The sequence below is a fragment of the Scomber scombrus genome, chromosome 10 (genome assembly GCF_963691925.1).
Source record: "Scomber scombrus chromosome 10, fScoSco1.1, whole genome shotgun sequence".
NCBI lineage: Eukaryota > Metazoa > Chordata > Actinopteri > Scombriformes > Scombridae > Scomber > Scomber scombrus.
The window spans coordinates 25629969-25774147 of NC_084979.1; the positions used below are offsets into that span (position 1 = coordinate 25629969).

The 144179-nt window shown below is 39.9% G+C and overlaps 5 protein-coding genes across 7 annotated transcripts; 3 read left to right on the top strand and 2 right to left on the bottom strand.

Annotated features, from left to right (window-relative positions):
• Positions 1-12546: 12546 nt before the first annotated feature.
• Positions 12547-49168, top strand: itga5 (integrin, alpha 5 (fibronectin receptor, alpha polypeptide)). Of its 2 annotated transcripts, XM_062428060.1 has the most exons (30): positions 12547-12935; positions 21606-21736; positions 27088-27188; positions 27726-27849; positions 27980-28041; positions 28135-28180; positions 28292-28417; positions 28504-28548; positions 28793-28836; positions 29073-29129; positions 29753-29805; positions 31842-32050; positions 32519-32710; positions 32794-32839; positions 33128-33241; positions 34561-34616; positions 35018-35175; positions 35424-35561; positions 38094-38161; positions 39643-39793; positions 39903-39995; positions 40838-40917; positions 41049-41129; positions 41231-41336; positions 41716-41874; positions 42498-42605; positions 44816-44929; positions 45587-45688; positions 46018-46140; positions 46274-49168. In XM_062428060.1, exons 1-30 carry the CDS (start codon positions 12727-12729, stop codon positions 46355-46357), a joined length of 3180 nt encoding a protein of 1059 aa, XP_062284044.1. In that variant the 5' UTR covers positions 12547-12726; the 3' UTR covers positions 46358-49168. The 2 variants fall into 2 exon arrangements, with proteins under 2 accessions (XP_062284044.1, XP_062284045.1); XM_062428061.1 differs by lacking the exons at positions 27088-27188; positions 27726-27849.
• Positions 49169-49229: 61 nt separating this feature from the next.
• On the bottom strand, positions 49230-71125 carry rapgef3 (Rap guanine nucleotide exchange factor (GEF) 3). Of its 2 annotated transcripts, XM_062428063.1 has the most exons (28): positions 71036-71125; positions 68569-68654; positions 63831-63875; positions 59694-59800; positions 59479-59600; positions 58529-58706; positions 58166-58250; positions 57695-57755; positions 57209-57285; positions 56958-57104; positions 56717-56823; positions 55603-55691; positions 55409-55487; positions 54349-54499; positions 54096-54178; positions 53950-53980; positions 53717-53792; positions 53395-53532; positions 53087-53184; positions 52716-52841; positions 52201-52382; positions 51226-51316; positions 51055-51105; positions 50826-50913; positions 50652-50716; positions 50512-50566; positions 50272-50343; positions 49230-50001 (listed from the first exon to the last, which is right to left on the bottom strand). In XM_062428063.1, the coding sequence occupies exons 2-28, from the start codon at positions 68629-68631 to the stop codon at positions 49883-49885; spliced, it is 2586 nt and encodes an 861-aa protein (XP_062284047.1). In that variant the 5' UTR covers positions 68632-68654; positions 71036-71125; the 3' UTR covers positions 49230-49882. The 2 variants fall into 2 exon arrangements, with proteins under 2 accessions (XP_062284047.1, XP_062284046.1); XM_062428062.1 differs by lacking the exons at positions 68569-68654; positions 71036-71125 and adding an exon at positions 66852-67203.
• A 911-nt stretch (positions 71126-72036) lies between these two features.
• Positions 72037-74965, top strand: slc48a1a (solute carrier family 48 member 1a). The gene is made up of 3 exons (XM_062427236.1): positions 72037-72647; positions 73282-73449; positions 73562-74965. Exons 1-3 carry the CDS (start codon positions 72518-72520, stop codon positions 73696-73698), a joined length of 435 nt encoding a protein of 144 aa, XP_062283220.1. The 5' UTR covers positions 72037-72517; the 3' UTR covers positions 73699-74965.
• A 1574-nt stretch (positions 74966-76539) lies between these two features.
• LOC133987704 (solute carrier family 26 member 9-like) lies at positions 76540-85234 on the top strand. Its single transcript, XM_062427149.1, has 19 exons — positions 76540-76664; positions 76882-77021; positions 77184-77294; positions 77449-77624; positions 77727-77891; positions 77991-78143; positions 78280-78362; positions 78465-78612; positions 78695-78808; positions 78941-79018; positions 79136-79231; positions 79330-79436; positions 79550-79619; positions 79710-79802; positions 79909-80049; positions 81685-81936; positions 82791-82845; positions 83197-83333; positions 85136-85234. Exons 1-19 carry the CDS (start codon positions 76540-76542, stop codon positions 85232-85234), a joined length of 2343 nt encoding a protein of 780 aa, XP_062283133.1.
• A 7764-nt stretch (positions 85235-92998) lies between these two features.
• Positions 92999-95991, bottom strand: LOC133987705 (transmembrane and death domain protein 1-like). Its single transcript, XM_062427150.1, has 5 exons — positions 95889-95991; positions 95327-95518; positions 94908-95027; positions 93868-94020; positions 92999-93288 (listed from the first exon to the last, which is right to left on the bottom strand). The coding sequence occupies exons 1-5, from the start codon at positions 95989-95991 to the stop codon at positions 92999-93001; spliced, it is 858 nt and encodes a 285-aa protein (XP_062283134.1).
• Positions 95992-144179: the final 48188 nt, after the last annotated feature.

Below are 144179 nucleotides of genomic sequence, written 5' to 3' on the forward strand. Positions count from 1 at the left end.
TTTTTATAACTCACACTTAAAAGTTAATGCTAGGGAATTTTTCATCTTGTGTAATATATTCTTTGTACAGTTTTGAGTTGAGAGAGTTCACACCTAACCTTATATATTATAGGAACAATCATGAGTATTTAAGACCATTCTTCCTTACATAAGGTCTAAGTTTCTTTCCTACTTTTGTCTTACAGCATCTGTGTCTGCTGCATTGATTTTGACAAATATTTTCTAAATGTAAATGTTTCTTTCAAGTCTCCAAACGGTATGAAATCTACATATCTGGAGAACCCCAATTTGTCTATGTTTTATCCCATGAACTACAAACTACCTGTTCCTTACATCACCTTCAATACTTTTCCAAAGCACTGAATGCATTTTTAAATTGACACTTATTCATTCTAGTACAGTATGAATACCAGACAACAAAGAATTTAAACTTGAGACTTAAGTATTTATAAAAAAAACACTCATGAAGGATATTCCAGTATCCAAAATGATAGATGAAAGATTTGTCTGCTTTTTTTAATGGATGAAATCGCCGAATTAACACAATCTTTTTCGCAGGTGGTGTCCATGTTTCATTGTTTGTCTCTTCTTGGCTTGATTTCCCAATAAAACATATGCAATGTGCAGCTGATTCTCATTTTTAGATGTCAGAGACAGCCAAGACCTTTTAAAGCTGTCCCATCTTACATTTTCAGTGCCATGCAACAATATTTTAACATTGACATAATTACAGCAGCTGAAAATGATTGAATACCCAAATCTAATTCATACTGTAATGACTTGATGAAGGCATTTAAAATCAGGAATTTATGTTATGCTTTGAAAATGGTCAGCAGTAATGTCAAGTATATGCAATTTGTTCTTAATGGGCTTAAAAGAAATGCAGGACCAATGATATGGTCCTTGAAATCACTATTTGTTTCTTGGATTCACACCAGCGGCTTTGATTCTCACACAGTCCATGTAATCATTTCCGAATCCAGGCGATAATTTTCCCTCACCACTGACTTCTGACAGGCTCATCTAACATTTTCTCTGATCCTCCCTTCATATCATTACTATTTTTTCCCTCCCAGGCAGAGGTCATTATCGTTCACATCACATGGAGAATTATAAGGAAAAAAAGGAGAAAAAAAAAGGTATTTTCTTCCAAGACTAACCCAACTCCTCAGTGGCTGTGTTTTGGCCAGATCATGACGAATTGAGGAGGGTCTGTCCAAAAAAGCTGGACGCACCCATGACAGCGGCTCTTCGGGGAGTCCACCCCTCCTTGTTTCCAATGGAAACAAATGCACACACGTTTTCTGGGAGACTCAGATGTTCCGTGTTGTTCCTGTCCACTGGTGCAGGGGTGGAACAGCGGGGGGCAACTGTGGATTTATACTACATATACACTGCATGTGCATATATATGTGTGCGTGAGACAAACTGACAGAGACAGACTGAAGGATAGGAGCTGTGTTGTAAAAGGGACATTTCTGCCTTAACAGCTCCCGTACCTAGGCAGAACGCACGCAGAGGCCTTTTCGCCAAATCACTAATAGAAACCAGACGCTTGAGGAGTGAGGCTTTCAATACACAGCTCCAGAGGGAACCACTGGAGGAGTGACGGAGGAGAGGAGGAGGAGTAGGTGGGAAGGGTAAGTCAAGGAGGCAAAGAAAGAAAGAAAGAAAGAAAGAAACTGAACCAGATAACAAACTTTAAACCATGATTTGCCCCCGGAGGCTGGCTTAGATGGGAGTTTTAACTCCCTTTCTTACATCAGAGATTTCTTCATCCTCTTGCAAGATGAGCACTACTGACTGATAAGAAGGAAGCCAGCACAGCACTTAACTGAGATAATTCTTTAAAACTGAGCCCACCGAATATGTGAGAAAATACTCCTCTGCTTGACATCTTTTTGATTCGGCCTAACAGATAAAGCACCTAACTACAACCACATGCACACACATACACACAGATAACCACCGAGCTTCAACTTTGAACTTAGTGACAGCATATTGAAATGTAGCCAACAGTATGATGAAAGACAAACACTGACTGAGAAAATGTGTAGTTGAGTATGGTGTAATTGTGCTTTTTCATGAAATGATCTGATATGGGAATAGAGGGGGAAGAAATTTAAGCACTTGAGTAATTTGGGACATTGGGAGGTCAGATCAGATGACTCATCATCACAATTTTTTGAATCAGATGTTTTCCTTAGACCATCAGACCTTTTACCCTCCTTACAGCAGCCTCTCCTCTCCTCTCCTCTCCTCTCCTCTCCTCTCCTCTCCTCTCCTTTTCATTCTACCATATAAAACAGGCTTCCACTTCATATTTTGTGCTATCTTCCCTCTCTCTCTTTGCCTCCTGGAGAAGCTCCATGGTGGTCATGTGTGAGCCATCCGCTGTGCAAGAACAGAGGCCCCACTTCAGTCTTTTTCTGCCTGCTTGTACTGTTAGTCAGGTCATAAGCAGGGACAGTGAGTACTAGTGAGTGAGTGGGGAACGTGCTGATAAACCGAGAAGTACACTGCCTTATTTAGAATCACAGTTGGATGACGGTTTGAGTCACAAGGCATCGGCAGCATAATTTCTCCCAAGGGAATTCATTAGGCAGAATGAATCAGCATTTTAGGACAAACATTAGGTATTGGTGTTTATGCTCTGCATGCTCTACATGAGATCTTAATGACCATGAATGGTCAATTCTTCCCATGAGTGAGACTTTTAGTCCCCAGGTGGTGGAGATGAATCAGCATCCAGAGCAGTGCTGTCACTTCCTGAATGAGTCTTAAAAACTGAAAACCTAATGGTGATTTATTATTTCACTTTTGTTTTAAAAAGTCTGCAATGTAGTGGTGATGACAAGAGAAAAGATTTAAGTTGCTCATAAATACTTTACTGTGTCAATGGCATCCATTCAAGATGATGTGTCATGTTCATTTCTAAGTATATTTATATTTTGGGGGCTCTACTGGTATATCTTTGGATGATCTACAGCTGAAACAGCTCACTTATCGTTTACTGTCTCTTGATGCAGCTCCTCAGATCAGTCTCTGTCTAAAAAAGACAGTTTTAGCTCCTGTCTCATTAGCTCTCAGGTCTGGAGGCTACATAAATAAACAATAATGGTATGAATTCACTTCATTTTCTTGTTCTTTATTTAAAATATAAACTTCCCAAATACATCAGTACATGTTCAAGCCCGAATCTGAACTTAAATATACAAGTGAAGAATGTGAACAACCGGTGGAACAATACTAGAATTAAATGCTACTTAATGGACGGCTGTTTATGGGCTTGCATTGAAAATCTGACATCATCACAAGAGGAGCGGTAACTTTGCACATGAAGTGTACAAAGGAGGCTGAAGCCCTGGCTTTTGGCTTTTGGCTTTCGGCAGCATTTTTTACTTTGACTGTGTTTAACAAAGGCATCATATGTATATCATGCATGTATAAAAAAATAACAGAAAATCACAAAATGGGAAAGAACCGGGTTTTTAATTTTAATTTAATACTTTTTTGGCACATCATGGTCTTATTGTTTGGTTGTATCTGATCTTAATGAGTAATGGGTGAAATAAACCTTCCGTCTCCTGTAGTAGTTGTACTGGCGGGATGATGTTTTCCTGTTGTTGTCGACCTGGGTGTTCCATGATTGAAATTTGTTTTGAGGGAAATAAGAGGAGGCATTGTTGTTAAAAATGCATATTTTGATATTATAAAGACACCACTGTAGCTCCAGTGTGTAGGTGGTCCTTTACGAAGCCTTAAACCATGTTATATTACATGACCAATTATACCCGTTATACTATTTGCGGTCAGGAAAATGCCATTTGTAAATGCTATAACCATAATGCATGTAATACAATTACAGCATTATTGCATTCGTGGCAGATTAAACTAAAGTGGGTGAGATCGTCATGTTTAGATGTTATGCAGCATTCTTTATGGACTCAGATAAAGCAGTCACACATACAGATGTCAATATTTTTGTCCCGAACAACATGTGATGTCAAATAAACTGTGAAATGAGTCTCTTATCCTTTGAAGAGCAAGCGATTCACCAGCAGCACCACAACAGAACATTCCTGAACACAAACGCAGGAAATCTTCGATTGTTTGACCGCAGTACTCAGCTGTGGCACATGGTACCTCCCTGATGATGCAGCATGTATTCTTTGATGAAATCAGGGCTAAACAGGACCTCTCTCTTTGCTTGGGATGCTACTTTGGATACCTTTACTGAGCAAAATATAAGGCAAGATGGAGAAGCTATTTTTAGTCCACAGCAGGCTGTTTGAATTATGGATTTCTTAAAGCCAGGAGAGCAGTCGTACAAGCTGTAGCAGATTCAGAATTAACGACTGTCCCAAAAGCAAACCGCCTACTAAAAAGATTTTCCATGGAGATGTGCCAGAGCTCAATTCAGCAACAATAAAAATACCTGCCTGTTCTCTCTGTTGGCTATCGTTAGAAGAATTTCAACAATGAATTTATGTTCATCTTTTCTCCTCTGTGCATATGGTGCCGCAACATTGTATAAAAGAACAGATGATGTTTTTTGGAACTGGAAAACTTTAAAAAAAGAGATGCTGACATGGTCAGCAAAAAAGGTTTTTGGTCATATTAATGAAACAGGCAAAAATTAACTGAGTAACTCTACAAATATAACTCAAGCTAAAATAAAAATAAAAATAAAGCCTCAACAACATTTACAGCATAACAGAAAACTGCCACCCACCCTCTATTCCCTTACTCATCCCTTACTGACCAGTGACTTGCGTTTTACCTTCTCAGCCAACAGGGATGTACCATCCTCTCAGGTTACCACAGACGGAGGGAGCAAAACTAATACTTTCTAAATGCTTTACAGTGCTCACTGACCCGCTGCTTTGTGCACTTAATGACGCACACCTGTTGCCACTATCGCTGATTTAGCTGATGATCTACGCTGCCATCACAAAACACTCAAAAAAGAAACACATTGCCCCAAGACTGAAGCCCTTCCACAAAAACTGACACTGTGAAAGACAAATTACTCAACTGAAGCTTGCATTATGTTATTGTGCAGCATAACTGATAAACACATACACACATGCATACACAAAAGCATTAGTCATGTTACACACATATGCGCACAAGAGCATTATTAATGTTGGGAACCAGAGCCCTGTGAATGGGAGAGGAGCAACCTTTTCACAATATATATCATACCGTTGAACAAATAAATTCTTGGAGTTAAACCAAAAAGTGGGCTCAGAGAACAGGTGGAGATTTATAGATACTTAGCGCATGAACTTGGGGGATGTTTCAGATTACAAGTGGAGGAAAAAACCTGCAGTTAAACCACAATAATGCTGCTGACCTCGCACTCTTTCATTAGTGAGGACACTTCACTTCCCTTCTGTGCTGTTTGCTTGTGTGTGCATGCTTTTGTTTGTTCTGGGATGTAACCCTATCCAAGCAGAGGACACGCTATACGTGCCAAGTCTGCTGACTCCCTCATTCATCTGAACCCCCACAAAAACTGATATTATCATGCCAATCATATCCTAGGACCCCTTGGTGTGTGCTAAGGGGGTGAAGCACTTTCACAAGGGAAGTGTATGAGCTCTTTCTAAACAGCTTTACCAGACCACCACTGTGTGACCTCGCTGTGACTTGTACATTAGCGAAGTGACAGAATACCCTCCTGCATGTTGGTTCACACCAGCTGATATGACTAATGCACTGATCATAAACCCCTGATGGCTTCTATATAAGGCTGTGCAAATGTGCATGACACCTTGGTGGTCTGGACAGCATTAACATTAACATTGACTTATAAGGAGGAGCAAGACAGATTAAGGGGAGTCGGGGGGGTAGGTGTAACATTTTAACGGCCATTGTGACTCACTACCCTAAACATTGTTTTTTAATGTTTACAGTAGGTGACGAAGCTAAAATAGGGAGCATTCTTTCGAGACTTCGACTGTGCATAGTCTGGACAGGACACACTACACAATAGATCAGGAAGTAGTCAGATGAAAGATAATAGAAGAAATATTGAAATTTCTAAGCTATGAGTCCCCAGAACATCATGTTCAAGTTTTTGGATTCTGTTTTTCTACATGAATCAAAAAGGGAAACATATATAAGCATTTGGCAGGCTGTGTTGAATCATTCGTCAATACAAAACTGCCTGAGAAAAATCAAAGTGATAAATATGAACTTCCACCATAGGAAGGAAGAGACAAATTCAATGTGTTAAACAGAAACCGTCTAATCTGTTATAATGTTCAGGTAGATGATACATGCCGATAATAAATAGAAAGACAGGAAACTTGCTCTATTGTCCAACTGTCTTATTGCAAACATGTGGAGGAGCTTTTGTTTCTGCCGTCATTGTTGTTACATAAGTCTCATCTAGAAATGTCTCCATCAGTGGAGGAAAAACAACTAATGAAGTGCTGAAAGTATGCACCATGGTGTTGTGTCTACTGGTGCCATCAACAAGTCATTATCATGAGATTTCTGAAGCAATAAGTAAATGAGTAAACTTTGTTTCTATAGTGAATTTCAAAATCAGTGCTTAAAAGTGCTTCACAGGTGCACCGAAAATACAATACCATAGAGCATAGACTATGAGCAAATTCAGGGAGTGGTAAATCATTGCGAATTAAATGAGATTGAAAAGAATTGAAGCAAACATTATAAATATGTCATGCGTGGGTTTTTTTGAAAGATTTTTTTTTAAATGAGGCACTAAACCTGCTGATCTAATACTGAGGGGGAATTTGTTCCACACAAGTGTAAATGCATGATCCCTGTTTGTTTCAAGCCTGGAACTTCAAGCAACATTTCTGATCTGAGGGGTCTTGGTCCATACTGGGGTTTAAAAGAAATTAATAAAATTGAATGGAATCATGAAACAATTAGAGAGCCAATGCAATTCGGCCACGACTGGAGAGGTATGTTCTCTATGTCTAGTGTTTGTATCAACTGTAGGCAAGCAACTATTTCACACGAGTAAATAAAGAATTGCATTGGTCTAGGCGAGAGGACATGATGGTGCGGAAGATGTTCAACTATAGTCTTTTCTTTAGAGTATGTTTTTGTTTAAGCGATTGTTGTCTAGTCACAATACAAAGGTCTTTTTAAGGTTATCGTGCTCTCTTCAATCTTATATCTACACATACACATGTGCGTGAGTCTGTCTTTGTAGAACGAGGCTCTAAAAACGAGAAAAAAGGACATGTTTATGTTTATGTCTGTGAGCTAAGAAGAAGCAGTAGCTATACTTATCTATTTTCACTTTTAGTGCGGCTTGTTTTTGTCATGGGAAGCCGGGTGCGACTGTTTCCATATGCATTGTGTCAGACATGTTTGGCCAAGAGTGTGGGTGTGGGAAAGCAACAGCAGCAAATTGGAGGGAATGTGTGAATGGTTATACGTGCGTGTGTGGGTATATTTGCATGTGAAACAATACCCCGAGGCACTCCAGTGATCACACTGATTCACTGCCCTCTCCTGCTGTACCCCCAGATATACACATTTTATAGCCGCATTCCTGCACTCCGAGGCCTTTCGGCGGCCCTGCAGCGTGGCCGCTCCAATAGGAAAACACAGGAGGGGGTCAGGGGGCACACCATTACTCTAAAAGACAAATAGGCCATCCAAATAAAACATGACACCCTAAACACGGGATCTGAATGCGAAACTGCACGGCAGGCTGTGCACACGTCGTGTTCATCGCTATCTCCCAGGTCAAACATTCCTGTTTGAGTTTTCACTAGGATGGGGGTTTGACCTGGTTGTGGAATCCTTGTGGTTTATTTCGTTGTTTCATTATGATAACCTTCAAATATTGAAGGCTGTGATCCAGTTTCACGTTTCAGTGTTTATTCTGGCATTTTAAAGGAATTTCTCACAAGCCATCCTTGTAGCGTGTTTTGCAGCCGAGCGCCTGCATCTAGTCTCGGTTTGCCACTCTGCCTCAGTGACCTCTCATTAAACGATGTCAAGCATTTTATACAGCCTCTTAAAAAGTTGTGTTTTTAAGCAAACAAGTTCAGTGAGGTATAGGACAGAGACTGAACACTGCATGAAGCCCATCGCTGGCAGTAAATGTTGACTGTTTCGGAACACTTGTGTATGTTATGGGCTGTAGGATGAGGCTGGAGGCGCTGGTAGCAGGGTCGTTTCCCCCCCCAGCAGCTCGCATGCTGCTGCTTTACTGCTCCGTTCCCTCAGACTGATTAGCAGATGTGCATAAAAAACACAACTGCTCATTTTCGAGCGTTTTGTGGCCGTTTTAACAAGGCCACTAAACAATGGACGTTGTTTGGATCATCTTGCTCCCCACACACGTTGTCTCAATTTGTTTGGATTGACAGTAAAAGCTCACAAGAGGAAACCATAATGCAGAAGGGCGGGTGATTTTCGCCTTGTAAGGAGCCTCCTGGATGATTTCTCTGTCTAAAACAATCATATGATTCACTCAGCCACTACGTTGCTAAGAGCTTGTATTGAAAACAATGGACCGTCCACTCAGCAACAAGGGCCAGCTCAGGACTTCCACCCCTTCATGACAAATCTGTCATCCAGTATGAAATGTCTCAGACTGGCTGGAGTAATCAGCAACACCTCACCACCCTTTCCTCCTTGTATATGGGGAATGTTACAGGACACAGAGGAGGATAAGAGTTGTTAGCATATGTAAGTGTATGTGTGTGTGTGTGTGTGTTTGTGTGTGTGTGTGTGTGAGTGTAACAGAGACGCAAAGAGTAGGAACTCGTTGAAACAGGAAGCCCAGGCAGCCTTTTACATTGGAGGAATTTCCTGCCTGTAAGATGTGTATCACAGCATTTCTACAGTTGAAGACAGACGAGGAGAGAGGAAGAAGGAGGAGGAAGGAAAAACCCTCTCTGTGTGTTTGAAAGACATTTCAATACAGGTTTCTGGCTGAAGATTTAGATCAAGAGCAGGTTTGAATCTAAGCCACAGTAGCCCATTCTTCCTAAAGATTTATACGATTAAGAGCTGACTTCCGTTCTTCAAAACAGTATAGCCCTCTGTTCGCCACACATTTTCATTCATTCATCATTACCCCCAATTTCCTCGCTCAACAAGTCTTTTTATCCACAAGTAAATGAATCACAAATCCAGTGCATCCGAAAGGAGTTGGTAAACTGCTTAAAGGAACAAACAGAAGTGAAATCCTCCCAATTGTTGTGACTAGTTACTTGTGTGTACAAACTACTGAGTTGCCTGTTGTCTTTATTTGCTGTCTGTTCCCGAGTGGTAAAATGGTGTTTATTCTGCGACTTAAAAGGCTAACAGTTGCCTAATGGCAGCCATCAGGGTGTCTCTTCACCCCGCCCCCCTATGCAGTCCATCAGTCTCAGCCCACAGTTTGTGCCAGAAAGAGAAATAGGATGATGGGGTGTAGGCTATGGCCTCCAGGGATTAACATCACTTTAAAGTGGTGGATAAATGTGGTGACTGTTGGTTGAAGGCTAGAGTCATACAATTTCCGCTTTAAGTAATAATTCAACATTTTGGACTCAACTAAAATGCCTCTGAGTGCCTTTATCTTCACACAGTTATATCAAGATATGGAGGTGTGAACTCTGCCTTTACACAGCTGCTCCTCCTTTCATTTACACATTACAAATCTTTAGATGACAATGTAACAGATTTGGTTAAACATGAAAAGAAACATCACTTGTCACCGGCCTGCCATCTATTTTTTAAAGGAACAGTTCATAACTTTTTGGAAAACTTGTCTGCATGGCTTTGTGTTTGTTTTTGGCTTTTTCATTTCCTCCTTGTAAACCACTTTTTTAATTAGCTCTTCTTGCAGAGTTAGATGAGAAGACTGATACAGATCGTAGCTGTTTGTTTGTTTGGTAGCGAAAAACTACAAGTCACATAAACGCCTATAAAACCACAACTTGTTCTTACACTTCAGGTTTTGTGCAGATGAAATTAAATTAAATGTGTTAATTAGTGGGCTTTAAAGGTGCTCAAATGCAGCTTTTGTTACCTTTTAATAGTTTATCTGTTTCCTAATGTCTCCAAGTCTCCTATAGGTCCAGCGTCATATTTACCAAACACATAAGAGAGTGGTATCAATCTCTCTCATTTAAGTCCCCTGCAAAAAAGCAAAGTGTACTTCTGTCAAATGCATTTCTTTAAATGATATTGGAGATGACAGACAGGTGACAACTATGTTTCCTTTGCTTTATGGAGAAAAAAAAGTGTTAAAATCTGTCATGCTATGTAAAGAATTACATATAAAAAACTGGGAAGTAGTTCCATGACAACATTGACCTCGCACCCTCATATCTTGATATAACTGTGTGAAGATAATGTCATTATAAGTGGCCCTATGCTAGTTCTAATAATAATTAGTCTCACTTTATCGGAAAACGTATGCTCGGTTACCAGAGAGGATGAACGTCATGTGAATGTGTGTGTCCATGACTGTGTGTGTCTGTGTGCATGTATGTAAAATATATATGTGCCTGGCCTTGCACAAGTGCCAATGTGTCAGGTCTATATTTAAAATAGTCGGCCAGCTGTGTAGAGTCCTATGAAATGTTCCATAAGTGTTTTGCTGCACTTCAGATCTGTTGCCATAGCGGCCAAGAGGTGATGTCAAAGCTGAGGCACTGGAATAAAACCACACCCCCTTTTTTCAACGGAAATCACAGTTGGAGCAAGATGGAAAATACTGTTCACTTAGCCAGACCCAATTACGAATCACCAAAGAGCAGAACAGGCTCTGGCTTCACACACAAAATATGCAAACCGTTGGAAAACAATTTTATATACACTGGCTTGTAGGTTAAGTTGCTACTGAATGACACACAGACAGACACACAGAGGGGGGTAAAACACTTCAAAGGAATATTTCTCTTGTCAAATCCCAATCCTTTAAAGGGTCAAATAAGATAATTGTGTGTGTAGATAACACAAGAGCTGTGCAGTACAAGGCAGACCCCACAGAAGAGAATGACTAACAGTTGATACCAGTATTATCTGTTCCCAAAGTATTTGCTTGTCCCCTCTGACTGACCTCATACATGATGTCATGGTATTCTGTGTACATGACTATGTAGGCCGCCTATGGCTTCAGACCTCCAGAATATCCAGAAACACAAATCAAATTGACATGAGGTGACTAACTTACTATTTTAAATTCACCAGTGTGTTTGTGGCAGATGCACAAACATCTTCTCATGCTTGGTCTGAAACACCAAATCATGGTTCCAGTGGGAAAGTTTGGACTGATTTTGATGACTTCAAACCACGCCTTGAAGTCCGGCTCTACTTCATCTTCATCATTTAGACCTAAAAACAGAGTGAGAGAATGAGACCACTGTAGGATTAGGGCTTTGAACCATCAAGTGGCCCCAACAGCTGTGAACAGCCCCCCCCCTCTACCCCCCAGGACTCTCAGGATTACCCCCACCAGTCTGTATGTTCCCTGTGTCGGGGTGCTTCAGTTTAGTTATAAATACGAGCAGCACTTGACAGAGAGTTCATGTTGCTACTGCCACACAGCCAAATTTGGCCCCTGTGTTCAATCCCTGAGGCTTCCAGTGAATCAGCTAAACCAACAGTCACTAATTCCAGCCTGCCTGGATAGGTTTATTAAAGGTCCCATTTCAGTGAGTAGTTGCTTCTCGCAGCCTAACCACTTTCCTCGCTCTCGTGTGACTCAGAACCAGGAATACGAAATCTTCCCACACACCCCTGTCAACATCAGAAAACATCATACGCCTAAATCAGAACTATGCTGTAATTAGATAGAAATTCATATGGATCACACATTCACTTGCAAGGCTGTGTGGTAAAGGTATAATTAGTGTGGAGCTGTGCAAATTAGTTATTGCGTGTACATTTTGGGAAGTTTGCTTGACTAGTGGAGCCTTGGATGTGTTTATTTATCAAAAAGATACACAATTAAAGAAACTGTTGCAAAATGTCAAAATCTGTGAACACAGGGCTGATTTATAATTATTGCTAAAGAAAGTTTGGGTTTAAGAGAGATGAAGTGATGCTTCAGAACGGTTGGCATTGCTGTCTTATCTGTGAAAACCTCAATAGATAAAGATTATCGAGATTATCATGTAATAGGGAGCAGACACATGTCACTAGCAGACCATATATTAGTTGGACATTTGAAGTTTCATTGACCTTTCCATCACTTATCAGGTTGTCTTGTCTGACAGCAACTTCAGCCTCAAAAGGTGAAGATAACTCTCAGATAAAGTCGAGAGGAGGGTTTTTGATCCATTGTTCTTTTGGTTAATTAGTGTCGTTGATAAGAAAGTCTCAGGCGCAAAATTGCAAAAGTGACCGCATTTTTACCACACTGGTAAACAAATAATCCGAGATAGGTTAGTGGATGAGAGGAGCCCTGTCCAAAGTGTTTCTTTTGGGGAATCACAGGCTCCTCCTCTTCCAAAACTTTAGTCAGTGCTGTGGGAACTCCCTGCTCTATGTATCATGATTAGGTGAGCAGAGAAGGCGTGGGCCTGGAGAGAGTCACAGAGAGGAGCGAGGACGCACAGAGGGGCTGACGGAGCATTAATGAGATACTGGCCGGTTAGAGTTACAGGGATGCAGATTTAGCCATATTCCAGCACTGTCTTTACGCTTACTCTGTGGACTTGAAATCACGAACATTGGGACGATTTCGCCATTGACAAGAAACTTTAGTGGACTTATTTATTCGTAAAAATGGGCTTGGAACGATTTCGCGCAAAGACGCCGGGGACAGTAGCCCTTCTCGCCCGCTCACTCCTTTGTATTCTCGGGCTATTACTCACTTTTTCCCAGCCTGTCTGCGAGGCATTCAACTTGGACGTGGAGAACCCAGCTGTTTACAGCGGACCTAATGGGAGCTACTTCGGATATGCAGTTGACTTTTATTTGGCTGATTCTGCCAGGTGAGTTTCATTGATAGATTAATAATCATTTTTTCCTAATTTCTCATCGTAAAAAAGGAAAGAGAAGGGTCTTTTCACCAATAGGAAACATTTGTTTATAATTGTATCTGGGCACTCTGGGCAAATCTCAGTTGTACACAAATATGTTGCGCGCAGCGTGTAAACTTTCCATTGCACTTTATCGGAGGTTTTTGCCAAAGTTCAGAACATTTACAAGTCCCCTGGTAAAGTTACACAGTAAGTTTCCAATAAGAGAAAGACACGCATTTCATTTGTGGGATGTTGTTTTGCCTCAGACGTTAAATCAAGTTTTTTCTGTATATGCTGTGCTCTCTGGACACATGCTTTACGCACAGCGCGTCACTTTAAGTCACAGTAATTGAATTTACTAGGAAATTGCATTTGTGCTCTAAATGACTCTTATATGTTTAACCCCGAGTGGTACCAACATAAGAGTGGTTATTTCATCATAAAATAAAATCATTGGAATCACTCTCAAATCCTAATCTTATTGTCCTACAAAATTGCATTTAATTCTGACCTTTTAATCTGCCCTGCCTTTTAATGCCAGGAAAAGCCTGTTAACTGCTTAGCCATCACATCATATTGGTCTGAAATGTTGCAGCTGATTGTGATGCTTCCTGGCTCAGTGGGGATGTGATATCTGTGACACTCAGCATGCTGCCACTGTCTCAGCATTCTTCCACAGGAGCCTTTGGCATCAGTCATAATGAGGGAGATAAACTCATGCAAGACATGCCTGTGGTTGAGTCTAGTTTGTGGAGAATATATTATATTCTCATGCCATCCTGATTGTCCTATAGGAACATAAGAGTCTTTGTATCAACAGGGATGAATGAAAAAAAACAAGGCATGGGTTAATTCAGTTGCTGACAGATCTACACTTGAGTTGCTACCCCTTCAGTACATTCTGGTGAATCTAGTACCCAACCCTGTAATCGTAATAATCATTAACAAAAGGTTGTGCAGCCGCAGTCAAGGTTTCACTCAGACATAATCAGACTTCCTGGCTGAGTCTGTGTCTGCTGAGCACCAGCAGTGTCTCGGCCGAATGTTCAACCAGCCAGCGTGCTGGGATTTAAGAAAGGGCTTTGTGCCGAGTGGGCCGCCAGCAGCAGCTCTAGTTTCCCTGTTTCTCCTCCCAACTTCCCTGGACGGCAGACAGTCAGACAAGGGGAGATTTCCCCCCTTCCCCCCCAGCCCTCTCTCTTTAAAAGCCTGCTGCTATTGGTCTTTATTTCTCTGTCTGCATGAGAAGCAGGGGCTTCAGCAGAGAGGTATGATTTAGGACGTGAAGCTTGTATGCACGGACAAGGTCTCTCTCCAACATCCCCCTCCTTACTTCCTCCGATGCTGATGTCATTCTGCAGGGCTTTTTAATTCATCCATCCTCTAGACCTTCCCCCACTGTCTAGCCTCTCTCCCCATCAACTCTCCTTGTCTCATTAAGTATGAGACAGAGTAGACGTCATCTTACTGATGACTTAATCTGAATCTTTCTCCAGTTGGGATACCATGTTTATAGTGGAGGAGATGAGATGATAGTTTGAATGTGCAGAGCAGGAATAATATTTAAGTGTAGCTTCCTACAACCTCACTGCCCTGTAATTTTCCTTTGGATAAGTGTTGACAGGTCAAATGTCAAGCAAAATAAAGTATGAGAGAGCAGATTTAAGACATGAATCAGATCCAGGTTCATCTGCAAACCACATGTATCTGCCAGTAGTCTCTTAGAAGTTTACACATTAAAATATATCAGTAAAGCTGTGAATTAAGTTTCTGTTATCTCTTGTGTTTTGCTATCACATCATCATTGCCAATGCTGTGGAGACACGGTGAGTGGGGGAGTAAGCTGGAATCTCGGGGTGAGGTCAGTTGAGGGTTGAACGGGGAGTTTCTTCTTGTCAGGACGAGATGAACAAAGCTGGAACTTATGAGTAAAATTATCGCTGCTTTTGAAAAACATTGCCAAATGGTGTTCACCACTCCAGGACTACAGTGGTGTGTTGGTAAAAAATGAAAATGATGGCAAATTTAGATGCAGAGACAAGGGAGGAAGATGCTGTCATGCCTACCAACGAACACAAAGGCTTACTTTCTTCCAGTTTGACGCTGATCCTTTGACAATGAGTTTATATATGCGGGTCTGTCATGCCCTTCGGCCTGGCGTAATAAAATTAAGTTTGGACACTGGCAGGCGGCCCACCATGGAAGAACGCCTGAGGATAGTGTCTGTGAACCGTGTTTGACGGCTTTTGCCAGATACACACAGGAAGGGCAAGAGGATATATGGTCCCCTGTTGTGTGTGTATGTTATTCCATGTTGAGTTAAGATGAACTCTTCAAAGTCTGCTGCAGTGTGTGTATTTCATACCCCATGCTCACTCGGCTCTACATCATGGGAAGGACCTCTTAGGGATGACTCTCTCCTCCAACACTTAATAATCAAACACAAACTGACTCCGCGTTGACTTTTTCTGGTGCCAGGCGGAGATGAGGGAGTGGATCATACTGAGATAGAAAGAGTCAAAGGTCAGGGGCTGTAAATAATAACAGACCCGACCTGGAGTGTGTGAAAGGAGCCTCTGATGCCTGTCCACAAGTGAAGGCAGTGACTGTTAAATAAAAAATATCTCAAGATAGACTTTTTTAATAGCACTGAGTGAGATTAGTGTCATACAAAAGCTATGTCAGTGCTCAATGATGGAAGACTCTCTGATGGAGACCGTAATATGTTCCAGTCCATACATATGCTTCATTGGCGTGTCGGTGATGTGCATTAGCTCACGGATGGTTTGGCCATGACGAGCACATGCAGAGGTCAGCCGGTCCATGTAGGTCACTCTCCTGGAGTTTACCCCCTCAAACAGGGTTAGAGTTGAACTAATATTGACATTGGATCGGGATTCTCTTGTGGCCACTAAAGCAGCAATGTTTTCTCTGCGTCTACGCCAATGTCCTCTCCATATATGATCAGTCTCAGTCCCTTTCTATGGACCTGTTGCTAAATCAAACTAATGTTTGATTTGCAGGAACACAGCTTGTATATTTGGGCTGCCAAGCTTTTCGTCATCCAGGTTCTCTTCATCGGATGCAGACAATAGGACTCTTTGTCTGACAACAGAAATTGTTTACTGTTTTTCATTGGGGGAATTATAACTATGATTCATTTCTTTCTTAATTTATTGGCCCTCTAAAACTTTGTACACACCTAAAACAATCAGGGTAGTAGGTTGGGAACGTCATTGTCTGTGGCTATAAAGGTCAATTGGGATATACTTAGCCTGGCTAATACAGCAGTCTGTCTCAAACAAAAAGTGTCTGTCTAGATTTTAGTGGTATGTTGGTAAGAGGGGATTATATAATGAGCCTGTGTGTTTCACTGAAAAATGATGTTGGTGTAGATGGTTATGATATCAAGGGTTCCGATGGACCATGCCTGATTTCAGACATAAAGCAGTTTTAAATTCATATAATACTTAATTCAATACAATTTTTGTTGCTTTAAACACTGCTGTGTAAGGTAGGGAATGCCCCCAGGACGTCATGTCTTCTTTAGAGTTGGCTGTTGTTCAGGGTCGTCCTGACTCATACTTGACTAGATTAAATCTCTGACTGCCTGCGGGCCTGGTTTGTTTTAACCCTTGGGTCACAAAATGATTCACATCTATGGTAACTTGATAAAGACAATCCTTTATATAGCAATGAGTAAATGACGCCATCTTACAACAATCTACTTGATACAAATTTGCATCAGTTCTCATATTTGATATGGAAATGAGATGTAATCTATGGCCTTTACTGTCTATGGATGTGTGTGTGTGTAAGCATGTATGGGTGCGTCTGTGTTGGGGGTGTACAGACAAAGTGTTTCAACAGCTGCTTCACCCCCCCATCCCCATGTTTAATACAACAGCCTCTCTATCCCGAGGTGAGAGGACTGGACCCCCTGACGTGGGCATTGTGGAGAGGTGTGAAACTCAGGCAGTTAAACTCTCTGCAGGAGGATTTTAGGGCAGTTAGGCTGTGGTAGTAAGAGGTGGGGTGTATTTGGGGGTGGGGTTAGGCAACAGTTTACAATCAGAAAATGCATAGGCTTGACCACAAGTCATTTTGATGTTTTTTTTAAGTGGCAGGGTGTCTCAAATTTCTTGCTTGCCACAACTGTTTTCGCAGTGACTTTACATGGTTGGTGGTTTTGACACAACAGCTGCTGGTTTTAACACATTAACTGTAAAAACATATGAATGGCAGAATTTGGTGTCAGAATGATTGCTGCTTGTTGAAAGCTCAGAAATAAAAACAATGATTGCTAAATCAGCTTGGTGTCAACTTGCTGATTCAGTTACCAGACTATTAACTCCTACCCATCTGCAAAATGATATCCTAAATTGTATCTCCGGTTGCCTTAGTATGTCCATGCAATTTTTTGCATGACAATAAACAACATTGTTTGGCTACTTTGGCTATCAGTACTTGATATTTGTAGTCCACCTGTTGCCTAATACTATTATCCTTTTGTGGATAGTTAGGAAATGGTTTTGTGGTGATGGTGAGATCAGATCCTTGACAGACTGGACTGTCTATCTTATCAACATTGGTTGGTGCGGGTTAAGATCTCAATGGCTCTGTTTCAAGCTCATCCTGGGATGTGGAGATGTCTATAAATTGCTATAAAAGACATGTCTTTCACCAGGCTTGTTGAGTAAGATACAGATCCTTTATCTGTGACTTAGAGTACCATCTGACCATTTGCAAAAAATGTGGCTTCAGCAAAGCACAGTAGACTCTCTGTACTCACACGCCATCCCAGCAGGCACTGCTACTCTCATCATCTGCAAGCTCCTGGATAGCAGCACTGTGAACACGTGTGTATGTTGTGTGTGCACGCGCGTGTGTGTGAATAGACGATCGTCCATATGGCAGCCGTAAGGATTCAAACAGCTACTGTCTGGCCTTGGCTAGGACGTGAGGCTATTTGTATGGCTCCATGTGGTCTAGAATAAGTCATCACACACTACTGTGCTTCTACTTTTTTTGTCATTCAGCTGATCTGCCCACGCATGCTTTGGAAAGTCAAAATTGATGTTATGTGACATCATACAATTATTCACTTCATTTGCTGATCATTTCGTTCCAGATGTACTTTAATGTTGGTGAGATGATTCTTCAGAGTGGGAGGGAGAGAGATGTTTGTTGTATTATGGCATGCTCCATTTCTCCACTGCAGGAATGTGAGCAGAGAAGGTCAAGAGCTGCCACCGGCTCAGATCAGGTCACTGCTTGAGTTCTTTTACTGATATGAACCTCACTCCAGTGTTTAAGCATGTGTTGATAGCTCAGTGTAAACTCCACGGTTCACTGTTCATGTTTTGCTCAGGTGTTTCTGAAGCTTGTGAAGACCAGCTCCTTTTTCTCGCTCCACCTGCTCCCTGGGCATCTTTGCCATAGCGCTCGTTGAGCCGTGTTTATGACTGCAGATGGTGACTGCAACCAGCATTGGCAGGCTTAACAAATGGGATTTTTTTCTACTTCTCTCTTGCTTAAAGCTGTTATAATAGTGTTCAAGTGACATCAGCTTTGCAGCTGTGTAGAAGACAATTAAAAATGGAATGGGGGGAAATGTTTGGGCTGGAGGAGGGAGCAGTAGAGGAATTTGCCCTCTGACAACGTCCTTCTGTAACCTCATCATAAACTGCATTAGCCATGGCTACGCATGATAGTGTCACATCAGCAAGTTCCAGCACTTTGCATCACCCCTAATTTCTCAACCCCACATAAAATAGTGGTTACAGTCTGGCAATTATGGTATGCTGAGATTTTTTTGTAGAACGTCCTCTGATTGCTTGGGCTTCAAATGAGACAAACCCTGCCCTTGGTTACCGTAAAGCTGTTGTTTATGCATTCCTCACTTGCAGCCAGAATCACTTACAGTAGTTTAATTAACGCTTAATTGTCAACTTAGAGGTGGAGGTCATTAGTGGCTGCTGTATTGCAGCTGGTGGGGTTGTCTATGCTAGACATGGTGAAGCTGCTAACTCCTTTCATTCACCTACTCTCCCACAAGGAAATTTCTCAACTCTCTCAATTATGAAATGGATTTTGTTTTTTCCCATTGCAACTTGAAGCAGACAAAAGAGCAAATGAAATTGGTTTAACTCTCCAGTAGCCAAAACAGTTCAGTGAGTGTCACTAAAGGCTGGTCATGGCTCTTTAAATGCATGCTGAGATACATCTGTCAGCATGCTGTGATCCATATCAAATGTGTGATGGTGCTGATTTCAATCCCACAAAGAACAGTCTAGACGAACTTCATTCACTGTTGCTCAAAACAGAAAGAGCATGTCTGCTGAACAGCTGATGGTCACTTGCCCTCAACCAATTACATACATTTGCATACCCATCCCAAAAGCCGGTAAAACACTCCCCTACCTTCACAAAGGAATTTGTTATGTACACCAAGCCGGTCACAATAGAGCTTCATTAAATGCTAATGCTACAAAATCTTCACCTTTTGAGCACATAGCAGATAAGGTGTAGGGGCGGGGAAATGCTAGTTAGAAGTAGACTGATCCTTGCCAGATAAAGACCCATTAAATGCTAATTCCTCCTCATTTACAGTACTTTCAGATCACTATCAATCTGTGTTTGTGTTAAAATGTATGTCCACACACACGTGTGTGTGTGTGTGTCTGTGCAAGGTAGTGAAAACACGCCTCAGCTGCCAAAATGCTGATTAAAGCACGATCTGCCTGTTTTGTTATTTCCTGTATTTTTCCCTTTGAAAAGCAGCCACAAGCGATGACGGCGGGTCTCTGTTCAAATTTGATTCAACAAAAGATGCTGCTGCTTCCAATTTCCTTGTCCTTTTTATTGTGTATATGCTCCTCCAGTGGTGTCGTTTATTGCATGCATGTGCTTGCATTCAGATTATTTCTAAAAGCTTTTTTGCCATTGAAACATCAGTTGAACTCTACTTTTCTGCCTGCTAGGAACATTTTACTGCCTTGTTGCCTAGGGGAATTTGTCTTAAAAAGTACGTTTATCTTTTAAAATGTATGTTCCTCAATACGACTTGCAGGGCTTGCAGGTGACAGGCGTACTGACTCCATGATGAATGTTGAAGTGTAGTCCTTTTGTGTTAAATATTTACTGACTGCTTGCATATTTTTGTGAGTGTAAAGACAGGGAGATCCTCAGCTGTCTCAAAATCTGTAACCAGGAAGGCTCTGTGATTTAGATTATTGTACAGGTGGAGCTCTGCTGCTCTACTGGGATATTCCTGTGTCTGCACATGTGGTCAGAAATAAAGGGGGGCACTATTTCTTGTTCTCCAAGTTGAATTGGTTTGTTTCTTTTTCTCTCGTCCAACACAAACTACGAATTTCTGCTCCACATTTGGAATTGGCGATGTACTGTACCTCTTCTGAGGTATTAAGACCCAACAATGCTGAAATATTAAACTGTAGTGTGTGTGACCTTCCCTTTCTACCAGAGTTGAGTGTTTTCAAAACCATAGCTTTGTACTGACCACCAACACACCCTGTTGGCCCACTTCTGAGTTTTTCCATAAGCTATCCCATAACTTTCGTCTGAGGTAATAGATAGGTTTAGTGGTATTAATTAGCACGGATTACAAGGCCTTGGAATATTGCACGGTTAAACTGCTTTTTGACTCATACTGGATCTCTCGTCTTCCTCTAGACCCTGCTGAGTAGTTACCCTTGGGGGCAGGATGCTAACTTTAGACAAAATGTAAACGTTCATGCACTATTGGGAGATCTAGGGCAGGAAAGGGTGCGCTCTTCCTGTTTTGGACCCCCCCCTAGACACCATCTACTCTCAGTGGTCTCATGCCCCCTTTACCCACATCAATGTCGGCACACTATCTGTGATGCTTGTCAGGTCAAGTGTGTCCAGAATGAGGTAATGGGTTAGCCATCCACTTAAGACACATTATCTATTTCCCCCCCCCCAACCTAAACATGACAAGTTCTTGGTTTTTTCTTCATTGATGTGTCATCGTCTCTGTCTTTTCTTCCTCTCTTCCCTCTCTGTTCGTCGTGTTCTTAGTTGGAGCCACCTGCCAACTCACTGATTCTTAATGTCTGTTGAAGTGGTCGGCTACCCCTCCTGTAGTTGTACGATGTAACTTCAAGGACATGAATGTTTGGTGTCACAGCTGTGGAAACAAGAGTGTGACACCACTTAGCCTGTCTGCTTTCTTGTTTTCCAATTGAATGTGCCCCAAAGGGATGCATGTGTGACCGTGCAAGTGTTTCTCCTTGTGAGTCTGACTGCACACAAGCACACAAGTGAGTGTGTCCCAGAACATCACGTGTACACATGCCATAGCAGCAATTTCCCCCGGTTGTAGAGGATTATGTAAAACTGTGCTGCAACCTGTTAAAATGTTTTGCTCCTGAGTCAGAATACAGCCTGCTAAGCGGTAAAATGTGCACACTGCATCGTTTTTAAAGCTGTCGAGTGGGAGGTCTAGAATGCAATTTTTAATTGAGGCCAGGCTAAGAGCTAAAGATTACAAACCGTTACAGCACTTTGGTAAAGAGACTCCGGTTTCACCTATAAGGATTCTGACCTAACTTTGACTTACAGCAAGTTGTCTCTCTTTCTGTCTTTCCTTTGCAGTGCAAGTGTGGTGATAGGAGCTCCCAAGGCCAACACAAACCAGGTCAATGTTAAAGAAGGAGGTTCTGTCTTCTACTGTCCATGGAGCCTCAGCCAATCAGATTGTCACACAATTGAGTTTGATACTGAAGGTAAGCCTTATGACTGACACAAATACAGACTTGGCCAAAATTAATGGTACCCTTGCATTTTATTAAAATAATGCACCATTCACCCTAAAGAGTGTTGAAATTAAAAGATATTTTATTATCAGTGGATGTCTGTTTTTAGTTTGCTGTGGAACAAAACAAAAAGATGTGTGTTTTCAGTCTTATAATCACGCAGCCAGTTAAAAAGGAGAAAATTACTCACTCTGCTGTGTGCATCACATTGAACATAGAAAACAGAAGAAAAACTCGAGCATGGTCTAAAGACATTAGAAAAAAAGGTAATAGCCAAGCACGGTCAACATAAAGGTTACAAGAACATCTTCAAAGAGCTTGATGTTCCTGTGACCACTGTTGCCAGTATCATTAAGAAGTTTAAGGTTCGTGGAACTGTAGCCAACATCTCTGGACGTGGTCGTAAGAGGAAAATTGGCCAGAGGATTGCTCAAATGGTTGAGCAAGAACTAAGGAAAACTTCAATACATATCCAAGCTGATGTTCAAGGTACATTAGTTTCAAGTCTCATAGTCTGTCGCTGTCTGAATGGAAATGGGCTCCATAATAGAAGACCCAGGAAGACCCGCTTCTAAGAGGGAGACGCAAAAAAGCCAGACTGGACTTTGCCACAATGCATGGTCCAGAGTCCCTCTGGTAGAATGTGCTTTGGACAGATGAAACTAAATTAGAGCTTTTTGGTAAATCACACCAACCCTATATTTATAGAAGGAAAAAAATTAAGCTTTCTAACACCATGCCTACTGAGAAACATGGAGGAAGCTCAGTAATGTTTTGGGGTCACTCCGCTGCCTCAGGCACTGGGTGCTTTGAATTTATGCAGGTCACAATGAAATCACAAGACTATTGAGGCATTTTGGAGAAAAATATCCAGAACAGCATCAAAAAGCTGTCTTAGGACCATTGATCTTCCAGCAGGATAATGACCCCAAACATATATCAAAAATCCCTCAAGAGTGGATGAGAAGAAAAACGTTGGACCGTTCTGAAGTGGCTGGCTATGAGTCCTGATCTGAATCCCATTAAACATTTGTGGAAAGAGCTGAAACATGCAGTTGGAAAACTGCACACATCAAACCTGAGAGAACAAGATGAGTGGGCCAAACTATCAGTGGAGAAGTGTTGAAAACCTAATTCAGAGTTACAGAAAGTTGCATCCAAAGGCTGTGCTGCAAAATATTAAGTATACCAATATTTTTGGCCAAGCTATTATTTTTTGTTTTTATTGTATTAAATATGTTCTAAATCAAAAGCAAAGTTTCAGTTATATTTAATGTGAAATAAAGACTGATGGATACCTTTTCTACTTCTGTCAGTTTCATCTTAATACAGAAAAAAGGTGCAAAGGTACCAATATTTTCATCCATGTCTATACAAGTGTTGTGTTCACATGCTGTTTGGAAGGCTGGAGATCTGGGACTTTTAGTTAGCTGCCAAAGAAAAATGTGTTCACCTATTATTTTGCTTGAGGAGAAATGTTAAACAAATATATTAACTGTGCCGATTTACCAATACTGCCCTTTGTCTTACTGCCTGGTTGTCTGAGAAGTTGAGTAACTGGGTTTGCTGTTTAAGCTTCTCAGTACACTTTTCAAGCCAGCAGAGCATTTCCTTTCTGCTCCTGTTGTCAGCATTACGTCTGGATCAGGCGTCAGCGTTCCACTCCAGTGAACTGTTGTTGGCTACGTTGGTTCCTGGACACGGGATGAGCCCTTTTTTCCTGTTTGTGTCCTCTCTTTGGGGATGAAAAGGATAATGGGGTGTTGAAGAGGTTTTTGAAGGATACTCCTTCCTTCCTCCAGGTCGTGTTTGTGTTGCCCTGCCCCAGGAGCTATAGGGAGATAAGAAACCAATAAACAAATAGGTCAGACAAAGAAATCTTCTGTTTGTATGACAGGTAAAGTAGACACCATCAGTTGTGACAAAAGGACTCGAGTTATTAGGTAAAGTGGTTTGGGAGAACATAAGGAAGTCCATGAAGTTGTCTAATGAATGGATTCATGTTTCGGTGTGCTGACAGAGCAGTCACAAGCCTTTTTTGCACAATGGAGACACAGCGAAGTGAGGAAAGGGACAGCTGGACTGCAAAGAGTGTGTAATTAAAAAGCTTTTAGATTAAACCTTTCAAACACACACAAACAGTATGAATCACACATGTAGAAGGATTGTTACCACAACACTTTTGGCTTCTTTCCTGAGAAATCAAAGCTCAGCACTGCGAGCCACCGTCCATAATGCACAATGGGGAGAAATATTCCACTGAGTGTTTCACAAGCCCGTTTTAACAACATTGTTTTATTGGACCCCGCTGCTTGGTACCCTTTTCTCTACTATTTTTACACTGTTTTTCTTGCAACATAAAATGTGTTGCACATCCCCGGGTGCTGGCTGGAGGCCACGGCGAGTGATGTCATGTGCAAGCAGCGAGGCTTCACAGTGAAGGTTAGTCCCCTGGGCTGTCAGTGAGTGTCCTTCATATTTTGACAGGGGCTTTGAAGGCGTGCCAGAGCCGGTTCCGACACATCTGGATCACAGCAGAGTCGTCATATAGTGGAAGATTACGCGATACATGGACATCTGTACGCAAAGGTGTCTGTGCCAAACAGCTGTTACATAGATGACATTTATTGTTGCAATTAATATATTGTAGCTGTGACTGTGTTTTCTTTGCCAGTTCTGATAGTAAAGGCTACAGCGAGTCAGTTGTGACGCTGCCAGTCAGAACCTTCTTTTTAAAGACTTTCTTCACTAGTAATGCTTGAATGAAGGACCACTACTATATTATATTTTATCTTCCACTAGAAAATTGGTACCTAGTGTATTCCTATAACAAAGTGGTGTCAGAGGGTCTCCCCTGTCTCTTGGTGCATTTGAGCCCTGACCCACAGGCCAAAGATCCTCTTAATTAGCCTAACTAATTGGGTCAAAGTGTCCAGAGGCACCCTCCCATCCACTTCCTCTTCCATTGAGATAAGAGCCTGTCTATGGATCTGAAAGGAAGAGAGGGGAGCAAGGGCAGCAGAGAGGGTGTGATAGGGGCACATGCAGGATGGGAGGAAGGGAGGGGAGGTGAGGAGGCCAGAGGCAGTGAGGCGACAGAGGGAAGCAGGAGAAACCAGAGCTCTGTTCCTCCGCTCTGTCCCCCTCTGTTCTCCTGCTGTCGGTACTCCCACAGGGACAGCTGATGTGATGAGTGAATTTGGCCATTTGTCTTCTACCCCACTGACACACACAAAAATACACACACACACACACACACACACACACACACACACACACACACACACACACACACACACACACACACACACACACACACACACACACACACACACACACACACACACACACACACACACACACACACACTCGCAGTCAGAGGCCGTAGCTCCACTAATGGCTGTCCTCTCACGCACAGTTCAAAGGCACAAACGAGTCTATGGATGCACTCCAGACCCCCACGCTCCTCTGCTGGTCCCGGGAGAGACTGGGCCGGGCACATAGCGCTAACCAGCCTCCCAGGGGGACTTCAGTCAGATGACATGTTGTTTTGGCCTGTCTCTGGGTTTCCCTTTATCGTCCCTCTGAATCTCCCCTATTTTCATCCGAGAGCATTTCACGTGACTCCAGCTGGCTGCTTTCAGCCGCCTCGCAAACAACAAACAACTTGTCATTACTCATTATAGTGACACAGAACTAATTCTGGAGCAAATGCTGCCATGTGAGAACTTTGCTTAGCATGTGAAATTTACTGCTTCTTAAAGCTGTGACGTTGATGTGCTTCCTCGTATTTTTTTTATGCCCAGATAACTGATTGAAATTATGTGCTATGAATCACAAGAGGACTTTTTTTTGCTCCTAATCCTGGTTGCCTTGGTAACATGACTCAAACATACACAATCCTGCTCAGCTTCTACCGTCCCCGTTGTGGTTTTGCGTTTGCCTTATCCAAACAGAGACCCCTGAGTTATAAAAATATGAAGAAGGTGTATCCTTTAAAAGAAAAGGACCATGAAGCTAAAGCAGATTAGTTAAAGTAACAATCTCATAAGGAGCTGTTTGAAGTGTGGGTCATGTTATTGCCTGTATGGCTAAAGCACTTCTTTTCACACATAGACTCCTGCACACTTAACACAGTGGGGCCAGGGTTGCATGCTGTTGGCCCATGATGAATGATGTTAGCAAGAAAGCCCAGTGATCGAGATTAAGCAGAAATACAGTTGGGTTATTAAAAACTGTAATCTCTATGCTTCCAGTCTTGGGTGAGGGGAGGCAGCACTCCCTGTAAGCAAAAGATTGAAAGGGCTGTATAGACATGGAGACTTGGATGAGATAGTGTAAAGAAAAAATGAATAGGAAGATGGAGATAATATTGAAAATGAAAACAGAGAAACTGAGAGAGAAGTGTGTGCCTAAACAGAGATGATTGGGAGGTTGCTATGAGGAAGCTGGGCTAGAGTGTGTATGTTTTCCTTGGACCCCGGCCCCTTCGCTGTTTCCACAAAGACACAGAGCAGGCCTTCACCCCCAGCTCCAGGCTGCCTAGTTGGCTGGGAATAAGGAGTAGAGGCGGACAGGCATGGATAGAGAGGCTGACATACAGCCTACTTTCTTCACATCCGCATAGGTCATAATCTCTTGCATTATCAATCATTCCTGGAGAGATGTTGCTTTGCTCTTTTGCAACATGCTGTGGTTTGACAGAGTATAGAGGGGAAATTAGTCTGAAAACTGTAAGGGAGTTAGGGTGGAGTGGTTCTTCAGCTCACATTTGCACTTCCGTTACAGATGTCAGCTCTTACATACCGGAATGTCAGCCTTCTGTGTGTGAGCTAAAGGATGGTGCTGAGACTTCCTTGCCTAATCGATTTGTTTGCATTTCATTCTCCATCGCAGCACAGATGTAACATCTGTCTCACAATAAAGTTGTGTTTAAATCTGACTCCCTGGACCATCTGTCATGTCACCTGCTGCTGTCAAAGTGTTGAAGTGGGAGATCAGCGCTAGTGGCCAGGTGGTCAAACAGAGCCAAGGGTCAATGAGGTTAAGCTAGGCCAGACTAGTCCATACCCGGCCAAGCTAAGAGAACTGCTATCTCCTGAACAGTGGCCGTGTAGCACATACCATTCTCTTCAAATTCTCACCCTGATCGTCTTTGCATGAAAAATAGTGTAACTGGAGTCCTAAAGCCTGCTGTTTGCCAGTTGTCCAGATGTTTCCAAGGGCCTGGGAGGGGAAGGCTACTTGAGGTCCAGCTGAAAGAATTAATGTTTTGTCATACTGCTATCACTCAGTGTCATTTTCCTTTGTTTTTTCTCCAGGGGATCGCACTGCCTTGGTCAACGACAAAAAAGAACAGATTGATTTCAAGTCCCACCAATGGTTCGGCGCCACTGTGCGATCTCATGGTGATGCAATTCTGGTAAGGTAACCCTCTTAAAGGTGATTTTGGGGGTTGGGCAGGGAAGGACTAGAGTTTCAGCTCTGCTTCTCTCCATGTGTGCTCTCCACTGTTATGATTAGGGCTTTCAATGAAGCTTATTCTGGCCACATGGCTGTGAGAAACTTTCTTCTTCAAGTGATGTCTCACTCAGGGGGAATGTGTATATTCTTTGGTAGAAATTTGTCTTCCAGATTACTGGCCATTAAGTTGTTGTCATTCAGGTCCAATTTTCACCTCCATTTTCGACACAACGTAAAGAAATGTTTTGTGCCCCTCCTATGACATCAAAGTTGAGCCGCCCGTTGTTTGGTCTGATAGTACGGGTTGTGACCTGGGTTGAGTTACGTGGTTACCTTGCTCCAGATGTACCGCTGACCTCAGCCTGGGTCTCCCCCTGAGTTCACCCAGGTGTTGTTGCAACTGGAAAAACATCTCCCAACCTAAAACCTCACCCCATTCATCACCACATCTCCTCCCCACCAATCCCCATCTTTCTTTACCTCCTCTCTATACCAGGCTTGTGCCCCTCTCTACTCCTGGCGCACTGAAAAGGACACCGCCTATTCTGACCCTACAGGAACCTGCTACCTCTCAGTTCAGAATTTCACCAAATTTGTGGAGTACGCACCTTGCCGCACAGGTAACCTTCACCTCTGTGGGAGTTACACAAGTGTTAAAGTTTCTTTTCCCATGATTTTCATTGAATGTTTGTTGAATATTAACATTAAATCATTCATGATGCACCACTCCACTTCTGTTTTCTGTTTCAGAGCTCAGTGAAGCAGTAGGACAAGGCTACTGTCAGGGAGGATTTAGTGCTGACTTCACCACGGTAATAACTATGTTCCCGTCAGTGAACAGCCAGAGATTTATGGGCTAATTTTTTCTTTTTTCATTGTAGTAATTCGCAGGTTTTATCTTTCAGGATGGCAAAGTGGTGTTGGGAGGGCCAGGCAGCTACTTTTGGCAAGGTATGTAGGACATATCAACCAAGCATGTATAAAATCCTAAAAAAAACACAAGCCTCAAAATGTCCTTCCAAGTTAATCTGCATTACCGTTTTCTCTATGCTTTTACTTTAGGTCAGGTGATCTCTGCAGCTAAGGAGGAGATTATCAAAGCGTACAACCCAGACTATCCTATACAGGCTGTGGGTGGCCAGATCCAGACGAAACAGGTCACGGCTAAACATGATGACAGCTATCAGGGTAAGAGAAGCTGACTAAAATGTGAACTTTTAATTTGTTTGCCATGCAAGCTGAAGCGAATGTCTGTACTCCTGTGTTGCCTACAGGGTACTCTGTTGCTGTTGGGGAATTCAGTGGTGATCAAGTGGAAGGTAAGTTAATCAAATATGTACCCACGTGGCCAATGTTTGGTGAGACGTAAAGTAAAACCCATAAGGGCAGACACATAGAAATACCAATGCTACAGCTGAAGTGAACATAAATTCACGTCAGCTACAATTTTTTACATGATTATTGAGCTGGAAACCTCATCAATACTGAAATCCTCCTGCTGTGCTTGTCCTGCATAGTTTCCCTTAACTAAATCTTTGCTTCATTTCTCTATGCACCTCTTAGATTTTGTGGCGGGTGTTCCAAAAGGACTCATGCTTTACGGTTTGGTAAGAAAGCTTAATCATCACTCTCATTTTGGCTCCTGTTTTGTTGCTTTGAGAATGAGAGGACTGGGCTTTGGACTTGGGACTAACACAGGAAAATAAAGGGGGAAAAAAACAAAAACAGCTTAGGCGATATTGTCCCAACGGGGATAGTTTTTTTAGTGAATACCATACCAGAGACTGTGCTTATATTAGACTGCATAAAAAGATGTTCACCATATGTGGCTGCTGTGTTGCAGGTGTCTATTCTGAATGGTACAGATCTGAAGGCCATGATTAACTACACTGGCGAGCAGGTGAGTCAGACAGGTCCTATCTCTGCCCTCATACATACAAAAAGCTTCTTCATGCTCCAATTCCTCTGTGTGTTCATGGCTTGGCTCCTCATGAGAGCTCTTAATTTGTTGAGTCATTGTAAGCAAAAATAATTTCCTTTCCAACATTCTCTTTACTAGATTTTGGTCTCTTTCGTGGTTTGCTGTAAAGCTCAATTATTGAGGGGAAAGTGCAGTGGCAATTTGTGCAAATGGTTCTGGGAATAAAAGAGCACTGAGCTTGATTAAAGTGATGATTGACTCAGCTGACTAAATAAAATCACAAGTGAATTTGCTTACACTCTGGCAATTCAGACCGTATCTTCAAACGGAGCTTCATGACAGCAAATTCAGGAAATTAAACAGAGCTGGAACAGTAATGGAGCTAAACTAAGCCTATCATGCAACAGATCTGTAAAACCCATCAAGCCGTCATGTTTCCGTCAGGCATTCCTTTATTCTAACAATGCTGAAAGCAAGTCTGAATTTTGTATTAGCATGACTTTTTAGTATTAACCAAGAACCAACCAAAACTTGATGATGTTAATAGCTTTTAACAATGAGATTTTCACTGGCCAAAGTAATGGACACACTTTTGTTTACAGATGGGATCATATTATGGCTATGCAGTGGCGACGACTGACATCAATAGTGATGGGTGAGTAGTAGTTTTGTCCCTGTCTGTTTTCCTCTGTTTCTCTTACTTGTTAAGTAAGTAAATAAGTATGTAAAGTTTATTTAATATAGCATCTTTCACAGAACAGGCCACAAACTGCTTCATAAGAGTGAAATTGGTAAAGAAATAAAGAAATAATCATAAAAATAGTACAATTTAAAATACAATAAAAGAAACAAACAATTAAACAGGCGCAGGCTGCAGATCATGTGTCCATAGAAAGAGTGTTCCACAGTGTTGGAGCCACCACTTTAAAGGCATGATCACCTTTTGTTTTCAGTCGAGCGTGAGGGGCAACCAGTTAGCCCTGGTCAGAAGACTTAAGCCACCTACTGGTCAGAGCAGGTCAGACATGTACAACGGTGCATGACAATGCAGGGTTCTACTGTATATGTGATTGCAAGAATCTTAAACTTGATGGGAAGCCAATGTAAAGATGATCAAATGGGTTTGACAGTTGTGCAAAACAGATAGCATGTCAGTCACATTGGGTTTAAAAAAAAGATACACTAGTGGATATGGATGAGATGGCTTTAAATTTGCTAATTTTATGACTTGAGTGAAGCATACACCGAGCAAATAGTATAGGACCCAAGACACAATCCTGGGGCACACCACAGGAAAGAGCAGCAGTTTCAGACATGTAGGAACCAAGCCACACAGAAAAATAGAAGGAGGACCAATCCAGGGCACATCCAGAGACACCCGCCTACTGCCAAAACCTTTCAATCGGGACATCGTGATCTACAGTATCATAAGCTGGACTGGGATCCAGCAGCACCAAAAAAACAGCATTGACTCACACCAGAAGACATCATTATGTCATTGGAGACTTTGAGAAGAGCTGTTTCAGAGGAATGCTTCTGACAGAAACCAGAGTGGAATTTGTCTGAAATGTTGTGGTCAGTCAAGACAGCAGTGAGCTGTTGGGCAGCAATTTTCTCCAAAACTTATGAAGTAAAAGTCAGCTTAGATATTGGCCTGTAGTTTTTGGGAAGGGATGGGTCAAGATTAGTTTTTTTTTCAGAAGAGGCTGAACAACTGCATGTTTTAAAATAGGCTGGGATACAACCAGATTGCAGGGAGCTATTTATAATAGAGACCAGGCATGGACCAATAAACGCAAGTAATTTTTAAGCATGTATGTTGGTAAATATTTACAGGGCTGGAGTAAGGTTTCATATTGCCCACCAGATCAGTTAAATCTTGCTGGGAAACAGAAGAGAAGCAGTCCAAAATAAGAGCCAAGTTGGATAGGCATAAAAGAGGATAGAGGAGGGGGATGATGCTAGCCCTGACATCTCTAATTTTATCCACAAAGAAAGAGAGAAAGTTGCCACAATCCTTATCTGAAAAAGACAGGAGGTGCAGGACTAACATTGCTGTTGATGGTATCAAACAGCAGTTAAAAGTTGTGCTTACTGGAGGATATTAGGTTAACAAAGTAGGAAGCCGTTGCATATTTAATCAAGTTGTTAAACTCAGTTAAAAGTTCTATGTAAGATAGGCGGTGTACATGGAGTTTGGTGGATTTCCCCAGTCGCTGTACCTGCCAACATTTACACCAGAAACAAGGAATATTGGGATGAATTGACAAAGGGAACAAGTCTCATTTCACAAGGTGCCACTTTATCCAAAATGGTGGAGCAAGGTGTGTTAAAGGAATGGTCCAGTTGAGTAATGTCATCATGAGAAGAAAACACTAGGGTCAAAAGCTGCAGAAAACTTCTCAGCCGAGAGGTTGTTGACGATGTGAAAGCACTTTACACGTTCATCGACAGGAAATCTAAATTAAAAGACAGGTTGAACAAAACACCTTTATGGTCAGTAACATGCAGCTCTTCAGAGAATAGAATCAGTATTTAAACCAAGTGTAAAAACCAGGTCCAGGGTAGGACCCCTAATAGCCTGGAAAAATCTAGATTGGATTCCACCAACAAGCCATTACAGCAAGAACCTCAGCCGTCAATGTGTCTGAGCTTAAATGAGTTTGTGTGATCTTTCTTTGTTGTCTGCAGGATGATCGACCTGCTGGTGGGAGCTCCCATGTTCATGGTCCGGGGCTCTGATGGCCGTCTGGAAGAGATGGGCCGGGTTTATGTTTACTTGCAGCACAGCCCTCTAAACCTGGAGCTCATCCTACCTCACCTTACAGGCACTCAGGTGTTTGGGAGATTTGGCAGCACCATTGCACCATTGGGAGATCTGAACCAGGATGGGTTCAATGGTAAGAATGGAGATTGCGGAGGGGGAATTATGAACATCATGATTCATTTTTGCCTGTACTTCTAAACCACATGAACATGAAACATCAGAGTACAAACTAAGAAACAAAAAAGACAAAGAAGGAAATCTGAAAACAGCCCTTACAATGAGTTCCTTTTTCCATTCCATTCTATTAGACAGCAACAGTATAGACCAACACAATTAGTTTAATTTTAGAGGGTCAATTACACTGACTATAAATCCAATTTCTACTAAAATGAATGTTACAACAATGAAAGCTATTCCCCCTGTTACCCCATGTTTTTCTGGGCTACCATGGCAACAGCCTAATTTGTTTTTGCCAGAAACAAAACAATATTGTAGTATAAAATAATGTATGCACAATGTGCCAAATATATCAAACCAAAGATCTCTATGTTTTATAGATAATGTAAGATAATTCTTTTCCTGACCTTTTGCTCCTGGGCAGATGTGGCTATCAGCTGTCCATTTGGAGGGGAGGAGCAGCAGGGACTGGTTTACATCTATAATGGATACTCAAAAGGACTCGGGGAAAAGCCATCTCAGATTATCACTGGCCAGTGGGCTGCTGGGTCTATACCTGCTAGCTTTGGATTTGGCCTCAGAGGTGCTAAGGACCTGGACATGAATGGATACCCAGGTGGGTGAGGTTAAAAGTATGTTATCATTAGCATAAATATTGTTTTTAGTATGTTTTCTAATCCTCTTTCTTTATTTTTTCAGATCTCATTGTTGGCGCCTTTGGTGTTGATAAGGCAGTCCTCTATAGGTATGTTGTCTCAAATCGTATACTGTATCTAATCATGCAGTTTGTTTGTTTAAAGGCAAAGTGTGGCAATTTTGGAAACTTCCATATTCACTTTCTTTTGAGTTAGATGAGAAGAATTATACTACTCATGTGTGTAGAATAATAATGAAACTTAGCTTAGCATAACAACTGTAAACAGAAGGGAACCATTAGCCTGGCTCTGGAGAAGCAAATATGTGTGTTTCCCGAAATGTTGTAAAAGCGGAAATTTATTGAGTCATGAAATTACTTTATTTTCGTCACTCACAGATCCCGCCCAATAGTAAACACCATTGCGACCCTGACAGTTTACCCCACCATGATCAACCCTGAAGAGAAAAACTGCATCATCACTAATGGAAACTCCAGCATTCCTGTTTCCTGGTGAGTTTTCAGTTGTTGCACAACCAACACTCAGCTTCCTTCGACCTCTCTTCTGGTATTTGTTTGACCCAACTGCAAAAAGATGGGCTTCCCCGCTCCCCTGCATGCATAAACGCTCCTATCCTGGCAGGAAGTTCTGATAAGACATATCCTTTCTATCAGCAGTCACGGTATTAATTTGCACTGGGCGCTGCTGTTCTGTGACCTATATTCAAAATGTCTTCATATCACACTGCTTCTGCTGAGGAACAGAAAAATAACATGCTGAATAGCAGCATTGTTAGCCATTTTTGGCCTCCTCCAAATGTGCACAGTATTCAGTTCCAGAAAAGGGGAGAGGAAACAGACGACGGTTGCTCGCTGTTCAACATGGTTGACATTGTGCTCATGTGTCTGCTTTTCCCCCCTCTCCAGATCCTGATCCATAAAGGAAACTCTTGTATACACATGTGTCTTGATTACGCTACGTTGCCTAGTGATGAGAAGTTTTTTTGTGGGGGTTAAGGGAGTGCAGAGGGGATAATGGGAAGGAGGGCGGGAGGGGAGGGGCTGGAAGGTTTTTTGCAGTTGCTTTGAATGAGATATTGTTTGCTGGTGGAACACAGCTGGGAAACATCAGGACACGTAGACTCCCGTGACCATGCGCACACAGTCGTGCAGAAACAGGCAGACATAGGAGCGTATACATGAAGTTACCCCTCGAAAGAAGTCCTTGTTTTCTGTCTCTTTCTGTCTCATTTTTCACTTTTCTCCCCTTTCCTGTGTTTTTTTTTTCACAAGACTCCGTTTTTCCTTTCTCACTTCTTCCAGTTTCTGCTCCGTGGCTCTACTGTGGGTTTACTAGTAAAAGGATTGGGGGTTTTGGGGTTGCAGACTTTTGGACAGCAGCAGCATGTTGTGTGGCTGATGTCATGAGACAGAGCAACAGGCTTATATAGACAGCCATTGACTGGTCAGCACTGAAACCTGAGTCGTTGCCCAATTTCACCCTTCTTAACTCTGCTATTTCTTTGTGCGTGGGGGGGCTGAGGGTGGAAACGGAGACACACTGATTTATCAGCCTGGCTGGTGAAAGCGGTCAATGCCAGAATGTCTCAAAACATTTGGCATTTTTTTCATATTATTCATTGTATTCCCATTACGCCCCGTGCCTTGTAACGTGAACCATGTAAGGAGCTGACACAAGAAAAGTGGGCTATGAGAGAAAATGAGAGAACAAGTGAGGGTGAATCTTCTGTGTACAGTATATTTATACTGAATGTCTGCCATAAAAGAATATGCTTCCCTCATCATGTCCTTGTCCTTTCTGTCCAAAACAGTGTCAACCTGAGTTTCTGTATATCCGCTGATGGGAAGCATCTACCAAGCATCTTAGGTGAGCCAATTTTCCACATCTGCACTTTATTACAAGTGAGGAAATTGTCAGATAGTCACCAGTGGTAATGTTTTAAATCCATAACAGCCTGTAGGTTTTGTCAGATGATGTAGCTTTTTAGATTTTGTTATGACAAAAAAGGAAATGCAGTGTGCCAAATACTAAATATATCAAACTTCTTTTATACTCAGTGCCTTTGCCTATCAACCCCTAGTTATTATCTTTAATGAGGCCTTTCTCTATATACACGTGTTCTCCCTGCCATCATGTTTAGGTTACATTGACTACATTGTGTGCGCTTCAGAGTATTTATGGAGGTCTTTTTTAAACCTGTCATTACGTGACTTAAGAACATTCATCATGCCATGAATGCTCATTTGTGTGTGTGTTATGTGTTCCAGATTTCCAGGTGGAGGTGCAGCTCGATAGTCATAAGCCCAAGCAGAAAGGTGCAGTGAAGAGGGCTCTGTTCTTGGATTCCCAGCTGCCCTTGCTCCAGCGGAGTGTGAGGGTGCGCCGTGGCGAGCGCATATGCAACCAGACAACGATCTACCTAAGAGTACGCCCCCTTTCTCTCTAATTAAAAAGAAAACCTCTATAACTGTTATTGTTCATCCTCTAACTTAAACCTTTGCAGCCATTCATAATCAACTGCGTCAACAAAATAAGTAGAAAGAAGAAAATATAAAAACAATAACTGCGATTATGATACAAATTAATCCATGTGACATTTTTTGAAAAACAAATTCTAACTTTCTGTACAAATTTAATCAAGAAAAAAACCCTGGTATGTGTTTTTGCCTGCAGGATGAGAAAGAATTCAGAGACAAACTCTCCTCCATTTACGTGGCCTTGAACTACAGCTTGGATCCCAGAGCTGCAGCTGACTCCCACGGCCTGCGGCCTATCCTCAACTATCACGCCACCAGCGTCATTGAACAGAAGGTATTTTGACATGTACTACACTTCCCTGACCTCTTATTCAGCTCAGTTAATTAACCCTGGAGTGATCTACAGGTCTTCAAACATCAATATATAATAGAGCAATGTTCAATAATTATGTAAATCTGGTTCCAAGGCTACTTAGACTCATTCTCTCTGAGCTGATGAAAAGAATATCCGCCACATTGAGTAATTATTCTGCTTTTCACGGACCAACTACTTTCTGACTCTCTCCTGTCCTTGGTGAAAGAGTCTGTTCTTTTTAATGTACATTATAAACTACTCTGCTGGGAAGAAGTCCAGTGTGTCTGGAAAGCTGTTTCAAAATGAAAATGTGAGGCACATGTAGAGTGGAGTGTTTCGCTGTCCCCACAGGAATAACTCCTTAGCTTACTTGGCTGCCTTAAGGTACATAGGTGACTTGTTCCAGAGCTGCACAAGCACAGAGGGTCTCAGATACTTTAGGGTGGGGCACTGCTGGGCTATTTGCCCATCTGGTTGAAATCTCTCAGCATTTTGCCAGTTTTCCTCTGGCAGCGTGTAGAGTTGGCTCAACATGTTAACAGTTGTGCATCATTTCAGCTGTGGCACAGCGTGCACCATATGTGTGTTCAGCAATAGCCACCAGATTGGAGCATTCGGGGAGTGGCAAGGAGCGTAGTTTTATTTCCCCCTCTTTTTTAATATCTATCAATCCTAGTGTGTATATCTTTTTCCCATTGGATCAGGACTGAACCTATCATTAATGTCATCATCATTAGATATTAATGTCCTTACTAAATATCAAAGCGGTTGGGCCTCCAATACATGTGGTCTATTGCTCAACCAAAACCTTGAGACATGCCTAAACTAAAAAAAATAACCTTAAACCTGAAAAATCTCCTTTTATGCCAAACACCCTAAGAGGGCAAACCTGATATGTATATGTATGTGTAAAATGGGAGTTGGTGTTGTGTCAAACAGCCAAACATATTTCATTAATCTTGCTTTAGACTGTGAATAAAACAGTGTATAAACAGTGAAGAGTGACTATTATACTGCAGCCTTGGCCTTGATCAGACACATGATGCCCTATTTATTTCCACATATGCTTTGAGAATGTGTGGCAGGCTATGCAACATTTCATCGACTCTGCCAAGAACTTGCTCTTCTCAAGCTTGAGTGAGAAAGAGAAACGGTTGATGGGCTCGGCACAGTCTCACCCTCGCTCTCATCTTTAACATATTCCACATGTTTCTGTAAAGATTTATGGCATCATATCGGCTATATTAATTGATATTATTCTCAGATTGTATATGAAGGCATACATTTATACAAAACCTGGAAAAATCAGTTGTTGTCATCTTTTTAGAAGTATAATAAATGGATGAAATTGTGCTTAAAAGCCCCCTCAATGTTCTTAAAAGAATAACATCTGAACCAAGTGATGACTTTGATAAATGGACTCCATTCAGGTCCATTTAGTTTCGACTTTAGAGCACGATGCCTGCCCCCATTATGTCACATGCTGATGTCAGTGTTGTTGTTGTTAAACTACAAATGTCGTTTTCCCGACTTACAAAGACATACAAGCCCAGGAGCACATGTGGCCAAGTTAGCATGGTGGTTACCATGGTGTCCATAATTAGAGCCCCTGGATGGTGTAATGACAAAGGGGATGCTTTGCTCTCTGTAATCTCATCATCCATTTCTATTTATTATCCTCGTCGTCATGAGCATCATCACACTGTTGCAGTCGCAGTGGGATGCAATTTAGCAATCCGCAAGGCTTTCCCTGCCGCTGCCCTGCCACACGTTCAGCGGTCATCCACTTATCCAGCAGGGTGTCTGTTCCTTTCTTGTCTTTCCCTCCACTGTAATCTCTCAACCTCCACTTCTGCTTTTCAGTTCAACAGAGGTATCCTATGTCTCAGTAAGTTCTAGGTCTTAGGCTCCTCCCTGTCCATATGATCATATAGCCTACTGCTGCGGTTCGCTGGGTGGCATAGCATGTGGTGAAAGCGTGGTTAGCCACATAGGGCTGTGATGTGGGACGCTGGCGAGAGCTGGGAGCTGGCAGCTTTTGTGTTCAGCTCCGCGGGAGTATCTCCTCTGGCACAGTCTCTGGGCTGGACTCTCCTCTCCCGTTCATCATTTCCTCTTATTACGTCGCAAACAGAAAGCATGTGTGTGCCAGGACAGCTGGTTCGGGGAGTGTGTCTGTGCCTGTCATGAGTTCACTGAGTCAGCCATTGTCCCCCTGAGCCACAACATGATGTGCAGTGATGATGCCTAGTAAATAAGGGGGATTACGGTCCAGGTGTGTGTGTAAGGTAGTGGTCGGGATGCAAAGGTGGAATGTATTAGTCATACCACATGTTGCATCTTGCTACATTCATCCTGTTGTCTCCCTTAAACAGATATTTGATTTATCTTGTGTGCCTAATTCACTTCACGTGTAAAAGGCTTGTGTTTTTTGTCAGAACCTACTGTAGGATCACCATGGGACCACTGCCCCTATTAAAACTTTTATCACCCCCTTTGTGCATCCTTTAGGCTCAGATTCTGTTGGACTGTGGCGAGGACAACATCTGCGTTCCTGACTTGAAGCTGGCAGTCCATGGGTGAGTCTTTTCATTTCCTTATATTTAAAAAAAAGAAATCCCAAAGCACAAGGAATTCAGGAAATAATACAAAAATGCAGTGGAGAATACTTGGTAAACTGTGATCAGGGGTCATAGACACTGAACTCTTCACCTCCACAATGCAAATGCAACCTTTGATTTGAGTACAAAAGCATAAATACAGCTGTTTTTGCTGCTCCGCCACTTTGTTTAGTTTAGCATACCAGAGAGGGCCTGTTAATAGCCACAGTGTTGCAGTAGAGCTGAGGTACACCATCCTCTGAAAACAGGAAGCAGCTCTGTTCTACAGGTGCTATGACAAGCAGTTAAGGGGAAAAGACAGGGGAGATGAAAGGGAGCTTTTTGGAAAGTATGGGAGCTGTGCGCCAAAGTCCCGACCTCGCCTCGCTTCTGAAGCTGTCAGGAGCGCCCTGCTTGCCACACTTTGATTCAAGAAATCTGTTAGCATTTTTCTCAAAAATAACAGCCTCCCCGATACTCCCTACTCCGCTCTGTCATTTTGATTTCACATTCCTATATTTATCTACCATCTGCCTCCATTTTTTTTTTTCAATGTATGGCTGATCCATCGCATATGGAATAACCTGCTGTGAGTGTGTGTTAGTGCCGTGCTCCATATAAGTACAACTCCAGAAATTGAGCCGTAGAAAGTGTGATTAGTGCAATTAAAATAATAGCTTGATGTTTTTGTCTGCTCTATAGTAAATTATGGAAGCCTAATAGTAGTTGGGGTTAACGGGATGGCCATGATTTGTTGGAATTTTAGAAAAATAGTATCCATCATTCCTGCTGTGTTGTTTCTTTTATTCCACTGCCAAAACCACATAACCTGTTAGACCAAGGGTCCCTCTGGGCGACTTTAAGATTTTGTGGTGTTTTCTGATTTTGAGCTTTTGTTTGGTTTAAAAAGTGCGATGCCAGTTATAATCAGGCTATAGTTGACTTGCAGGCCGGCAGAGGATCAAGCTCCAGAAATCTTCTCTCTCTTTTGCTCTCCTGCTTTGCTTTATGAGAGCTGCTTGTAATTAAAAACGTCTGTGTGGCCCTCCATATGGTATTGCTCATTGTTCTTCACTGTGGAGTGGCATGTGGAGAAAGAGCAGGGGAGGGGGAGTGCTTTACAGTCCTATGCTCTGTTGTACAGCATGTATGACTTTATTACCACATCGGAAAACTGTTCATTTAATGGTGGGGGGCTTCGTGAGATTCATTTTCTTTTTTGGGGGTGGGGGCTGACTCTAAAGAAAGTCGATATATCAAACACAAAGTGTTAATATTTATTAGTTTCATTACAGTAACAACAGTATTTTGCTCACCACCAACCACAAAGTTTGCCATTGTTTACTTACCACATCCTAACATAACTTTACACATGTTCATTTGTCTAAGGGGTTCTGACACCAGTTAACCTGACTGTTGAACCTATTAGTAATCCATTTTTCTTTGGTTGGGTCTTTTAGGGACAGGAAGGAAGTCTACCTGGGTGATGACAACTCGCTGACCTTGACTTTCAACGCCAGGAATGAGGGTGAGGGAGGGGCGTACGAGTCAGAGCTGTACGTGGTGCTGCCCCCTGAAGCTGATTACAGCGGTATTGCCCGCAATAATGAGGTGAGTAGGGATTCAAAGCCTACAACTTCCAGGAGCTAATATGTCTCTTAGGACATGATTACAGTTTTCCTTTGCTGTGGTTTGACCAATCTGTCCTCTTATTTACCAGAGCCTGACCCAGCTGACCTGCAGCTATGATACTGAGAACCAGACCAGATACCTCATCTGTGATTTGGGAAACCCGATGAAGTCTGGTACTAATGTAAGGGCATCCCTGTCTTTTGTCCGTTCTTTTTTTCTTCTTCATGATGACTTTCAGGGTTGTAGGATAAGGTAGATGCTTGTTTGATAGTAATATCAGTTGACACAGCATCATGGTTTCCTGCTCTATGCAGGAAATGGTCATATGTCATCTCCAAATTGAGTGTGAAGAGCACAGGAAAAGTCAGTGAGTGTTAGGAAATCTTTTCACAGGAAGTACAGACTCCATCTGTGCCCTCAGGGCCTTGCTGGGCAGAGTTCCCTTTTTTAATGGCTGACTCACAAGCTGGCATGTTTTAATAGGTCTGTGGAGGAAGACTGTCATCTACACGTTAACTGTGAGAGATAAGCAGACGTCTCTGTTTTAAAAAACTGGTTGCCAGGTTGTCATAGAATCTGCTTATTTGTTCTTTCTAAAGGCCTTGGATCGTAACATTAATGATCTGATGTAAAAGAGATGTAGCTTATAAAAAGGTAGAAGCAGACTCAATGTGCCAGTCTGAGAAAAAAACCTGAAATTATAAAGAAAGAAAGGGCAGAGCAAAAACCCTCAGTCACGTTGTGATTCTACCCAGCTGCATTGCTGAACATCACATTTATAGGATGAGATAAGTAGAGAGAGATATGAGGCATGTCTGCCTGAGAATGATTTACAGTTTTGCAAATTGAGTACATAAACCTCACACAGACTTTTCTAAAGTTTTAGGGGGCAAGATCTCCTGCAGACTTAATTCTTCTCTGTTAGTTGTTAGGCAGTAATGGAAAATATGTTCTGTTTTGGAAACTATTGTTCTAAAATGAAAGTGATGATGATACATGATGAATGAATCTTATTCTTTGCAGCTTTGGGCAGGTCTGCGCTTCACAGTGCCACGATTGAAGGACACGCACAAAACTGTTCAGTTTGAGCTGCAGATTCGCAGGTACAACTTGACGTGAACACACAACTGAGACACCGTTTATGGAAAATGTTCTGAATCTCATTTAGCAACACTTGTCTCCACAGCTCTCGAATGACATCAGCTAATCAGAATCTATTTCTTTTTGTCTGCAGTAAAAATGAGAATAATTCCCACAGTGAGGTTGCGCCTTACAAGCTGGAGGTTGTTGTTCAGGCTGACGTCATTCTACAAGGGTGAGTTGAGTTAGAATTCTCTCATTTGAGATTTTTTGGAGCGTCATTAAGTTTCTTCTGAGTCCCCACACATGTTCTCACTCCTGCTGTCTCTATTTCAGTGTGTCTCGACCAGATAAGGTCTTCTTCCCGCCGGTCAACTGGAAGGTTACCAAAAACCTCGGTGTGGAGCAAGACGTCGGGCCTGCCGTGGAACACATCTATGAGGTAACTGACCATAGCTGTGCAGACTCACTGTGGCTGAGCAGATTGGGTTGGAAAGCAGATCTTACTGTTCATAAAACGAGGCGATTCCCCAGGGCAGCAATGAGGGGGGAAAAAACAAAGAAACATACCCCAGATTACACAGTGTGATTTATTCTCAGGCTGTGCAGATCCACTTTCACGTGGGTGAGATTCAACAGTGCTCTACTTTCGGTGGCCTATTTGTAGATTAAAAAATATGTCAGACTCAGCATGGGAAAAATCTGTTTCAACCTCACAGCTACACGGCAACTACAGCTAAAATATGACACGATCAAGCTGCTTGTGAAGTTTTCTAATACTTCACATACTAACGTTTCCTATTTCATTTCCCTTTTTCCAGCTGGTGAATAACGGGCCCAGCCGGATCAGCCAAACACTGCTTGAGCTGCGCTGCCCCCTCAGTATCCAGAGCCACAATCTCCTTTATCCACTGGAGTTCTCCACAGAAGGCCCCATCAACTGCACCTCTGACAAAAACATGAACCACCTGCACCTAAAAGTGAGTGACTCTAGTGCGCACAGATGCATTCCTCTCGGGGTCAAATGAGGCAGAATCAGACTGCGAAGATCTCCCACTGATTCCCACTCAGATGTATGATTAACAGTTGGATCTTCCCGCTTGCTGGCCAACACCCACCTTCTCCTCCCAGCTTCTCAGCCCCACCCAGGACACTTACCCCACCACCGCTTTGAAGTTCCAGCTCTTCCCTATGCTCAGCACAGCTTGATGAACTACCTCATCCAGCAATATACTCACTCATCTTCGACCCCCCCCCCCCCCCATACCAAGTTATAGCTTCGGGATTATGCGGGCAAAACATTTCAGTGCAGTTGTTTGTGTTTACATTTGAAGCTTGACAGATGTTCAGCAGGGCTTTAAGTGGTCATCTGTCTTAGCTGTGATCTAATGTATTTTCCCCCCTGGTGAATTGCTAAGTACGGTATATTTCCACGGGAATCCATGTGGAGTAGAGCTCACATGCTTCTGATTAATGACAAAAAGCCCAGGGTCATGCTAACATTAGGGCGTATATTGATGGTGTGCTCTCCTGAATGGTGAGGTCAGTTTCTTTGTTGTCCTAATGGGTGGTGTTTGTATTTGTGCTCTCTCTCTACCCTTAGCTCCAGCAAACATCCACAGAACCACCTCTCCTGGCACTAAAGGCCCATGAGCACCGTATCGAGAGGAGGGACGTCCACAAGAATCAACTCTCTCATTTGACTAACCTGGTAAGAAGCTTTGATCAAAATTGTCACTTTCTATAAATACAACACGTTGCATGTATGAATGGACATCGTCAGGCCAAAAGGTGAAATCTAATGTAATAGGTGACGGATTGGTGACATGAAAGTGAGAGAATGAGGAGCTTGAGCTCACAGTTTAGGGTAAATGTGGTTACACAGTTAAAACCTCTTTGCGTCACTTACACAGCAGGTCAAGACTAAAACTTCAGGCTCAATCAAAGGGTTGATACAACATATTTCATAGCATTGTAAAGTGTGTTGGTCTGGATCTATTTTGTTGACACTGGCCCTGCTCTTACATGAGGCTCCTGGGATTGGGTAATTAGTTTATGATGTCGTTAAAGGGGAGGGGTCAGAGGGCACAGGCTTGTCCTGTTGTGGTGATTAACATTAAAGAGTCTTTAGTAGTGGTGGAGGGTTGTGAAGGCTGGGAAGGCATGGGACATGTGAGGCTTTTTATCAGTGATGCACTGGTTGCTTCAAATACTGCTCTGTAATTTTCGGCTCATGGTGTTGTGAGGCCCCCAAGTGCCCTCCAACACTGGCCCCATTTATCGACCCAGCTGCAGGTAGCTGATCTATCTGCCTCCATTGGCGGGTACCTGCCTAAACCAAAGAGGTCTTTGTCTGTGCGCCTGTCGCTACTAACCATGCTCGTTTATCAAGCATGTTCAATGACACGTTAGTATGAAGGACCCCATTCTCCTTTCTGCACTTTTTTATGCTCTGGAGGACAGACATCTCTGTTCAAAGTGTCTCTTGATGAAAGTGTGTTAGTGTTTAGCAATGCTTGGATGAAGATGTCAGCCTAGGTCATAGTGTAAGAATTTAAAATGACCTGCTTCATCTTTGAAGAGCTGAGCTATGCATGAAGAACAAAACATTGGCTGTAATTGCACTAATAATAATTTAAAAAAAAGGCATTTCATTTTTACTTGGATACTTGAAATACATATATAATGGCAATTATTGCGTATTTGATTAACACAATTTTAAAGGGAGCATTTAACAGTATTGTGAATCCTATTATTTTAATCCCAAAATAATTCATATTACTAATACTAATACTAATAATACAGTATGTGTGCTATGCATTTTCTCACAATATAATTTAGAAACAGGTCTGTAACTTATGATTATTTTGTCCAACCAACACTCAAAATCTAAAAGATTTGAAATGACATAGAACATGAATATACACAGATTTGAGAGTCTGGGTTCAGCAACCATATGGCATTTTTTCTTGATACGTCACTCTTACCAGATTTCTGCAGATACATTTTCTGTTGATCAGCAAATTGATTAATAGACTTAAAATGTCAAACTATGCAGGCCCCATTCATTCAGCAGCTGTGCAGTCAAGGCAGACTGTTATTTTATGAAGTTGTGGGAACAGCCTTCATACCCCAAGCTCCAGATCTTGACCACATAATCCCACCAGGGAGGATATGTGGGACTTGGGTCTGAGGCATCTTTGGCACTGGACCATGCTCATGTCATTTCCACAAACCTTTGTAGCCCCTCTGCCCTGGGGCATCAAGGAGGTCTACCAGGAGGAAGTGGACTGATACGCTCCCTGTCTGTCTGAATACCCTCATTAAATCTGTCTAAGATTGAGCCTGAAGGAACTAGGCGGGTACTCTCTTCTCCTATGTTTGCCCTACTTGGTGTAATAAGTAAACTAATGCGCTCCCGCAGGAAACCGCCGAAACCTCTCCGTCTGGGGGTGGTCTGGCTACGGGCTCAGCTCTAAAAAACCAGTGTGTGCACGTTTTAAAATGTTAAATGTGCTAAGCGGCATTATGGGGGTGTAATTAAGATGGTGTATTCTACAGTCTTGAGAAAAATGGGCTGGTTTTTAGTGGTTGGGCAATAATGTGGAGAGTGGTGCATGCAGCATTTTTACAGTCTCATGACATTCCTTCAATCTAATTCGAAGCAGACGTGGAATAGGAATCATAACATTGGGCTCTTTGTTATATTTATTGGACCTGCAGCATTAATGTGGATGATATTTGTCTCTCATATCTGTTCCACCAATTTTCACTTTTGCCTGTATGATGATCTTCACCTGCATTTAATTTAGCTATAATTTGGGGAAAGAATATTTTTGTAGATGCTATCTATGCACAAGAACAAAACTTATTTAGCATTTAATCAACATCATCCTAACTGCTTTCTTTCTGCCTCTCTAGTCCTGCTCTAATGCTGAGTGCTGGACGGTCAAGTGCAATGTGGGTCTTCTGGAGAAGGGGACTACTGCTATCCTGAAAGTGCGCTCCCGCGTTTGGGCTGAGACCTTCATTGAGGTTTGTGGGAGAACATTGCCTTACAAACTCACTAGACATACACTGTACACGAACACGTCTCCACTAGCTGACAAAGGCATGGCAGAGGAAAAGGCTGTGCACTATAGATTAGTCTTTTCCCACTGGTGCCTGGCTATTTTCTCATGTCAAGCTTTGGCAGGAAGTATGCAGTCATTATTCATTAAAGCATCAAAAAAGAAAACATTGGACTTTAAATGTATGGCTGGCAAAGATGCATAGCCGCAGTAGTGAGTCTCATATTTGTTTGTGTTGAGTAGGTATCAGCTTTGGTTCTGGATCACTTCTTAAGGCTGTCAATATGTGCAGTCTCACATATTTGCCTCAACAAATGGAACAACAGTTGTTAGTTGAGTATGTAGATTGCTCCAGACTGGCTGCAGTTTCTAACAGTGTACTAGCTTTTTCTCTCTACCTGCCATGACAGAGCTACACACAGACTATTTATCACCCCCTGCATGCTGTAACACAAAGCATATGTGTGAATGTATTGAAAATTCATTATCTGGAAGTCACATCTTATCATAGGATTGGTATGCAAAAAGGATTTTCTTTGGAAGATACACACGGTCTATGTCGCCATCTAGTGTACAAGTAGTGTATTGCATGCATTTTAACTAGTGACGTTTCTCCCTTCAGAGAGCTTATAAGCAGCATGTGCTGGAGTGCCTGGCCAGATACCGTGTGGACAAAATGCCCTACGCCATCCTTCCCAAACATTCTCCCAGTGGACACAAGAAGGTATTTAAAATTGTATTTGTTGATTCATTTAATCTGGCCCTCTGTATGCAGAGTATCGTCTCAGTTTTCTTTGTTGAATTTAACTAAGTTGAAGACAAACAGAGCTGCAACAATGAATCAATTAGTTGATTTGTTAATTAGTTGCTCGTCTTAGGCTTACATTACTCAAAATTTTATATTTTGGGGTGGTTTCGGACTGTTTGTCAGACAATACAAAACATCTGAGGACATCGCCTTCGACTCCAGGATGTGACTTTTTTTCCTCATGTTTCATTGGTCTAATTATTGTTAGTTGCAACCCTAAAGACAATCTGTGCCCTCATTCTCAGGTGGTGACCCCAGTGGTGTGGCACAAGCCAGATATTGAGAACTCAGTTCCTCTGTGGATCATCATCTTGGCCATTCTGGCTGGTTTACTCCTTCTGGCTCTACTCATCTATGTCCTGTACAAGGTCAGTGCTGCAATTAAACGAAGCATTTAAAAAAAAAAAAATTAGGGTACTGGTGATGGGTTAAGAAAGAACATGAGATTAAACTTAGGTGTATGGTCACTTCTAATTTCTGCTTTTTCTTCTTTTCTTGCAGTTTGGATTCTTTAAACGATCTTTACCTTACGGCACTGCCATGGAGAAAGCAGAACTCAAACCACAGGCTGCTTCTGAGGCTTAGACCAGAGCTTCCAAAACCACAGTACCTGGCCATATGATTGCAACGGAGAAACCCAATGGAACATGTAGAGTGGATCAGAAAGCAGTTGAAGAGTTAGGCAAAAGAGAGACCACTGGAACTCCACTGTGCTGCACTAGAGGAAGACAAAAATCCAAAGATCTCCACGCCAAATGAATGTTATTTTTTTCCTTCTTTTAATTTATGTCTTGTTTGTTGGCAGGTTGGGATTGTTACCCAATAGAACTTTTCTTAATGCCTCGAGGCTAACATCAGTGTGAACTACAAGAAAGTGACTGCAAAAATTGCAGGCCTTCAACCTGTCGATGCAGCATAATGCTTGTTGGGTTTCCTTTTGTGGATTCTTGTGATGGAGAAGTTGTGTAATACCCCTTTTACTGCCTTATTTTGGTGCTAATAGTCTGTTATGTTCACTGCCTCTAAAGGATAAGATCATATGTTGCTTTTGGCAGCCAGGAGGTATGAATCATGCTGCCTGTCAGGGGAGAGTATTCTTCTCATATCTCCTGAACACATGGTTTTATTGACAGTAGATCAGTTAACAGGTTTCAGGTGAAAAAATTAACCTGACTATAGCGGAGGTAAACTAAATCTGCTAAGTAGCTCAATTTTTTATCACAGAAGTTAAGTATTTTATATGATTTGAGCCCTGACCTGTACGGGGTGTTCCCCTGATTCTTGCCAAATGCATGCTGGGATAGGCTCCGGCACCCCGCAACCCTGAACATATTACGCGGGTATAGAAAAATGCATGGATGGATGTTTGTAAACTGTTCATGAAAATGATCTCTCTCTGCCTCAGGTTGGTGGACAGTGCTGGGTTGAGTTGTTTTTGCACTCAAAGGAAATCTACTGATTTTAATTCCAAAGACGCCAAAGACTGACTGACCTTCCTTTGAGTTCTGATTTTGACTCCTACTGATCACTTTGTTTAAATCCTGTTTGTTCGTATTCAGAGTTACCAATGCTGGCATCGTCATTGTTGTTGTAGTCGACTGGGATGGGACTGGAACCACCACAGACCTGAAACCTCACATTGGGCTTGAAGCAGTGTTGTGCTTCTGTTTAAAAAAACAAAACAAAAAGAAAAGAAAAAAAAGTGGTGTTCTCCTGAAGAGCATTTTTACTTTCTTTATTCCTGCTTGGTTTGTGTTGGGCTTATTTTGCACTGAAATTGCATGCAAGCAAATGACGCCTAATGGAAACCACAGAGGTAATGGCCATGCCATAATGATGTCTTGAACCAAAGACATGACAATCAGCAATGTTGTAGCCTTCACAGAGATTTTTACTCTGAAACCAGGCAGGATCATCTCTCTTTTTGAGTGTGAAGGATCCATTTTCAGCTTACAGTGTGTGTTACTGTGATATACTGTATTTGTGATTGTCTTTTTGAGTAAAAGATGTCCATGTTTAGAAAGAGAAGTGGCTGAAGTCATCCCACTACCAAAAGGCTACAGGGACAGAATATTAAAATGCTTAGTGTTGGTTTCTTTTGTCTTGTACATAGATGTTATGTGCCTTAAATGTAAATACTTAATGTCTGAGTTGGAATTGTGTGTGCGCTTGCATGTATACATGTGTTACTTCATGCATACATGCATTTGTGTGAATGGTGTATTTATGAATGTTTGTTTTTGTGTATGAATTGGTTATTACCTTTCCCACTGCTTAGTCCTTGTTATCCCTATCACCTCTGTAGCTTAAGATCATTGAGGTAAAGGCATTCTGCAATTCTATTGATTAGGATCGCATAAATACAGCCACTGTCCGGGACGACTTTTTTTAACAGCACAGCAGCAATTAAAATACTTGCAACCTCAGTGGAAATCCACCCGAAAGACTATAAGTCTACCGTCCAGATGTTGGCATCCTACAGGATGTCTTGTACCTCTGACAAAGGGATGACAAACTAGGCACTGGGAACTAAATGTTTGGAAGTGCAATATTTATATCCACCCTTTTTTATATATTACAGTGCTTTCTTTTGTTTTATGTTTTATTTGTGACTGCGTTGTGATAAACCAGAACTTTGTAACACGTAGTGATGTGTGTAAGTATGTGATAAGCACATAGACTAAATCCTTTGTCAGGCTCTGGCTTTTCACCTTCACTTGCTTTCTCACTAAGCATACTTCAAGTGTGTTTCTACTTCAGATGTACTCACCACTTCATTGCTGGACCACTTTTCTGATTGTACTGATTTTTTACGCCACAGACTGACAGAAACTCCAACCACAAGAACATATCCGAGTTGAACTTTGGTATGTTGACATAGTTTGATGAATTATGTGCTGTATAGTTGCACCTGTCCAAACACCACCGTTACACTTAACCATATGTGTTACATTTGTTTGCCTCATTTCAGATGCCCCCTCTCATTGGAGTGATTTACGATTTGTCAAATGGTCTAAAAAAAATCCACATTGGTAATAGATTTCAAACCTTTGACATTGCCTACTAGAAAGTTCTTCACTGAACATGTCAACGCATAATTTATGACAGGGGATGATTTTACTACTTCCTCCATGGTTACATCAGGAGAAGGCACCCCCACCCCCTCTTTTTATCATGTCTTAGCCCATTTTCACTCTCCAGGACTTTCAAAAAGGAGTTGTATATATTTATGACGAGGAGAGTATTTTGGAATTAAAATGATAACTGATTCGTTGTGATTTTCTCTCACCCCATATTGGGGAGAACATTTTTGTTAACAGGGAAGGAAAGGGGGGGCTCTTTGGAGGTAATTTTTTGCCTGTTATGGTTTGTACTTTGAATAAAATATTTCCCTTTTTACAAATTCTGGTGCTTTCATTGAATACACATTACTGAGAAAATAATTTATTTAGAAAACAACATTGTATGAAATTATATGCATGTCAGTCAGTGGCCTGATGCAATATATTTGTTTTAAAATACTAGTGCACAACAACAACTGACCTAAAGTGATTAGCTATGGCAAATATCTGTGTATGTGTTCTTATGGCCCTTTGTGAAACCATCAACGTTATTCAATTCCACAGACAGCAGTATATAAAATGTCACATCAATGACTTTTGACACAAGACACATGCATACTTTGCTTAACTGTACATGTTGTAACATTGTGTGGCTTATTGTGTGGCATTACCACTGGATCAGTTCCTACTGTGACACACACACACCAAAATGTATGCACATCAGTGTGTTGTAAGGCTTTCTGGATAAAAAGCATCCCCCTAAAGTCTCATGGACACAGAATTGGACTCTGTGGTTCAGTATTTGACGTCATCACTGTGCAAACTGCTTATCTTCTTTCTCATGGGCGTTCAGGAAGCCTCTCCATGAAAGTCCAAGCCCCCTTTGATGAGACTGAATATCTGTGGCGTTCAGTCACTCAAACAACACCTCCAGAGGTCCATCTTATTTAGATGAGCGTGGAAGTTTTGCTCATCCTGCTACAATCCGCTCTCCAGTTCAGATTTTTGCTACAGTTCCACAGTCTTTGTACATTTGCAGGTTGATGTCTTAGCATTCTGTTGTTCTCGATAGCTGTGTTAGCTTGCGCTGGTTGTCGATCACCTTTAGGTTCTGAATGTAGTGTCGGATGTTGCTGGGATTGCGCAGAGGCAGGGCGTGGTCTGAGTCTGAATGAGAGGGATAAAACATTTAAGTGTTTGTACTGGCAAATCTTCCTATAGTTTATATGAGGTGGCAGACAAGAAACAAGGGGAGAGATATGGTTAAAACATGCAAGAAGGGTCACTGACTGAATCAAGCCAGAGATGTTATGGTTACGTGACATGCACAGTAACCATTTGACTACCGCGGCTAAGTGATTATCTTAGGTTAAACTCCTCATCTTCCAGACAATACAGCTGGTCACAGCAATTAATGATATAGTAAATGTAGCTTACATGTAGATATGCGATTAGCAGGACCTTCCAGAAACATCCGATCTGCCAGGCCCCTCTGTGGAGATGAAGGCACTGCAGAGAAGAAATAGGAGATTGCCTACATGATATATACTGCAAGCATTATCCATTTACTTCAACATGCATGTGTAATTGTTTGACCCTTCTTAATATATATCTATGTCCGTGGTAAAGAGTCTACAAGTCTGCTAATTGCATGACAAGCTCAACTGGATCATTTACCGTAAGGCTGGCTTCTGCATCCTCTTACAATCTTCACTGTCTTGGCAATCATGCGCTGTGATAGTGAGAGAAAAAGGACGAATTTCAGATCAATGTCATAATGAGAATAAGATATGCGAGGAGAATAGTAACTGTCTTACCATCTTCTCAAAATTGACCAATTTGTCTACATAGCTTGGGTTTCCCTCATGGATGAATGTCATGTCTAGGCATAGATTGGAACACAAAACATGACAGTAATTAGTATCCTGGTGATTTTATTCAATTATGTCATTGATTAGCTAAAATTGCACAACACTGTTGGTTATTGTTACCTTTGAGCAGCAGTGGCATGAAAGGGATGTATGGAGGACTGAGTTTGGCAACGGCCAATCTGTAGGACCTGTGGTTGCGGGAAGGATCCTAAAAGAAGCAGAGAATAGAGTAACACTTTATGTAAGTACACAAAAATAACAGGAGATGCTGTAAGCTGCCTTTAAATCTGAAGAAGCAGAAAACAGTACAGAAAGAATGAACATTTATAAAATGTACTCTGTAACTTACCATCAATCTCTCATACGCACAGTAAATTCTTTTTGTTTTGCTGGGTATTCTCTGTAACAGATAAAGACAAGCCAAATGTTGTATGAGTAATTTCCAAAGTTATTGTTCAGTGAATGTTGGCACAACATTTATTTTCATTATGACTGTTGTTGCATTCAGGGGGTTTCTCACCTCCCAGGTCTTGTAGAGCCTCTGTACTGCACTGTTGCTCAATCCAAACATCACAGCGAAGAATGAATTGAGATTCTTCTGCTCCTTTAATCTGTGAGGAAAAATAGCAATAAACAAATGTGTCTCAGAGAGGCAAAATGCTGTTCCTAAAATGAGTTTTGATGAATACATGTTTAAAAGATGGCTTATATGAAAACAAGAGTGTAAAGCTTGTGTAGGCTGTGCTTAGGTGCAGCAGTGCGTTTAGCTAAATCTTAACATTAGCACACTGATAACACACCATAAAAATCCTAACATGCTGACATTAGCCAGATTTAATGTTGGCCATGTTTACCATGTTAGTGTATAACATGCTAAGATTTACTATTTTGCACTGAACATAAAGTACAGCTGAAGCTGATGATAAATCAGTCTTCTTAGGTAGTGGACAAAGTGAAATTTTGACCCGATGATGGTGGAAAAGTCATGGTAATCTATCCAATAGTTTTTGAAGCATTTCACACAAATGTGAACCTCATGGTTGTGCTAGAGGAATGGTCAGGAGATCACCAAAGTCACAGTGATTTATCGTCAAGCACCATGGATTTCTGTACCAAATTTTATGCAATTTTTCATTGGCTAAATGAAAACTGACATCGTGGTGGTGCTAGCAGAAAAGCCAGAGAACCACCACAGTAAGACCAACTTATCCTGTGTGGAACATCAAAGTTTGTACCAAATTAGATAGCAATCCATCAAATTTCACCAAATACCAGACATACCAATGTCATGGAGACGAAAAGGTCAGACCACATGTGGGTCAAAAAGTCAGCCAAAATCAGTAGGTGCCTTCCTTTGGGGACCATGACTGCCTACAAAATTTTATGGCAATCTATCAAACAGACATTCAGATATTTGAGTCTGGACCAACTGATGGGCCAACTGACTGACCTTGCCATCAAAACATGGTTAAGGTTTTATGTAATTAACTCTTACACTGCAGCAATCTTGATGAACTTCTTGAGCAGAATGGCTCGTTTCACCAGATCTTCGCAGAGACACAGCTCAGTCACCACCCAGTACTGCACCTCATTGAAGCGGCGCACGAACCGTTCCAGGTTAGCTGTGATGGCACCTGCAAATTTATGACGGCCGAATATGTAGTAGATGAGCTCTGCCTGGAGAAATGAGTCACAAACAACTGACATAAATGACACATGCTGTGAAAAGAAAATGTACAAATCAGTGACCAATGGGTGACTTAATTAACATGATATGTCTCTAAAACATGACAAGCATGCAGGAAGTGTGTCAGTATCGGCAGTCTAGATGATCTGATGGAAAATCTGTGTGTGCTGTGTTGTTGTGTGGTGTGTAGCAGTGTGACTCAGATACATTTTCAGCTAAGAGATAATCAGCTTTTGTTGAAATGAGGAAATCTGTGAGTGCTGGTTTCGGCTAGAAATGAATTTTACTTTATATGCTGTAGTCAGATGTAAAATGTCAGTTACCTCATGCATTGCAGTGAACAGTTCCCAGTCATAGTTGGCGAGTTCAATGGCGATGTCTTTAGAGCCCATTTGTTCAAGGATGTCAGTTGTTCCTCGCTCTGGGCCCTGCTGCTCTGTCAGGGGCGTCTAGGATACAGATAACGAGAGCGACAGACAGCCAGAGAAAGAAAATAAGCAGAGAGAAGGTGTTAGTGTGTATGGTTGATGGCTTTCTGGGCTGATAAGCTGCTTTGAACAAATACAGCATGTGAAACTCAACTGTATGCACCATAATAAATAATAAACATAATGAATATATGTCTGATGTGATGAGATTTCATCTTTTCTTTCACAAATACATAAAAACTGTTTGGAGACCACATATTCCTCACCAGTTGTTCCACTTGGCTGCTTGTGCAGATGAACAGTCTCTCATTGAGTCCCATGGCGGTGTATACTGCAGTCGCATCCAGCTTTAACTGAGCTCTTTCTGTGCACATTTAATACATCAAAAACTAATTTTCAGCATAATGAACTGACAAAGAACAGTAAAGAAAATCTATGAGCAAGAATCACACTAGATGAGAAACTGATTTAATATGCAGCTTTAGATGGGCAATTTTAAAGGAACTGCCAGTTTAAATGAGAAATATCTTTGCACACTTTAAAAAAAATAGAATGATTAATATCTGACTCCCACCTCCTGCAGAGTTCATTTTGACCAGGACGTGATCCCCACCAGGTTTGACTATTGCTGACATCACATTCTGCACAGATGTGTTGACTGGGAGCATCAGGGTGAGAGGTTTGCTGTCTGGTCTGTAGATCTCGTACAACACTGCATCATGAAAGGAAAGAAGCCAAGATGTCAATATATGCTGATACCTGATGTCCTTATGTAAGGAATGATGTGTGTTAGTATAAATTACTCATAATAAGCAACAACCCACAGATGCTGTACGTGAGCTAATGTTAGGTAAATGTTGTGATATGGTAATGACCTAGATCAAAGTCTTACACACCTTTATCTTGTGCTCTGATTGGCTGTAACCTCCCCACCGGCTCCTCACAGTTAGAAAACCAGTCAAACTGCTGATTCTGTTGATAGCATTGGAGTGACTCAGCAAGCTTAGCGACATTAAACTGACAAATGACAACAGCATGACATTCAAATTGCTTTCTCATTAAAATGTATCTCTGACATTAATAGTTTGTGCTCTGCTATCATCTGCAAAAGCTACGTGAAGATGCTTACCCTGCTCACGGACTGATATCCGTTCTCCAAACTGTTGAGGTATTAAAAGATGAAAAACAGTTAGATAGTAAGCTGCTATAGTTATGACTTGTGACTTTAAATTGAATAGAAATAGCAGATTTAATAAGATAATATAGACAAATTACACTTTTGTTCTCCTCCTGTCCCTAAGTTGTTCTTTCAGCACGCTGCACAGACGGAAATCACCCGCAACCTCCTTCTTGAGCTTCTGTTTCACCCCAAACATGGTAATTGAGAAAGCAAGGACACAATTATTGATTCACTTCATAAACAAACTCTACGGTATACTGATCCTCCAAATGCAATGCCTAATATTCCAATACACAGCGTACAAAAAAAATGAGCATAAATGGCATTAACTTGAGCCTGCAACCTCACCTCAAGAAAGTCGAAAGCAATGGGGTCTTCTTTCAGCAGAAGGCCACACAGAGCCACCCACTGGCCAATCACCTTCACTACCTTCTGCTTGGTGTTGAGAGCGTAGACAAGTTTCTCCTGATCTGAGCCCTCAGAAAGCTCTGCCCAATAGGTGCAATGATCGTTAAGGAATTAACAGCCTAACAAGCTTTATAAACAAAGAATCTGAGACTATTACAAGACAATAATTCAACTGAATATTATGATTATGTACTTGTGGCTATCAGAGAAGAAAATACACATTATATTGACATTACTCATTTTAAGTAAGTAAGTAGCAGAAGCAGCAGCAGTGGTATTACACACTGTCCTTTATAATTGGAGGGATGCAATTATACACATATCACATGGCTATTAAAAATAGCTCCAACAGAAAAAGAGTAATGTACACTTACTCAAAGGACACAGGTCAAAATGTTTTTCCTCATGCTGGAATAAGTGTACAGGAGTTATACTCTTATCCAATTAGTACACACTATCCTCATCATTAGCATCATCGTCACCTATATTAGTTCAATCGGGAGGGACACATTGAATGAAGTGTAGGTAATTGTTTATTAGTACAGATAATTAAGTGGTAATTAAGTCTTGGTTCAGCAAGTGGCGCTTAGACTCTACAGGGAGATTTTTTAATTGAGGGGCATCAGGCCTTAGCATCAGCATAAATAAATACCCCTCCACACACACCCTCATGGGGTCCAGACACTGGTGGTGGTGGTGGCGGCTGATGACTTTTGCTGAGTCTGATAAGACTGATGATTTTGATGAAGTGATGACACTGATGTTTCTGCAACGACTAACAGTATGAATGCACTAAAAGCAGAGAGAGAATCATATTTATAAAGCAGCCGACAGCTCAGTTGACAGCTTCTTATAATGACAGCAAGCGAAATTATGATTGAGCATGTGTGAGAGATGTGAATGGCAGGATATATTGAGAAATATAACTGCAGGCCTATGCATGCACAATATAGTCTTCCTGACTGAATTTTCACTAAAGCTCCATTACTATTCAGGATATTGGTGCTGTAGAGCAGAACACAGTTGACTGGAGGGCATGAAGACTTTGTAGGTGAGAAGAAAGTCACTCATACAGGGAGCTGCAGGGAGACAAACATCACAACAACATATAGTTCATTAACTAGCTGACTAGGTCATCTGCAGTCATGACTCATTAGAAAAGGGAAAGGCAAGACGATGCCTGCAGGCTCTCACCCATAGCATCATTTCCATTAGAGTCCAGCTTTACTGTTTCCAGTAGGTGTTCCAGTATTTTCTCAGGTGCTCCTGACATTACTGTGTACCTGCACAGAGCATTGCAGAAGAAGAGAAAGAAGAACAGATCTTAGATATTTGCTTTGTATTGCTCTGCATGCACCCATTGACCTTATGTGTTAATGTGTATTAATGCCTGGTGATGTAGTATTATGTTCCTTTTCCTGTAATTGTGCATGCTTATATCCTATTTCAATAACAGCTAATCTAAAGTCCTTAAGGGTGACTACATAACTGTCCAGGGACTATAGATAACAACAATCTTTTGGCTAACTCTAGCACATTACATAAATAAATATATCATTAGAATTATCCTATCAGGTTTACTGGATGTCCGTTTTCATGACTACATGAATCGAAAACTCTTCCAAAAAAGCAGATGCAGAAAAAAGCCCATTATGTAATCACTGCATAGTTCAGTGTTTATAGTACTTGGCAGAAGTAGTTGGCAGAAGCATATCACACCTGAGAGTACAGCAGTATTGGTTGGGTCAGTTACTGACCATAAGTTTGCTGTTTAATTATAAAAAAACACATACTGTATCTACGTCATAACCCTTTCATAACCAAATTTGAGGGATCTTTGTTGAATGGTATCAGGCCCAAAAGCTCAATACTTGTTGGGTTCCTCAGATAATAAAGCTTGTGAAATGCAGAACAAGAAAGGATGGATGTATTGTGCGTAGGTGTGGAAGTAAAGAGAGAAGGGAAAAGCTAAAGGGAGGTCATGATAAAGTTTACTTCACTTTGTTTGCTAAAACACTTCAAGGCTGATAACAACTCATTAAACAAGGCAGGGTTGAAGTCCATTCCTTTTCTGGCTGTCAGTTATAAAAATATTAATAAGATTTTAACCACATTTGACAAAAAGATATGCATACTTGTCCCTCATTATTTATGCTATGATGACTAATGACAGCACGTGTGTTGTTTGAATGTTACAGTATCTGCACACACCCAGGTAAACTGTCTGTCAAGAGTTTTAATGACTGTAAACCTGCTTGTGAAGTGACAGTTTTTTCCTGAGAAGTGGGTGTGTAAAAGAGTTTCTCACTTGCTGTTGTTCCCTGCTCCTCCCTGCTCTGCCGAGTCGGCACTCTTCTCCAGCACCAGCACAGTTTTCCCGTGCTCCTCCAGTCGCACCGTATTAGCCTCCACATCCTAAAGGATACAGAGATGGAGATCTACAGTTATTATAGAGTCACATATGGCCTTAAATGCATGGCAACACATTTATGACGTCTGACAAAAAAGCCATTGAGCTGCAGATATGGTAATTATGTGATTAGAAGTACCTTGAGAATGCGTATGAAGTCCTGTTTATCAACACGGAGGAAATGACAGTTATCTTCTCTCAAGATGATGGTGGCGGCACGAGGTGCATCGTTCAGCAGTGCCAGCTGCCCAAAGTCCTCACCTTCATGTAGCGTAGTTACCAGGCCCTGTTTGCACACAGTACTTTCATCATTAACTCACTAGTGAAAAGTCAAGATGGCATTTATTACTGACAATTTGGAGGGCTTTATTTTTAAGTTATTAGATTTACCTTTCCGTGCGTGATCACATTTACAGAGCCTTTCCAGATGATGTACCAGGAAGTGCCTTTGTCCCCCTGACTGAACACTACATGACAAAAAAGACAATTGATAACAACATTGCATGACTATCAATTTTACAGGGAACTCTTCATACAATGGGCTTTATTATGTATGTATGATGTTTATATTCATGACTAAATGGAAAGAGTGACAAATGAGAAGAGTATGAAGGACACAATTACTTTTACTGAAGCAATGAATCAATTATGACATGAGGCCTTTTGAATATTTCTGATAATTTACATGGTATAGTAGAGATCATATATCTGAAGGGCATGTTGTATAGAACAGGATATTAGTGCACATCAGAACATCAGTATATTGAAGTTCAGCTCTACAATAAAACTGCATATATGTCTATATGTGTCCACGTGTGTATATAACAAGGCTCTCTACCACCCAAGCTCAAACGTCAGCAAAGCTGTCATACTCACAGACTGTTCCAGCCTTGGCATGTGATTCAAAGACCAACACAGCTGCCAGCTCCTTCCGCACCTACAGGCACAACAAAGCAAGAAATGAGACTGATCTCCATTGATAACACCAGTGTTTTTTCGTGTTCTTTTTTATCAAAGTATTTCAAAAATCAGAGGCAAGTAGATGAATGATTTGGTTGATTTTCTGTTAATAAGCAATTATTGTTATCACAAATAGTAACAACATTATGGGCAACTGTAATGTTCTAAATTATCTGGTAGATTAACATTTTTAAAGATTAAATTTAACGTATACTATCATCATCAAAGTAAAGTTTCTGAACTGCAGTTTCATAGCAAGACTCTCAATTTCTACAAAAAAAAACGTGAGCCATGAGAATACTTTGAAAGACTTAATAGTCCTGTAACACATAGTGGTTTTGATCACAAAGACACTGATGTCAACAGCAGGCAGTAATAGTGACTTACAGAGGTGGAGAGATGAGCGGCAGCCTTGACATGGAGCAGCTCCTCATAGATGACCTCAAAGTCCTCAGCACTCCTCTGACTGGGGCTAAAAGGGGGGCGAGGGGGGGGGGGGGGGGCAACAGGTGTAATAAGCCATAGAAAAAACTGACAAAGACATAATCAAACTGTTGTATGAACTTTATATGACTTCCTTTTCAAAAGAAATGGGATCTTACTAACTAGGTAATGCTACAGATACAGCAGTTACAGAAGCATTGGGCACGTTTTAGATAATAAGTCCAATGTCTCTATAACATCATCATCATCATATAGTCTGATACTGTTTTCATGCATATAGTTATTGTATAGGCTTAACATACTGACCATTTCCGCAGAATCATAGTGAGCAAAGCGTCGGGACCCAGCTGAGACAGAAGCGACAGACTTTCCTGCAGCTCGTCTTCTGAGTCTTTCTCATTTGTCACGTGGTTCAGGCCGAGCTCAGAGTCCTGGAAGCGATAGAACTGGGTGTCCTTGTCGAGAAAGTTCAACTCATGTTTCACTAAATTGAGACAGAGCACAAAAAAAGGAAAAACCCAAATGAAATTTTAATGTAACTAAGAGACCTTTTGAAATATGGTGATTATGTAAAATTTGTTATTCAAAGATCCCCTCCAGACATGTCTTGTTGACTTTTAAAAATACTCTGCTTTGGATCATTTTGAGTGGATTGAAAACACAGCTCTTTCATACACAAAACCCATAAAAACTCAACAAAAAGAAGGACAAATGAGTACATTTTGCCCTCAGAAGATACTTTTGTTGTTGCATAGTAACTTTACAATACTCAAGAATGACAAGATAAATGGAAATAAGTGTAAATCTATTCTGAAGATCCCCTTCATTTGATGATGTAGCCTTTCTATCCTGATTGGAGTGATCTCTTCCAGAAAGACAATATCCCGTCCAGAGAGCATAAGTGGTGATTGAGCACTTGACTGAGTGGGAAACACATTGTAAAACATATGCCCTGGCAGACTCAGTCACCAGATTTCAAGCCACTCAAGTACTGAGGGGAAATTCGTGAGTGCTGCTTGAGACATATCATTATCAGGATATATTTGAAAATGAATGATGAAATTCTTTTATAGTCTTCTACACTCTTTGCCAAAGTGTGACCTCATGTAACACTTTTTTACAAACTATTTTACCACTGTTTATTTTGGTTGTCAGTCAAATGTTGCTAAGGAATACTGTCTGGTGTTATATGCATACAGACAAGATGAGTTTGTACACTCATCACTCAAGACATGCTGTAATTCTTCACTTCTTACCATGAACAAGGATTCCTTCATCCACTAACACCTGCCACATCCCAACAGCCTGGCTTCTTGATTGGAGGCATTCATTTTGTTTCATCAGCCAATCAACAAGCTCCTTACCAGAACAACATTGTCTGTAAGAGTAATTTCACATGTTAATTTGCATGTGATCAGCAGAGATGGTCAATTTTTTATCTAACATCGGAAAAAAAATACAGCGTGGGCACCTGTATGATTTGAGGTGATACTTTCGATCTCGAATCAGATCAGGGTTCCTTGTGATCATAAAGCTGTACACTGATCTCGCTGCTTTCACAACACGATCTGAAAGAAACTTGATAAACATAAAAAAATAAATTATAGAGTGGTTAAACAATTAGCATCTTTAAACCATAGAAATAAATCTGCCAAGACTCAGTTATGCTCCCTTTTATGATGTGATAAAATAAAGCATGAAAGAGTGAGAGAGCTCTGTGTACATAAAAAGTCAGGATATACAACACAGACGGTCTTGTTTACTTAGATAGAGATTAGCAAAAGAAGTGTTTATGTGCATGTCTGCAAGACAGAGAGAGACTGCAACAAAGAAAAACAAGTTTTTATGCATTTCCCCTCATCATGGAGATCATGTGTGATGGCAAGTACGTCAACAGCATGAGTGGAGATTTGTGTGTGGGGGTCATGGATTCATGTGGTGTGTATGTGTGTGGGTTGCAGTGATGTGAGAATGTGTTAAAAATGGCTATGTTCAACTCTCCCACACCTCGTTGAGCTCCCAGCCCCTACAACTCACTCTGTGGCTGGCACACAGCGACAGCAAACTTTCCCCTCTGACCACCCTCAGTGCTGTATATTTCCTTTGAAGTCTCGATTTATTTCCTCCTCACTCCCCCTCACATACACACGGCTAACTTGGGTTTGGGTCTAAAAGCAAAAAGGCTGCAGACAGGGTGCAAAACCTGTCAGCCACTGATGCAGAAGCAAGGGTTATATAACAAGAATGTGCTGTAATGCGGTTGCCCTAATTCAGGCTTTTTCACGCTTTCTGCTCGGCTTCTATTTCATAAACAAACTGAATCAAACTACCACCCAACAATATTTACAATCTAAATGATTGACAGAAGTAGACTTTGTTATTTGCTTATCCCTGTTTAACTTCCCCTCTTGTTTCTCTTGCACCCAGTCTTGTGATTCGACAAGTGACTCAGACAGTTATTTGTTTGTTCTGTGGATTCTCCTTTAGGCACTGGTATTTGCTAAAGGTGGTGGTCTTGAGATGCACACAGAACCCAACAATGACCATTTCCTATATCAGTTTTTTCTTGTTGAGTGGAGTTGTGCCAATATGAGGAAGCCTGGGACAGAAAATACCCACATTCTTTGCTTCCTTCTTGTCTTTTGCAACATGCGTAGGATATACAAAAACACTACTGACCCCATGCCTCGATGACGCCAACACAACCTTTGCTCTTTCACCTGGGCTGGGGGCCATGACACATATTTGTTAAATCCAAGTTCACACAGGCTTGCTAATTATGACGTACGACTATAACGGCACTGTGGGTAATACTGTACAGTACACGCTTCAACCTATCATGCCCACATCGGCCTGTTCCCAGACCTGGCATCTTCAGAGTAAATTTGCCCTGAGATGTCTGCTGTGCCCCAGTGAAGTTATGTTGTCTAGAGTTCACCAGTATTCCCAGGAGCTATTTTTTCCCCATGGGAATGCCAGAGTCACATTCTCAGGCATGTCAACTCTGAAACTTATTTTCTTGACGAGGCAACTTTCCATTACCTAAGTCAGCCTTTATAAAAACATTATCAAAAGCCATATTTCAGTGAGGGAGTCTTGCCCCCGCTACTGAACCTGACAACCATGTAAACATGCGGAAAAAATGAATCATTATTCCGTGCGATGTTTTCTAATAGTACAAGTCAATCTGGCGCTGTCTTTCTTTAGCTGTTTGTGCGTTGTTTATTGTGTGTATGTAGGCTATCTAACCATGTTATCTAGGAACTATAACTCATGTGTTGCGTAGATTATTGTCCTAACTTCAACATGTTTCCCACAGGTGCGCCCAATGACACAGAGTACAACACACACTGTGTATTGGTGTGCAGTGACCGACATTGACATATATACGGGTCACCTGTAAAGTTGGAGAAAGCAGCCCTGACCCATTTCATGACATGGGTTCATATCATACTGTTGACATCATTTTACAGTCAAGCGCATATATACAAAAAGTGTCTTAAGACCAACTTGATATTGGTGTACGTTTAAATTGTCAAGCTTCTGTGATCTCTATTTCTGATATTCAATTACTACACCTATTTTTTTGCAGGACTAGCTACAGTTTGCTCACACTCTTGAGTGAGGCAGATGCTTGGGCGTGAACAGTCATTTGGTTGGAGGAATGTTGTATTTATCTTTATCACTACATAATCGTATAACTTCTGTTTATTGTCTGTATTAATATAATCTGTTTATGGCTGATAGTCACTCACTTTCGAAGTGTGTAGTGTATGGTTTGGTTGTACACATTTGTCTTGGTGGTTGGAACGATGATGGGTACAGTTATCCACTGTGTGTCTCCTCTGTAGGCGAGACATTTCTCTGTTTCTTACTCTCTCCATGACCCTGGTGGGCGGTGATGTGTGAGAAGCAGCTGCAGATGAGCACCGTGTGTATAAAAGGATTTAATGCTGCTGTGTGAACTGCTGATACCTGACTTATTCCCGTTCTCTCTCTGAGTGAGAAACACACGACCACACGCCTAAGGGATACTTTCCATCCTGCAATACCCCCACAGAATATGGGTAAATTATTTTCATGACCTCTGACAAAGCCATTTGTCATCAGTCTTCAGATCTATCTAAGTGTATTTGCAGTTTATGTCACCTCTCACCTACACTAGTCGTGTTGCACAAACACACATACAACTGTGAACAACTTCAAACCTACAAAGTCCTCTACCCGCAGAACAGCACCACCTCAACCAAACAAAAGTGTGAGAAGTTTTGGAAACAAATATAACACACCTTCCTGTGGCTGGTGGGAACATGTGAAACGTTTTAGCCATTCTAGTGGAGTCGGTTCAGGGTTTGCAATGTTGATCTGTTGTTCTGTTCATCCACCACTTTGGCCTAAAGTGAAATATCTCAACAGCTATAGGATAGATTGCCATAAAAATCTTAACAGACATTCATGGTCACCAGAGGATGAAGCCTATGACTGCAAGTACCCCAGACTTTTCTTGTGGTGCTGCTATGAGGTTAACATTTTTGTTTTTTACCTAAATATCCCTTAATACTGAATAGCAATCTATCATCAGGCAAAAATTTCAATTTGTTTGATACTTTGGTTTATCGCTCCAACAGAGTTACCTATCTTACAGTTTCTTTACAATGAGAAACAGTTTCATGGGGCCACTTGCTAAGCAACACCTGCCTCCTACAGACTCTCTTCAGATAACCTCTCTATCTTTTCTTTCCCACACAAAAACAAAATTCACAGGCCTTGATTCTTTGGGCGTTGAAAGATGCTGTTTCTCTCTCGCTCTCTCACACTGACAACTTCTTCTATCTTGGGGAGACCACCATAATTCCCTTTCCGTGTCAAACCTTGTTATCAGTGTTTTAAAGGTTCTCTCCTTGGCTTGCTGTTGAAGAAGCTGAGATAAAGCAGAGTGAGGGGCCTAGGATGGGTGAGGTAGGGCTCATAAGGGTGGGGAAGGTCAATTAAGAGTGGGCTCTGGAGTGCCCTTTAGACTCCTTGTGACTACTTGGCCCACTAGGAATGTGTTTTTTAAGACTCGCTTGAGCAGTAATGCAGGATAATATAACAACAAAAAACCATGTTCAGCAGTTTGAGAGGACGCAAGCACTGCAAGTTCAGATGATAGCAGAGGTCAGTGCAGCTTAAAGTCACCAGCAGAGAGAAATACAGGCTGCTGATCATTGTAGGACTCATATTCAAGCACTATGCCAACCAAAGTAATTAACAGTTACCAGCTAATAAGTAAAGTGATAGATGGAGATGTTGAGCCACCTTTTATATGCTTGCAAACCTGATTATGAAACTGCTATGGAGTTTGGAGTTCTTGAATGAAACATATGATATGACTTTTAAAAGATTTATTTTTAAAAGAAAAATATAATTTTCAACAGTCAATTTTGTTGAAATTTTCCATTTAGTTTGCTTAAGAACAAAAACATGATGAAATCACACTTCTCTCCTGTCACTGTGTCTCTCCTTTTGTTCAGCAAGAGTTCAAAAACACTGTTGAGAACATTAGATTAGTGGTAGCTGTGAGTAGGTGATGTACCAAACCATAGGTCAGCATTTCAGGCATACATACCTGCTTCATGGTGTCCTTTGAATTCAGGGCCTCTGGCAGTGGAGTCTAAGACATAGAGGGAGAGACGTTATCACCACTGAGCCATTTCTCCATATCTAAAAAAAGCAGAAATAAAGCAGATAACTTGCTCTGGAACGGCATTCCACAGGCAGGAACTAGCTGGTCGTTGATGATAATCTTACTGTGGTTTAAACAAATAAACAACTATAACCAAGCTGGACTGTCCAGATAGAAAGAATAATTATTTTCTTTTCACTGGGGTGAAGGTCAACACAAATACATTATCTAAACCTTTGCTTAGTTACTATTGTCTCCACGGTGGTGTGGGTGGGTATCAAGTGTGTGTAATGAAGTGGGAGGAAAGTACATAGACATGAACCGGGGAAAGTACACAGCCTTGCCACGCATTTTGTTAAGTGAAAAGGTTGCTTTTAACATGGACTATCCCTTCTTATGAAAAGGCTTTTGAAAACCCTAACCATTTAAAGATGAAATGTATGGCAGCAGTTGCCACATATATATATGTTTAATCTCATATTAAACAGTAACTCACTTTACTAGAACGAGTCAGATTAACCCTAACCTAAACCTGCTGCCATGTACAATTATTCAGCGTTGCCATGTTTGTACTTCGGCCAAAGTTTAACTTCCTCTATGCTTCTTGGTTTTTATGTTTTTATGATAGCCTTGTGGTGTACCTGTATTCCAAAGGCAATTGCTTATGCTTTTAATTTAAGTGTCAGAGCTGTATGAAGGCCATTATAGCGATCACATTATCCTTCCAGATCTGATAAGTTGTGGGTACTTAGAGCTACGTCTGCACGCACACAAAATGAAGGAAAACTGATTTACAGGCGCCACATTTCACTTAGTCTCAGTATAAGGTTACAAGCATACAATATTAACTGAATGGAATATGGATACACTTTTATAACATGTATGTTTGTGCTGATGCATCATGCAGACACATTTACAAAAAAAGTGTAACGCATGCAAAATAATCACATGACATGACTGACACATGAACTAAAGGTGACATGATTGTTTATGAAGCTGTGATCAGCTGTCCACATCACTGATACACATCTGTTAAATGTCTCCACTCCTTCTGCTGACAGACATTGTGGCATGTTTTGTCTGGTGTGCTGTGCAGCCAGCTACGGTACGTCACATGATTGTCTGACTGGCCTACTGCATACTTGAAAAATTCAATGGCTCATTAGCCCCCACTGTGAGTCAGTTACTGTGGCAGAAAAGCTTGAAAAACATACTTTTTCACTTATCATGATTATGCTTCTAAAGAAGTTTTGCTTGACTTTTTGACCCCACCAAAGTGACACATCAAAAAATGTGGATGAACCACTGCTCTTCCAGGTCTGTCAGGCAGATACCATTAGGAACCTTAGTGAATGTGAGGCATTTTGTTCTGCTTTGTCCCTATGTGTCAGCACTGGTATGCGAGAGCAGGAAAGACAGGAGAGATGATGCTCTGGCATCTCTTAATGATGACAGCACAATGAGCTCAATTTTGTCCCTGTTAAAAGTGACGTGCTCAGGGAAGGAATTAGCTAATGCCACAAGTGCTACTTTAATTGAGCTCATTGTTGATAGCACACATCAGTGAGCAACAAAGGGTCCTGGATATCAGTTTGGGGGGAAAATGAATGCTGCTGATATCGAGCCTAAGATGGAGTTCACAGTTATAAAATGAATATTGTTGATGAGGCAGATGTCACTGCCTTTGTGCCAGTTTATTGCAAACAATGTTCCTATTGAAAAGATAAAAATGTGTTTAATGTCAAGTTTATATATAATATATTATTCGGGTGCTTTTAGTATGTTGTCAACCTGACCTTTACTCTTGTGTGTAAATCTTTTTTAAAGTGGCCTGATGAGGACATCTCTGTGAAAGTATTCATGTGTAATTTATTACATGTAAGATAACCTAAATAAACACAATCTCGCCCGCTTCAGTGAATACAGGTTGAACCACTCCTTGACATTTGAGAATATGTGTAACATGTTGCACTATGTGACTATTATGTTTAGGGTGCCGGGTGTCAAACTGGAACATCACAGACCCAAACATAATTGTTAGTTATGAATCTTTTGTGTTATTTAAATACAATATGACTTTGATATTTGGCTGGGAACTGCAGGAAGTCCAGTCAGTGGAGATTTACAGTTGTCTTTGACCTATTGATGCTTAAAAGTCAAGTAAATTTAGAACATAAGAGCCTCTCCACTATTCTGTGTCTTCCTGTGACCTGGAAACAAAAACTTCCCCTCTGTGTAATCTTCTCAAATCTCTCTTGTAAACTGAGCATGGGTGTAGTGGTGAACCTGGACAATAAACAATACACTATTAATAACCCCAGTTTAATAAAAACTTTGTGCTTTGTTACCTTCCTGTGTCCCCACACCCGAGCGGCTTACACAATAGACAAATCTGCCTCAGTCTACTGGAGGCATTCTTGAAATATCTGCAAACCAGTTAAAGGGTCTTGGGGACTGTTACAGTAAGGGTAAGAGTTCTTTGAATAGGGCTGCTATCACTTTATCCACATCTCCAACAACTTTTTCCAAAGTTTCAGCACAAAACTATCTGCATTTTGATGGCTGGAGGGTGGAATACTTGAACAAAACTAAGACTTTTTAAGGCTATTCAGCCCGAAACACAGTAACAGATTATGATTGTACCAATCATTCAAAAGCTATTCAGTTTCTCCAGAAGTAAATACACCACCAAGTTACTGATATCTTGACTAATTCTAGACATTTCTAGAAAAAAAGGAGTTGTTGTTTTGTGTTACAGACAAGATTTGCAAAGTCACATCCCATTAGACATAATTTATCTTATTGCTTTAAAAAGGACACAAGAGGATTCAGGAAGACAGTGTGAACCATCATCTCTTCTCCTCATCATCATCTTTATGTACCGACATCTAATTAGGCTGTTGTCTGCGATCCATAAACTACTCATCAGTTATTGCCCTGCAGAAATCATTAAAAGCAGCATACCCAGCTGATGCCCCTTATGGTCGTTGTTTCCCCTGAGTAGCGGTCCGGGAACACTTGGTAATTGTAACTCCGAAACAGATGCATCTTGTCTCAGACCAAAACAACCGACACGCAACTTTCCCAGTCAGAAGAACTGCAGACGGACTCAGCACCTTCAGACATTATTCACAGCACAGTCGATCAGCTGCTCGTTACTGTACACGCAGCGCAGCGGCATTATTGCCACTTCAGGACTCCGCATTTTGTCCCCGGAATCCAGGCAGGATTCAGTTTGTCGTCCCCCTTGCATCCAAACTGGCACTGGTTTACCTCGTTATACGTCTCTGCCTCAGTGAGGTCGGGCTGTGTGATATTCAGCCATCCCCCGCAGCACAGGCGCACTTTGTTGCAGAGTTGCGTATGTGCGCTCTCTGGCTGGAAGTACACATGAGAGAGAGAGAGAGACGGCCTCTTCTGGCATCTCACCGACTAGTTAATGGCTTTTGATTTATTACGACGTACTCTGTGTGAACGTGGGCAGGTGCAGACATGACATGTTGTACCTTATTTAACATAGGCTATCATAAAGCAGAAAATTAAGTATTTCTGTTTCACTAGGTTCATATTATAACTACAGAGGTGGCACAGATGAAATTGAAAAAAGGCTGTAAATTGAATTTATATTTTATATTATTATCAATGCATGTAAAGTATGAAGGGCTAGGACGAGAAAAGCTCTAAACTTATTACCCCTTTTGAACATGATTAGTATTGAGTTGCTCAGTTGTTGCTCATATGTGCCTGATGATTTTGTTTGTTTCTTGATTAATTTTAACATATTAAATAAACTAAATTCATTTATTATATATGGTTTTTAAAAAGCCAATTGCAAACACAACCCATAATTTGAAAACAAAGATAAAAAAAGTTGTTATTGTTATTCATTTACATCCTTCACTGAACTATAAGAACAGAGATGACACAGATGCAATGTATAAAGGTGAAAAAAGCCCTGACCTGTAAGGCGGTGAACAGAATGACTGATCGACAAAAAGGGGCAACCCCCCGCCCCCCCAAAAAAACTAATAAAAAAACCCAGCAAAAAACCTCATTACTGTTTGTTATTACTTTACATCCTTAACTCTCTTGAACATACACTACACCCCTGTGATGAAAATATAAAGAATAACATGCACAAACACTTGTTAACTGTCTGTTCAGCTTTTCACCTCATACTGTAGGTTCAAGAGACTGAGTCAAGGGTAAATTAAAGGAGGCATAATGTTCCAGGCAGGCACTGCATGGTCTAGTTTGTTCAGTGTAGTCGCTCAGAGACCAGCCCACATGAGCTGCAGAACACTGCTTACACACTTATCAGGTTGTCCAGCTGTCTGGCTCAACTGGGTCTGTAGGCGCGTGGACATGCAGATAAACTGTTTCAAGGGCAGAAAGCCGTTTATGTTGTAGAACAGCACTTGATGACTCTCATCAGTAGTTTTGCACCGTTCTAGCTCACAGGTGTTTGCCCTTTGAACAGGTGTTAAACTGTTACATAACCACGGTTTATGGGTTCATAAAACTTAAATCGTACTATCTACTGTAGTTTTCAGCTGTGCATGCATCCTGTCACATATTGTCTATCTAACCACATTATTGTCTGTGTGCCTGTGGTTCAGACTCATGTATGTGGTTCAAAGTTGCTCTCATTTGTGTTGTAGGACAGAAGCAGATTACTTACTTCTCCGATCTCTGGTGTACGCCGTCGAGGCGGAGAACAGATTGATTTGACCAAGTTCTCCATGGAGAAGATGGCTTGAATTATATCTATGTGAAACACAGAGAAACAGGGTAATAATTAGTTTTTTTTAATAGCCAGGGAAAAAAAACATAAGAATGCATTGTCAAACTTGTCCTCTCATGTGCCGTTAGTTGAAGCAAAGCAAAGAGAAATTATGTAAATCTGCAGACTTTCAAACAAGAACAAGGGGACTTTCTATTTAACTTGATTGCCTATGCACCTCTTGTTATAACTGGATCATGGTCAACTGTGTCCTGCAGGCTGGACACGTTATGTAAGACTCTTGTTTAAATCCCAGCTATTGTTTCAGCGCCGGGCTGCCCTTCCTGTACTGACCTCACTGACTGAATCAGTTTGCCATGGCTTTCCACAAGCTCTCCACAACAAATACACTCACAGGAACATCTACTCTCGCTTGATTTCAATTCCTTTATGTGGCTTTTCCTCCAGGTGGAAATCTTTAAGAGGACAGTGTATTAGAACAATCTCTTTTAAGAGTTATTATTAAAACTCCCGCACCTGTTGCTCTGGCATGCTACCTCTGTTTAGACATCACTGCTTCTTTCTTGAGGCCCCGCTCTATTAGCGTGTGTGGCGAGTGAATGATGGATCACAAAGCCTCACAGTGAGTCACAACCTCTCCCAGCTCAACTGCACAACAGAGGTTATGTTTGCCGTCCCTGTTCCTCTAAGCTACCGCAAAGTCTATCTACCACAGTCTCTCAGAAACAGAACAGTAACAAATTAAAGACAGTAAATCACTTCTTACCGAGTGTAGACCTCCGTGGAGTCATGAGGACGCTCCAATCACAGCCGTCCCAAAAGCCAGTTTTAAAGTAAGCAAGAGATCAAACCAAATAAAAAGTAATACTTTAAGAGCGGCGGCTAAGTTGTCTGTGCTCTTGCCTAACTTCTATGACTGTGTCTCTTTCAAATGCCTCCCAGGAACTCAAAGATGCCAAATTAAGAATGTTCACAATGAAAGAATCCAGTTGTGCCTCTTATGACCTCCTGAGGGACAGGATAGTTTGGTTGATAAGGAAAAGCACATTGCTACATTCTGATAGTATCTGACAAAGTCACTGTGATTGTCTTGTGTGTACAGAACAGGAACACATCATAGGGTAAATATGCGTAGGGAACTGTTGTTGTTTTGATGGATTTATGGTAGTTTTGTACGTAATTTCAAAAGGCTTTCACCCACAAAGAAAGGAACAAACTGCTTTCTCAATGTCTGATCTATCACTACTTTATGAAAAGTAAAGACAGAAGAAATTCAAGGACGGTAATTGCTTTGTGGCCCTGGGACTGCAGTGTTGGATGACCTTGTTAGGTTCAGATCAGTTATAACGAACATAAAGCTTCATCTCACAGGAGAGATTCAATTTGGGCCGTTGTGACCTTGTACTCCTCGGTTACACAGGTCTCTGTTACCCTTGCACGCCTGGTTTTTTGAAAATAAATGCTACCCTCTATTGAAAACTCTGATGCCCTGCAACCTGCATCAAGAGTAAAGCCGTACTGGCCCTCAGACAAATCCATATACATCTGGAATACGTAGCTACCTCAAAATGAAGCAGTGAGTATATTTTAGACCCAGAAACTCATATCTCAAATGATGAAAGAATCTGTTTAAATACTAAAAAAATATATTGTTGTAAGTATTAAGTGTAGGATATTTATGCCTTTATATTCAGTTACACTAGAAAAATTATATTGTTATCTGTTTGTCTTTCTTTCTTTTTCTGGATTTATTTATGTGTTCATCTGTTTCTATTTAAGTCCCCCGGGAATGGGAGTGGGATTTCCTGCAACAAATCTACGCCCATGGAATGTGTACTTTGCCAACTGTCCTTGTTGTGTCTCTCTGATGGTACATAGACACACACACACACACACACACACACACACACACACACACACACACACACACACACACACACACACACACACACACACACACACACACACACACACACACACACACACACACACCAACGACCAATGGTCAAACAAGGACTAAAGCAGAAACTGAAGCAGACAGTAAATCGTTAAAATAGATGGTGACCATTATTCTAAATCTCACAACACCTCATATTTGTCAGCATCGTTCTCACATCTCATCTACCCTCGTGCTGTCAGTCACATGGTGGCATTTACAACAGGTTTTTAGGTTATAAATCCTGAAAAGCAACAAATAACTTTGACATATTATTTAGAGATTCAATAACTGGCTATGTCTTGACATTTGGAATAATGTGATTTAAAAATGATATGTCAAAAACTGCTTCTTAGACATATAATCATACACTTCCATCGCATACCAATCAACTAATTATAAATTAACATAATAAACTAAACAGTCTTTCGGTTAAAACACTGGTTTGATAAGTGATCATTAACTTACCACAGACACGTTCTCTTGAGAATTTTTAATCTGATGGCTTCCACGCTTTTTTAGGTTTTCTTTGTTCCTTTTTCAGGTTTGCTCCTGTCATATATCTGAGGATGATTTCTCAGTCTGGGAAGTTATGGGAGTTGTTGGGAGTGTTGCTGTACACAGCTTCCTATATCTCTGTGATTGGTCATGAAGAGGGCGCCCCAGGGCATGGGCTACAGCAGTGAGAGTGTGAGTGTGTGAGAGAATACAGGATCAGTATATACGCATCTTTAGTTAGTTTGCTTTCCATTCACATCAAATGCTGTGGTTTCCTACACTACTTACTTTGCAGCAGCATATAACCACCGGAAACTTTTGAAGCTGTTGCACAGATTTCATTGCTTTGCATTATGTGCATTTATATGATTCACAGACAAACAATAAACTGACACTGAAAAAAGACATTTCACAGAGTAAATAACTTGTGATTTAATGTTTCCTGCAGGGTAAGTCACTTTTCTTGTAAATGTCCTCTTTGCAGATGCAACTTTATTTTTGCTTTACAAATTGTTTATTATGTTTATTATTTGTTAACCATTGCTTTCTAGCTGACAGTTTGCAATAACACTGACCACATGATTATGTGGGTAACCCTTAAATGCTTGTGCCTGACCTCATGACTGCATGAACTTTTGAAACAACTTTGTTTGACTGGTCAAAAAACAAAACAACAATGACACATGACTTCACAGTGAGCTGTCAATGGCCTTTATTTAACTAACAATGTATGCTCTTATCTAATCTTCATTTTACAGATCAAAGTATCACGTGATCACAACAGCTTTAGCAGCGGCTCCAAGGTATAGAATAGCTATCCCTCTTTTCTCCACTAGAGGCGCTGTGTCAGAGAGCTGGAGGTTTCCTCTCTACAAAGATATCTCATGTACAAGTGATAGATGACTTTCCGGCAAGTTGTTAAACTAACACCCAAAATATTAGTTTTTTTACTGACAGAAACACACACGATTTTGTAATACTGGTGTTGTGTAACAGTTAAGCTCACGTAGAGATAAATAACACCGGGATAATTCAGACCTCTCCGATATGTTTCCACATCAGCTGAAGCCTCTTGCCTCCATGGTTGCATCATCTCGGTCATAATTTATCATCTTTGCGGTGCTTACCAGATAAACAGTCGGTGTTTTTTTGTTGCTGCTTTTTTTAAGCTAGAAATCTAAATTGTGTCGTCAGTGTTTGTGAGTTGGAGCAGGCACACCAAACAGCCGATTAATTTGCTATTTCGAAAGCTGGTTTTACTAACACTGAAGGGCGTCGTTCTCCTAGTTGTCCAGTCGAGGGGAAATATATGTTTTCGTTTGTCTGCTGTTTGTGTTAAGGATATTACATAATATGGTGCTAAGCTGGTGATGTAGCTTAGTCCCTGTTCTTAAAAAATACGCCTTTATCTCTTAACACCCATTACTAAAGTTACAGTAGTCGTATTTTACAATGGGGATCAGCAGGATATCCATTAGCATAGGATATGCTACCTTTGGCTCGCTGGTGGGACTCTCGGCTTTCTTGGTCTGGAATATTGCTTATAAACAACCATGGACAGCAGCCATGGGAGGCCTGTCGGGTATGTCAACACACCTTTACATTAACTGTGAATATTAATTAATGTTATGATGTGTAGCTTCTTTTTTTCCATATGATACTGTAGCATTTAATCTAAGGCTGCCTAATCCAAGTGCAGACAGGCCTTCACATGCAAACAACACCACAACATCATAAACATGTTTGTTCTGTGTTTGTTTATTTATGCTCAGTTTTGACACTTCTTTTTTTCTTTTTTCTTTTTTTTTTACAACAGTTTTATAAAGACTCACAATTACATTTGTATAATGTTTTGTTTCATGTTAGCTCGCTAAGTACTCCTAATAAAAGTCACACTTGTGCATATGACTAGATTTGTAGCTTATCCCCTACCTCAGCATGGCATTAGGGCATTGGTGAATGCCACTGACTTTTATCATGTATTTATTTAATATACTTTTAACTGTGATCTTGCATTTATTTGTATGCATTCTCTGCATTTAAATATAAGATAAAAAAGTTACTTCAGTGCCATATTATATACTTACCAACAGGATTACAGACCAATTGTCAGTATTACAGTCACTTTACAGTAAATATAGATTACTGTGAGTGTGGCATTTATTTTGCCACCTTACATACTTATTAAAAGTGTGTGTGCTTGTCTCTTTTGACAGGAGTGTTGGCGCTCTGGGCTCTTGTTACACACATCATGTACCTGCAGGACTACTGGCGTACCTGGCTCAAAGGCCTCAAGTTCTTCATCGCTGTCGGTGTCTTCTTCTCAGTTTTGGCTGTGGCTGCATTCATTACCTTCCTAACTCTTGCCATCACACAGAATCAATGTAATCATCCTTCTACTCCTACTTCTGCTACTTAATAGTGTTTTTTATGTGTCACAATGAAATATAATGCTGCTGCTGCAAGTAATAATTACCCTGCCTTTCTGTCCCACAGCTCCAACTGACCCAAGGAGCCTCTACCTCTCCTGTGTGTGGAGCTTCTTGACTCTTAAATGGTCCTTCCTCCTGGCCTTGTACTCGTACAGATACCGCCAGGAGTTTGCAGACATCAGCATCCTCAGCGATTTCTAGTCTGTACTGATTTTATAGACTTCGATGGACTTTGAGGGGTTTAGGCTGCCAGCAGGAGCTGGTCAAAGAGCTTTTGCAACAAAGAGGAGGAAAAGCAGACATGTATAGATTAAAAAGTCCTCTGACTTTTAACACATGGAGTTGCACTTGCTGCACTTGCTTAACAAGCTCTGTATTTGTATTGTAACCTGCTCTCCTACTTTTAATGACCCACATATTATATCCCTGTAAGTAGTCATGAGTCTAAATCTCAGAAGACTGGAACTGCTTTTGAAAAGTTTGTTCAAGGAAGAAAGGTGCGGGTGGTTTTCAGACAGGTTTTATCTTGGGATTGTTTAATCTTAAAACAACTAACAAACATCTGGAAATCCCCACCTTCATGATCATTTTTTAAAATGAAAGTGAAAATACTCGCCGAGCTGAAATCCTGTGAACCAAAACTAAAACCTTTTACCAGAAGCCACTCTGCTAATACTAGGCTGATGGTGTTCGTTGAAGTGCTTGATTGTTTTTTTTCTCCCCAAATGAGCTTTTACATAGTTGCAATTCTGAACCACAGAATACTCATATCTCTAGACAGTTGCTGTCTTAGTGTTCGCATAGTCACTCTGTTAGCTTCTTTCATTATCAGTGACGCAGTTTGAGGAAATATTTGAAAAAATTAAAACAGATTTAAGTAGTTGCACTCATTTAAACCCGTTTTTTAAAAAGAGAACATTTAATGTATATGGAGAAGATCCAAAGGATGAAAGTGTGCTCTATTTCTCCCTCTAATAGTCATACTTTTGTTTTCGTAAAAAGTGATTGAATTGTCTATCGTGCTTGAAGAAAAGGCAGTCCTGTGGAATTTGTGCTGTTCATTATTTGTTCCACCAGGTGGAGACTTGCTATGACTGTCAAGAGTCTGAAAATTGTTACATTCCTCTTTAAAGAAAAACACAAATGGATTTGATAAATATTTGCACTTTAGTCTTTGATATTGACGCCATTGTTTTGCACACTAATCTCAATACAATGGGGGAAAAAAATCATGTTCTCACCCTTTTTAATGTTGAAATACACTATTGATATGTATCATGTTTTAGCTGATATGATTTGTGGAAGTCAGGTTTAACTAGGCTTTGTAAGTGGTTTTGTTCCAGCTGTAGCTTATGTCGACCTTTTGCCATAAAACATGTTTAAATGTATTTTTGTTGACGAGAGAATGAAATTGAGGATGCTACATGTATATAGAAAGTGAACCCATTAAAGATACATTTATTGTTAATTACATCACTTTGTCTTCTTGGTCTACATCACACAAACACAGCAAAACTCTCATAAATAAGTCATTAAAGTGATTCCTCGGTGGTTCCCAGCAAGGCTGCATGTGCCAAAGTTGTTCAAAAGACAAAGATTTTCAGTTTGTTAAGCTCCACCCAGAAGGTGTAGAGGGTCCCTCTGTAGAGCGTTGCTTGATAAGCAATCAAACAAGTGGGCAATGCACACATCTGAGCTAAAGGCCTGCAGACGTGCTCCAACAATAAGGTACAGTGCCATTTTCTGACTTAAACTGAGTTGCTGTGATAACATTAACTAATACAGAGTCAGTACTTTTAAACAAATAATGCTGACATTGGAGTTTATGTGTTCAATTTTTGACCAGTTCAGAACTCAGTGTGAAAATATGTGATGTATTCTCAGCAGGTGTTCTTTTGTTACTGAAGTTACATCTTTATAACCACTTATTTGTTCTTGTGTCTGCTTTTTGCTATAGTTGCTACTAGACACCCTGTCTCACACTGAGGTACTAGTTTGATCATTTGGTCACTCGACAGTAAAATCCCTGTGTTTTTCACCTCTAGTATTATACTGTTGTTAATATAGATTTGATCTAAAATGTTGTATGTTGTAGATTTACATGAACAGTATTGTCAGTTTATTTTCTATTGCATCCAGACTTTACGACTACTGAGGACAAAGTGAACTTGTGTGTGTGCTGTTGTTTATCTGATGCTAGTCAAATATTTTAGCAGTCCACCTACCTGTTGGCTGATCCTTCATCCTCCAAGGTTAGATTAGGATCTTGAACTTGAAGTATAGTACCAGTCAAAAGTTTGGACACACCTTCCTATTCCCTTGAATGAGAAAGAGTCTCAAAACTTTTGACTGGTACTGTATGTCACTTTAATGTAAACAACACGTTCAACCTTTAAGATCCCCTTTTTTCCATGACTTGAAAAAAAAAAAGTCACATGGGCTTGAATTTAATATCAAGTTTTTGTTTTGTTTCAAGGTGAAACTTCAAATTTGCAGACTTGTTTCGAGGATGCTGTTGAACTAACAGGATATTGATTCTGCTCTGACTTGATCCTTCATCCTCCAAGGTTAGATTAGGACCTTGCACCCTTGCATTTGACGTGCAGTATTGGGCCATAGTTTGGATAAATCTTTCTATTCTCTTGTAGAAGCCAAAACGTTTGACTGGTGCTGTATGTCACACAAATGTAAAACAATAAGCGTAATCTTTAAGATCCCCTTGTTTCCATGACATAAAAAAAATCGCATGGGCTTGTAATTAATTTTAAAATCTTGCTTTGTATGAAGGTGAAACATCCAGTTTGCAGATTTGTTTTAAGTATTCTTTTGAAGTAAGATGATACTGATTCTGCCTTGACTTGATTAGCAGGTGTTTTAATATAAAATATGACAGTCATGACTTAAACTGATGGATACCTTTCCTCTGACTACTGTGTGAAGGCAAATCTTTTGTCATTTTATGTACATTTTATTCCTGAAATCGCAGCTTTAGGACAAGAGAGAATTATTTATGGCCTTAATATGTTTCAATATGCTATAGCCATGCATCAGGACCGCCCACGTTATGTGACTGACAGGCCGGCATATAACCTCTCAGACTTCGACAAGGAGTTTGACAAAAAGAGTCGACAGTTCCCAGTTGGAGAGAAAGTAAAGAAATTCTTCAGGTAAAGAATTACAATCTCGCCACACAGTCAACATGAACTACATGTCTTCCTATCACACAGAGTCTACCTTTGACAAGCTTTGTGTTGTGATCAAACAGCGGAGAACCTTGTAGCTATGACTCAATACAAAGCTTGAACATGTATTATGGACTTTCTCGAAAGGAACAACAAGAAAAACTGAGCTCTACAAAGACTTACTCTCTTTTGTTTCTGTCAGATGCTCTGCACCGAGATTGAAGGGCTTGTTATTTAGACATCTACCTGTACTGCGCTGGCTTCCCAAGTACAAAGTGAAAGAAAACCTGCTGTGCGATGTCATCAGCGGGGTCAGCGCCGGCACCATTCAGGTTCCCCAAGGTCAGCCAATCCTCTCCCCTCTCTCTCTGATGCTACTTTATATTACCCTCTGACTGATACTAGCTCCTGCAGTGTTGGCTCTGGTTTATTTGTATTCTGTATTTTTGCCAAATGTTAATATGATTTATTTGACAGTTAAATAAAGGTTTCTCTTCTTTCCAGGCATGGCGTTCGCCCTCCTGGCAAACCTCCCCCCTGTCAACGGTCTCTATTCCTCTTTCTTCCCTCTCATTCCATATTTTCTCATGGGCACTGCTCACCAGATGGTTCCAGGTAAATCAAAGTGATTTATCTACAGCGATTTTGTATGATGACAGTGATAAGTTGCCAGAGCTACACAGTGCAGATCAGCAGCACTGAGCTTGACTCTGCCCAGTTTGCAATATGGCAAAGAAAATAGATGTGATGTACTATTTGCTGTGTGCAGGTACTTTCGCTGTCCTCAGCATTATGGTGGGAATCGTGTGTCTTAGGCTGGCCCCAGAGACGGACTTCAGTCATTTCAATGCCACTCTTAATGCTACAGTAGTGGACACAGACAGGATGAATGGGGTTCGCCTGGACATTTCTGCAACCCTGGCCTGCCTCACTGCAATCATTCAGGTTCTCGTAGCACAAAATCTTAGTCTTTTCAAGTAAAATTTGAAAGAAATGTCTGTTTTATGACATTTTCTTGCTTTCTTGCCAATACTTATGTCTGTGCAGATTGGATTTGGGTTCATGCAGTTTGGGTTTGTAGCTATTTATCTGTCAGAATCCTTCATCAGAGGCTTCATGACGGCTGCAGGATTGCAGATCCTCATCTCAGTGCTCAAGTACATCTTTGGTATTAAAGTGCCCCCTTATAGTGGTCCACTGGCCGTCATATATGTAAGTAACCCTTTCATATTGTAATTAAAAAAACAACATAAAAAGAATTTGATAATATTGTTTGCCCATTAAATGTGTAACATTGATCCTTTGGTACAGACTCTTGTAGATATTATATGTGGCCTTCCTGATACCAACATAGCCTCGTTAGTATTTGCCCTGGTCAGCAGTGTGGTTCTGATTATCGTGAAGGAGCTGAGTGCCCACTATCGCCACAAGTTGCCCTTCCCTATACCTATGGAGATCATCATTGTAAGTGTCAGCAAAAAATAATAAAAAGGGCAAATTCTTTTATTTTTTCATTGTTTAATAGCTGTTACTTTTGTTGATTACTCCTGTCAACTAATGTACATGGTCAACACAAATGAATGATTCCTGTTCTAAACAGGTGGTGGCGGCCACAGCCATATCAGGCCCTCTGCATCTTCCTAAGCTCTATCATATGGACATAGTAGGAGAAATCCCTTTGGGGTAAAGCATACATCAGTGCACTGAGAATTGGTGGCTGCTTTATTCATTTAAATTACTCATGCAATGCATTTTTTAGTATTTAATTTAGTCTCTATTTTCCAGATTCCCAGTACCAGTCCTACCAACAGTGAGTCAGTGGGACGATATGTTGGGCACAGCTTTCTCCTTGGCAATAGTGGGGTATGTCATTAACTTGGCCATGGGCAGGACACTGGCAGCCAAGCATGGCTATGATGTGGATCCTAACCAGGTAGAAAACGACGTCTCTTTTGAAAGTTAAAAATATGTATTTTACTCTCTTTTGTAAACTTTGTGTGCATATTCTTGCACAGGAAATGTTGGCTCTTGGCTGCAGCAATTTCCTTGGGTCCTTTTTTAAGATCCATGTGATCTGCTGTGCCCTGTCTGTAACCCTGGCTGTTGACAGTGCTGGGGGAACGTCACAGGTGAGTGCTGTGTTACGTTTCCAAGTTACTTTAACTGTAACTGAGATCCAGTCGTGCGTGTAATGTCATGAAGAAAATAAAAGAAAACCTCAAACTGATAACTGCTGCACCTCTGTTGCTGCCCTCTCATAGATTGCCAGTCTATGTGTGATGCTGGTTGTCATGGTTACCATGCTGGCACTGGGAGCCTTCCTGAAACCACTGCCCAAAGTAGGTGGACAAACATGCATGCAACTAGCACCTTGAAAAATTATACAAAACATTTAAGTATATGTAATAGAAAAATCTAGGTATGATTAATAACATATATTGTCTTTGTTTCTCTAGTCAGTGCTCGGAGCCTTGATTGCCGTCAACCTGAAGAACACTCTGCTGCAGCTATCTGATCCCTATTACTTATGGAAAAAGAGCAAATTGGACTGTGTATGTCAAAGCCATGCCTTGGAGAGCAATATTGCAGCACATTATAATGTCTTTTGTCCATATTCTATTCCCTTATTTTATTATACTTTCTCTTCCAGTGTGTGTGGGTTGTGTCATTCTTGGCCACATTCTTTCTTAGCTTGCCTTATGGAGTTGCTATAGGAGTGGCCTTTTCTATCCTGGTTGTGATATTCAAGACACAATTGTAAGTAAAATCCATGTAGAACGTTTCTATTGGGAACAAAAAAAAAGACAATGCAGCAGAGTTGTAAGGTATAAATTAATATATTACTCATTATAATAATGTGTCCCACATAGTCGCAATGGTTCGGAAATGGTTCAGATCATGGAAACAGATATCTACAAAAACCCCAAGGTCTACAGCAAGGTATGAAAACTAAAACCTTTTTGTGTATTTTTCTCATTACACCTAAAATGAAAGGGAACTCCATCTCATTATTTTGTAATAACTCCACAGGTTAAATCAATTACAGGTGTGAAAATAGTGAACTACTGCTCACCACTTTACTTTGCGAATGCCGAAATATTTCGCCAGAAGGTCATCAAAAAGGTACCGTGAACAAATGACCTCTTCTATCACCACTCAAGATTATCCAGGTGTGAATGAATGTTTTCATGTGCCGTGCGAGTGTTTACACAGTGGCATTTGTGTCTAGACCGGGCTGGACCCTGGCAAACTAATCCTGGCCAGGCGGAAGTTCTTAGAGAAAGAACAGAAGGAAAAAGCGAAAGAGGAGAAGAAGGACAAGGAGACAAGGAGGAGGAAACCCAGCTCTTTGTTTAACATGAAGTCTCAGGTGGGATCAAGGGTAGACATTAATTTACAGGCTCTTAACTATGTAATCATGTGAAGAAATTACTGAAAATGAATACAGAATAAAAAGGTTTGGCTGATGACTGATATAATAAGTGGTATATAGCCCAAACAGGTTCAAAGTAAGACAAGCTGTTTATCGTGTATAGGCTACTAGAGGAACTTAAAATAATTGGTAGTTTTTAGCATTTAAACCATTTATTGTCTTTTAAAAACAAGTTGTTAGCAGGTAATACTGTATGTTTTGTGGCTTTATGTTAATGTCCTACCTTCCTGTATTCTGTTTCTTTATGAACTATTATGTCAACAATCAGCACAGATTCTGTAATTAAAAAAAACAAACCCATTTTAATATTTTTTCTACCACTATTTTAACCTGAAAATCATAAACAAGTGAAACATAATTAAAGAACTGAGTAATGGCAATAACACTTGGCCACTTGCAACCTGTGCGTTTAAGTCTAAAACAAAGACTTAATTGTGTTTTACAGAAATCATAGCATAGTTAAACAACAACATCACCAACAAAAACAGTAATTATGATGATATGTTTGGTACCTATACCCTGTCTTCTTATAATATATACATAAAATGTACTTATTTCAAAGAAAAGTGGCAAGCTACACTCAATAGATCATGGGAAAGTAATACAGTGAAATTTCATATTTCTTATTTACCATGTCCTTATTTATGTTGAATTTACACATCTGTTACAAAAAAAAGATGCACATTACATTTTACAGGCTGTGGAAAGGTAACTATGGGTTAACTATGGTAATTTTACTAGCAGTTGCCACAGCAATCATTTGTTTTGGGGAAATATCTATTGTGGTGACTACCACACCTCTTGGTTTATTATAAGGTGAGGAATGTGGAAATGACAAAGATGTTGGTTTAATACAGTAAGAGTAGGCTACTTGGCTACATTACAGGGACTGTGGTCGCTACATATTATTGAGCAACAACAACAACAATGACATGCTGAATATTAAAATGAAGCCATACAACTAAGGGGATTACCTGTTGAAAACTTGTCCAACAAGGTATTCAAATGGTTAATCCTCAGCAATTACCAATAATTATGTCAGGTCCTCCAGTACAATATACACTGTTGCCCATAAAGTTGGAATAATTTTGTTTTCAGACACAATCCTCTGTTTATTCCTATTTAAATTTTCATTGTGATATGTTTGGAAGAGATTGATTAATACATTTTTGAGAAGATATACACTTTATCTGTCAAGAATGAATCACATTGTCACAATCATTTAATTGAAAGAGGTAAAAAATATTTTATTCCAACTTTATGGGCGACAGTTTGTTTGACCCCATACCTGTGAGGACTTTGTATACCACTTATTAACAATTACCATAAAACTACTAGTCAAACCAAAACCCTGCTTCAATTTTACTCAATAATTACCTGATAATTTACAGTAATATCCAGTCAACAACAACTTGCCATTCCATCAATTTCACTTCATCAATTTCTTCACATTAGAAACATAGTTAACCTGTGAATAAAAGGATCACCCATAATTATAATGTCAATATTTCCTGTAAATTTAACTTGTGACCTTTTCTGTAAACTTTCGTTATGTATTTCCTCTGAATCTAGACCATATCACAGCTTGAACTGCAAAATGACTTTGATATGAACGATGGCAGTGCCAACAAAACTGAACCTCCCACCAGCTATGTCAACTTCCACTGTAGTGACACTGAGTTGGGCAAGCAGGCACCTGACCAAGAGCCACCCAGCCCCACTGCTGTCACACTGGAGTCCCAGCCCGTGCCCTTCCACACCCTCATCCTGGACCTGGCAGGGGTTTGCTTCATAGACCTTATGAGCATCAAAGTATTGACAAAGGTTATAAGCTTATTTACAGTACTTTTAGATTGCTGTTGAAACAATTTATTCGATCTTGAACTTTGTTAGATTCTATTTGTACATATATAGGACACCTAAATGAATAAATATATAAAACCATTTTACAGGGCTCCTTATAAGCATCAATATGTTCTTTTAGAAAAGTTAACATTGAATTATGATTATGATTAATAACAAACAAGAACTTGTTTTCTCAAGACCACCAGAGTGGTAAGTCAGCAAGTGAAAAGCAGCATTTCTCTGGTTATCTAAGAAAGAAAGACAGAGATACTGTTCCAGATAAAAAAGCTAAAACTGACACACTACACAACATTTATAGGCTATAATTTAGGCTAGGCTATGTTTTCTTGTTTCATTCTCCTCATTTTAATCATTTTGAGTGACAGGTGTAAGCTAATAGAAAGATGAGGGAAAACCCACATACCAGCTTCATCGGCTAATGTTAGCTGGCATTAACATTAGCCAAGCTGCTATCTTGAAATAATTTAAACCAAATAAATAGTAATAAAAAAACAACAACTTCAAACTGAGAGAAGAAAAAAACGTGGGGAGCCATTTCATAACTACTATAAGATACTTACCATATGCTACTTACAATTGGCTTGACATTTTCAGTTTGGATAAATGTCAGAATTGGCTATATAATGGTTAGCTTCAACAACTAAGACATTTTATACTGAAACCTTTTTTGACTAGGGTTTATTTGATTTCAATTTTAATCCAAGCGTTTCCTATTGACCCTTTAGGTGTATATGAGAGAATTGGGTGTATATATTCACAGTTTTTTCCCAACATGTCCATTAACAGTCTTCTTTCCTTAATTTCTCACACAGATGAACTCAAGCTACACAATGCTGGGCATTAAACTATACTTGGCTAATGTTCAAGGTAAAATATTGACTTTAGTGCATTTTACACGTGTTGGGCATCGTAAACAGTTGGCATGGCAACAGAGACCTAGTCATTCACACAACACTGAGTCCATAAGGTCTGTGGAGGATGCTGGGAGAATGATAATACATATAGAGTCATATTATGTGTTCATTTTTCATTTTCCAGTGAGACATAATGGTAATCCACTGTTCTTTATTATGATTGATTTTCTTTAAGGCTGAAATAAGTGTTTTTTTCTTGGCAAACAGTATTATCACTGTATTTCTCCTTAAATACAACATGAGCATCTGGTAAAATAACTGTGTACATGCTCTTGTGTGATATTTGTTGTCTTGCCGCCTGCAGCCCAGGTGTATGAGGAACTGGAAACTGGAGGAGCTTTTGATGACGGCAATATTGCCCGCAGCAATCTCTTCCTCTCTGTCCACGATGCTGTTCTGTTTGCTCAGCAGACCTCTGGAGAGAGGGGAGTGGCCGCAAAGGTAGGCCCCACTGTTTAAAATAATGTTATCATACAGATCCTTTTCTTAACATCACATACAAACCTGCTGTTTAAAGGTTTTAAGGTCAGGGATATAGGGAGAGATTAAGAGGAGTAGAAAGGCAAGATTTACTTTCTGAGTAATAAATTCCTTTTTTTACCACAGCTTTTGTCACCCTGTTTGGTTCAAGAAGGGTGAACAGAAATATTATACAGTTTTTTGTGACACAGTAAACAACCAACACAAAAAGGTCATTATGTGTATTTCATGCTGTGTGTCTGACTTTTGTCTTTTTGTCTTTTTTTATTCTGCTTATTCACTGCCTAATGAGCATGGGCAACTTTTTCAGGCATCTGAGAGGATAGACAGTGTCTTCAATAGGAGTTTGTAACAATTAATAGGGTAAACTGACCATCTTTAATTAATAAGATGAATACATTAAAAAAAGATAGATTCACACTTTTACAAGTCTGTTTTAAAACAATAGACAGGTTCCTATCGGTTTAACTTTCTGTAATCATTCCTCCTGTCCATATGGACATTACAAGGTCCCTTTAAATGCATTTGCAATGCAAATAATAGGGGATTAAATACAAAGTATTCTTTCTGTGTAAAAACAGACTTTAGTTGAGGCAGTTGATGAGCCTTCAGCAATCTGAGTTAGTCAAATCAATTCAATATCTATCCTAATTACAGTCTTTTCTTTTGTATTTTTAAATATTCCCTTTTGAGTTACTATCCTTCCACAGCAACTCAGAGCAGACACACTGTGGGTAAACATAAAGAGGGGATTGTGTACTAAGAAGGCTGTTACTTTGGAGGATCCTCACTTAATTTAATAAACTCAGACTGCTGAAGCTCCATACAGCTTAGCCTCAAGTATGTTTGACAGCTTTAATAAATACACTTTAAACTTCAGCTTCAGTAAATAAAAAATGTTAGGAAAGTATCTCTGTATGGTCAGTATGAACAGGAGGAAGGATTGCAACAAGTAAAAAACATTTAAAGGGATAGTTCAGATTTTTTGAAGTGGGGTTGTATGAGGTAGTTATCCATAGTCCGAGAATTATCTGCAGTAGATTTGGGTTGGCACCGACCCCCAGTTTGGAGAAGCAGACAGCTGTTAGGGTCAGAAAGTGCTGCTGTGGCATGCATAGGAATGTCAAGTTGTATGGTTGAGAGAATGTGGTGCCAAAGAAAAAGGCTGTCTAATGGCAAAGCAAAGCACTGAAAATATTCTAAATATAGGATACACTTAAAGTGATTTTTTTAAGTGGGCCTTTTTTAAAATAGATTTTTTCATTTTGCTGCTGGCCCCATCCACAGCAGTGCATTGCTTAGCTTCAGTGCCGGTACTCCTATGTGCTTTTAACCAAACTGGCAGGATGCTACTCCAATTCTACAGCAGATAATTCACTGACTGTGGATGAGTACGTCATACAACACCACTTCAAAAATCTGAACTATCCCTTTAAAAGCACAAATGGACACCTGACTATTGTTTTAAATGTCTAATTTGCATGCGACTTTAAGGCATGTTATGTATGTGTCGCCAATATCAAATGGGAAATAAAGCTGCACTTTCAAATTTGGTGGATACTCTATCCTCGAGGACATGATTATTTTAAAGCTCACTTTAGAGTTGCCTTACCAATGGACTGCTTCTAACATCTTGCAGACAAAACAGAAAGTTCTCTACTAACACTGTCTTTATTATATAGGGATCATGTCAGTGTTAATAATAACATCACATTGTGTACATGCATGTTTGACTCTATGTGCATTCACTTTGTTGGCTGCAGGAAGAGATAGCAAGGCAGGAACTCGCCTTCAACATTAATGAGGAGAAGGATCTGGAACAGGTGCACACCAGTTTACCTTTACAATCTAATACAAAATGACAAGTTTTCTTACTTACCTGTATTCATCATGAAGCTATTCATACATATCTAAGAGTAGTTTTACTTTTACAGGAAATGTTTTGAACGGCAGCTGTTGAAGTGAAGACGGGCAGAAGACACATGCCGAAGATACAAACAATAATCTTCAGTGTCATTGTAATTTAGTGAAATATATTGTAGTAAAAAATGGCTTGATATTGAATCTCTTTGCTAACTATCAATTATCCAAATGCATGTTTTACTTTGTGTTTGAGCACAGTAATCAGTACTTGACTCCACTGACAGGGGGTGTTACATACCAGCACAAACGACCCCAACAACAAGTCAGAAGTGAGTAGATAATGAGGGTAACTCTGAGGCCGTTTGCCCACCCCTCACAATAACTGTGAAGTGAACCTGCTGACTGCGCAGTCATACAGAAGTGGTCCTGTAATTAACTGAGAGTGTGCATGGCCACAGCTGTGAGGTACAGCCAGCTGAGCAGTCTGGCTATCTCCCTGTGGAGGCAAGACACTGAGATAGGCTAAACGCAAATGAAAGGAGGAATACGCAGCATCAGCAGTTTCATAGCTTTGTTTTCATGCAAACTCTATTAACGACCAGTGTTTCAATCATTTTCCATGAGGCAGAATAAAGCTACAACAACCAAAATAACAACTCTAATTGTTTCAAGTTGTACGTGACTGTGACAAAGGAAATATGTGGGCCAACTGACTTGTGTGAATTGTAGCAGGTGCTTAAAGGCCTGCGGTGTCTAGCCTAGCAGCAGGCTGACAGTCGTGTTGTTATGCCTGTGATGCATGAATGGATTTATGATGCTATTAAGAAATCATCCTAAGGTATTCTGGCACACATCTGCTCCTCTGCTCTCCTTCCTCTCTGCAGCAATTTGGCACCACAAGTGATTACAAGGTTTCTATGGCCATCAGCTTTAATTTGGAGCTCTGGGAGAGTCTCTCATCACTTAATGTGTATGTGTGTGAGTTTGTGTTTGTGTGTATCTGTGTGTTTGTTTTTAATTTCATCACCTGCAACTCTCATCTTTCTTGTTTTCTCATTGTTTTCAGGCTGATTGTAGCAGTTATTTGCTCAGTCCTAAATTAAATACATTTTAAATTGAAAAAGAAAGACCTTAACCACTATTTGTCACATGGTTATAAGGCATTATATCACTCTGCCCTGCTTTTCTTGTCTTTAATTGTTTGAATGTATAAGAAAAATGAAATTGACTGTTTTGTCACATATTCTGTCTGTGTCCCAAATGCATCAACGTACAATGTAGCTTAGGTTTTGAGTAGGTCAACAAAGAAAAATTGACAAAATCAAGTATATTCAAAATAGTCTGTGTGCATCTTTAGGGTTTTTTTTTTTTTTTTGAGTATGCTCTTGATGTCCACTATAAGCCCAAAATGCAATATACAGAGAAAATACAGGAGCTTCAAAATGTAAAATTAATTGCAGAAAAGTCCAAACCTGCGGTGTAGATCAATCAATCGGCATACGTATTATATCCCTACCATGGTACTACAAAATGGTTAAGTATGTTGATTTTCTCTCATTCTAACTGCAAAAGTGCAGATAATTAGATACATTGAACATACTGTCTGTAATTAGTATGTAGTAGACACATTACCGTCTCCGTGTAAGAACAGCAGGGTGAAGCACTTTTTAAATAGTGCAGTTGCTTTGCTCAGGGGCACCTTTTCAGAGACTGCACCTTTAATTGCAGGCTCACATCTGGAATACACCCACTCATGAGTGATCAGTGCTGCTTTTTGTTACTACCCTGCCTCTTTCCCTCTCCCTGCACTCAATACATTTAAAGTTATGGTGCTGCTTTGACTCTTTTCACTAATCAAAATGTATCATAAACTTTGGCCTATTATGCTTTTTAATTTGACCTTCTTTTATTTTTTATTTTATTTTTTTATTTATGATATTGTGCCATATAATTAACCCTTATCAATGATGCTATAGGTAGAAAAACGCTAACCTTTCTGGAGGTCAAATGAAGATTACATTGAACTATGAAATGAAATGCTTCTAGCTAAATCCTTTTTCAAATGAGATACTTTTATAATGGACTAGCTTTTCAATCCCTGTAATTACAAGTTCACATAAAAATTAATTTTACACCCCTTGCACATTCATTGACCATGATGGTTTAATTAACAAGGTCCCTTTTATAAATTTGAGACGGAGAGATTTATGTATTAAATTTGTTTACACGCCCACTGGTTTCATACTATTGAGACTAATTGCATGGTGTCAGAGGGTATCTCCTCGTTGAGTCATGGGACCTTGTCATTTAGCGCTCGCCTGCTTTTATGAAGAGCCTTCCTGAAAAAGTATTCAGCTCTGACCTTTCTGAACCAAGATTTAAATTTGTAGCAATTTAATAAAGATGCAGGAAGCCAATTTTCATTAAAAGGCTGTTGCTTTAATAGGCTGAGGGTTTGTCATCTGAGGGAATGACAGAGCAACCAAAAACGCTTTTGGAAAAATAAATAATAACTGTTTGACATTGATCAAGAGACAGCAGTTGCTGCTTTGCATATGCATTTTAGAGACCTATGTTTGGGAATACATTCTGCTTCATTAACAAACCACTTTGCATCCAGGGATTCATAAATCTTGATTGTGCACTGTCAGCAAATTGTCTTTGGACAGGGTTTGTTTACATAGTTGCTGAGGGCAAATCTGACCACTGATAGCTAGTATTAATTAATGTTGCGTATTGTCTCATTCCAGTAGTTCAACACAATTAAATTCAGCAACAATGGAACATTCTCTGGTGATTAATTATAGCATACAATTATTGAGTCTGCATCTCTGACTGGGGGATGGTTAATTATTTATAGTTAAATTAAGCCACAACACCATGTCTGATGGAAAATACTGCCCAACCTGCTTGCCATTTTTGTTTTTTTCTCTCTTTAGCAACCTGTACAAATAATAAGCTCTTTCATTTCACAGAACCATAATTGCATTAAAAGTAATCACTGTGTTAATTATTTCAAAAGACATTGACCTTTATGGAAATATACAAACAGCAGAGTCTGAGATTGAGGCCGCAGAAAAACCTGAAAGCATTCAAGATATCGTTTTTTTCTTTTTGGATACAGTTTTTGTAAAGAAAGGAAGGAATTAATTTAACATTCATAAACAGTATCACAAGCCGAAGCTGAAGCAAGAAGATAAAGCAGTAATTAAAATAAACAAATTTGACCTTCTTACAAAATATCCCATCAAGACGAAGACAGATTTGCAGTTATCGCATTGGACAAATATGCTAGTGAGTGCCATCAGTGCAGGGTTTTATCATCCCATCAACTCATTAAACGGAGCGGCAGGTACTATTTGCTCTCGTGTCTTCTTATTAGATAAAAACCACAGTGTGATAACTACAGATCCTAGCTCCTTACTGAGCCGTTCAGTATCAGTGGGGAAATTAGACAAGACAATGCAAAACAACGCAGTGTGGTGCAACGCTAGGGGAACTCATTAGAACACTAAAGCATGGGGAGAAGCCCCATGATGCTTTGCAACATGTCACCAGGGGTGTTGTAGGTGTTATTATGCAATCATAATTTGATAGCTTGTGCGCAATTACTTCATTAAATTTGAGAATCTTGCATGATAAACTCACAGGGCAAGAAAAGTTTGTATTTTGAATTATCATATTGAGGGGGTGGGGGAATGCCATTTCATTTTGCTTGGGTTTTTTTCGTCCTTGCATCAGTGTTTAAATTAACGACTCTATTTATAATGACAGGATGTCCATATAGCTGTGAGTATACAAGTGCATATCCACAGCAAGCCTGTATGTATGTTGGACCACCTACAATGACCATCAGTTACACTTCAGTTCCGTCTTTACATGTTGACATACTGTAATAAAGTCAGGCTTGAAGAATTGAATTGTCATGAGTGTGGCTCAGCCTGACACTTGAGTTTAGAAACAAGGGACAGCCATGTCTGAGTGTCTACAAATGTCAGTCATACAAAGCAGACGGAGACCATTAGCCACACATGCATTAGTGAAACTGTGCCCTGCTTCAACCGCATAATACAGTACGTCAGAACCATTAACACAAACATTTGCAAATAAGCTTTCAGGTGAGCTCTATGTCCCATACAGCTTTCCATATAGTACTCATTAACCTCAAAACACAGTGCTTACAAACTGAAAATAAAGGAAAAATGGAGATTGGAGACACATCACATTAGGGTTTAAACTTCTTACTAAAAACGTGGTTCAGGCTTGTTTGTTTTGCTCTCTGATTGTCTGGTGTCCCTTGGGAAGCTCTTTCCATCTCCGGTGCAGAGAAAACAAACCTGTCTGAAGCTCAGGGGAGAAATGTCCTGCTTTTATCTCAATAAATAGACAGGCTAGGCAGCCATTATCCAAAGTCCTGTACAGCTGCTGTTCTGCTTTGTGCTCCCTCTCTGTCTCTCTTCATCAATTAACATCGGTTGTGATGAATTAACTCTTTTAAATGAGGAGTTCATGAAATTCATGCACTGGATGCATGCAGTTTGACGAGAGACTTATTGCCCAAACACTAACTTGTGTGTCATGATATTAGACTTAGGACAGCAGCTATTATAAAACATATTGATCAGTCTTTAATTACTCAATACTCAATACAGTATGCTGTGCAGCCATGCAGTAGAACAATCCTGTCAGACGAAGTTTTATTTTTCACTTCAAGTGAATTGCAACAAAATCATCAAAAATATGACAGAGATTTGCCCCAGAAGTTTCATATGCAAGCATGTATCCAAGACATTATACCTACAGCTTTAGCCATTTAACATGTTTAGGCTTATGAGGCATTTCCCATTATTGTGACAACAAAGCTGCTCAGTGATTTAGTGTGCCTACTCTCTAAAACCAGCTGTCTAACTGCAACACATAATGACCATCTCACCTCTCTCTTGCATTTTAATGGTCTACCACTGCAAATCGTCATAGTGTTATTGCTCCTTCACAGCTGCTTTTAGAGGTTAAGCAATAAAGACAACATATAGTATTGTATTTCAATTCTGGAAGTTATTTGTGCAAAAATAAAAATGCCACTCTCTAAGTATATTTTGTAGCAGAAATAATAAAATAGAATATTCTAAGTGTATCACATTTATGGTGATTGTTTGCTGTAATGACTCATCATGACCACGAGGTGGCACTGTGGGTTTATCTGTAAAGCCACAGAGCTGCTCTTGTCTGATCAGCACTAAAAACTTTGAAGAAGTCTCAGATTCCCCAGAGGAAACCATGAAAGAATGAAGTTGTGAAAGCCGGAGCTGAGGCGATTAAAAAAAAAAAGTATGACTTTAAAAGAGCTGTAGTTGTGATCTTGTTTTCTGTGATCCATTTATATTGAGCAAAGGGAGAGTGATGGTTGAGTGGGGACTGCAGCACCTCAGTGGCCTAGCAGATGAATGAAGATGCAAATGGAGGGAGGGGGAAGTTAAAGCCTTTAGTGACACTAAGCACACCCCAGAGGCCCTAGTGCAGAACGCTCAGCTTCAGCACATCAAGGACACAGCCTTTCTGAGCGTCGTTTGGCATGCATCACATCCCGTCCATCTACATTTTCATCCAGACAAACACTTGACTCCTAATGGCAAACTGAGCCAATGACAAGAGACAGATGTGTCCTCCTCAGAGAATCCCGTTTGATAAACCCCTGCTCCACAAACTATTAAATAACCCAAAAGAAATCACAAGAATAAAAAAAAAAAGAAAAGAAAAAACCCTATTTTACATGAGAATGAATATGCCTGAAAACCGTACCCGCACACGTTGGCTGCGCCTCGCCTGTAAATGTCAATTTCATGTCAGATTCTTTCTCTATTCATCCATGACGTTGGTGATTGCTTTATCCCTTTGCATGAGAATGGCTTGAATTGCACGTTGGCCTATTCTGGTGCTCAGACTTCTGTGAATAAAATGCATCTTAAAGGAACAGGTTGCACACAATCACATGATGAAGCTCTGCTATATAGAATATGAAACTGCAGACTGTGCTGTATATTTCTACAGTTATGCAGCATGCCGCAATGGGCTCAAGGTGTTTCTATAGTTTTCTTGATCCACTAAGAGCAGCTTCTTGGTGGTGGGTTATGCTAAGGAGTGTCACAACCATGATGCAGGCCCCATGTGGCATGTTGTTTCTGTGAGTCATTCAGGCATACGATACTCCGGCTTTCCTCTCCACTGGTTACAGAAATACAGGTGAGCCCGCAGCAGGTGAACCTGTCATAGTCAGCACCTGCAGTATCCCAACAGCTAACAGGGGAAAACTGAAGGACAGAGGAAGTTTTGTTGTGAAGAGTGCTGCTGTGCCACCTGGGAAGCTCAGTGATGAAGGTGAAACGTATTGTTGTCGATAAGACACATGGTGAGAAACACGATCCATCAATACTTTTGGTTTTACTTTTTCTACACTTCACTTTTTTTTCTTTTTTTACAATTTGCTTTGTTAAAAATCTTCAGAACTCAAAGCAAGTATAGTGTATTTGTTATGCACTAGATTATAAAGAGAAGACAGAACAAACATTTATTCAGTATAATGTTAATATTAAAGAAGAACATACAGTGTATGTGAGATTATTGAGGTCATTATTCTGGTATAAGTCAAAACTCCAATCCATGCCCTTTTGGCCTTTTAGTGCGTTGCTCATACAGTTCTGCTTAGCACTATAATTTGTTTAAATGGTGATTTATGAACTAATTGTCTGTAATTGCTGCTTAGTGCCACTGTTAATCCAAGCTGTCTGCCTCCTGAAGCACATTAGGCCAGATTTGTATAATGAAGTAATTAGTTCAATTACGAAGAAGAAAGTAGGGATAGCATAAGAAACTGTGAACAAGAAGCTAGAAAACACTCAAGTGTCATGAGCGAATTTTCTGTCTTGTTATCATGAAACTATTTACTTCAGCAGAGTATGTGAGAATTGCCTTGTTGTGAGCAAATTCTTTATAAATCTTTTACACATTTTTATTCTGTGAGGTTTCAGATGCCAGCTTTTGGACTTACTTTGCTTTAGCTTCTCATATATCAAGTTATTCCAGGTTGCTAACAATCCTCGCTACTTCACGCCTTCAAAAAAAATATAGCGCTGTGTTTTCTGCTTGGCTTCTGTCATACGCCAGAAGCTGCCATCACAACCAATGGAGTGCTCCATTGTCTGCTAGCATTTTTATTGTTATTAGTCTTTTGGATTGCCTGTGGAGGTATCGGCAGGCTCCGGGGAAGCAGGCGCCAGGCTGGATAATTAGTTGTTCTTCGATGCCAGACGGGCACATTGCCGTCACTTGGAGGGGAAATGGAAAGTGGCATCACTATCACAGTAACACCGGAACAACCTTTGGTGTGAGGGCTGGGTTCCAGCGCATCTGTCACACCACTAGTCATCTACCCACTGGCAAGACAATAATGCTTACCAGTCTAGCAATACACAGCATGGATAATTACTTTATCTAAAATGGCATTATTCTTGTCATATTTGTCACAATTAGTTGTGGTGTGCTGGAATCGATATTGAGTTGCATTATTTGTTCTGCCAATCAACGTGGACAAAAAATCGTGGCATCATAAACCTTCCATAAAAAAAACCTATCTAAAAAACAGATAGAACGAGGACAAAATCACTTATTTTGCCTTTATTTATGTATGTATGTATATGTATTAAATGTTGGAGGTGATGCCTCATTTCTTTTTATGACTTCCTGGACAACATAAACCCATGAACTGTTTATTTTTCAGCCTCTGACCTCCCAGAAACAACATCTTCCAACATCACATTTTCCACCTGGAGCTTATGGCTAGAGCTGCTGGTTACCCTGGGGTTATGGCTCCTCTGGTTTCTACGGGAGATATGGATGATGATGAGGAGTATAAAGATGCCTGCAAGCAAAGTGCCTCCGAAGCCCAGCAGGATGCCATACAACAGGGGAAGAACTACATCCAAAGGCCCCTTCTGGTACAGTGGAACAGGAGCCCGCTCCACAATGAGATCCAGGTCCCGCAATGTCAGATCCCTTACTAACACACACACACACACACACACACACACACACACACACACACACACACACACACACACACACACACACACACACACACACACACACACACACACACACACAAACACACACACACACACACAGCACAAACAGGACAGACACACTTACCATCTCAAAGGACTATGGGAGCATTTTAGTCAAGCTTTAGCTTGAATGAATCTCCTGGGAGAGTTACAAAAATGGACAGGTGATAATTAAATTTTTGAATTTCTAGGTGTCCTGGGAAATACTGCTCATATAGTGAGAGTGTTGATGCTGAGGAGTAATGAGTTGGAAGCATGCCCACGGCCACCAAATCTAATCTGGCATCTCATCTAAACACTTAATAGATTTGGGGTTCAGTGAAACATTATATCATTTGTTATTCAGACCGTCTCAAAAGGATAACCCAAAAAACTCCAGCTTGACATCAATATTTCAAGATATTTGGGCTTCAATGTGACCACACAAGGCAAGTTCTCCATCATTAATTCTATTTTATAATGTATACAATAGTATATACTATAGTAACTCTCTGATTTAGGACACATTTTCATACCTTTTCTTTTTCTGACCCTCCGTCCTGCATGCTGGTGGTCTTTTGCATCTGGTTGGAACGATGGGAAGTTTAAAGAGCTGACATATTTGTGATAGTCTTCAACGTAGCGTTTCAGGTTCAAGGCTTTTTCCTGGTTGATGTTCTTCCCCACTTCTGTGGAAACACGAGCATGAGGCCAATCAAAAGTATTTCTCTGTCGACTCAAGTACCAAAAGTGCATGTATGGCATCCTACAAAAGGCTGTAAATATGAATTTAATTGTTGTTTTCTTGCCCTGAACATAATGAGCTCTGGCAGAAGAGCAACTACTGTCCTTCAGTTCAGAATAAAACAAAATGAAAACATTCAAATTTCTACACGTGAGTAGATCTCTTCAGAACTGCAATCAAGTGTGCGATAATTGCTGCATTCTGCATCCACACAGTCTTTTTCATCAAAGCCAACACTGCCCCCCCTTCATGTCTTATAACTCATCTCTTCCCATCCTCTCCTTGTCTTTTTCTTTTTTTCTTTTTTTTTACTCCAAAGCTACTGATGAAAGGAGCAGATGGTTTGTTCTGTGGCTGGTGTCAGCTCCACTGAGTCCTCTGTCAGATCATTTACACCTCCTTCTATCCAACGCCACTCGGCTGTGGAGTTGTGTGCACACTGGACTGCAACACATGCCAGAGACTGGCAGTGTGCAAAATATGCCACTTTTGAAGTTCCAATTAAAAACGTATCTCAAAGTAATGAAGCAATTATGCGCTGTTGTTAAAGTCTTGAGGAGGACTTCTTGACCGAAATAAACCAATTTTGAAAATACACTGCCATGTACCCAAATGAGGCTTTGTTCCAATTTCCTTTTGTCAAGGGACATGCTGTGATGTCTGCTCATGAGAACAACACATACTGTACATACAAATTTAACAATTTTAATTTGAAACCCATTACATTAATAGCACAACAGAAATGTATTCTACTTAAAAAAAGAAATAATTTATTGCTACTGCAGAGAGTATCACGTCATGTGTTCCCACTGTCTGCATTTTTTTTCTCACCGATGGCAACGTCTGTTCTGCCGATGTGCTGCAAGGCGCGAGAAAGCCTGTCGTAGTAGGTCTCCTCACCGTACCTCATCAGCCAGTCTGTCAGGGCCGTCCGGCACTGAGTCTCGCCATCTAGTAAACACAAAACATATGGTCCTCAGACAGACAGGTCTGTGACAGTCAGCTTGCTGCCAGAAACTCCCCAAGCTGAGCTGGACGTATGAGAAACAGACAGGTCTCAGGGTGGGCTTTTGTTCATTTCCTTATTATAGCTCATAGCAGGATTGTACCTTCTGTGAAATTTTGTTTTTGTGTAGTTATCAAAATTTAGCCTTTAACTCTTGATGCATACATTAAACATCTATTATTTCTGTGCTCTAAAATACAAAAGGTCTCGGGTAAGTGTGTTTCAGATGATGGTGAGTGCTAACCATCAGCAGAAGAGGTGTCTCTCTTGGCTCTAGGCTTGAGATCAAGTTGATTTTTTTCTGATGAGAGGCGTTCAAGATGTTGGAAGATGTTCTCCTCTGAGTGAGAGAGGGCGAACAGAAGGTCCTCGCACTCCTGAGATGTCAACAGCTCTATTAAACGCTCCAACTGATGGACACCAATGTCCTCTGCCACTGAACAGTCAGATCACATACAAATTAAAGTTATGTCAAAACTACAAGAAGAACAGTTTAATCCATACTATCTGCGAGTAACACCATTGCTTGTGTTCAACCGTGACATCATGACTGTAAACTCCAGTTAATGAAGCAAGGTGCTGACACTACACAACATTTCTGCAGCATGGTTGTGAACTCTCAATTAGCAAGTGCAAGCGTGGGTGGCATGCAACTGTCTCCTCAGCTGCAGAGAATAGAAACTGAATAATCAACATTCCTATCATCCACAGAGCAACTCGAAAAACTTTTTTTTTTTCAGGTGAATTCTTATTAGCATGCTCACTGCTGATGTAACTGCACCTGCGATGTGAACATGTGCTCTCACCTGTGTCCTCTTCTCCAAGTGCTGAACTCAGAAGAAGAAAGAGTAGGAAGGGAGAGAATTTCCAGACTTTCATGTCAGTCGAAGTATCGTAGCCTGAATACATGGCGCTAACAATGTATGAAGCTTACTTTCAAAACTGACAAATGATCTAGAATTTGTTGAATTTTGAAAGTGTTTTTTTTCCTTTTGGAATAATGCTTCACCATGTAGAAGACATTCATGAAACTTAGGAAATATGTTTTATGAAAGCTACTTTTTCCAATTTGTATCTGATAAGAGAAGCACTGAAATAGAATTTACTGCAACAGTTATTCCCCTTGCTGATTAATCTATACCTTTTTGGAATAATTAATTAAACAGTTTATTAATAAAATTATTAATTTCTTACAAAATGTTCAAAATAACACAACAATTTCCCATCACAAACAACTTATTCAGTCTTAATCAATAGTCTAAAAACCTGAATACTGTTGAACTTACAGAACCAGTCAAAAGTTTGGACACACTTTCTCATTGATGTGAATGGGAAAGTGTGTCCAAACTTTTAACTGGCACTGTATATTAATATGAGATGATTAAAACAACAAGTGTTCTCATTGAAGAACCTGCAGCAAGCTTATATTGGGAATCTTTATATAAAGTAGTCTGTGGTGAAAAGATTCAAAGACCAGACGTTGTTGGGAGGTGCCCTGTTGTTGAGATGGAGGCTAAAGGTGTTGTTTTTTGTATCCTGGACTCTGACTCACAAGTTATACAAACAGGTGTTCCTTTCCTGAATTCCATTTGTAAAAAAACCCCAAAAAAACAAAAAAACAAAAGGCTTTTGGGTGGATTTTATTTGCAATTTTTTTTAATTTTACTTACTTCCACTACTAAATGAATTAAGCAATGATTATCAAAACCGTCATTGATTTCCAGCAATAGTTTTATTTGCTTCTTAAAATCAGATGTTAGAAGAGGTGAGGCATCATAAAACATTCAGTAATATGGTAATGTGAATGTTTATGAAATAGATTGTAAATATCAAGTGGTATTTATTGAACAGACTTATTATATCAATGTGGGTGACAGCAGTTTGGGGAATACAGCCATGTTTATGCTTTGATGTACGTGCCTGTTGCAGCTTAACTAGAAAACACAACAGATAGAGATAGCCTCTTTGTATCTCAGCTTTCACATTGTGTGTACCTCCAACTGTGTTTTTTGTTTTGTTTGGAAGACTAACATTGCTGGTAGCGATGCACTAATGCACTTAAAAGCCTGATATTGCTAAGATAGAAATATATTTAGAGACCACAGGGGGAATACATCCATTCAATACCAATGAGACCAAGAGGGCGCATGAGAGTATCCACATACATAACCACAGGCCAAAAATATGTTGGTTTGCTCTGTAGTATTAAGGAACCAAAAACAAAAGACACTGGCAATAGAGGGGCATGCTCACAAATGCTGATTTATTCAAAATTCTATTGAATTTAAAAGCTTCATCCAGACCAGGTCTGGTTGAAAAACCCTGCAGACTTTGAGCTTTATAAAAACTACAAAGCCAAGCCTGCATATGGAATCTGTATCACTTGAACTGTAAAGTGGGTATTGCACATATTGTGGGGCTGAAAATGAAAATTGTAGCAACACTGAGGTATGGAAAAGTAAAACAGCAAAGACTATTATGTTTGTCTTTGCCTTTGATGTGCACTACTGGAGAGAAGTGTGCAGGGAATAGCTGAGATGCATCTCTCTTGCAGGGAGAAACATGTTTAATGACATTATTGTGTGGGCTACAGTGAGGGCATGTTTTAAATTGTTAATAAGTTTCATTTGCCAAACAGTAAAGGTTGTTTGTGTGGGCTGAGTCTCAAAGTCTCCATATTGGATAATGAAAAAAAATCATGCTTTGGGGCTGAGAACCACAGAAACTTGGGTGTGGGTGGTATAATGGCTCTGTACTCATTTGAGATGTTGCACTTCTGGAAAAAAAGAAACACTGGGCACAAGGTTGAGGACATTATCCATATTACTGAATCCTCAGTACAGTATGTTATTGCTGAAAATACATGCATAACATATTATATACTATATGTTAGAAGAAATACATGTACAATACAAAACAACAGGATGTTGTGAGAAACAATGTTCACAATTAGGTCAACAATCACTTTTTGTAGCTTTAGTCATTAACAATGTATTCAAGCCTATGGAAAACTTGGAGCAAGTTTTGTTACTTCTTTGACTTCTGACTTGGATGACTTCTGGTATGGTGACTGTTAGCTTGTGAAGCCATATCCCCATGTCTCTTACACTTCACACCACTGAAATCTGGTTAAATATAGACACAGACTCCGGTGGAATGAAGGATAGAACACATGGAATATTCTTGCAGAAAGTATCTGAAATATAAGAGCACAAATGTACATTGTCAAAAAATAAAACAGTCTTGTTCGTCTCCAGTATCACAATTTCATTCTGATTCATCACAGTTTTCCCAAAGTGATACACCACAATAAGTGTGTTTTTTTGCAGGAATGCACTAAGTTGCATTAAGCAAAGCCTCAAGCTTTACTTTCAATATAGGTTTCAAGATGGTGCAGAGCCGGCGTTTGGGACTGTGTGATTAATGTAAAAGCCTCCGAGGTTGAGGGGGTGGCAATGAGTGCAGCGGGAACTGGATGTTGGCCTCTCCCTTTTCTTGAGTTTAAGTTTGAGCTTGAGTCTGAGCCTGAGCGAGACCAGGCCTGCCCTGCTCTGTGGCTTCAGGGTTTCAGGCTGCTGTGGAAATCCTGGGCTCTGGCACGTTATCACAGGCCTGAAAGACTGTTTAGTCATCAGTGATGCAACCACACCAAAGCCCTCCCTGAGCCCGCTACTGCCACCAGACACCACGGCCAGCCTTGCTATCTGCCTGCCTCAGAGTCCTGCTCCTGGGGAAACACAGCACCAACTCAACACTTTGCTCATTCCCCACACCTGAAGCTTCCTGATAGTCATACTATCCCGCCTTTTATGCACTTTCACACAACTGCTACACACAAAATATCTCTGTTGAGAATCTTAAAAGCAAATGCTACTTCTAAGCACATGATTCCTGCAGGTGATCTTATCATTTTAAGTTAACTACAAATACTTCTGGAACAGATTGTTGATTATGATATAGTTGTAGCTCCAGAAAAATCTACTGTCTAAAGTATTTGCAAGGTTACATTTTTAGCCTTTTCCAATGCATAAATACATGCCTTACCTTTCCTAAAATTCATTACTCACCTTATTTGCCGCTTTAGTTTCCGAGTGACTCTACGAATGCAAATGCATATCAAGCAACAAAAAATGCTCGAAGCAGTCTTCGTGAGGGACTGAAGGTACAACTGACAAGGTGCTATCTGTCTTCTTTCTGACTTTTTTCTCTACCTGATTCAGGTATTGGTGTTTTAGAGGACTGCACCGACCAATAAGATACAAGCACCTGAGAAGGACCACCCACTTTTGAGTCATAAAATGCCGCCACACCCTGCCTGCCATGTGGCTGGTTTTATCGCCAAGAATCAAGAAAAAGAAGCAATAAACACAATGTGGGAATCAAAGTAAAGGTTGTATTCCTTAAACTACTGTGACCATACGTCATAACGTCAATATTAGTTATATCATCAAATATTAGATCTCTTATTAATACAACACACACAACATCTCATCCACTTCAAAGATTTGAAAGTAGACTCCAAGGGAGGCAGAAAAGTGCAAATGATGTAAAGGAGTTTCTTGTAATACTCATCTAATAAAGGCCTCGTGTTCATTATTTGATGAGTCTCTGCTGTAATTTGCTCATCTTTGTCTCACTCTCTGGAGTAAACCACATTCTTCATTAGACTAGAGTATCTCTGAAGCGTTTCAGAGACCCTTCAAACCCATTTCCATAAAAAATATTTGAAAGATAATTTGCAATTGTGACAAGAAAAAAAATTATCCCTTGCATTTAGTTAAATACGTAGCTGCATATTCTACCTCCTGAGTATCATTGAGCTCTAAAACCAATTTAGTCCACATGGTAAAATATGATCGAATTCAACATGCAGTTAACAGAATATTCATGTAGTTTATATACACTTTGTTTTCTGACAGAAAAAAGCCCAAAACACATACATACAGCTATATATTTCTTAGCAAGAAACTTTGCAGCTTTGCTCTCCAGCTACAAGTACATATCCCCCTTACAGCCTTAAATGAAAAATAGGGCGACACCCAACATCACTCACTGTGAAAGGACCAACTTTTTGAAAAGCATTCCTTCCCCTCACAATGGTGGGGTTAGGGGGGGGGGTGACTAGATGAGGAGGAACAGTGCCGACACATTCCTGAGGTAGAGAGCTGCACCAAGCCTCACCTGACAAGATATTTCTCTCGAGAGCACATTCATTTGAGCCCAATCTTCTTTATATGTGATTTTATTGACAAGGACACCAATATCTTTGAGTTATGAGCTGTTGATCTCTAGAGACAGACTGTGCTTTACCTCTGTGTTCTGTGTGGGCCAGATAGCTCTGGACAGTGTGACTTGTTCAGGGTAATCTTTTGGACCACTGGAAGGTGACAGGCTGAAAAACGAGCCTCTAAAAACACTCCGCTCGAAGGCAGCCCTGCATCTGGCTTACTAACCACACTGAGAAAGACTTTGTGGGAGAATTTGTTCGCTCCACTGGTTGTGTCACCTCACACTGTAGACTGAACTAATAGTCTTGTATACTTTAAAAGTTTATGCAAATGAATACATAATAAAACCTGTTTTTGTTTCACGGCTACACTGGCAGCATGTATCAGTGTGCATGCATCAAATGCATCAAGTGATGCCTCCTTCAAGTCTCTGAGAAAGGGGTGTGCTGTTTTTTGGAAGCTGCCTAAGATAAGATCAGTAGCCCGGGTGTTAAACAGCAGCTTTGATCCACAAAGAAAGCGTTATGTTTACAACATTTTTATTGATATCATTACAACTATATTACAAAAATGTAAACATCAAACATGGAACAACAACAACAAAATGTATACATTTGATTATGGATTATGGATATGCTTTAGATTAGATTGGATCAGTTTCATACACTTGTTTCAGGAAAATAATCATAATTTTATGTCTCTCTGTTAGCTTTATGTTTCAAAGCCAGGTTCCTCTGGAGGGTCCCATAGTTCAGAATACAACAACCAAAAAGTGTTGTTATGTGTGTACTTTTGTCCCAGTGGGAGACATAACCTCAAAATCGACAGATTGGTAAACAGAGCATTTGTTCATGAGGTTTCAAAAAGCCTGCACCTCCATGTTTTTCTGGACTGAATACGCAAAGTAAGTGGTAAGGAACACAGTCATTCAGAGGTGTTTTCGAGTGAGCGCTGAACCTTAGACAGAGAGATTTGTTGAATGAAGAGGTGCTGTATTTCAGCGCTACACTCCCTGAAGGCAGCACTCAGAGTGAAGGCTTCGTTGGGACACGTCACTGTGAGGAATGTGAGCTTCCACACAGCATTCAGATTTGTAGAAAGTGTCCTCTGCTCCTCCACAGATGGCTGAAACACTATTTTACTATATGACATCTTTTCTTTCAAATTCATACCTGAACAATCATCAAGGGTGTCAGGTGGTAACCTTAGTAATCTCCACTACTTTGCATTTGAGCCGTTCAGTCTTATTGATAAATAATATATATGAAAAAATACAGACAATTTACTCTGCAAGATGAAAGGCAAACTGCAGTTTGATGTCAGTGTGTAACATCAGTAGAAAAATGTGCAACAGCCTCAAGATTAAGATGCAAATTCTGTTGGACACTAATTCCCTAATTTGTTCACAAATAATAAACATGAATGTTACATAAACATATCACAGATGCCATACATACTGCGTTATGATCTTATACTGTATGTACCATCAGTGTCTCATATTTACTACTTCAAAACTAACTGTACCTCAGAACAAATGTACATAATAAACCCACCTTTGAATAATGGAACAAAGGCGCCTTTCATTTTTAAATGATGGTATTTGCGTTGTGGGCTTTTGACATTTATGGTGATTTGAATGTTTTTGTGTGAGATTCCTGGGTGTCGGCCTTGTCTGCAGGCTCTATAGCCCGAGGCCGCCCAGGGGTTGTGTCTCTACCTTGATACTCCCCTCATCTCTTGCTCTGCTTCTGACACCTCATTGGCTGATTCTGTCCTGACTTGCCTGGGCAGGAATGCACCTACCTTCTAATGTGCTTTTATGTTCAAGCAAATTGACAATGAAGAGTGCCATCATTTTGCAGCATAAATATTTCATCCCCCATTTGGATGCAGATTCGAGATGTCACACCCAGAATACAAATGGGGCTGTCTCTCCCATGGAAAATAACGGATGCCCTGTGTGAATATGATTTGTGTAAGCATAGACACACATAGTGCAATGTGATTAGGTCTTATTGAGACTCACTGTTACTGTAAAAACCCCCACAAAAAAACAAATAATAAATAATTAAGTCTGAATCATAATCAAATTCTAGGATTTCAAGTATTGGCAGGAGCCTGGAGATGCAATTACATGGATGCCCAACATTTCTGCAATTTTAAAAAATCACATTTTAAATGTTATTATTTTCACTTTAGTCTTTATTAAAATTGATAAAACAACACCAAGCGAAGAGAACTCGAAAGCAAACACTTCTAGACAGCTTCAGTAAACTCTTTCCATCTGTAAGGATGACTGCAGAAAATTCCTTAGCGAGTCTTTTGTTGATGTTTGGACTGTCATGTGCAGTACTCCGTGAGACTTGCTCATGATGTGTATAAGCAGATACCCTTATTACGAATGAATGATCAATTTCAAAATGCAGTCATTGGATTGCACTGATTGACTCTTTGTTGCAGATTACAGTGAGACGCATGCTATTGAACAGAAGTGAAAAGTAAATAAGTACATTCTCTAAAACACTGCAAGTAACCATTTTGAAATATTTCTACTTTACCAAAGTACTTTGATATGTTTTATACTACTTCAAACTTCCACTTCACTACACTCCACAGGTACATAACATACTTTGTCAGCTATAGTTACTTGTTATTTTGAAGATCAAGATTTTACACACAAATCCCATGATTAACTTAAAAAAATATGCATTGTTATGGACTGGGCCTCCCAACAGCACACATATGAATTAATTAAAATAAATTAAAGAAAAAGATTAATCTAAACCAAATAAAACATTAAAATGCTGCTTACACATTAATGAAGCAATACTAATAAATCATAACAGGGGGCCACTCTGTTACCTAATGAGTTCTTAATTACTGTTGATACTTTATGTGCATTGTGCTAATTACTTATTTAAGTAGACTTATGACTTTTACTTTTAATGGAGTTTTTATAGTATTTTTTTTGTATTTTCTTTCTTCTTCTTTTTTTAACTTAAACTCAAACATGTATTTACTGATTTTTGGGCCACTACACAAGACTTGTAAGCAGAACAATGGCATGCTTTAAGTTGATGTGATAGTTGCTTATTTACACATTCAGCAGACATGGAGCAACATTGGCAATCACTCCAAGTCATGTTACACTCCTCTTAGCCCTATTTTTGGCCTCCTCTACCTCCTGAGGGAAATATCTGGCTCCACTGGCTGTGATGCACCACTATGTTTACCAGCTGGTAGTGAGCAGCTATTAGGGTTTAGCTAATAGCTTGCAGACAAACGACAGACAGAAAAATGTTACTGAACTCAGTCTGCCTGCTCTTTGGTTAGGCTTTTAGAGAAGTTGAAAAAGACACATATAAGAGAGGTGAAAGTGAATCAAAACATTAATGGTGTGAGCGACAAAACCAAAATAATGACCTGAAGGAAGTGAAACTCTGCAGAGCAGTAACTGTGGATCTATCACTATTAGCAACCTGTTTTACATTAAACATCCATTCATTGAAGTAAAAGGTGTCAATTCTTCTTCTATCACTGGTAATGAATACAAAAAACCTGACTCTTGGGGAACCTTTCTTTCCTTAAACACAAATTGAGGTTGTAGGCCAGGGCGCTCCCCAGTGCCATATAGTCACTTCTACCGTGTGACTGCACATAATAGACCTCTTAAATATTTTAGAAATAGTTCTTAAATGGAGTATTGTGTGCAGCATGTCAAAAGTAGCTTCCCAAAATGAATGTGTTGGGGCAGGAGGTTGCTGGATAATTCTCCCATTCATGTGTGAGACAGGGGGTCTGTCAGTACCCTGTGTTTATGTACTTCTCTCACTGACATGGTGTAATGAAACGTGCTGTAATAACAGTGGAAGGATGGTATCGCAGCGGGAGTCATTGAAAATGCTCCCTTTTGCTGCAACATTTTGCCTTATCTGAATATTAGTGGAGCGTGAATGGCTAGTCAGTGCCATCATTGCAGTGCACGACACCACAGGCGCTGGATCAGTTCTTTTTCTTGTGTCCGAACCATCAAGAAAACCCATCACCCCTGTTGCCAAGGGGATTTAACACATTAAGTTGCAATAGGAGCCATTGTTTCATTATGTTGGGCTGCATTCGTAGTCACATTTTGCAGAATATTTTTCCGCCAAATGTGTTTTCTCTAAGTGAGACCACAAACACAAAAGCTCCCAACACTCCCACATTTTTAATGGTGCACAGCAGCCACAGTGAATGAGTCTGGGCTTGTTTTTGTTCAGAATACCTGTCTGGTTTTTCACTAAGCCTCTTCTTCTATAGAAACTGGGGACATTCCAGCTGGCTGGAAGTGCTGATTAGTCCTGGTTTGTTTTGAATGAGAGTGTATGGGCTTCTGTGTCTGTGTTGTGGGAGGGGACAGAGGGCAAGCGTAGTTGAGAGGTCAACACTCATCAATTGACAAAGGTGAGATAGACACAACCAACACCCTTTGATTAGCTAGTCCATTAGTTAACCTGGACAAATAACAGGACAGACACGGAGCACCTGGATCAAATATCGCACTGCTGGAATTACGTCCTCTAAAAGGTCTGATGATGAGTGTTCAGGCTACTGTGAATTTGTGTGTGTACACCTGTGTGTGTTGTGCTCTGCTCTCTATATCAACAACTTAAATGTGCCGTCTGACTAATATGGAAATAACTAGTATCTATCATTTATCTGCAGCTTCACTCTTCAATCGAGCTATAACTTGAGACCTGAATCCCCAACTCATATAATAAAGCAAAGTTTTTTCAAGGTGTATTTCCTGAATTCGCGTTTTCAAATACACAGATCCACAGATGTATTGATTTTTTTCTTTTCCTTCTAACCTTATAGCACAGGGTTTGGGTACCTTGATGCAGAAAGTCAATACATTGTCTTGTGGGACTGAAAGGGGTCACTGAGAGCCAATTTAGATTCTTCAGCCTCTACAGTCAAAAGTTAATCCAGAGACAAAACAAGCATCAGAAAAAGTGAGCAAGGTGTGACTGGGTGCACAATGCACCAGTTGTCTCTTTACAAAGGTTATTTGGTCAAATTCTGAAGGCAGCAGGCAACAAACTACATCAAGAATCGGGGTGGTCCTGCTGAATAATGCATCCAAAGTGTATCTAAAAAGAATAACAAACTACTTGATAGAGATTTTAATTATGCAGCCCATATATCAATGGAGAGAGTAGACAGGAGTCCAGGATGTCTTGTATTAAAAAGGTTTATTTACTTGATCAAGGAGAAATGAATGAATGATCAGTACACGTTATGTTCTAATGCTTCCTTCAATTCTGAAGTTTCTCTCCTCCGGGGATAGACTTTAAACCACACAGATAATGCCCAAGGTTGAGCCATGCCCAAATATTGGCAGCTCCAACACATCTACAATATACAGAATTTGGTCTACTGGTCTATAGACAAAACATTGCTTAGACCTCACTCAGGACCTTTGTCCTACATCTAACACTATATCAAACCTCTGACTCCAGTTACCTTTACCCCATTCAGGGAAAACAGTCAAAGACATATCTGACCTCGGCTACTATAGCAACACTATCAGAATGCCTCTTGTTTTCCCCAAAAGGAGCAGACTCACTGCTCACCACTATCTCAAGGGGAGACAGTGTCTAAACCCAATATTTGGTGTGGCCTTGCTATGACCGCAAAGCCTAGTTTGACCCAGTGCATATTAGTTATGGAAAATTCCCTAACAGTACTCTCTGAACAAAGCTCTGCATAAAAATATGTTTTTAGGTGTAGAGGTGTGAGACTTTAAATGTGGCAATTGACAGGTGGTTAATTAAAATGTTCTTAAAATTTACGGCTTATTTACTTTCGTGCCAAGATTTAGATGAAAAGATTGATGCCACAATCGTATGCGTCTGTTAAATTTATGGCTACAGCTAGCAGTATATCAAAAAACCTGGAAGTAAGGCAACTACTAGCCTGGCTCTGTTTGAAGGCAACAAATCAGCAATCAGCAACTGTAAAGCGCATGAATTAATACACTATATAGACAAGTCCTCCAAATTAAACAATAAAATGCATCGTTTCGCCATGTGCACTCCAGAATGACACATATAGGAGCGTTTTCTAATCTGGCGCCTCTATCAAGTACTCGGCAGGAACAAACTATGTTTAATGATGTGACAACACTGGTTAAGGTCTGGTTAGGTGAGAAAACACTTTAGACACGATTTAGGGAAAGGTCATAGTTTGAATGATAAAGATCACTTTGTTAAGGTTAGAGAACGATTATGATGGATCCCACTGCTTTTCTTGGCAAGACCTACTCTAATCTGCCTCGGACTGGCAAGTACTTGTTGTCTTTGATGCTTCATTAATTTAAGCCACGAGCAGTGAGGGTGGGATACGCAGTAACACGTTAGAAAAACATGTGGTGTGAGCTAAAATTATTACGCTAAGCTGCTAACTGCTAAGCTACGACATAAAGGAAGGAGCTAGCTGTTTCCCCTTGTTTCTAAACTGAGTGTATAGCTTCAAATTTATCTTGCATATCTAACTCCCAAAAGCAAATAAGATATTTTACAAACAGTGAAACTATCAACTTTCATTCAAACTTCTTGTCAAAGCTAAAAGAAAAGTAATCAAGTTTGTCATGGATGCCCAATTGGACGCTCTCCTGTTTGACACTTGCAATCACCCTGCTGAGGATAGAAACTGTGCAATGCTGATCAAATTTTAAGTCATTACTTCCATTATGTTGCCACATATTGATGTGCAGAATTGTAGTTATATAGACTTCAAAACTCATTTGTGTTGAAGAGAAGAGAGATAATTATAAGCAACAAATACTTTACAGTTGTGGTGGCTATTATATGATTAATTGAATCAACACTGTTTCTGTGAAATGTGTAGGAGGTGTGATTTTGAATCCATGAAAAACAACAATTCATCGTATCACAGAACAAAAACAGACAGTACACAGGACCAGATTATTTTGAAACACACAGCACAATCTCACCTAAAGATATTTAAAGCTTTCTCATATAAATGTACAAGAATATGATGTTTAGGGTATTGTGGGCTGAGTTTATAGACTTATGTTTGAATATGAAAAGAAATCACACAAAGATCTGGTAGCACTTGAATATGCTTGGTATTTAATTCTCCTCACTAACAACTGGCTGATGCATGTTATAAATGCAGATATGACCTGTACTTGTTGCAAGGGAAAGTTCATGGTTTTATTGTCAAGAGAGAGAAGTCAGTTGCCTTCTAAGATAAGCTAATGTTGTACAGCAGGGATACTGAAGTCTTAGAGGTCAGGTTATCAAATTTCCACCAGATCAAAGGTTCAGTAGCGCAATAAATAATATTTTAGTTGACAAACCACAGTTATCCACCGTGTTCATTGTTCAAAATGTTTGATTTTACAATAATTGTGCTGGAAGTTTGGTATGTCCCTTCTAACTGGTTCAGGTTTGTGGTTCTTACTGCCGTCGCTTTGGGATGCTTCTTTTCAAAACAGGCATTAATGGCATTTTATGTTACCACTCTTCAAATGAATGCATATTCCCCGGTCCTTTAATCCTTAAACACTTGGTTTTAATTATCAATCTTTGTTTTTTTTTGTAAGTGCTAGTTTAGTTTTATAGATGACAGCTGAGGTGACAGATCAGGACCATAGTCCGCCCATTGAATATCTATGTTCTACAGTGCACAGTTAACACAATGTCAGTCTCCTGCAGCAAAGTCCACTTTTGCAATCCACCATGGAAATTCGTACATTATATAGACATCTTAAATGGCATCAATCACTCAAACGTGGTGTAGGTACAAAATATACTTCCAATTAAAATATTAGAATGAAAGTCGTGCTGACTTTTGACACCAAAAAATTGGTACACTTGTGTCTATTAATCTATACATAAAATGTTGTGACTATTTCACGAACAGCCATCAGACTAGATTGTACTTTGAGCAGCAAAACACATTCCTTACACTTTTGCTCCTGTGTTTTTTCCTTCTTAAAGGCAAAAAAAGTACACCACCCTCTAAATTTCCTACTCTCTTACTAGTACTACACACATAATTTATGTGGACAAATCCAAAGCTTGAGATGCCTTCTGTCTCTCGTGGTTGCTAAGCTATGATTGAACAATTGCTGTTCAGGAGCAACTGATTTCAAATATTTACGATTTTTTTTTTGACAACCTAAGAAAAATGTTTTGGCAAAGGTCTGCAGTAGCTATAAACTTGTAACAAAAAATATCCCTGCTGTCACTCTGATGCTCATAATCTCAAAAGGATTGGTGGACCTGAACACCTTTTAGGATGTCGGTGCTGAAAACGGCCCTTATGGAGCTGTTATCCTCAAAGTCTCCAAATTTCAGTTCTATATAGAGTTACAGGATTATCCAGGCTAAGTCAGCAAAAGCACATTAGTGGTGACACACTGACACCAAATTTTTAGTGTCAAGCTAGTGAAGAGGAGATGATCCCACATCAGTCAGAGCAGAACATGTGTGGAGGTGCACTGCTATGTTCAATAACTCATAAAAGTAGGAACATTTTTGTATCGTGATCATTAGTTAGCTTTTGTTTTTAATTTAATTGTTAGTCTTATTAATTCAGTCATCTGCACAGTGACATCTAAACAGCCAAAGTTGTTCAACTTCATATTTTGCCCAAAAGCTATCACTGCAGTTTGTGTGTGTGTGGAAACGAGTAGCTGAATGTGATGTTGGCATGCACCTTGGAAATGAACTTGTTATTTTTGTGGCATACAATGTTTTTTTGTCATTTCTTAGGGTGTAAATATGACATCTTTTACATTTTTTCTTTTGACGAGTAGGGCTTTTGCAGTGTCAGAGCCTTATCCCAGGGTATGTGCTTGGCTCACCAGTGGGAAGGTGCTGTCATTACAGAAGACAAGGAGCCAGTAGAAATATCTTCATGTTGAGCTTGGTTAAAGCCAAGCTCATATCAATTCACTCTGCAGGGTTTCTGGGCCAACACATATTTGTCACAGACTAACACTATACAGGATATGTTCTTTCATTAATTTGTGCCTGTAAAAAACTACAATTTTAAAGTAACACTCTCGAAGATCTCACAGAGGCCACAGAGATCCACAGTGTCGCCTACAATGACATCAGTCAGTTGGTTTAACCAGGTAGTGAACCAGAGCCAGATGTTCACCTCTGGAACTGATAAAGACCAAAGCAGAGCTAAAAGGAACGTAAATACCAACTCTCATTTGATAGAGAGAGCTGACATATTGACCACTTCAGTGTTAGCTTAAGGTGATGATAAGTCAGTGTTGTGTTTACAGATGGGTGCGATGCCCCAAGTGGTCAAAATGGAACCTTTTCACAGGTGAGGCACAGGTGTTTATAATAAAATTAGTGATGACTAAATTCCATTTACACACTAGAATAAAACTGAGCCATCGTTAATGATATCAGTAACACCTGTGCTTTTCCTACCATGATAAGTCAAAAAGTCTGCTGTGAAAAATGCCTACTAATGCAAGTTTAAGATCATCAGGCTATCAGAAAGGTTTTCGTCATTCCTGTTGCGTCTGAATTACTTGATTCCCATTTCAGATGCTTCCTCTTCCAGCCTTTTTCCACGTTTGATATTCTAATCGTCATCAGGGCCATGATCCAAAATGAGATCAAATGCCTCTTTCACATCCTGTCACTTGCTCATTGTTGCGCTACCACAGAATGACATACGGGCTTAAGAAGACTTATTTATACACCAAAGCTACCATAACTGATCAAGTGATAATAATGTGTTTGTCCCCCTAACAAACAGTTCCCAAGGGGGACATGGGTGGATTGTTGTGATGATGTAAAAGAAGGGCTTTCATTCAGAATATTATGCTGGGAATATTTGGTTCCCGTTGGAGGGAAAAGTGTTGTAATATGGGAAATGTGTGGGAGAGGGAGACGAGATGCAAGTGTGATGTGTATGTCTGTGTTTGTGCATGCTGGTATGTGTTCTTACCTTCTTTTATTTAAATTGGTAATCATTCATTTTATGGGTTTGGAAACCCAATGTGGATGCCACATGGCTATCATATAAGTTGTACACAGTTGTAAATTCATCAACTTTGAAAACAGGGAAGATAAATTGGAAGTGTTTTAACAATAATAAAAAAAGTTTTCAGACTATGTAACGATTATGAATGATCCAAAACTAAAGAAAACACGATTGTTAGTGACATCAACACTGTTTTGAATGTCAAACATGGACAGAAGGTGGTTGATATTTAGCCCAGAGACGATTCCTACATCACTCTATTCCTAGAAGTCATTGGCACTAAATTGAGAGTTTGTAATCTGGCATTGGTTATTTTCCAGCCTCTGCTTATCTGAATAGAACATGAGGAGCAGAATGAGTTTCTGACTTTTGAAAATAAGAGCCACAGCCGCCGGCTTTACATATTTATTTGGTAGCAAAGGTTGGATAACGCAGCTGGGAAACTAAATTATGTATCAACATCTAATGCTGATTCCTCTTCATAGGCCAAGCTCTCTAGATGAGGAGAGGGCAACAACGATGGCAGATGTATAGCTCTGCAAGTGCCTATTTATCCTGCTGAAGTATGCAGAGCTAGAATAAATACTTCCTACTTTACATGTGGATAAGAATAGTGTACTGGGTTTGGGATTTGATTGAAAGCGCCGCAATCTAATCTGTGATAAATATTCATCCCATGGCCTTTTTTATTCAATTGTTGTGGGGCCCAGAATTAATGGGAATTTATCTGGTCAGCCCCAAGATGCACTGTAGATTCATGAGATTTGGATTTCTCCTGTGTGAGGGAAGCCTTTTGCAGTCAATGAGGGTTTTGCATTCAATTGTGACCTGCAGCAAGTCAGAACTACTCAGATTTTTGTAAAGCTTGCATCTGGAGAATTAACCATCAATGAAAGTTGTATTTTACAGTCAGTCAAGCATTTGAAAGATGTATTTTGTTTTTTCATACTGTTCTTTTTCAAATTCTCCCACCCCCACTTTTCTGCCACATCGCAGGTAGGAATTTTCCAGGAGTGTTTCTGCAGGTCCGTGGAATGCCGACAGGACAGAGCATGTCTGTGGTTCTCACGCTCTCTGCAGAACATGTCCTGTGCAAACTAGCTCAGAGGTACAAAGACAACATGAGTAAAGTTCAATTTTGAGTGTCATTCATAAGTGCACCATTTGATTATAGCCCCTGGTTATGACAATTCATAGTAAATTGGAATTGGGACATGTTAACTTGTTAACTTCATAGGCAGGGCAGATGCATACATTCAGAGAAAAGGCATACAAGTACTGTGAATTTCGTATGCTGAAACTTCACATACAACGACATCATACTGCTGTGCTGATTGGTTTTCTCAAGTGTGTCGTATCACATTTCTGAGGACAAATGACAGACACACTTCATGGCAAAGAATATTAAAGAATTCAGACAACATGTGCTGTAGTTTGACTCACAAATGAAAACTTTGCTGCTTCTCCAACTTTATTCCTCACATGCTGAAGTACCCTACTGAGGTTACTACAGGAATTTGACAGAATGGAGGATGCCTTTATTTTTCTCCTGAACGATGCTGACACAGGGCAACATGAGCTGCAGCTTTGTAAAGCTTCTTTTCCTTCTGTGATCAGCTCTGGTTAAGTCACTGGACATGCCCGCCTGTGAAACGTGATCCAGTTGTGAGATTTTCTTTGAAATAGAAAGGTAATACAGTTTGGCTGCCTCAAGCGTAGATAACAGTTAGGCGGTTCTTGACTCTTTTCTCTATTATGTGGGAGTACCATCAAAATGTATCAGTGCATCACATCTAAGTTGCTTCGGAGTCCCTGATAATGGTATACAATTTGAAACCTCATTTTGGCGAGGTAGTTAAGGTTTAACACCGGCAACGCTTAACCATTATCTGCCTCGATGCTGAAGATAAGGAGAGATCTTGAGCGAGCCAAACATGACCGCTATGTCCTTTAATGAGAAAAATACTAGATGAAGAGTCATCCTGATGTTATACAATTTATTCAACAGGGAAAAACTAATTGAGTAGCAAATAGACAATAACAATCTCAGTAGCAGATCTACACTTATGACCTGCATCATCAGGTATTTGTATTTCCTGGCAAACTGAGAGACTAAAAATACACTTGTGCGCCATCTACTGAAATAGAGGGGGAAGTCTAAGTGAGCAAAAACATTCATCAGAGGCCACAGTGTCTTCAAACAATTGACAGAACTCCAATAGATGTGAAATCCAAGAATACTGTAACTTTTTTAAAGCTTGATTTATTACAAATTAAAAATAAATCAGAGCCTGAACTCAGATGACATACTGAGAATGAAACAGGAAATGAAATATCTAAGAATGTCAACACCGCTACTGAAATAAAAATGCCTGGAAATAAATACACATGAAAAACAGATTTTTTTCTAACCTCAAACAGAACTAACAGGAGCATGACCAATCTTCAATTGTTACATATTTTTTGGTCATTTCCCAGGCTGATAAACTTTTGTTCTTGTTTTTTCTTTTAAAAATCATATTTTACAGATTTTCTTGCAAATTAATGACAAGACTGCATAATGTAGATGCATAAAGATGTTCATATTTGTTTAATATGAATATGAATAATTTCTTTGGACTAAAGAAATCACAAATAAATAAATAAAAAAATAATTTCTGTCTCTATTATGAATCCATCTAATCTCTGTGATTTTAATCACCCTTTATTCCTAAATGTGTGAATTAATGAATTATTATTATTGTTGTTAACATTAACATTTTTATATTTTTTGTTACTTCTTTTACCTTTTTTCTGTTTTCTTCTTGCTTCTTGTTTTAACATTTGATATACTGTATATGTTTTTGAAAACTGTTGAAAAAGTTGAAAAAATAAAGGCCTACTTTACTTTTAACACAGTGTTGCTTTTATTGTTGTTATTATTACAATATATGGTTTCTAATGATATTTAGTCTAATATATTTAATAGGTCAGTAGCTCAGTTCAGTTGCGACCTTGTGCCATCTTGCATCCTCCTACTTTATATCATGTTGGACGAAAATGGGAAAATGTGGTGAAAAATTAAAAGAGGAACCTGCACGAACCTTGTGTAATTATCCAAAATTAATATTTGCTGATCTCATGTGTAAAAGACATACTACATCCATTTTTAAGCTTCTTTTTGTGTGTGTGTGTGTGTGTATTGTGTTCTCAAGATGAAATGCTGAAACAATGCTGGAATAACCAACAACCAAAAACACATTCTGTGTCTTCCATCTTCCCTACAGAGCTGCTCATATGTTTGATAAGGTATCATATAAAGAGAGTACAACCATAACTCTCCCTTCTTTTTTCAGTCTAGACAGTTGGTTGATACCAAACTGTGATGGGCCAACACCATTTTTTCAAATCTGACATTCTGTGAAATTTGTCTTTCTACTCTGTCTGATTTAATGTGAGAGACTTTCCTGGACCTTTAATACCCAGACTGTCTGTGGCCTCACAAGGACTTTTATTTGATTACAATAGAAATTCATGGTATGTCTACAGTCGTACGTGCCTGGAGAAATGTGAAATGAGCAGCCTACCCTGCCCCTGTTTAATAGGTTCCAACTATTTCTTCCTTTTTTGACATGTAATTTAATTTTGCTCTTTAACTCATTCTAATACACACTTGACACAGAGTGTGAACACAGTGAGAACCAGCCCTGTGATTTCCCACCAGCAGCAGACAGACTTATAATTGTTATCAGACAGGAGAGATTACAGCTTTCGGTCTCTATTCAAAGAAAACTAGAATGAAACACAATTAAGAATCAATCCACAATTTGAAATATCATCTGCTATATTGTCGATGTAAACTTTAATACACAGAAACACCAAAATGCTGCACAATAAGTTAGAAAAGGTCCTTTATTTCTGTATTCTTGTATTAATTATTTTGGGTGAGGGAGGTGTTAGAACACTGTAGATATATCCATACTTTCTTTATGGATTGCACTATTTCACTATACGTCTCTCTCAGCATGTAGCCTTTTTTTCACCCGTGAAAAGATTCGTCTTTTGAAACTCAGATATGGATTTCTGGAGAAATGAGCAGAAACTAGATTTTTGTAACTTCTGAAAGTAACAAATGGTTTGTGCAATCTCTTTTTCTCCATATGAGAGTGGGCGAATCATGCGGAGGTATTTTCTCCAGCCGGAGGAGACATAAAAAAGAATGTTGGCAATATTATTTCTGAAACCGAGTTGACGTTATTGCAGTTTTATGTGTCATGGGAAATCATTGTGTCCTGGGCTGCAGCAAATGATTATTGAGAGCTAATAGTGTGCGATGTTTAATATAAGGGAAAGAACAGACAAAATCACTCATAGCACCTCAGGGAATAAATTAAGGGTGAGGGAGAGTGAGGGTATGAGGCATCTCAGCAGAAAGAGAATCTTTATAACCACCTGCCTGGCTTTGTGTTGTGTCATTACTGGGACACAACACATTTCATACTGTACAGCTGGTTGAGAACTCTATTCCCAGAATCTGCTTGAATGAGCACTGTGTGTGGACTGCAGTATTTACAGAAGCCAATACATCTAGCAAATATTGACTTGTGAAATGTACTGGGAAGCCATAGTGCCTGCAAACTCCTGAGGCATTCCACAGCATAACTTCAATTTCTCTTGCCATATGTTTGACTTAACAAGTCCATTCTCTTTTCATTATACACCTGTATGAAGCCAAACAAGGATGAATTTGCTGTCTGCAAACTAGATCATACATAATTTACTTCTTTAGCTCATTGGATTCGTGCAGCCCAATGGTCTGTGGTGTCAGGTCACTGAGCCTCCCCTACATCCTGGTCCCTAGGCAGGCAGAGGCAGATTTCTCTCTCTGACCTTCTGCAGGGCAGACTGCTGCTCTGTGTTGTGGAGAAAAGCTGTGTGGTCTCAGGAGGCCCGTCTGCGCCTGGGTGTGCTTATCAGCAAGCGGAAGAGAGAAGCTATTTTCCCCTATCCTTCAATGAAGGGCACCTGAAGAGGCTTCAGCACAGGTAGGACTTAAATTCTGAAGTGCATATCTATACAGATAGAAAGAAGATGTTAAATTAAATTAATATGCAAAAGGACCAAGAAACAAAATTGAATAATTTATCAAATTAAATAATGAATAATGAAATTATTGTAAAAATGCTGTTTTTTTTTTAACAAAATGAACATGTTCTAAGGAATGTTAAGGATTTCTTTGCTTCAATCATCAGCTGAACACACAAGTTACAGAGCCAGATATCACATTGTTTTCTCCGATTTTCTCCTCCCCATTCCTCAAGTGCTGGCATTCTCCTGCACTCAGCTGTTCAGGTGCAAACAGAGTATATGTGTAAAAATGACTGACAGCTGTGAAACATCAGCAGTTACAATGTCAAACCAGTCTGTTCTAGTCCTTTTCAGCCAAAAAGACTTCTCACCCTTCTGTGCTTCTTATAACCTCAGCTGCCTCAAACGTACTGTATGAGGATCATGAGTTAACGCCATAATCGGACTAAATCCAACATTTCTGTCTCTATCCTTTATTAATATTTTATTAATCAATATGTATTTTTGATTTATTTAATTTTTTAGTTACTTTACCTAAAGATTGTTTTTACACATATGATAGGGCCTTATTACTCTTACACAAATCAAAAATGCTTACTGTAGCTTTCTCCAGTGACTTTCGGTCCACCGCAGGCCTTGCCCTCTGCATCATCTCACAGTGCTGGAGGTCTCAACAGAGCGGCGGTGGAGCGAGTAGTGATTAAGTTGGAAGGTCAGGTGGAATTGATTCTGTCCCCCCCATGGTACATCCTTGTAGCACTTAGAATGGACACGAGTGCCAATTTGTTTTGGGAGCATAGGATTATTTTGGAGATGTGCGCTCCTCTTCATCCCTTCATTTCCATCTTCTCTCTTAGGGTTTTCATCTGCTCTTCCTGGCCCTCTGGTGCTGCCCCAACTCAATGATTTCGACTGCAGGCTGGAGGTCAGACAGGCAGTGGCCAGACAATGGGAAAACAAGGCAAGCCCCACAGAGATTGGCTTAATTGAGCTCAATTACTTCGATGAGATGGCATACCCTAACCCGCAATGATCTCTTCTAATGATTCATTAGTGCATTAATCACCCATTTAGCTAATGGGAATAACCCTCTCTGTTTTAATAGAAGCTGCAAACAAAACCATTTTCCCTTGTTGTGTAAGGCTCTTCCAGTCTGTGTTGGAAAATTCAGCAATGAGTCCACCTCATAAATTTAGTATAGCAACAGCTTCTACTTAATATGGAAGGACATAATTGTTGATTAATTTGTCACACAAAATGTTGACTTCTTTTATTATTTTTTCTATAACCAAGATGTGTGGTCTGTGTGGTACGGGGGGGAAGCAAAGGCAGGCGTTATGTATTTCATGTCATGTAGACAATATCAGAGCAGCGTAAGCTTCAGTCTGACAACTTGTTCTGTTGTCTTAATGCCTCATCAAGCAGTGACAGCAGGCTGTAATTGTGGACCGAGCTTCTTGTTTTGATAGAGCTGACTGACGCAAAGCTGACAGCACATACAGCTGCCGTCAGTTATGAAGCCACCAACATTGTCTACATGTTTACTGGGCTGTGAAGATTCAAAGACACCTGAAGTTTATCAGACAAAACCACATAAAATAAGCCATCCTTTACAGTAGTCTCATAAAAGATGCTTTACAGTCACAGCACATAAAAAGTTATATGAAAACTGGAAACGGCATACAGTAAATACACGTACAGTATGTTGAATATATTTATTTTTAAAGCTCAGGTTCATAAATACAGCGCTACTGTATGCGAACACCATTGGTCTTTTGTGTGTCTTTGTACGTATGTGTTCATGCATTATTTGTCTTTGCACCTTTGAGTGTGTACTTGATGTGTGTGTGTGAGTAAAAGAGAGAGGTCCACCGAGACCTAACGTTTTTCTTCCTTTCTTTCTAACGATTCATCCTTTTCCCCCCTACAGATTGCTGTGCCATAGCTGCAAGTCAGCTGGCTGCTCCCCACCTCCGTGGGTGGTGGAGAACGGGTGTAAAACGTGCTGCTGCTAAGCGCCTCTCCACACATCCCAAGGGAAATGCAGACACTGCACTCTCCCTCACCTTGCTTGGTTACATACATGGGATATAGGAGATGGGGGTGTTGGTGTGGTGGGTGGTTGGTTGGTTGGGTGGAGGGTTGGCAGAGCAACAAATGCAATCATGACGCAGGTAGCGGCTGCTCGGAATGGTAATGCTATTATAATGATTTTGAGGGAATGTCTTCATAAATGTCTGCTCTCTAGGGAAGGAGAGGGGAGACGCGGGGGCCCTTGCGCGGATGGGCTCTTTTCACCATGAATAAATTCATGTCCACTCCTGTGTGCTGGTGCTGCCTCTGTTTGCTCATCTCGTATGCAGCTGGTTGTGCGGCCCATCCCAAGAGATGAAAGTTTGTAAACATGAATAATAATTAGGAACAGGTCGACGGGCAGGTAATCTGCATGTGGGTTCCAGAGGCGTACTTGCCCAGTGTGCAGCTGTTTGGGTGGCCTTCCATTTGCATTGTGTTTGCACAGAGACGCAGGTAACGTTTGATCTTTTATCAAGGCAAACAGAATAGATGTAATTTCTAATTGCTTTTAAAGGAGATTAAACCTTTGGTTGACAAATACATTCTATGACTTATGGGCTGCCTTGGTTTTTTTTTTTTTACACTTTGTTAAACATTTGTTATTCACTACTCAGCAAACTGCACCCACACACGTTTTAGACCTATATGAGTTTAAATAGGAGACAAACAGTGAGTCTGTTTTATCAGCAGGATGCATGCAGCATAGTTTGTGTAGTAACCCTCTGTTTAACAAACAACATAGCTGTCCCATTTGGTTATAATTTTCAAATGTTGTCTGTCCTCAGTGTTAAAAAGTTGTGAAATGCCTAAGAGCAGACTGACACATGGATCTGAGGGACAGCTAAATTAGAACTCGCAGGTTTTATAGATTTGATAGAGCCTCTGGTGGCCCCAGGTTCCTGCCTTGTTAATATAATGACAGGATGCTAATGATTAATTATGAACTCGATTTTCATTATTACTGTGGCAAGAGAGAGAGAGGTTTGATCTTGAAGTGACTTTGGAGCAGGAAAAGAAAGTGAGCCTTTTGCTATTCAGCAGCCATACCTTCTCCTGGCACTAACAAGCCCCTGACAGCAAACAAATCTCTGACAAGTCCCCCTCATTGCCCAGCCCCTTTTTATAGATAGTCTTAAGACTTTAATCCGGATCCAGTGACAGACTCATCCTCAGTCAATAGGGTAAAGAGAAGCTTGTGCTAGGGGTGTGTGTCCAAAGGCTGGTTCGAGCGCACATGCTCCGAATCTTAAACTGGAGCTCACCTCAAATGAAGGGTATTGAAGGAGGGATTGACATGTGTTTTATGAGTACGGTTTGATTTTTTCCAATTCTATAGAATTTCATCTCCTTGTTGAATTTCAGATTTGTAAAGCGGCACCTGGAAGAAGCTTAAAAAAAAGATGCTTTTAAATTAACATTCATTCAAACAGTTTCTGTTAACTTGCTGTCTTCACCTTTGTCTACTGCAACTAACTCCTTGCTATGCCTTGCCAGACTTTTTGAACTTTTAGAAATATATACTTCCTTGTGTGTGTCCCATGTGTTTTATGTGTGTGGTATCTCTCTCCTGTCAGCAGTGATCCATGCACAGTCACATTTCAGAGCTTTACGCTGAGTGTGTGAGAGGATCTGCTGGTTATAGCCATGTGCCCTGCAGGTCCCAATCTGTCTTTGTTAGGCCTGCTGCGTGGCCTATCGCACCTGCCTTGCCTAAGACTGATTACCACCATCTTCACCAGCCTGTGCAGCTGCAGCTAATATAACAATTCGCATACACTTTGTTATCGTCACAAGTGGCACTTCAAACTCTATCCTTTGTGTATACTGGCAACCTCCACCTACACAAATTACAATGAAATTGAAATTTGTAGATAGATTTGTGACATTCATTTACTCAGGTACTACACATAAGTGCAACTATAAAACTGCTATTGGGTGTTTAAATTTAGTTTATATTTTACAATACTAGATCGGCCTCTTCCACAACAGACATTTTGTCTAGCAGGAACAGCACAGGTGTTACTAATAAGCATAAAATACCAAGACCCTGAAACTGGAGCTAAATCAAATTCAGCTGTCATTTATTTTACTATTTACATCTCTGCTTTTACTGTGTTTTGCCAAAATGTCTTCTGTGGAAAATGTGAATTTCCATCCACTTTTTTCATAAGTGCATTATTAAGCAGTAGGTGTTCTGCTGTTTTGCAGAATAACATTTTATGTGCAAAATTACGGATAAGCTCAGACATGAAGAACAGCATATGTAGTGCCACCTCAACCACTTACAGCACAGAACCACATACTGTTCATACTATTTAACCTACATATTATGCAGATTTCAGATTTTCATTGGCTTATTTGTAACATGTTTATTTGTAATAAATTAACTTTCAATTGTTACACTGAAGAAACCCTTTTGAATATTTTTTTCCACCAGTAATCAAATAATGAGTCATTTTTAAAGTAGTAGTCGTTTTGTGTAATCCCTGCTGTTTTACTTCCAGGTGAAAACCTTTTAAAGTATGAACTTTGAGAATCCAAGGACAACAATATTTTTTAGTTTTTCCTCATTGCATTAAGATGCTTCTGTTTAAAGCAAAATGGTTTTAAACGCAATTTTGAACTAAAACACAGAAAAAGTGGAGTTAAAAAGCTTTTTACTTAGGAACTATAATATGTCTGAGGCTCTGTTATTAACAATTCTGAAGGACTGAATTAAACAATTAGATCTGGATAAATCATATGCCAGTTATCCCTCATTGTTTAAACATAAAGAGCCTCTATATTGACTGGTTGTTAACTTTATCAGGATGTCAATAGTCATTATTGCTTATCTTGTCTTGATTATCCTCTCAGCTGTAAAATCAATTAGGCATAATCCAATCCCATTCTGTAGGTCAAAAGTTCATTCTGTATGATGATTCATATACAGTCTCAACCTTCTTATAAATTCAGCTCTCTTATACATGTATTCCTTTCCGAAGACCAGATATTATTTAATTTTCTAAGCACCTGGAGAATAAATCTAATTTACTAAATAATGGCATCGCTTCACCTGTTTCTCAGTGGGAGCCTACAGGTCACGTAACACTAATCACAAGGCTAATAATGTTGGATACAGTTGTAAGCAGGAGCTACACAGAATGGCAATGATCAATACAGATGAGCCAGTGAGAGCGGCGCTATGCAGAGTATTCAGTGCAGAGCGTACAGGTGGAAAGGTGGACGACGTGACCTAGCTTGGTTTAGCAGCTCACATGGGATAATTGTGAATTTCCATATCCAAGGACAGACTTTCTCCACTCATGCACCACACCGATAGAAGCCTCTTCAGGTTATTACTTTGTAAGCTCTGTGAATGACTCCATCTCTCCTTGCCTGATTACATGATCAAATACAAGAGTGACAAAAAGCAGTGTACAGAAACACAACACTGAAGTAGTAATAATCCACTTATTTCCCCCAGCAAATCCAATTTTAACAGCATATTGTGGCAGATAGGTGTTCATCCTTGACTGAATTTGATGGAAACCTGCAATAACAACATGTGGGCATGGCTGAGATAATGCAAAGTGACACTGCCACGCGTGGCTTTGTTTTCCACATTTCTCTTCTGATATAATTTAATGACCCATAGCTGGGTTAGAAATCAATGTGATTAAGAAAAGAACAGCCTAACAGGTTGTGATAATTATGTAACATTATTATGATAAACGTGTAAATCAGTTACACACTGTGTTCCTCTGACATTAAAAACACAAAGTCAGAACAAATGTGTGTTGTCTATTTGAATAATCAACAGACTGTAGCTTTCATGGGGTGATGAAAAGCTGTAGGTTATTGAGGAATTGTCCCTGCTGCAGCCCTGGCCTAAGCCCTCCACGTCTCTGGATCAGAGTACACTAATTTGATTTCACGGCATGCCGTTGAAGATGCATTAATCTTTCCCAGACCATCGCATGCCCCTGAGCAGCTGGAGAAAGAGGGAGAGTGAGACACAGAGAGGGAAGTGGGGTCGGTACGACGTGCCGTCCATACTAACAATGTTCTCCTGCCAACAGAAGCGCATCCCTCTAGGCAGGCCGTGTAAACAGCGCACACCATCTCTAAATCACATTCACACCCTTAGAGACTTTCTAAGCTCAGTGTCCCTCTGCTTACCTCCCTCCCTCTGTCTGAGGGTTGGGGCAGCATGGTCAGTTGGCTCCTTTTGACGATGCCAGTAACAAGTGTTTTTTTTTTTTCTTCCTTTATTCAAAGATTTTGATTTCACCTACTTTGTGTTTTTTTTTTCTTTGCTTTTGATGCAGTTTCATTGTAGTTGTGCAAATACAATTATGTGGGTTCACCCTTTAAAAAAACCTGTAAATTGACAAATTTCAACATATCACTCTATCTATCTTTGATCTTTTAATTGCATGTTTTTTTTCTTTTACATGACCACTTACTACAGTGCTGATAACATTAGTATTTCATGCAATGCACCTCCAGTTCCCCTATACAATAACAATAGCTGTAGTTATCTGGACCCTATAGGTTGGCCCAGAGACAGCTGTGTGCACTGATAACTTCTGTCACATAATCAAAGCTAATCCATAGCTGTGAGGCAACTTCTCATATCTTACTTTAGAGAAAAGTGAAAATAAAAAGATCCATCAATGAGCAAATGTCCCCAAGTCGATTTTGGTCAACAGAAATCAAAGAGAAAGAGGAAGAAGAGAGGGAGGAGATAAAGGGGACCACCACAGACTCTTTCTTGCTGTTAACCCCCACCTACCTCCTGTCCCATTGGCCTACCCAACTGTCATCTCACTCTGGGGCATAGCACATCTCTGCCAACAGCTTTCTTGTCTTGTTTCATTGATCCATTTTAACACGCGATGGTGAACGCATCAAACGCTGCGTGCCATGCAGGATCCATACCCCCCTCTTTTCACGGTTTCAAAGGAAATGATGAAGGCATGAAAATATGAAAATGCTCTTCACAGGGGTCTGTGAAGGAGGCAATTTCCATCATGCCCATGTCTATTTCCTATGTAGAGGAAAATAACACATTTCTCTGATGTTCCTGCACACAGAGCAGCAGTGACTCTACTTCTGCTGAAGCTCACGGAGAGGGTAGAACAGATTGGGGGAGTATTAAATTACTGAGGAGGCTGACATTTTTTAAAACTCTTTATTTGGTTTACACCCCTGGGGTATGTAATCATAGCCACAGCAAATCCTTGGATTGGCTTATTAGCATATTCATATATCCTGAGTTATTTGTTCACATAAAACTTTGTGGTTGTCCTCGATAAGCATTTTTAACTGGTTGTTTGATTACAACAGAGTGGCATATACTGTACACATGGATAAGCAGCACTGTGGAAACAGAAGAAGTAGTGAAGACATTATTATAATATTTTTCTCAGGCAGGTTTAAGATTCTGGTCCTGGGAAAAAAAAGCATGCAACATTTACATAAAAGTGTAGCCAGAGAGAACAGATAATGCTTACATATTAAGGGAAGATGTGTGGTTTTTATTGAGTTAAAGCACAAGCTGTATCCTGGGCATTTACTGCAATAAAGAATGGCTTTTATGAGACCTTTTTTCTCCACCAACTTTTCTCCATACCTGCTCTGCCAATGTAGTTTTTGGATGTCAGGCTGAAAACAATAGTAAATCTCCTCCACCCAGGTTGATTAGTCCCTTTAAATAAACATGGGACCAAAGCGGGATCATGGTATCAGGGGTTGAAGTGAAGTACTGTTCCAGTAGAGAGCCATTTGCATGAAGGAGACGTGCCCATATCAGAATTTGATGAGCGGCACTTGCTCAGTAAATAAATGAATTAATCCCGTCTATTGTCCTTGAGATTTATTCAGCTGGTGTCCTCACTGGAGAGTAGAAGTTAATTAAGATCATCGTGAGGGATGTGGTTCTAGCTACTCATAAAGATATTGTGCTTGAGTGGAGTAGCAGTCCTTGGGCTGACTGCAGTGTACACAATACACTTTTTTTTATCAGAGAAATTTTCTCCCGTTTTGAAGATAATTGTAATCTGATTGAAATAATGGAACTCATCATCACCAAATGCATATCGCAGCAAAATAGTCTGAGTAAATGTAAGACTATGAAAATCAACACATGCCAGAGTTTATAAGCCGTCACCCTATCAGAGTTAATTTTCTATTTTCCTATCTTTCAGTCATATCTAATCGGTCAATATACAAACAATTTTTCAATTATCACTTACCATCTCCAACTTTTTTTCTGAGAGAAAAACTCTTGGAAATGTGCTATATTTAGTGTTTTCAAAGTATCCATCCTCCTACACCAGTAAATTGTGTCTGATGATTCATTTACCATTGCCTTTGGTGAATTAAAGAAGTTATTTGAAAGGATAATACCAAAACATTTGCCGGTAATTGAAGAAAAGTACTTCCTGCTAATATTTACAGTGAATTCTGCTTTAATATTTGTGCTCTTTGATTCAACAGTTTGGAAAAGAAATTACTTCATTTGAAACTTTTAAGGATTATTTATTACCCAACTTTAGTTGCATAGAACAGAAAATGCATTGCTCTTTCAGTACAGGTACTTTTATTGAAGAGATTAAGTAAACTGAATTATAATGTCATTATTATTCTGTAAAAATTAACATACATGTGTAACTTTTTCAAAATGTAACCATATCACTGTTTTTGTTTTTTTGCATGTTTTCCCTTGACAGATTGTGCATATTTTACGTTACTGCTGACAAGTTTCCAAAAGAATAAGCTTTAGAATAACGGATACATATATTTCTCACTTCCAGACAGTCAGTGAGTCAACAGCAACCTTTTAAATCTTTAACTTATGTTATACTTTGTACATTATTCATGTTTTTTTTTTCAATTTTGTGTGCCGACTTTCTATGACAAAGTCTGAAAGCAACACTTTTAAGCACACTGTCAAATGTCGAAGGTTCCCACAAGCATTTGAATGCACCAGCATAAAAAAATCTTTCAAAGCATCCCTGCTGTCTGTTCCATTACCATGCAATGGTATTTATAGTAAATATGACAACTCATAAAGGCAACATGATGTTCACTGTGATTACCCCTCTAAAGCCAGTGAAGTACTCGAAACATGATTTTCACATTGTACAAACCAACAGCTTCCTGACAAGCAGGAAAAAGCTATATATGCTGTATGAGACCTCATGTTGCTATGAAAAATGGCAGACAGTAGTGACTTAAATATTATTATTATTATTATTATTATTATTATTATTATTATTATTATTATTATTATTATTATTATTATTATTATTATTATTATTATTATTATTATTATTATTATTATATGTGCCATTTAGTATGAATGAAAATAGAAGACTCAAATCTGCACAATAGTAACACATATTAATTAACACAGAGATCTCCTTAGATCTCCACAGGTGACAGATAAAGGCTTTATCCTCTGCATAGTTTTTATTTTTCTGGACTGCACATTTATACTGAATGCATGTGGTTTATGGACAACAAATGGAATCAAATATTAATCTGAAAATGTAGTTCACTGTATGACTGCTGACATGCAACAAATTCACTGTTAGAGGTTTAATCTTGCAGCCATCTCAACACTGTAGATGGATGTGTTAATGCTGGATATATTCAATGTGACTCCATTATCTGATAGAATAACCCTGACTGGAATTAATGCATATTGTTAGCTTGATTACTGCACAAGCTGTCATTTTTTAAGGCAACATTTTATGTGTTGAAATTAATTCCAGTATGTTTGTTTGAATTAGCATATTTCAGAAAACAATGTATATCATTTCCACCTACTGATATGTGATTGACACATGTTGCCTCCAGTGCTTTGAGATTGTTTATATGAACCGCCTACCTTTAAATACACTCAATGTAAAGGATCCCTGTCTGTATTTCTCCAGAAATCGCAATTACAATCTCTAAAATCTAAAAGCTGCCTGGTCCCATAGGTCCTCATTACTGCTAGTATTTTGTAGATGCCTTGTTTTTGGCTGTGCAGAAATTACCAATACAAAATGTGCCCCCAGATATTTCAGAACATTACAGTATATTTAAATATTTTTTTTATTTTTACCATTACAAATATCTGTTGGGGCCACTGTTGGCTACCGACCCCCTAGCAGCTATTTATGTGGCTTAATAGCCAGGCGCTGAAGCTATATTTCACATTTCTTTTCCATTTATTTCTTTTCTGTGTACTTATAGAGGCACACAGTAGAGGCACAGTGATTGAAGTGAAGCCCTTAGCAGTGACAGTTCCTGCCTTGATATTAATGGAAGCCCACATAATTGCGCATGCCATTAAGGAAGTACAGATGCTATCAGGGAGTGCACACATCGTTATTTCTCAGTGTAACACCTCATTAATATTTGTTGTTTTTTAATTTTTTCTCTCCTCCTCCTTCCCACTTTGCAAGGAGGAGGGCTGCATTGGATGCTGTGCAGGATTGAAAATGACATAGAGATGAATCTTCCTGACTCCAGGCAGATGTTTCCTGCTCAGCATTCAAATTAGAGACACACCCCCACAAGAGCCTCAACAGCATGCCCACTAGAAAAAGTGAAGCATTTCTGAAGATCATAGAAGAGATTTAGGCACCTCTGTTGTGTGCCGGAAACATCTCTGTGTATGTAAAGGTCATGTGGCCAAGAGCGAGGTGTGATCTATTCGAAGATGTGGGCACGAACTGCAGCTTCGCTCTGTAACCTTTTGCTGCTCAGGTCCTTGTTTGGTTTGTCGTGACATGTGTTTGTCACGGTCCGTAGAAAAATGTTGACCTCGAGTGTTAGAATGGTAAACATGATAACACTATCACATCAATCCTGTCAAATGGGATGAATCCAGCTGAGCAACAACTTTGTTTGAAAATTTTAGCTAACGTACTGACTCATCATTCTTGTTCTTCACCATATGCAATTACGGAGATGCATGCTGTAGATGATCTTGATTCCCAGGACTCCTGCTGAGAGAAGAATCACATTTCCAATGATTGAAATGCAGCATTGCATTTCAAGCACAAAGTGAGTCAGGCTTATGATTTGGGTGTCAAACAGGCTAGAGCTGATCACATATAAAAAAGATATATCTTTTAATTTAGTATGATATAAAAAAAACATGGAAATTTTAATGCAGTTCTACATGAGGAAATTCATTTTCTTCTTTCTCCGGCTTTTTCAACGCTCACAGCAACATTTTGCCAGAACAAAGATAGTCTTTTACATTCCTTCCCCCCAGCTTTGAAATCAACTTTTCAAACCCACACTTGTGTTTCCGGAAGAGACCTGCAGCACTGCTGTTCCCTCCTGACTCTCTCTTTTCAGCAAAAGAGATGAAAAAAAAAACCTTTTGAGAAGCAGATCTGTAGATATTTAACTTGAAATCTACATTCCTGTCAACTTTCCATGATGTCTTTATTATTCTGTGATATATATGCTTTATGAAGGGAACATATCAGTAAATTTCCTTGTCATGAATAAAATCTCATTCTTAAACTTTTTCCTCCTTGAATATGAATGAAAAGTGTATTCTCATTTTCTTGTATCTCTAATAATACCCTGTATAAATGGGGTAGGTTTTCTGTTGTTTTGACATTATGCGTACCCTGGATGGGAAGGGATGCTCATTTTACAGTTAATGTTGTCTGTCTAATAGCAGTGCTTGGTCATTTTAGTATTTCCAGTATGCCTCACTGCATCAGCAGTTCCTAGGCAACAAAAGAGTTAAGCAGCACATTAAAGGAGCTGTATAGTCTGGCATTGTGGAGGCAGTTACTCTATGTTCATTGCAGTTCTTCAGCTCCCACTGGCATTTGAGATCTATGTGGCAGTTGAAGTAAAAGTGACTGTAAAAGTCACTGAAAGCCTGAATTCAGCAAATTGACCACGGATCTCTCTGTGTCAAGATTATAGCCTCCTTGATAGATGAGTTAACAGTCTCACAGAAATGAATAGGGAACGCTGCAGACTGTTGCTTTTATATTATAGACAGGGATTTGTTTATACCATCTTTCCTATCTTTACAGTGCATTTAAAAAACACTGTTAAACAAATAAAAACATTACACTCAAGCTGTAATGAAACAATGTGAATAAAGTCAATATGATTCATGTGAAGATACTCTCAGCCAGGTGTTCATTAACAAGTCTGCTGTTATCTTTTTCTCAACACTCTAAATTGAACCTAATGGTTAAATTGCATTTATCTAGTTAAAGGGAGACATCACCGTTGGCAAACAAACTATTAAATGTAATGTACAACATGGAGACCACATGCTGCAAATAATTGTTTCCCCCCTAATGACCAGAGAGGCAGAGACACAGTGTTCACCCTTTAATAACCTCAGTTTGGGCATCCTCTATGCTCTTGTGTGGCAATCCCATATAGTAACATTACTGTAATATATGGCTTTGTTTACAGTTAGAATCCTTAGTGCCACTACAGTTATTCATCTCCACCACCTTATTACTGTTATTTGCAATGAGGTAACCATTTCAAGGCAATTTTCTGGCATCTAACTAGACCAACTGGGAATATGTTTGTTGAGAATGATATGACTGGGACACATCACCATCACTCCTCCCCATATTACTGTCATGTTACAGCCCTCCAATATAATTACTGCATATGAATAATGCTGTGCAATATCTCTCTCTAAACGAAGCAGGCCCTAAATTGGCCCCGGAAGGAAATCTAAGTTGTTCAAATGGAGAAAGTATTTGATGAACTGGTCTAAGTTTTGTATTATTTCTACTTGGAAATTCATTTTCTGTGTGTATATGCTTCTTGACAAAAAATAAATTCTGTCCGCAGTGTGTGCAGTTGACTGTGATTACCATAAACCACCAAAATCAGATTAAAATTCATCAATTAGGTTAATCCTTTAATATGAAAATTCACCACTCAGAGGAATATTTTATTCTCTATATAAAATTTTCATTCAAGTCATATGTACCCATTACTCTAGGAGACAGCTGGTGCATTTTGTTTTTCATTATATTTTTCTCTTCTGTATTCTCGCTTGTATTTCTTCCTTGCTCCTCTGAGCAGCAATAAGAGAATTGCGATGTCCTTAATGATGGCGCATCAGATTGATCTCCAGGTCATGGAGGATGGATGAAGAAGAAGAAATAAAATAAGAGGCATATGCTAATGTCTGAAAGAAACAAAAAAACAAAAAATAGAGTTAGCAAAAGTTTGTGAAGACGGCGAGTACTTTTATATCACATAGCCTTTGTTCCATACCTCCTATTTATTAGCTTAATACATGATGGTAACTTATATTATCATCTCAATATGATGTGAAAGTCTGTGAAAATGTAAGTATCTACAGAGAACTGCCTTCAACATACAGCAAAGCCCCATCGTCCTCTGGGATTGGTTAAGACTGGCCTAATGGTGACTTTGGGATAATTATTTGTACTCTTATTCCAGCCAAAATATTTAAATTGTGTTATTTTAGAACTTACTACTCCCTGAGGAGATCACACCACCTGTGTCTGCTCCTCGTTGCCTCAATCCCCTCTGGGCCGAAGCCTTCTCCAAACACAGGCCAGCGAAATGCAAACAGACTAATGAGGGATTTATCTACTTCCCTTTCTTTTGACTCACACATCCCAGCTCCACTTCTGCCCCGTATTAGCATAGTTTTTGTCCACAGTGAGATCATAATCCATTTGTATGTCCTTGAATGTAGCACAAGCGATCTGCAAAGTCCGTAAATTTCCGTCAACAGAAGTGAAATCATTCCACTGTTCAGTAATCCAATTAAAATAATTCTTCAGCCCCATTCAAATGGGGGTTCTTCCTCAGCGCTACCACCAGATCAGCGATGTGGGGGGTTGTTAAGCATGTATTACTCACTGTGGGTGGTTTGCCACAAAGAGACAGCGAGACCCCATCAGAGGAAATATTATACTGTGCCTTCATTGCCCTCTGTGCCAGTAACATTTCCCAAAGCTAATAAGAGAAATACTTTTGGTTTGCCACATTATCCACTCACTTTCCCTCTGTTTCTGTTCCTTTCCCTCTCTTAATTTTTTTTTCTCTTTTCAGAAATCCATTCTTTCTAATTGGAGCTGATGAGGATGGGGACTTCATTACCGGTTTGCTATGAATTATTATGTGGTGTAATTGGCCCTCCAGTCCCATAGGAGGTGCCCTGATCCAGCTTGCCCAACTGTAGGTGGCTCTGTTGGCTCGGGTTGAGGCCTTTGTACAGCTGAGGTCTAACTTTATCCCAGCAGTCTCATTTATCTCTAGGCCATAAAGTGCTACAGATTCTTACTGGAATCATTGGACTCAATATGCTGTAAATCCAAACAGGTTTCCAACAGATGCTGAAGAATTGCCCATATTTACAGTTGCATTTGTAAAGCTGATGTTGATTGAAATCTTTCTGTTCCATAATCATGAGATAATTAACATGTGTTAATGACTTCAAATATGTTAATTGAGAGCCAGTGTTTACACCACAACAAGCAATGCATGCAGGCAGTGGAGGAGAGTCCATGACTGATGTATGGCTAGCTAGTGCTGCATGGACCATCGCTCTCTAAGACGTTTGTTTAATAAATCATGTTCTGTCAGAGTGAGAGATAATTACCCCAAAGATCATGCACTGAAACATTTTTAAAGGATCTTTCTATGTGTTCCTCTTTCACTTATTACAGTTACTGCTGTCTCCTCTCTCATTCAAGCAGATTAGCAAGTCTGAATGTGATGTTGGTATCAGCAAAATAATTATAAAAAAAAATCTAATGTTGATTGCTAATTGAAAAATTAGAAAGTCAATTAGATGCTAGAGATCTAATTAAACTGGAATTGAATGGAAATCTTGTTCCAGACTCAATTGCTCTCTCCAGTTTATAATCTCCTCAAGACTCTGATTTGCCTGGTGAGTGAATGCTGCTCTCCTCTGTGTGTTGCTAAAATGCAATTGGGCTTTTCTAGCGTAGCCATCTCACAGATTGATTTGGATTCAATCACAGTCCCTTCCTTGACTGTGAGAAAGATGAAAATAATAATGTTAAGTCATTACGTGGATGGGAAGTCTCTAAACAAAGACAGACCTGTGTATATGGCCCTCCCCTGAGAAACCCCTGCGTGAGTCATTCTCTAATACGGCCCTGAAACTTTACAGGAGAGAGAAAGCAGTGTAATCCGCTGTGAGCTGGTGTGCCTTGAGCAGCGCTTCGAACATCTTAGTTAAGGACATCACTGTTATTCTTTAAGGAATTGCGGCAAAATGAAGATGTCACTCATGACGAACTGCTTCATGTGCACAGGCTTGCTGCTCATCAGTTATGTTGTCACGCTTTGGGGCTAGCTGTCTGTCTTGCACCTCAGCACAATGTAGCCCCACTCACATTATTATTATTATTACTACCTCATGGAAAGGTGTGGGCAAAACAGGTTAATTATAAACAACAACTGCCTGGGGCTTTGCCAGATAATGTATTGACGTGGCCGGGTTGTGATACATGAGAGCTGAACAACAGAGTTCTTTGACAAACAGCTGAAAGAAAAATGGAAATTGTGTTGGCTAACTGTAATCTATAGTTTTCTTCTGCTTCATTTTGTATTTTACCGCAATATGTTATGGGATTTTATGGGCACTGCTGACTGCTGCAATTTTTTTTCTCTCCCCTAAACATTTTTCCTGCCTCTTGGCGACGACTGAGATCCATGAAAATGATTGATTGAGCGTTGGGTTGGATATCTGAATAGATGAAAAGCAATGCACACATGCCACACACCAATGCTGCAATATCTTACAGTAAATTAGGATTCTTATGGATATTGGGTTTATTTACATATTGCTGTTGTTCCTTGAACATTGTACAACATTTCAACTTTTCATGTTGGAAAAAAGGATTGTTTTGAGTATGACAACACAGGCTTTTTTTGAGGTAATCAAAATGAGGGGTTTGAAAGACAATTATAAATATAAGAGATTGGAGAATGTTTTAAAATACAGCACTTGAAGATGCATGGTTTTCATTCAACCAAGATGATATGCAAAGAAAGGTTGTGGGAATATTGAAAAGATATCACAAAGCTGAGTAATGTAATTCAGATGCTATCTAATCCACAAATGGAACACATATCTCCTGTCTGTGCTTTATTATGTAAAAAGCTCTCTGCAAACAAACTGAATAGTCATATGTTGAGTTTGGGGTTGGCTCCACTAAGCCATTTATCTCCCCTCATTATCTAAGGCATCCTCTCTGACACTGACAGTGAAGGCAAGGACAAACGTTCACCTTCGCTTCTCTGCTTGATCTAGTTTTTCTCTTTGGTTGACAGAGATTGCTGAAGCAGGACAGACTGGATTTTCTCTGCAGCGTTTCTTTGTAATCCCACTTTGAAACTTCCAGGATGATGAATCGGATACTTCTTTGAAAACAGGACCTCGGGTTCTAGCTTTAATACTTTCCCCCCCTAATGCATATTCTAATTTAGGAATCTTCTTGATTGCACGTTCATCTTGAAGTTCATTTTGTGATTGCTGGCTTTCTGAATATTTGCTGCAATTTTGACTCAATGGAATTTTTCTTTTAAAAATTGTTTAAAGTTACAGATTTTTACAGCCGCTCAGTCGTGGTCCAGCTTGATGCCCACTGCTACCACTATTATTATTAGTCATATATATTTTATTATTATTACTATTGTTGTTTCTGTTGTTATTGTCGTCCTTCTCTCTGTCTCTCTCTCTGCTCTCTCCCTCTCCCTCTTTCTCTCCACACCCAACCAGTCAAGGCTGATTGTTGCCCACCCAGAGCCCAGTTCTGCCTGAGGTTTATTCCCATTATGTGGGAGTTTTTCCTTGCTGCTGTAGCCAAGGTCTCTGTAATTTAAAGAATACAGTCTGCACTTGCTGTATATGAAAAATGCCCTATGTAAATAAGACTGACTCGACTTAACTTGGCGTGGTTTATGGTTGGGTTATGGTACAATATACTGCAGCATTAAACGAGACATAATGTGCTTTTACCAATTTTCTGTTATTCATAAAGTATTATTTTGTTGGATGTAAAGTTCATTGTTAAACTTGAGGTGAACATATGTTCCCTGCAAGTTAAAAGCCAGGGCTTCAGCCTGCTCAGAGGGGCTGCTTAAAGGGTTAGGATAAGATAAATAAGGATATTTAAAACTTCAAACATGTTCCAGTAGAGCCCTAAATAAAAATGCAGACCTGGAAATCTTCATAATATCCCCCTTTAACAAATATATAATATACAAGATGGTGGATTTCAGATAGGAATAATTTCCATCTCTATTCTTTGTGTGTATGTGTGTGTGTGTGTGTGTCTGTGTGCGTGTTTGAGTGCGTGCGTGTGTGTTGGGGTGAGTAGCTGCATATTACTTGTGGTCCAGCTATTGTGGTTTTACTGGTATTTTATCTTCCTCCTTACAGGAACTGAGTCCTAAATGGACTCCTAAGAATATTTTATATTTGGCACTCCAGCCTCTTATGTAGATTGCCTTGTGGCTATTATCGAAAAAAATTGTACAGGCTTTCTGTAATAGTCCTTTAAGAAGCCATTAGGGAGTCAACAGTAATAAATTATGAACAATACTGTAATGAGCTTGCAAGAGAGGAACCCCATAGAACTTATTAATGATGACTGGTCACAGACACTTAATTTAAAGCATTAACTCAGATTCATTTGTTAATATTTATCAGAACGGGGGAGTGCATGAAAAATGACTTGGAGGAGCTGAAGTGTTATTAGACTTGGAGCTGAAATTACTTCTGCTGCCTTTTCATGGCACAGGCAACTCTAAGTCCAGAGATGAACTCCCCTGCTTGAGTGTCAGTAGGAGTTCGACCTTATCCACTGCCTGGTACTATACATGCGCTGTGAGACTTGGAGGGAAAATGAGAGCAAAAGAGAGGGAGTGAAATAGAACAAAAATGTCTCCAAGGGTGTAAGCATGACTTCCACAACCTTGGCGAGGGGTAGAAGGCCACGGAGGTGACCTATGGACAGCCTGAGGCAGATCTGACACCTCGCCACCCCCAGCAGAGTTCCAGCATCTAAACATTCAAATCATTTATGGTGCATGGAGTAAGGAAGAGGGAAAAGACGGGTGACGGAGATAAAAAAGTAAGGGTCAGAGTCTTATCCCGCTCTCTGGTGGCTCATCTCCCCGTGTCTGTATATCCTGTGGGTTGACCAGTCTGCCCCCGCTCTCCCTGCTGCTTTGTCCCTGCAGCTGTGGGTGACAGGGCCTGCAGAGCGGGGCGGGGGAAAAGTCACTCCCATCTGGTACATTCGGATCAGCGTGGTCTGAGATGGGGGTGTGGAGGGTCATGTGTCCCTCTGCATCAGTGACAAAACTGCTCTGCCAGTGATGACACCCTCTATCCACTGGGGATAGCCTGTTTTCTTCACAGAAATGGGACAAAGGCTTTACTTTTTGGGGTATTTATTCTGTTTTTTTGGATAGTGATGCATTTAGTTCTATTGGGAGTTGAACCCTTGGTATAGGTTAGAAATAAGCTTGTAAGACTGCCATGTACTTGATAACTTTTAAAACTATCCACACACTGCAAAAATCCTCTTTTTTATATTATTTTTTATTTTTTGTACCTTTTTGAACAGTAATGGATTAGAAATGAACCTCAAATAATGACTTTGAAAGGTCATGGCTGCGTCTGTATTAATTTTTTTATTACTGTAGATCTTTAAATCCACACTGTGTTTTATCTACAATAAGCCAACATAAATACCACACATTTTTAAATCGTATTAAAGATCCAAGTAGGGCAGATTTCACGCTCTTTAAAGTACTAAAAATGATCGTTCCTTGCAGGCATTCCTATGAATTTCGATCATCTGATTGTCAGACCCTCAACAGACCAACAGAGACACCCTGTAAATTACCCACTGTTTGCTTTTCAGTCACAAAAAGAGAGGCGTTTCTAGCCAGTATTTCTGAGAACCATAGTTGTGATTGTGATGGTCTATTAACATCAACTGCTGTATGAATGTGCTTTTTCACCCACACAGAAGTTATGTTTTGCAAACGATGCATCTCAGGAATATTCTGCCGCCCACTTTTGGAGATAATGGATGGGATGTGTTTGTGTTACAAACCAGCTCACTAGGGGAAGAGGAGGCAACATAAAAGCAGATGTAGTTGGTAATATAAAGTTATTTATTTACAAAGAAACCTAGATCATTTCTCATATTTTCCTTTTTGATTTTATTTGAGCAGGAAAAAACAGCAGAGCAATGTTTAAACCGTTACCAGCTGTAGGCCTGACTCCGTTTAGAAGTTCTCCAAAATATAAAACATAAGCAGATAATAAAAGTGAACAAGTTAGACAAAAAATATTCTTCTTAAGATAGACCTACTTTTCAGAGTGGATTAGTAAAAATGTAAGTGCAGAATAAAAAGAGGAAACAAATATATATACAAACAAGTTACACATAATTAAAAGGGAACAATAAGTTAATACATTTGTATTTGAGGCATTAATGATTACAATTTTGATTCAGAAGAAGGAAATATTTGTGTAAATGTTTAAATTGTAAGAAGGAGGGAGAATTTCAGATGTGGGATTTTATTCCAAATGTTAGAGTATGTGCAGAAAAATGCTCTTAAACTATATGTGTTATTATAAGTGGGTATGGGATTCAGTTATTATGTAATAGCTCTGGTTCTTTTTCTAAGTCTTATGGAGATATGTCTGGCAAAATAGAACCAAGTGAAGAAGGGAGTATAGTTGATAGTGCACATGAATACCTCTAGGTACTGTATAATTATAACGATTTAACAATTTAGATGTAGAAATTACTACACAGTGATGTGTCTAATGAGGAATTTTAAGATGAATTTTATGAGCTCTATAATAGAGTCTGATTATTGGTTCAATAAGTTCAGAAGTAGTAAGAGACCAAAATGAGAGACAATAAGACATTTTTGAATGATATGTATAAGAAAAAGAAAATGTAAAATGTGGCCTGATCTGGCTGTAAACATATATTTTCTTTTTTAATGCTCTGGTTGGGCAGAAAGATGGGAACAAAGGTTTCCTAAAAGAACTCAGTACATTTATTAATATTAAGTACAAAAACACCAGAGGCCAACTACAAAGACCAAAAGGCCTGTGTGTGCTGGTCAAGTCACATAAATAAATATGACCAAAAGAGGACTCTTAAAATATGAGCTAAAACTAACCTTATCTAATAGACACCAACACAATAATAAAACCTTACCATCTTATTCTTACTTTACCAAAACCACAACAACAATCAAAACAGCAGCCCCTGCTCCTAGTGTGTTTAAAACATTCTCAGTATGTATTGTCAGTAATCAACAATAAACTATAACTGGGTCCAGTCCAGAGTTAGTTAATGAATACCTCTTACTATGAAGAATCTTAAATAACAACAACAGAGGCACAGTGGTGAGCTGTTCAGAGAATCCCAGCTGCCCCGACTGACATACTGGTCAAGCATTTGTCGTTTCAGTCCCCAGTTGCATCATCTGGATTGGAGCACTGGACCTGGTGCCGCTCCAATCAGGATTGCTGAATGTGCCAACCAGAATGTGGGAGAAGCATCTGGACCCTGGCAAAACACAGACTACTTGACAAGCACAAAAGGACCAGTGTAAAGGGTCATAGGTTTGCGGTGGCTGTAACAAAACTGTTGTTTTTTTTGTAAATAAATAAACCACTTCAGATGAAAGGACAGAGATGGAAAATTAGTGGAGTAGCATCAGTATTTGTTTGCTATAATATACTGTATATAATGAAGTTCTGTAACACAAAATTAATCAATTTTAAGCCATGTGATATTTGGACTTGATGACATCATTCCTCATTAAATACAGTACACTATAAATAAAAAAAGTTAATATTTACTTAAAGTCTAAATGTACATGCACTGCTCTCACCTTTTTTTGTCACTGATACAACATTTTCTTGCAGGATTTGAGCAGACAAATATTATTAATAAATATTTTGTCTCTTAGAGTATAGCAGAGACTGTCTTGTCAGTGGGTTTGACTTGAGGTCTAATGACTGTGGAGGTAAAGGCATACAGGTCAGCACCCCCGATTCTTCTTTAGACTTCAAACAGTACCAGCAAAGCTTTGTTGTATGTTTAGGATTATTGTCCAGCTGAAAAATAAATGATTTTCCAAACAAAATGAAGTCTGCAGAATTATGGAAATATGTCCACATTGAAGCAGCCTTCCAATCTTTTAACTAACTGGATTAGTGTGGCTATCATAATTATCGCTGTGATTTGTAATTATTAAACGACAGCTCTCTGAGGATTAATTTGGTGGATGAAAAGTCAGACTACAATGAAAGAGCTACACATCTTCTCAAAAGCAAAAATGAGAGACACTGATACTCTTTCTTTTTTCCCCCATTTTTTTTCTTTTCTTTTTTTCTAACAAGACCCAGGTCCTGTTTGCCCTTTTCTTCTGGTTGGCTTTACCTCCATATCTAATCCCCTTTCCTTTGGTGATGAGCAGGTTCAGTAATTGCTTGATGAGCAGTCAGGGAACATGAGCTACAATTCCACCTTGTTTTCAGAGCGATCCTAGTGTGAAGGGCACAGACAGAACCTATAAGGTGTCTTAAATTACTAATTATGCCCCGTGCTTATTAGCTGGAGGGTCAGTGGACCATGCCAGCTGTCCTGCCCTCTGCCCCCCAACTACCTCAGCTGTTAATCATAATGTCACAGAGACTGATTACTTGGCAGCACTTTACTTCCAATATTCATATTGAAGGGAAATGGAATTAGAGGAGAATGTCTAATGTAATGTCACATTTATTAATCATATGAGAGGATGAATAATAATAGATTCACTGTACATAGATATGCTATATACATTCTACAAAGAAATAAAAGTGTCATGAGGGTCAGAGAGATTTTCCCGAATTTTTATATGTGAGAGTTTAGAAATGTCTCTACTAGTACTTTTAGAAATGATGACAGAGGTTTCTCAATGCCATATCAAATAGATGTCTAACTTCTTTGCATGGCCATTCCAGTAAATCAAAGTGAATAACAGTGATGAAAGTGAACGAATGAAATCAAATAAAACAGGGTCACACATCACTGGAAGGGCAACAAATGGTCACTGAAATGGAAGTAATTTTTTTCCCTTGTGTCTCAACAAAAACGGGAAAAAAAGCCATGAGCTCTGGTCAAACAGCAAGTTGTCATTTTGCCTAAAGCAGCGCTAACCGCATCAACAAAAATATAGGTCTGCGTGGAACTTTGTATGACAGAGGAGGGTCACTCATTTTAATGTAAAAAGACAGTTCTTTTGTGAAAAAGCGCTGAGCGATTCAAATTCCAGGCGAGGTAGAAGCAGTTTGAAAAACCTGAATCTTATTCGGTTTGATTTCCTTTCTGTTCTGCAGTGGCAGAGGTATTTCAGAAGTCAGGTGTTTCTTGAATTGATCTGCTGCTTGTGGAGGACATTTTTTGTTGGTATATTTAAATTTCAATTGGCTATTTATTGCATTAGAGATTACACTCGGAGAATTCCATTACATTGAATGGTGTGATATTTATAAAGAGGAAAAATGTCTTTCATGTCTTATTGCTTTCCTGATGTTGTAAAAATGTATATTTAAATGCAAACTTTTATGCTAGTACAATTATAATGAGTGATATGACTATCACCACTACTAATACTGGTAATGATAAACAAAATGAGTTATAGCATTAAGACATCATGTTAAATTATTCTTTACAGACAAGTTAAATAGCTTTAAACTTGAGGACAAGACCAGCCAAAAACAAATTGGCCGTCAGCTGCTGTAACTACTTCTGACAGTTGTGCAGGGGCAGCATTTGAAAATGGAACAAAATCATAGAAATTGAATCCAGAGAGACCACTGGGAGAATGACTTGTCAAAACAGAGCTGCTGTCTCTTGGCGTGCTGATGACAGTGCAGACTTTTGCCTCCTCGTCTTACTGTAATGTGCCCTCATCTTTTTTTTATTGCCTGGATACTATGACATCTTTTTGCCATAATTTCGTTTTAGAATTCAAATGATTTACTGCCAGTGTTAATGTAAATCTGAAAGTGCATCTTGCCAATGTTTATGTACGCTTATTCCCTTCAGAGTTAATTTAACACTTCTGACAGTTTTGAACAGCTGCCCCCAAACCACATCTGCTGTGAGCAGACAAACAACTCTCCAGTCAAATCAACATATGTAAAAACTGAAAAAAGAAAAAAAGAAAAAATCACCCCATCATCTCCTCCCCCCTGAAAATTATATAGTTAAAGCTTAAATTTGCTGTGCTTGTATTTTTAGACATGAAGTTAAAAAGAAATTGTCAGGATTTTTTTCATTATAAGTAAGGGACACATGTTTCTTCTCCATAAATCTCCTTTATGTATTTTGATTCAAAAAGGGAAACCCACCACAGTCACGTGGCTGTACCATGTGGCTGCCCTGGCACGCAGCCTTCTCTAAGGGGGAATGAAACATCCTGGAGCCCATTAAGAGTCAATGACCACCATGTTAAGCACATATAATGCAGCCTTACCTCCTCTATAATGATGTAAATGCTGGCTGACATAGCATTCCCACGCACAGCTTGTATGATGAATCACACGGGTAAACAGTAAGTATTACCTGTCTCACTGTTGACGTAGAGTTATATGTATGTGTGCGCCTGCAGACATGCACAGACTCATGTGGCAACAGCCCATATATTTCCCAACTGCATATAGTAGAAAGTAACACCACAGGGGTGTTTGCAGTATTTTTGTGGTAGCATTTGGAACAGTGACTTTTTACTGTTCTCTCACCAAAAGCGTGATGGTGAGGTTTAGTACATGCTGCTATATGTCATAACATCTCTTTTCTCATTTTTGTACCCTATTCCACTCTCCATTATCTTCCACACAGCTGCCACTTGTTTTGAAGATTGTTTTGTTTCGAGTTTTTATGTGAATACTGACTGACATGCAGTGCTGACAGGTTGTATATGAGTCATGTGTGAGAGATACAGGAGCGATGGCAGTGGCTGAAGGCCATGCCCCTGTGGGGAGACCAAACTCTTTGCATACTGAGACTCTGCATTTTTCTCTCCTCCCCTCGCCACATCTCCCCCCCTCTGCCCCTGCAGGCCTGGCACATGTGTGACATATAATTGATTCATTAATAATGTGAACAGATGTTTCTGGTCCAGTCTGGCACCATGCCAGCTTGCCAGCATACTATTTTACTGCCACAGCCTGCCTGACTGCATCCTATTAAATGCGCATTGACACAGAATGGAAGAAGGTGATGTATTTTTGATCCTTAAGAGAATGAGGCAGTGAAGTAATAACATAGGTTAGAGTTATTGTACAATTTATGCATGAGTATGTCAGGGAGATGTGTGACCCACCAACAAAATAATGCTCTGTTTTGGCACACATGGAAATTGTCAATTTCACTGTGAATATGTGAGCACAGCAAGACAAGGTGTTGACCCTGATCTGTTTGTTTGTTTAATTTCCAACTAAGTGGTTGTTTCTTTATGTGAAGCACAGCCTCTAGTGATGCTCCCCTTGGTACTGTACACGTTCTCTTGTGCACACCCAATAGTCTTTTCTACTGAAGAACGATTCCACAGCCATAAACACTCATTGATTAGTTGCACAGTAACAGTAATGGGTCTCAATCGTGGTTTTTAAAAATCAAGTTAGACCTTGCATAGCAGTGCTATTCTTTGATATCAGTCTATGGGAGATATATTTGTATTTGTGTGGGCATTTCAATTTGTGTGGAGTGACCATCATCATTATGACTTCCTGCTGTTGAGACCCACTGGCCTGTCACACCTGGTCAGGCTCCATTGCTGCGCTCCCTGGTTGAATATCAGATCACCATTAATCAGAAAGGACTGAGGTTGAGAGAAAACACAGTTGTGGGATGTGCTGCAGGAAGTAAAACAAAATGTCATCTCCATCCATGGCAGCAACACAGTACTCTCAAATCTTATCATCAGGCAATTGTTCATGCAGAGAATATCAGTTTGCACTACTCTGAAAGGATAATAGTATTGTAGCCAAAATGTGGGGGCTTTTGTTCTAATGAGATGGAAAGAAGAGGCTTTAGAGCTCACGGTGAAGGTCTAATTAATCAGTCTCTGTGGCAGTTTCCCACAGCTATCCATTAGGGTTTCATTCAACAAGTCACTGGAGCTTCAATCTCACTTTCATTGTTGGAAATAGCTCCATAATAATAACATGATTGCAGATTGATCACTGGAAGGCTCTAAAGGGATATGCATGTGGTGAGGAATAATGATGTCCTGCATATATCTGTGTGTGGATGGCCCTCAACAAAAGGATTTTTATACAAATTCAGGTTTCGGAACCAATTCGAAATTGTTCCAAATCAATTATGTTTTTCCATCAACGTGAAGCAGCTTGACAGCAGTCATAAAGCATTTTCACAAGGCATACTCATACTGTGCATATGAAGCACCATGGAGAGCATCAATTTTTGTTTGAGGTGTGACCTACTGCTGAGAGCTATCTGGGCCTTCAGCATTAAGGCTGAGCTCCCTGTGGCCAATATAGCACACTCAGGATGGGAACAGTATGCTATAAATTAAAGACGAGTAATACAAACAAGCTGTTAACATGCGCTGCACTGCGAGGCCTCCTTGTGGTGTCTGGGTCTGCGGTATAGTGCCTAAGACCTGGTTTTGTGGCATTGTAGACTTGTTAAAGTGGTGACTTATTTCTTCTACATCTGTGACGAGTCTTTATGCAACACAGCAGTTTTTAGATATCTTGCAACAATGAGCTGAGAAATGTAAATTAGCGAATGATTTTACAGTATCTGTTTGTGCTTACCTCTCTCATCTGTTTGGTAGATGCATCATATGAAAGTAGTTTAACATTAACAGTCAGTAACAATCAATTTACACACACAATTTGGATAATCAAGCCTTCTGTGAGGACTTTACTGGAACGTTAGACACATTTTCCAAAGTACTAAAGGATAATGGTCAATAATTGATGTAAGAACTGTGATTTATCCTGAAAGGAATTGCAAAGAGATCAAGAAAATGCAGTATGATGCACTCCTCAGTCTGGCATTGTATGTATTTCAAAGATGCAACCCAAAAAAGGTCAAACAAGCTTGCAGAACAGATCAATTCCTAAACAATCTTGCCCAGACATATAAAGCTTATATCCTTAACTCATTGCACGATCAACAGCTGATATGGAGCATCAAGTTATCTAGCAGAATGAAATGTACTCTTTATTTAATGTGAACTCTATTTCCCTTTTCATCCTAAGCCTAGAACATTTCAAAAGATACAAGGCTGTCATCAAGACACACTCTCCTTCAAACGTCCTCTACCTCAGATCCTCCTGAGTGCTAAGTCTGGCTAAATGCTTGTGTCAGTAAAAGTTTGTAGCTTATTTTGCAGCAGCTGGTGATTCGACCAAAAGTCACCCCTTAGGCTTAACACTGCGGGCCTCATTAATGCAAATCTAGCTTTAACAGACTGATGGGAAATTGGCTCCCTCCACTCCATAGTGAGACTGTTGAAAAGGCAGGAACAAGGTGAGAACAGCGAGAGGTTAAGTAGCCAGGGCACCGGATTTTAAAGCAAAGGTTTGTATCAATCAACTGGTGTGCACACTTGGAAACTGAAACCAGTGCAAGCTTGAAATTAGAAATGAAGCAAAGCTGTTGGTAAAAGTATTTTTTTAAATACTTACTTGTAATGTAGGCTGAGGTTGGAGAGTCATTATCCTGGTATATCTGAGAGAAGAGCATCGTGAACCAAACACTTAACGTGTCACTGCTCCCAAGATGCATGTGCTGCTGTCTCCGATTGAAGCGGAGTGGAGAGAATAATCATTTTAACAAAGGCAAGGACGTCCAATGCTTCCATGTTACTAAAATTAGCAAGCGTTAGTCACCGTGGTTGTTGTTTTTCTTGGTTCTTGTCACTTCAAGGTTCTTGGATGTTGTCCTGTCATGCTGTTCAGATAAAGCTCAGAATTCCCAATTAAATTGACATGGCTCAAAAGTTTCGCCATAAATTTGAATATTTTAAAATGAGGAGAAATTGGCAAAAACACACTGTGTTCAGTAACATGTTTTGTGAATTCTGACACGTTATTTTTCTAAACAAAAGATAGAAAAACATTTGTAACATTGCACGTTTCGTCTTTTTCCATATCCCACTGCCTCTAAAGTTGCACTACATTAGCCTTTCTGTCATTCTAAGCACCAACTCAGATTGCACCGTGCAATCTCTTGTTTGCGAACGAGTTAAATATCTCACTGTGTTAATCGCTGGCTTTAATAGTTACACCCACCTTCAATAATTATAGCCATGTGATAGGCTGAGAACTGATGCAGTTAGACAGAGTGGTATAGGCAGAAAATTAGATTTACGACATGATGTCCACGGTTACATGGCAATATTACACTATAAAACAAAGATAAGCACAGAACAGAAATTAATTTTACACTTTGTTATAAGCTATACTTTCAATGCATCATATTATCATAGACACTGCAGAGAAATACTGAATATTACAGAAAATGTGTTTTGTTTGTCACCTAATACAATCAAATTAAAGCAAACAAAAAACAACATTATGTCCAAGCAAATGAAGCCCAGTATGAACACTTATCACCTAAAAATGTGTCTAATGTTAATTCAGGCACTGCAGTGAAGCATGCATGTGTGCCCACATTGTGTTTTTAACACATGGATAAACTAGTTCCTCTGGGGTGCTGAGACAGTGATATAAAGTAAAGAGGAGCAGTCACATGGTTGTTTAAGGCGGGAGGAGGCAGCCACTCAACAGGCCTGCGTCCATCGGTCCCTGCCACTCCATAATGAGGGACACAGCAGCACTGCAGGTTAACATTCTGCCCATCTCCTGGAGACACCATGTCAATATGGATTAGAGGATTGAAGTAGCCCTGGGGGGGGGGGGGAATTACAATAAGCAAACAGCTCCTGGAAATGAAAAGGAGAGAGCAGGGAGATGCAGCACCGGGTTCAACCCACACAAGACAAAGTAAACATTATTAGCTTAATATCATTTTCAATTAGCTGTAACCCGCATAACCGCAAGCTAATAGAACACGGAGCCCAAAATTAATTAGAAAAAATAATTTGTAATTACCACATGGTTTAAAGGCCCTCACAGGTCCTAACTTGAAAGATAGCACTGAGAATTCGGCCTGATTCTTTGCAGTCATTGATGCATGAGCACTTTGCATGAAGATATGAAGATATACTATAAACCATCTTTTTGCCATGCAGGGCATTGCAAGAGCATGGTGTTTCTCAGATAATGGGCCCATTACCAGATCATCCTTTACTTTTACCTATATGTTATGGGCTATTACCACTGCCATATTGAAGACTGTGGCCCCATGATATGTTTATGGCATATTATAGAGTGGATACACTTGTCTGAACAATAACTGTCTACCCTCTAGTGTTCTAAATGATAAAAGAAGATTGAAATAGTTTTATGATCTATGGTAAGTGGAGTCCAGGTGCTGAATCTGAAGCGCCTCTCACCATCTGTTTTCACATAGCATCATCTGCTTATTTGGTTTTTGCATTCAGTTCTACTAATGCTGTCTTATGATTTACATTTTCACAAATGTAAAACAAAAAATAAGATAGGTGTTTTTT

Bases quoted from the DNA above. Each gene is read 5' to 3' on its own strand.
- rapgef3 (XM_062428062.1), bottom strand. From the start codon at position 66,935: ATGCATCTGTTTCGGAGTTACAATTACCAAGTGTTCCCGGACCGCTAC. The intron at 58,707-59,478 runs GTAAGAAGTGAA...GTCTCAATTTAG, and splicing joins TGAAGGAATCCTTGTTCATG to TGAAACATGAGTTGAACTTT. The intron at 54,179-54,348 runs GTGAGGTTGCAG...GGGGTGAAACAG, and splicing joins TTGCTTTCGACTTTCTTGAG to AAGCTCAAGAAGGAGGTTGC.
- LOC133987705 (XM_062427150.1), bottom strand. From the start codon at position 95,991: ATGTATTCAGGCTACGATACTTCGACTGACATGAAAGTCTGGAAATTC. The intron at 95,028-95,326 runs GTTAGCACTCAC...TGTGTTTACTAG, and splicing joins AGACACCTCTTCTGCTGATG to ATGGCGAGACTCAGTGCCGG. The intron at 93,289-93,867 runs GTATGAAAATGT...TGTGTGTGTTAG, and splicing joins GAGGGTCAGAAAAAGAAAAG to TAAGGGATCTGACATTGCGG.
- LOC133987704 (XM_062427149.1), top strand. From the start codon at position 76,540: ATGCATCAGGACCGCCCACGTTATGTGACTGACAGGCCGGCATATAAC. The intron at 79,019-79,135 runs GTAGGTGGACAA...TTGTTTCTCTAG, and splicing joins TCCTGAAACCACTGCCCAAA to TCAGTGCTCGGAGCCTTGAT. The intron at 81,937-82,790 runs GTTATAAGCTTA...TTTCTCACACAG, and splicing joins GCATCAAAGTATTGACAAAG to ATGAACTCAAGCTACACAAT.
- itga5 (XM_062428060.1), top strand. From the start codon at position 12,727: ATGGGCTTGGAACGATTTCGCGCAAAGACGCCGGGGACAGTAGCCCTT. The intron at 32,840-33,127 runs GTATGTTGTCTC...CGTCACTCACAG, and splicing joins GATAAGGCAGTCCTCTATAG to ATCCCGCCCAATAGTAAACA. The intron at 35,562-38,093 runs GTATTTTGACAT...TGCATCCTTTAG, and splicing joins CCAGCGTCATTGAACAGAAG to GCTCAGATTCTGTTGGACTG.
- slc48a1a (XM_062427236.1), top strand. From the start codon at position 72,518: ATGGGGATCAGCAGGATATCCATTAGCATAGGATATGCTACCTTTGGC. The intron at 72,648-73,281 runs GTATGTCAACAC...CTCTTTTGACAG, and splicing joins AGCCATGGGAGGCCTGTCGG to GAGTGTTGGCGCTCTGGGCT. The intron at 73,450-73,561 runs GTAATCATCCTT...TCTGTCCCACAG, and splicing joins TGCCATCACACAGAATCAAT to CTCCAACTGACCCAAGGAGC.